The sequence below is a fragment of the Carica papaya genome, chromosome 8 (genome assembly GCF_054855325.1).
Source record: "Carica papaya isolate Zhongbai chromosome 8, ASM5485532v1, whole genome shotgun sequence".
Taxonomy (NCBI): domain Eukaryota; kingdom Viridiplantae; phylum Streptophyta; class Magnoliopsida; order Brassicales; family Caricaceae; genus Carica; species Carica papaya.
The window spans coordinates 1,655,943-1,800,121 of NC_142316.1; the positions used below are offsets into that span (position 1 = coordinate 1,655,943).

Consider the following 144,179-nt stretch of genomic DNA (forward strand, 5'->3'; position numbering starts at 1 on the left):
ATCAAAATAGGGTTTTGGTTTACTCATCCATTGGAATTCATTCTTTCAAACCACAATCACTCTTCAATTCATCATCTTTGGTGATTTTGGTTCGTTTAATCACCCTCTATTATGGAACTTGCATTATAATCTAAAAGCCATTTTAACAAAAGGGAACAAATTTATAGCTCAATGACAACGAAACTAAATCTCGATACAAACTTCTTTCAATTTCGAGTTTTTGATTCAAAATCAGTTATATTCATGTAATTGAATTCATAATACTAATTTAGTAGGTTTAAATGTTCGCTATGTATATCGTTCATGCTTGGATAGAAAAAACCTAAAATTCAAATGGTTCGGGTGATAGAATATAAACGGGCTAAATGTTTTGGTTTACGAATTGGGTTGGGTTTTAATGTAACGAGTTAAATGAATTCAAGTCTACTTAATTTTTTTTTTTCTAAATTATTTGTATTTTTTCTTTAAATTTTATTTGGAAATCCAAATGTTTTTATTATGAACAATGAATTTAGTTGAATCAATGATGTGTTCCCATAGAAATTCAATATATTCTACACATATATGTATACATACATATATATATATATATATAAAAGATTTTTTTCAAGATTTTATTAATGGAATTTGAATACATGACATCAATTACTATATTGGATTCTTTTAATTAGAAGAAAAAAAAAAAAAAAACACACAAGTGGTCATAATTTTTACTTGTGACACTAAATTACTCAAAGAATAATTGATTCTAATCTAATTCATATCCCAAAGTTCTATCGTATTGAATATTTCAATTTATTCCAACACGAAATTCAATCATAGTGAACATTTTTTTTTTAGGTACAAACGTGGAGTCAACAAAGTTCTAAGATAATCTAATTTATTATTATGCATTAATTTGTTATATATAATGTATATAGAAAGCTACACAAGCTATAAATATAATATATATGTATTTATGTAGAGTCACTTTCAAAAAAAATGTTGCATATAATTATTGGAAATCATAAGAAGGAAAAAGCTTTCCACAATCTAAAATTTTCAACACAACATTAGTTTTGAAGCAAAAATGTCTACCACTTCAACTTACTTTGAGACTTTCAAAAGCCCAACAATGTCAATTGGAATTCAACCTAACCAATCCTCATTTACCACATGCTGTTTTTTTGACCCAAATTATATATATATATATATATATATTATATGTGATAGAATTAAAGTAAAGGGAAAACCCAACAAAAAAATTTGATTCTAGAAATAAAGAGAGATTTTGATGGGTTGTATCTATGCATTCAACAAGTCTTTAGAACTAACTTTATTGATTTAGTCAAAGGAAACATTCTAAGTTTAGATGTTGCTAAGTGTTTGATGACAATCTTTCAATTTAAAACTTGTGGGAATCCTTCAACAATGTATATATACACACACACACACATACATATATTTGTATATTGTGATATTGAGGGAGAGAGAGAGAGAGACATTTCAAAGGGTTAGTGTGTTGAATTGGGACCAAATTTATTTATTCACTTTTTGGTCAAAATGAAATCATTTTGAATTGTTTTATTAATTGGGTTTTTGGTATTGTGCCATGATCATCAAAACCCAATTCATGAAATTGACAATTACAATGACATGTGTGAGTTGTCTGTCATTGCATACAACATTAGTAACCCAATAAGCCAAAAAACTCAATATTACATGGCCAAAAGTATAGATATGTGCACATATATATATATATATATATTATATGTAAGTAGAGCTTTGAATTGAATACATAAGAAACATTGTATGAGGTTGAGTTTGGTAACTTCTCAATTGGCTTGGTGTTTTGGAGTTTATAATCATTGTTTCTATATTGGATCTTGGAATAAGAATGTTTTGTCATTTGTGATTTTTAACCCAAAAAATTAACTGTTTATTGATGTGAATTATGAACCAAACCCAAAAAAAAAAAAAAAAAAAGAGGAATTTCAATTGTTTGCTGTCAAAATATGATTGGTTTAATTGTTAAATAGAAAGATTAATGAATTTATATTTTAGAAGAGATCTATAATATGGTCTTAATTATATATATATATATATATGTATGTATGTATGTTTAGAAAATTAAATATATATATATATATATATTCAATCAATTATTTTATAAATCATTGGAATCATATTGGCCCAACCTTGGAAATTGACAATGCATGAAAGTAAGTTGCTTGTCACTACAAACATGATAAATTTGATCAACTAAAAATTGCCAAGTGGCATCAACCATTACAAAGCAAGTGCTTGAATAATAGACATTGCATTTAGATGCATTTGTGGATTTTTAATTTAATTTAATTTAATTTATTTTATTTTTTTTGAGTTTCTAACTTGCATATTTATATATCAAAAAATAAAATATTATATGACTTTGAAATAGTTTTTTTTTTTTAAAAAAAAAATCTTTTTAAAATCAAAATATTTCTTTACACCCATTTTTTTTTTGGGTTTTTTTTTTCTTAAATAAAATATTGTGTTTTAAAAATTGTATTAAATTGGTAACAATGATTTGCAATTGAATCATTTAATTTCTTCATAATTTTATAAAATTTTACGAAATTTTAATCCGATTTAGGTTATTAATACGTGTTACCTACTTTTATCTTAAATCTAAATTTGTCACGTATAGTATTGAAGTTGCGAATTGATTTTAATTTTGTCTTTGGATTTGTTTGAGGGTTGAAGATTAATAGAAAAGAAAGGAAATTTAGTGGTGGAAAGGGAGAGAAACATACTATTCTTTGTTTTGTTTGAATCCATAAAAAAGTCAATGAAAAATTATTGAGGATATTTGGTTTTTAATAATTGTCTCTGCATTAACGAACGATATGTATTTATTATTAGAACTACGTTAATTTTTCAAAAAAAAATAATGTTTGATTACCTAAAAAGTATATAAAAGTACTTGAAATATTTAAAGAAAAACTTTACGTGTACTAAAAAATAGAAAATAATCTTGACTACTTGAAATTATTGGATAAGTGTTTGACTAGCTAATTTTTCTATCCATATTACGAGTTAATGAAATGTCTCAAATTCTCTTGCAATATGTAGAATGTAGATAAATATACCCAAATACTATAATTGAAAAAAAAAAATGTCATTCAGAAATTGACATATCTATAAACAACCTTGGTGCTTGAAATTCTAATAAACAACTTAGATACTCGAGATATCAAGAAAAATGAAGTATTTATATGTTGAAATACCTATAAACTTCCTCAAGTAATAAGAGCATATATCTAAAATACCCATAAATATCCTTAGGTATTTAAACTATTTAGAAAATTGCCCATAAGTGCCTCCGACATTGACAATTATAAAAAATTTCATTAAGTACATGGCAGTACTTATAAACAAGTCAAAATGTCTAAACAACTCACAAATAAATAAGTACATAGAATGACTATAAATACGTACTTACTTAAAACAGTAAGAAATATCACATATTGTAGCATCTAAAAATGACTTAATACTTGACTCGTACTAGGTATAATGCTCAACAGTGCTCTTATGTATTCATGATGTCCATAAATGTGTGTAAATACCTAGAAGGTCCAAAAATGCCCATAAGTATGTGGAAATTTTAAAAATTATCCAATGTACTAATAATACTATAAAAGCTCACAGGTAGCCAAAATGTCCAACATTTTATGGACATTTATACATTTATAAGAACTATAGTTTTTAAGAAGATTTATGAGCATTAGTTTAGTTATCAAATAATGTTTTTTAGCATTTATAATGATTATTAATGTTATCTAGTACTTTAGTTATCCAATCATATTTTTGAGAGTTTGGAGTGCTTAGTGTAATTAATATGCAATGATTGAATCATGCATGAACATAAAATAAAATTGAAAACTTAAATATAGATAACCATAGTTTTTACCTAGGGATTTAAGTACCATAACTTAATCAATCATTTACCAATATCTTTGTCGATTTCCTCTAACTCCTCTTTTACTTCAAGAAAGCTAAGATAAGGGCTCAACGGAATCCTCTTCAAGGTATCCACACCAATACTAAAATACTAAAATACTTATGATCAGAAATATGTGTCAGATAAAGTTTGATTTATACGATTAAAGGGCTAGATTTTAAATATTTCAATGGTGTTCTTTCTCTTCCTTTTATCATAAAAGGGAAAAAAGATTATCCATTGGAGATGACATTTTTTTTCTCAAATTTCAACTAAGAAAAAGAGCATTCGAAGAAGAGAAAAAATCAGCTTTATATATGATGGCTAGAAAGTTAGAGATATATATGACAAATATGAAAAATGATGGTAAAAAACTCTTAGTGTTTGGGTTCAATATCATTGATCTAGCCTTCTATTGGGCAAAAAAAATTCTCCCTTCATTTTCTTCTTTTCTTTCCTCACAACTTCTAAGATCTCACCTTACTATGTCACTTATTTCTAGAATAATTAATTTTTTAAAATAATTATTTCTTAAATAATCATGTTATTCTCTTTATTTTATTGTTATAAATCAAATAATATCCAACTGAAACACTTTTAATATGATCATCTTATAATCCCTCTTGAACATCCATTGTTTATCTATCGTTATTATTAAATTAATACATGTGAAATCGCCAATTTTCATTGATCTTGTTTTCAAACATACTTATTTTGTGTGTAAGTCTTTTCTTGTTTTTATTTTATTTTTTGTTGGCTATTTGAGAATATGAAGAAAACAATGTTCTTTTAAGTCTAATGGTAAGGTGGATTGATCAATTTCAATGTATATTAATTTTATGATTGTGTTTAATTGAGATTACAATAGACAAAAATGATCAATAGGAGGTGAAGAGTGACATATTGACGAGAGAAATTGTGTCTCTATTTTTTTATTGGTGTTCATGATAATAGCTTTATATATATATATATACATATAATATTATTAAATGATGTAAGGGGGAGAGAGAGAGTGATGAGAGTGGGGAGAAATAGAAAGAGTAAGTAATGAGATGACAGAAAAACATAGTGATAAGAGAGGGAGAGTCAATGTACGTATAAGGGTATAAGAGAGAGAGACACAGAAGTAGAGAGTGTACGTAATGACAACAAAGAGATTTCCAATTGATATTTTTTGAACGAAGATCAACGACAGACATCATATTGATGTAAATGGTTTCTTGTTATCACTAGTGATTTTCACGTTTTCACCATTTGTTAACTTTTTACTTCTGATAATTATTTTATTAGAATAAGTTGTTGCTATATTGTCACCATTAGCATTACATTGCCAAAATCATTATAATTAAACGGAGATCGTTGTTTTATTGAATGGGGGAGTTTCCAATCTTGTCACCATCATATTGAAGGACATCAATAATTATCATTTTGGTAATTATATATGTCTTCTTGTAATTAATATTATAAGTTATATCATTTTGTTAATAATTATCAATAATTAGCGACTATCTTGTCATCATAATTGGTTGTCTTGGTACAATAAGTAGCTTACTTATTTGAAAAATAAATACAAAAACTAGAGAATCTTAAGGTAAAAAAAAAGTTAATAAGTAAAAGATACAGATCGAAAGTGAATAAAATAAAGTAATCAAAATATAATGCAGTTATACTTTTTAATATCGAAGTTATTAGTTTTTAATTTTTCGTTAAAAAAGGTGAATGAATGTCACTTATTAGTTATTTATATCTTTTTATCATCACTTGATGAAGAATATCTTTATGAGATTTATTTTTATCTTTTCAAATTATGAGATTTATTATTAAAAATAATAGTATATTATACATATGTATACACATAATATCGTGTTGGGTTTGAATGGATTTTTACCATCGGACTCCGATTCTAACTTGCCCTAATATAATAAGCAAAAGAATTCAATTCTTCCCGTATCTAGTACTAATTTAGTTATCGTTAAAAATCAAAATAGACTTTCTGACGAAGCAAATTTTTTGGTCTATACTTACTAATTTCACATTATAAGGACTTCAAAATGAAAATATTTAATATAACAAATAATATAAGTTATATATATATATATTAATTATATTTGTTAATTAATGGCCCACCAAACAATTAAATGAAGACCAAGTTGTCAATGAATTAGGACCTATTAAACAAAGAATTGTTGTAATTTTGTGAAGAACTTTGGCATTTTCCTAATTGAACTTGGGAGGATTTAGTTAGTTTCCTATTTTGGTCAACAAAACAAAGATTTGATTAGTTGACAACAAATTAAATAAATCATGTTTAATTTCTATTTAACTTTTTTTTAATCTACTCTTAGACAATAAAACAATGATGGATAGATGTTTTCGTTTTCACATATACATATACATATACACATATATATATATATATATAGGGTAAGAGTTTTAATTTTAATTTGAGATTTTATTTCTTTTAATAACTTATTATCCGATAATTCTAACGTTAATTAAATTTATTATCTCGTGATTATGAAAGAATTAAAAAAATTAAATGATGCGGAGAAATTATAAAAAAAAGAATTACAAATTTTTAAATTAAAAAATTAGAAGTTAGAAAAAATAAAAATAAAAGTAAAATTTTTATTGTATAAATTATATATTTATATACATTGGGGTATAAAAATTTTGATTGGAAACACGACAAACATAATCCTACGATCTGATAGGTTTAAGCAACCCTAAATCAGGCTTGTGCCCTAACAACCCTCCTAACCATATTCTTTGGTCGTAGTAACGAAAATAATTGGTCCACGTGTCACTTCCCCATTTGATAACTCCTAATCTGAAAGACCCAATGAAATTAATTGCTGACGATAAAATCCACGTGGCGTCTACGTGTCACTTTTAGGTTAAATGGTGGTGGGGTCCACCACCGCCGCCCCCTTGTATGGTGTTGATGACAGATGTTGGAGTTGATTGGAACTAAAGGATCTTGGATGTGGGGTCGGGCGGACAGGAGTGGGCCCACGATCAAGGTGGGTCATGCCAACGTAACTGTGGGTCCCACAAAATCATGGCTCTTTTTAATTTTTTAATTTTTTAAAAGAAAATAATGTCTCTACAACTTCTTGAAAATATAATGTAATAAATATAATAATGGAAGATAGTGCAATATCTACTTGATAATCTCTCTCTCTCTATATATATATATATATATATATATAAAACAACAAATTAATGGAAAAATATTTTATATAAAATAAAATTTATAAGAATGAGAATAGAACAAATTAATGTCAAAATAGATTTATTATGAGTAATATATATATATATAATGTTAATATATAAGAATAAAAATAAATTTAGAGAATAGTTGTCGATAAAAATGTAAGATATTCATTTGGTGAGGTAAGTTCATTAATTTTAAATAAAAAAAAATTTTATATATAATTTATTTAATATAATAAAAAATTTTAATATGAGATATCGTGTCAGCAACTATAAAAACTAAGATATAATCAAATATCTTTATTTTGATAGTTTCTTATTAGTTTTTTTTTATTTTCATAACGATATCTAATTTAAATAGACATTAAGAGTTTTAAACGGTATCAAAATACTAAAATTAATATTAAGATGCAAAATACAATAAAAAAAATGAAATGCTTATAAGATCTGAATACTCTTATACTATCATAGATAAAATCAAAAGCAAGAACGAGATCAAAATGTAATAAGTGGACAATGACTGAGTACATAGGTCAAGCTAAAAAAAAAATCGAGAGAAAGTTTCAAATGCCTCCATATCCAAATCAACTTAGACCGACATATAAACTAGGTTTAATTAAATATAAAGATAAAGAGAGACATTAAGTTATATATTATGTTTAAGAGTAAAACATTTAGTAAATTCAGTTATCCTTATTTTTCGCCAGTAGAAAGAAGAAAAATTCCAACAAGGAATAAAGCTAATGAAGTGCGGAAAATGATCTATAAGCTAAGTATTTTTTTTTTATAGAAATAGTTTTTAAGGATAGTAAAAATAAAATCGTCTATGGAGTTTTTCCTCAGATGGAGAATACATCTTCTTCGTCCATGAAAAGAGTTTTGTAGTTAGATGAACTTTCTAAGTTGATATTCTCTCATGTTCCTGAAATCTTTCTCCCATTATTGGTTACCAAGTTCTCGTAAGCTAATAGTTACTGTTCTAAAATTTACTCAACTAAAACTCAAGATTAGTTCTTAAAATTATGAATGATAGTTAAGTTATATGTTATATGCTGAAACTATTATTATTTTAAGTTATTTTTATAAAAAAAAAATCAAATTTGTACGAATAAGAAAGTTCAACCATAGGAAAGAAGAACACAAGGAATATATTTTTAGTTTTTAGAATATACATATCGTATCTAAAGAAAGAAACGAGTTTGTTTTTCACTTAGGTTAACCTCCATAAGATTTCAATCAAGATCACGTTTGTTGCTCTAAATTAGTAATTTAAAAAAATTGTAAACTCGCTTATTAGATTTAGAACTTGAAGAATCATAAAGAGTATAGTTACAGAGTATGTAACTTAAATGCTTTATATTTTATGTATAACATTATCACTATTGTTTTTAGATTTACATAATCTTGTTAATGTATGTATATTTAAGTTTTAATAGAATTAAAAAAGAAAATTAATGTTTGAAACATATTATTGTGTTAATTGTTATAAAAAATTTAAATTTATTTTACCCCTCTTATGCATATATATATACACACACACACACACACATTTTAGAGAACATCTCCTTACAAAAGGTACTTACCTTTAATTTCGTAGTTTCTTTATCTTACATGATTCTATAGTATCATATTTATTATACATATATGTATGTATGTATGTGTATATATATGTATATATATAGACACACACACACAAATTATTAGGTCTAATATGAATGAGTAGTCTATAGGAGTATATTCTTTATTCTATGAGCAATAATTAAAAAGAACAAGAGAGAAATTTGTGAAGATACATATATATATATATATATATATATATATATATATATAGATTCCAAAAGCTATACAAACCTATCTCACTTAGTGTATCCTTTTAGGATCATAAAACAACTGGCATCTTCTGTCAAAGCTTCGTTTCCACATTCTATGACATCAATGTAATGTCAAAAAGAATGTAATAATAGATATATATATATATATACACACACACACACATACAATTTTAGTATAACTAATAATTTAACACAATGTTTTTTTTTAAATGAAATTAATGATGTTTACTCCACTATTATTAATGGCTTCTTATTTTATTTTGATCCTTCAATTCATATAAAATTTCTTACTTAATCTCCATTTGATTATTGTTTGCTTCTTTTTTTTTTTTTTTTTGGAATTTACATGTTAACTTCAAATCTTATTTCCATATAAAAAGATATATTTAAAATGTATATATATATATATACACATCTTAATTGTAATGCAACATAATGAGATTGGCAATCAATTATTAAAAGGGTTATTATTTATATTACATTATATATATATATATAAACCTTCATTTCAAGAATATCTATTAAATATAACCTTTTTTTTTGTCCTAAAAGTAAAGTTAGGGTGGTTGTCATATATTCTATATTTATAGTTGTTATCAACTAAAGTTAGGGTTGTCATCTGAGTTTTGAAATATTTTAAATTTTAGCACTTAGTCCCCTCTCTCCACATATATATATATATATATATAGAGAGAGAGAGAGAGAGAGAGAGAGAGAGAGAATTATATGCATACTTCTAGAAAGGTAAATAATTTATATAAATAATAAAATCTTGAAATGATATACAAATTAACGTGTATATATATATATATATATTAAATCAACATTTTATATATAATATCAAATAAAAAACTACTTTTATAATGAAATAGATAAGCACTCTTACTAGAGATATAACAAAGCTACTAACTTTAAATTCAAATAGTAAAAAAAAAAAAAAAAAGAATATACATGTGATACTTGATTCTTCAAATAGTAAAAGATAGGAAGAAATTAATCCAAATGATAAAAAAGCATATACACGTATATAAATATATATATATATATATGTATATGTACACGTATATTTTCACAAACTTAGATTTGATTATTGCAATAGGTTTTAAAAGTAAAATTATTCAATTCAATAAAGTATGTATATGAAGTATGTTCTTGAGATTTTGTAAAGAATAAGATTCAGTGTTGAATAAAGAAGAGAGAGATATCATTTGAATATATTTATTCCAAAAAAAACAAAGAAGCTTTCTGGAAAGGTGCAAATGTACAGGAGTTGACATAATTTGCCCATACAAGTAGGAATGGTTGAACTTAGATGATCCTGTCTAGAGATTACACACAACTGGTGTCATAAACAAAGTGCATATGCAATAATTGGAGTATAATAAACAGGACAAATTTACTGAGAAGTTAAGTAATAATTAGTCGTCATAAGTACCGATAAATTAGTACTTCTCTCTCTTTATAAAAGATTGTAGGTTTGAGCGAGAGCGGTGTATGTATTTTATTTAATTACTATAATGAAATGTATGAATGCCGTATTATAATATTACCCCCATACTTCATTCATATATGTTTTACTTTCTTTGAATGGGGTCCAAACACAACCAATCATAGCTTATAGAAACAACACATGCAATTCAATTTCACATGTAATGGACCCTCCTCCATTGCCCCTACTCAACTTACCTTCTTCTCTGTCAAAACAAATCCAGGACTGGTCCCGCTAAGTCTCTCACCTGATCTGCAAGTAGATACGCCATGTTTGTAACCTGCCAGCAACGTATTCAAAGGGAAAAAACAAGCATCATTTCAGTTCATGCAACACACAAGAATTCTGGGGAAGTCATTGATGTTTTTTCTTTTTCTAAAAATGGGAAAAAGTTGGGGAAAAAATCGCCTCTGGTAAAAATAAAAAAAGGGAGGGGGGGGAGAGAAGAAGGATTGTGGTTGGAACTGTTAGGAAAAGTGCAAAAGATTTGTGAAATCTTTCTTTCCCTGTGACTTTTTCTCTTCAACTTGGCATATGTTTGATGGCTTCTCTTATAAACAAAAAGAGCCCAAAAAGGAGAACTAGACGGAAAAAGAAAATCCTAAAACTCTTCCACTCAAGTAGGCAGTCCTCATACGGATTCTCACAACTCCATATAGGTTGACTCAGCCACTCAAAAATCATCACCTTTAAATTCCCACCTTAGCTCTTCATTCCTCGACTCTTCTACAAACTCTCGCTTTTGCTTTTGCTTTTGCTCTTGCTCACACACAACCAAGAAATATAACACCAAACTCCTCTCCATCTCCCTATTCACTTCTGAAAAAGAAAATGAGCTTTCTCAGACAACAAAACATCCTTTTCTTTAGAAGTTTCATCACCTTCTCCTTTATCTGCATGGCTGTTAAAGTGAACCTATGTTTTTCAACCATCCCTTCTTCCTTAAAAACTCTTTCCATTGATGGGTATTTCAATTTTGATGATGTTCATCATGCAGCCAGAGACTTTGGCAATAGATACCAATTCCTCCCTTCAGCAGTCCTACACCCCAACTCAGTTGCTGATATTGCCACAACAATAAAGCACATTTGGCAGATGGGTCCTCACTCCGGGCTGAAAGTAGCAGCAAGAGGTCATGGCCACTCACTCCAGGGTCAGGCACAAGCTCACCAAGGAATTGTGATCAACATGCTATCACTCCAAGGCACTAAAATGCAGTTCCATACCGGGAGTTCCCCATATGTTGATGTTTCTGGTGGCGAGTTGTGGATAAATATCCTCCGTGAAAGCCTGAAATATGGGTTAGCCCCGAAATCTTGGACAGACTACCTACATTTAACTGTTGGCGGTACTCTGTCTAATGCTGGAATCAGTGGGCAGGCATTTCGGCATGGACCACAGATCAGTAATGTTCAACAGCTGGAGGTCATTACAGGTTTGTTCGAGTAAAATAAGTTAATAAATATCTTAATCTTAGAATGATAAATTCCATCCTGAAAGACGAGACTATAGTTGGGGATAACCATTAAGAAATGACAAATCAGGGAACAGTCATGAACTTTGTTTTCTTGGATTTAATTATTCATTTGAAACTAAGATTGTACTTTGACAGGCTGCCTATAGTGTATGCTGCAAATTGGACAAAATTTTATGAATGATAGTCATGACATACTACTTACTGAACAATTGACGGGAACTGCATGCAGGAAAAGGAGAGGTGGTAAGTTGTTCAGAGAAGCAGAGCAGTGATCTCTTCCACAGTGTTCTTGGAGGCCTTGGACAGTTTGGCATCATAACACGGGCGAGAATATCATTGGAACCAGCACCTAATATGGTAAAAAATAATAATGATTCACCGGAACAAGTTCCATAGTAGGTCCTATGCAGTAGACGGCATTACTAACCATAACACAATTCTGCCCTTTGAACAGGTGAAGTGGATTAGAGTGCTGTACCTGGATTTCCAAACATTTGCCGAAGATCAAGAGCATCTAATATCTGCAGATAATACATTCGACTATGTTGAAGGATTTGTGATAATCAACAGGACTGGTCTCCTAAACAATTGGAGATCATCCTTCAATATACAAGACCCTGTACAAGCCAACCAATTCAAGTCTGACGGCAGAACTCTCTTCTGCCTAGAATTGGCCAAATACTTCAACCCAGAAAAGACAAATGTAGTAAACCAGGTGAGGCACAATGGCCCACAATAAGGTGGATTTTCTAATTAAACCTAGATATTAAACATAACATAACTGAATATATCTCTTTCCCCTTGTGCAGGAAGTTGAGAACTCACTGACCCGGTTAAGCTATATTTCATCAACACTTTTCCAGTCAGAGGTATCCTATTTAGACTTCCTGGACAGGGTTCACGTCTCTGAGGTCAAACTGCGGTCAAAAGGTTTGTGGGAGGTTCCACACCCATGGCTCAATCTTCTAATCCCTCGAAGCAATATTCAGAAATTTGCAGAAGCTGTTTTTGGCAATATCCTTACAGACACAAGCACCGGCCCCATCCTCATCTACCCAGTAAACAAATCAAAGTAAACACAAACAAAATTATTCACTTATCTCTTACAATCTAGTAACTTCTTTTTTCTAATCTATCTTTATTTTAATCCATTGCAGGTGGGACAACAGAACTTCTGCTGTTATTCCAGATGAAGATGTTTTCTACTTAGTGGCTTTCCTTTCCTCTGCAGTTCCCTCTTCCGCAGGAACTGACGGCTTGGGACACATCTTAAACCAGAACAAAAAAATTCTGGAATTTTGTGAAAATGCTCATCTAGGGGTGAAGCAGTATTTGCCCCACTACACAACAAAGGAAGAGTGGCGGGCCCACTTTGGCCCACAGTGGGACCTTCTTGTCCAGAGAAAATCTGCTTATGACCCTTTGGCAATATTAGCCCCTGGCCAAAGAATATTTCAAAAGGCAATTCGCTACTCATGACCACAGCTTTATTGTTTTCCTCTTTGGCTTTACCTCCTCCTTGCCTTCATTCCTCCCTTCGAAAGAGAAAAGAACACTAAAGAAAGAAAAAGGGAAAAAGGTCTTCATTGCAATATATAAGATGGCTTGGTCACAGGTTCTGTAAATATTCAGATATTGTAACTATAAACAAGGAGGCTTCAGGGCTGGTTGAAATTCTTTTGACTAATGGGTCAGATACGAATTATGGAACAGAATTATAAGAGCCATTAGGATAGCAGTGCCTAAGTTTGATGTATACATTGATTATCATAGCAAAATGGTTATCCTCAATCTAGTTCCAAATGAAAGGGTATAATATCATGTTGGAGTTAAATATAGCCATAATAAAAGACATGAACTTCTATTTCATTTACAAAATCTGAAGGTGAAATAAATGAAGGTGATGAGGCAACCGACCCACCAGGGAACTAAAATACCTGACATATTAAATTTGAAGTAAAATGTTGAAGTTACATTACAATCTGCCTTTCCAAACCGTGCCATACAAGTAGAACAGAGGTGCCAAGAGAAATAACAGCCTCATTAGCTGATGCAATAGATGCAGCATCAAAAACTAGGAGTGTCTGTCTAAGTAGGCTGGCAATTTCAGCTTTCAGATATAGTAACTTATCCCAACAGGAGTATACACAAAAAAAAAAAAAAACTGTGAGAAACCCTCCTCTCTGGTATCGTCTCTAGTAATTAATTTAAAACTAACATATAATAAAGATGGTCCTGTTAAAACACAAAATAATTATTGAAGCTGCCCTTTTTTTTTTTGAAATACATTCAAGCTATCTTCATATCGACAAGGAGACATCAAAAAATAAATTGTGCTGCCGAAGCAAGATTGCAACATATATGTAAAGAAGTGGATAAAATACAAGCGTCTAGAGTATATTGTCCTAGCTGGCATAAAACAAGGCATATTATATTTGAAAATAAGAGTTTGATGGGATTATTAGGCTGTAAAAATAATATATAAGGGTATAACTAGTTCAAAATTGCTGCCCTAATACGCAGAAGAAATCTACCTCCAGAGGATAAATAAAGTAACTTACCAAGATTAAGACAAAAAGATATTCAAGTGAAGGTTTTCCTGAAAGAGCAGTGCACAGCCAGTGGCTGTGTTAAAATTAACGAACTGATTTTGTCATTGTTAAACCAGACAACTTGAAACATGTAAAAATGTTCTGCTTCAAAATTCTTTCTTCTGTTCATAAAAGTACAGTTAGTAAGGTGGGAAAAATGGAGCCAAGGATCTTGTGGTGCAATCTATTTTATATTTGACCTCTAATTTTCTAATAATTGTGCAAGCCTGTAAGTACTAGTCCAGTACACTTCCAGAATATTTATTTCCAATAATTTTTTTAATAATTGCTTAGACAGTTATCCTTAAGAATACTATAAAATTTCCAATTTTAGCCAACTTGATATGCATCCAACATCAGCATAAGGAAATATATATCAATAAGGAAAAAGTGAACTCGGAAAGAATGAATATTTTTCTGTGTAGGAGTTTCTGGCGTCTACATGTCAGACCTGCTGGGACAGTGCTGTTAAATGGTTCCCACAGTTCAAATTCTGTTCAAAAACTTTACTGCATATCCACCTCAAAAGTGATGACTGCTTTTTTTTTTTTTTTTCCCTGAAACCATTAAGATCAACAGTGACAGATTGAAGACTACAGTTATCACATGATAAAAAGCAAGGCTCCAGGCTGAAGAATAAGGACCTTTAAATGAGAATATTCACAGGGAAAAAAGCGACCAAGTATAACTGTTGATTGTCAACAGAATGAGCACCAATGTAAACTATTAACTCTAATACTGACTAAACTTGCATTATAAAGTATGTTGGACCATGTTAAGAACATTATTAACTGCAACTTCTACTTTTCTGATGACAAAACTCAGTAGAAGCCATTGAGAAGTATGTGCATTTCTTGCCATGTGTCAATCCGCATATGTGTTTATGTACGATACAGAACACCAACTGAAAGATTCGTGGCCGTGAACCAGAAAAAACAATCAAACACTTCGTGAGTGCTAAATTGACAGTCATAGTATGGTGACTATTATAAATGATGATGATTCATGATGAGAATCTTAGAAAGCAAAGCAAATCATACGACTTTTATCAGAACCTAAGAATTTGAGTGAAAGAGCAAAGATTTCCCTTAAAGATGTATTTTTGATCTTCTAGCCAATGAGATGAGTGGCTGGCCTGAGCAGCAGATTATTTCAATGTTGCTGTATGCTGCATACTGTATTTGGTCCAGATGTAATCATGATGGTATGACAAGTACTTAAAATTGACATAACATCCTCTCCATGAATTTTGAAAATCTGAACCCCCATGGATAAGGAACTCTATCTTGTTGGCAAAAGGTTACAGTTTTGTCAAAGATATAGTTTAATGTTCAACAGTTTCCTTGAATTGAAGTCTAAAACTGCATGTTATGTTCGGGCATCCACCCTGTTTAACAATCCATTTCTTGTATCAGTAAAATCTGAAGCAACTAGTTCACAGAGATACCAGCAAAATTATTTAAAAATCAAATTTTCTTATTTAATAGCTCTTCCATTAGGAAAAGAAAGAGAATTAAAAATTTTATCCACCTCTTGGAGGATTTACTACTAAGCACTTACCTATAACAAAGTACCTTCTCAAACTGGTTTATTCCGTCGTATTTGTCAGTCACAGAAGAAGCAATAATGAAATGTCAGTAACTCTAAGACTACTGGAACGAAAAGAAAAAGAAAAAAAAAACACCTCACCTCGGAAATAAGGTCTCATAAGAAATATCTAAACCAGTTAAAAGCAGGAAAAATTATGTTCCGCTATTTCTGAAATTTTTAGAAACAAAAGGCTTCTATATCATATCCTAGTTTAAAAGATCAGTGGCATGGAGTTCTGAAAGGTTTTCCCTGGGAAATTCAGAAAACTCAGAATTCATATAACTATCTCTAGTTTGCCCATGTTTTTCTCCGATTAAATTAAAGCTGACATTGGAAAGAAAACAATAATTCCTGACTAATATCAGGATTTAAAAGAAGGCAAGAAGGCAGTTACTCAAAGGACAGCGGGAATACAGACACTCAAACATTAGCCAAGAAAGCAGCTTATATGAGAACAGTTCACTGGAAGTAAAAATGCTGCATTTTTTTTTGTTCCTCAAAAGGGGGCATAATTGTTCCAAATTATTCTTGTTGAAGCAATAATTATGAACACCATGAAAAAAAAGGGGAAAAAAAGAACCAGCAAAAAGAGAGAGAAGAAGAGAGGGATCGATATAAATATAAAATGCAGAGAAGCTATCTTGATTTCCCCTTTTTTTTCACAGCAAACAAGTTAACGAAGTTCAAGAAACACAAAGCCAACTATGATAAGTAGAGAAGTTAAACAAATCAAGTAGCTGTTGGCCTCAAAGGATGACCAGTGACCACAGTATCTACTCAACAGCTCATCCTGCCAGTGTATCACATGTGCACTGCAAAGCCCCTCAGCTCCGTCTAGAGCATGTTATAGACGCATGGCTCTTAACTGTTTCTTAAAAGAAATAAAGTTCACATCAAATGTCTACTGATAGAGATTGATCTCAGGAACTGGTATCAAAGTATTTTTGAGTCCCTTGGATGTCACAAGATGGGGGAAGGGGCAGATTATTGGCCTTACGGAGGCCAGGGATCACCTTATTGACCACCGGTCATGTATCAGCATCAAATTGGTACAATCACAAGCCCATCACGCTAATGTATGACGTGCACTATGAATCCCCCTGTGCCACCTGCAACACATAATCCGCACGGAGTTCTAGCTGCTTGTTTAAAGAAAATAAAGGTCACTTTAACTAAGAGCAATAGTCTAGCGGTAGGGGCTTCATCCCAAGAACTGGTAAGGTATCCATATGCAATTAAACATGTTCGATTCTATTTTTGTCTTTATCATCATAAAAAATGGAAAAATTGGGCAACCTTTTTTTTATATTTTGATAATGAAAAATCTTTCTACAGAAAATCAAATTGAATAAGGATTATTAAGAGTAATTATTAGAATGATAATTAATATGGAATGTTTTAAATGAAATAAAAAATAAATTGGTTAAATTGATGATTAATAGAGTTTGTACATTCAGAAATTGGCTAAAGTTGTTACAGGTGTGGCACAATCTTGGTAACGTTTCTTTCTTTGTAATCTTTAATAAGCCAAACTTAGAAATCTGCTTCTAATATATTTTGAGGTCCAATTAAAGTAGCCATTGAAACCAATATTAGAAATAAATTGTTATAACTGAAATTGAATTCCCTTGCTTTGTTTACATAATTGATGGAATGAAGATATCTTGCCAAGCTTAAACTAGACATTGGGAACTCGTGTGGAAATTCTCTTTATCATTTAAATGATTTTGGAAAGAATTGATTTTATTGCATTTTGGACAAATTGAATTAATGTTTTTCCTGCTGAGAAAGTCATTGGAAGACGTGAAAAAGTTTGACATGGTCTTCGTACATTCATAAAGAAAGATTAATGATGGTACCTAAAAAAACAGAAAGATTAATGATGGAGAGGACCTTGAAGGAAATTATCTTATCTTGAGGTATCAGCAGCAATTTCAATATCAAAGGCTTAACCAATGGAGCAATTTATTGGTGCCTTCATTTTCAGGAGCTGCTCTACCACTTTAAAGAGCGGTGGCAAGCTAGAGCAACAAGAGAGAAAAAAAGAATGGAAATATCGTTATATGATTATGAGCTAAAATTGTTCAACCCTATAAGACGTTCATTTTTCTCTTTTTAATTACTGGGTTGTGTGACTTAGGAAAAGTTATTGTGCCTAAACAAATTGAAGATATACTGTTTTAGTCTTGGCAAAGAGTAGAAAGTTGATTCTACTTAAAGGATTGAAAATGTAGGCAGTTGTTTCTATCAAAGTTGTTGAAAAAATATGAGTTTACTCTGCTTAAGCAATTGAAAATGTAAAGAGATTCTACTTAGGTAATTGAGAGTGTACTTCGATAGTTCTACCGTAGCTATCAAAAACTTAGTGCATTGGTTAAACCTTAGCCGCTAAAAAGCACTATGCAACTTTTATTGCAGTGAACAAATTCAAACTCTTGATTAGGGGTAGTCAACCTAGCAGATGCAGTCATTCGAAGTCTTATTTATTTTGCTTTTAGTTTGTTTTATTTAATTTTTTAATTTTCTTTAATAATTTTTTAGATACATACTGTTTTGGAATTAAGTATTCATCCTTTTCTAAGTGCTCACTGTTTACAGAAACACTGCTTTTAGCCAGAAATGATGGTGCAGTGGAAGCTTTGTTTGAAAAGATCAAACGTAGAGTACTTTGATTACTCCCAAAAAAGGCTAAAAATTTAAAGAATGATATTCAATTGTATTAAATTATATTTAAGACTGTTACAAATAAGCCCTTTTATAAGGCTTATAACAAGAACCCAAGTAGGAATAGGAAATTCTAAGAAACTAAGAATCTAACTAGCAATAGAAAATACTAAAGAAACTAGAAAACTACAATAAATCTTAAGACTTGATCTAGGAAAGACCAAAAATAATAACATAAGAACACTTAGAATTGAACTAGGAATAACACTTAGAACTGAACTAGGAAAAGTATGGTGCATCAATCCCCTCCTTTCTAAGAAAATTTGTTCCAAAGTTGTATGATTTTGTAAAGAAAACACATCAGGAGGATAGTACCCAAGAATATCATAAACATTGAAAGTATTGGAAATATCCATACCAGCAAGAAGATGAATCTTATAAAGCATCATCTATATCATGAACCAAAAGATGGTAAATCAAAATCATCTACCTCATCAACCCCATCAAACACCCTCTTGTTCCTCTCCTTTCATACAACCGAAAAGATTGTTCGTGGAATTTGCTCCGTTTGTTTCCTCATTCCACTCATACAATTCTACGTCCAAATTTCATCTCTCATTGAATCTGTCATCACCAAACTGATGCCTAATAAGGTATAGACCATGGTCCAGAGTTGGTAGACTACTGGACACCAAAGCAGAACATGGTTACAGGTCTCCTCCACCCTCTTGCAAAAATAACAGGCATTCCAAAACCTTGCCCGTCTCCTTAATTTATCAATTGTCAAAATACATTCCCTGTTAACCTCTCATGCAAAAAAAAAAAAAAAAGAAACTCAGGGTGAAGCTCTTGCCTTCCAAATCTGTTTGAATGGAAGAGTACAGCTGTTACCATCATGCTTGAACAACTGCCTATAAAATGACTTAACTATGAAAAACCCATTCATTGTAAGGCTCCTCAGCGCAAGGTAATTACTCCGATCCAAGTAAAACTTTAAAGAATCTAACTAGAAATTGAGAAATAGAAAATCCTACGGAAACTGGAGAACTAAAATAAGTCTTACTTGAACTAGAAAAAACCAAAAATAATAAAATTATAGAACTTAGAATTGAACTAGGAATAACACTTAGCACTGAACTCAAAAAACTGTATTGCATCAAACAAGACAGACAATCAGATTTCACGAAGGGAAAAAAGGTGAATAGAATCACAACTCCAAAAAACATAACCAATTCCAGAAACATAGTCTGTTAAACACCGGACAGCCATGTACAAAAATCAATTCAGTTCTCAACTGCAATTTTTAGAAACTCACCTCTCTCTCCCCTAGAGACTCACCCAAAAACATTGCCCCCAGCTACATGATTGCTTCATTGAACTGAAAGGCAATGCACTGTAATTGACCAGCAAGCAAAAAGCAAATTAATAGTCTTGCAAAACAATAGATAAAATGAATTAAGCCTGAAAATTCCAAAGAAACAGTCTGGGATATCTCACAGTAAGAGCTCTCCTTTCAAAATCTTCCACCATAAAACCCTTAATAATTTTATTGAAAGTGCTTTAGAAGCTCACATGGACAAATCCAGCCTACTCCAATGAAATCGACACGAAAAATTTACTGCAACTATGAGATATCAAGCCACTGAATTTTTGTCCCATAATAATTAACTGTGCTAACAAGACAGTTCCAGGAAAAATTCCCAAGCACTCCTTCCATAAACAAAGGATCCTCAACAATCCCCCCCTTTCAAGGACCAAATCAACATCAAGACATGAGGGAAAAAATGGTTACAACTTCATATTACATAGAGTGAAGCAGGATACTTTCTAAACAACAAACAGTCATTATAGCATTGGCTAAGCAATGAAGATTGAAAATTTGTCATCAACAATTCGCCGTCCCTTAAAACACAGATTCAAGCTCCGTATAGACCACCAATAACGGCTTACCAGCTCTCATTCGATGTCTAACTAAAGAAATCACACTCATTCGCGTTGACATCAAGCATCACCAACCCAACTCCATGATTTACCAACAAAATCACAAATCACTAAATTCTCTCCCACGATACAATGGAAACCAATCAATAACCTATCTACAAGAAAAGACATCCATCTTCTGAGTCGACAGAGTCTTCCCATTCATCGACTTCCGTAACCCGCACAAAAACGGCCAAACCCATAATGTAAGTGCAATTACTTACAGTGTCTTACGTTAAGCAAAAAAAAAAAAATGAACAACGTACCTGTCTTTCCACTGAAGTAAATGCAACTGCCATGAAAATTCTCCGAAAGGTCTTCTCTCTACTAACAACCTCATTTCACCTTCCCGGAGTCTTCTCGTCGTCTCCGTTCTTTATGCGCACTGACAAGTTTGTTCGTTCATGTTGCCATCTACTTATTACCTGCTTATTTAATAATAAAAGATGTTATAAAATATTTAAATAATTTCAATTAAAATATATTAAATATTAATCAAAATAAAATATAATTTAAAATAATATTAAATATAATACTTAATAATAAATATAAAATAATATTATAAACACATAATATTAAATATTTATCAATTAAAATTTAATTAATTTAAGTACAAATAAAAATTAAAATTAAAATATATTAATTATATATACACCTGAACGGATGTGAATTTAATAAATTATTAAATTTAAACTCATCTCGTATATATTTTAAATTTATAAATTTCTACTGAGACAAATTCTATACTTTGTTAATCATAAATTTTTAATGTGGGTCAAACGTATGAATTTTTATCTCTAATTTTTATTATAAAAATTAATTGTTAAGTATACTACAAATTAATATATTTACCAATATGTGATTTAGTTGTTAAAATTCTTGTATTTTACTTAAAAATTCTATTATATTTTTGGATAAAATAAATAATTTTTAGCGTTTATGTTCTTTTTATTGGAATAACCACAACGTATTAAAAATATAATTTACTTTTTCTAATTATGAAAAATGAAAAAGTAATATATTTACGGTTGTATATATTATATCTAATTATTAAATAAATATTATTAAGAGCAAAACTCTCCTAGAGTATCCAAAAAACTCTACAATGTTATATTATCACATCACACCTATTTCAAATGATATATATTCTTAATCTATGTATTTTATTAATGAAAAGTTAAATATTTTTTTTAAACAAAATCATAAACAAATTTGATTTCATCAAGAACAAATATGAGGTATTTTTTTAACAAGATCATGACTAGGAGCAAGATTGTCTTCATTGTACTCTATGTCGTGTGCCCTATATTGGGTTAACGCACAGTCATGTGTTAAGAAGACAGTGTTTCTGTTTTGCTCGGTAAAAGAGACACGGTCGTGTATTTGGGAGACACGGTCGTGTCGTGTCTAAAAGTTAAAAATTGATATAATTTCGAGAAAGACACGACCATGTGTTAATTCGACACGGCCGCGGGATTTGCCACATCAGAATAGTAGGTCTTGAATGATATAAAAAGAGATGAGCCCAAAAAGAAAAGGAGACCGGAGGAGGAGAAAAGAAAAGACGACTGCAGAAATCAAGAGCTTCTTCCAGTCGATTATTCTTAATCGTTTTATGTTTCTTTTAGATTTCATTCTTGTAATTTTCTTTATGATGTGTAACTAAACTTTCTATTGAGATATTTGATAAAATTCTAAGGGATACTTTGTATTTCCTTATTCAATTTATGAAATATTTTTTTTCTAATCCTTATGTGTTATCTTATTACTTAATGCATAAATAGATTGATCACATATTTATTGATTTATGATGAATGATTAGATTAAGAGATTGATTGTTCATTAGAATATCAAGTTAGTATAATAGATTAAATGTAAGTAGAGATACTTGACATAATCTATATATTTGATGATTGAATGTTATGCACCAATTCATCCTAATCCATAAAGATATGTGTGTTATTATAAAGTAGGTAGGGTAATTGATCTTGAAAAAGAGATTATTATATGATTGAATAAAATTGGAGGAAAGTTCTAGTTGTAAATTGAATTGAGAAAATTTATAGTTGAACTTAAGGTGGATTCTAAGATTTTAACCGTTTTTATATCTTGATTATTAATTAATCCTAATTTATTATTTCTTTTTGTTGTTAAGTTTTAGTTTATACTCATTCTTTTAATTGTTGACCGAATAATATCAATTAGTTGTAATTCTAGTAATTGTTATATTAGTTTTCGTGGGACGATATCCGAACTTAACGTTATAGTACGTGTTCGAAGTAGTGTACTTGCTAGATGAGTTCACATCACAACACTTATCATAATTTATCATCCTCCCTCATCTCAAGTGCTTCGATTTTTGTATTTGCACTCCACTCCTTATTTGCATTACACAGACTGGCGTTCTATTCTATTCGAAAGAAATCAAGTGGCATTTACCCATAGATAAGTGGATCTTAGACTTAGGTAATAATAAGTATTGATCAAATGTTACAATTCACATGACTTACCAATCATAGTAATCAAGTAATTAAAAGTTTGATTCTCTAACTTCATAGTACTAAATATTGATTGGGAGAAAAGTCTTCTATACATTAATTCTTCATTTATAAAGGATTTAACCTTGCTATCATTTTATGTTGTGTCTATGTGCTTCATCTTTTTTTTTACTCATTTTTTTATTTACTTTTCTTGTGATTTTATTTTTCTCTCTTGTTCTATTTTTTTTTTCAAAAAATAATAGCAAAGCAGTAGATTCACATATAAAGTGCTTAAAAAGGAGTACTATTTGTCTTAGACGTGTATAATACTTTTCTTATACTTTTTTTCCTTTCTTATCTATTTTTTTTTTCCTTTACAATAAGTTTAATTCTATTTTTAAAAATTTCTCATCTTTTTTTTTATTTTATTTATATAATTTGGGGAAATGTATTGTCGTAATTAGAAGAATCTCTCCTATTTTCTTGTCCTTTTAATTTTTAAAATTTTTAGTTTCTATGCAACTAATTTTTTTGTATATTATTTTTATCTTACTTTAATTTTTTTTATACATAAATCAGTATAACGATAGTTTAGTCACTTTTTTTACTAATAAAATACATGTAATAAGAACGCATAATATTTTAACTAAGAAAGAATTTAATAAATCAATAATAGCCAAATAAGAGAATGACTTTTTGTTTAGGTGTCTAACATGCTTAAAACCTTTCAAGAATGTACTTAACTTTTGAATCTTATAAAAAATCTTGGTTTTTATTGTGACGTCCCGGAAATATTAAAATGAAATGAGTATTTAAATATATCAAATGCGGAAGCGATATCAAAATTTCAGTTAACATCCCTTACACGAAAACAAAAAAAAAAACGTACTTAAATTATAAAGGGTTAAACTAACTAAAAGAGAAACTCGAAAACAAAGCTATGAGCATGACTACAGAGTCTCTAGGCATCCCCTTCGTCGTCCTCCTGCGGAACGGTGTAACGGCCCCGGAAATTTAAAATGAAATGTATATTAAAAATATCAAATGTGGAAGCGAAGTCAAAATTCGATTAACATCCATTACACTAAAACCAAAAACGTGCTCAAAATATAAAAGATCAAACTAACTAAAAGAGAAATTCGAAAGTAAACTATGAATATGACTTTAGAGTCTTTAGGCGTCCCCTTCGTCGTCTTCTTGCGGAACGGGCTCGGGAACAATGTCTTCCTGATCTGAAATGATTAAATAAGGAATGAGCTACACTAGCCCAGTAAGGACATCACGATATCTCACCGTCACGGAGATAAAGGTGGGTAGAAAATACAAAAAGACCAATGCGGCATAATTTACAATAAACTCATTTATCAGTAATAAAACCTTTTACCATTCACTTACCTCGGTGAAATTCATAAAACAATATATGAAAGCAATAACATTATCAAAATCATGAAATCATATAAACTGTGTAACATAATACTCGTCACGCCCTTGCAATTCAATCATTTCACAATTACTTTTCCTCATTCACCAGCCTACTAGTATCCATGGGGATCTATAGGGGTCCCGCTACCCGTTACCCTTAATACTTGTAATTAGATTCCAGGGCCGTCCCCATACCCCGTCCGGTATGAGCGCCAAAACTATAAACTTCAATACCCCGTCCGGTATGAGGGTGAAACGGGCCGTCCCCATACCCCGTCCGGTATGGGCGCCAAAACCATAAAATCTCCATACCCCATCCGGCATGTGAGACCACAATCCCGGTAGGGTTCCCTACGGACCCGGTCCGTCCACCATCTCCCAAGATATCTAGTCAGGCTGACCCCCATTACACAATTATCAATTTATACAATCTTCCATTCTTCTTTCGCTCAATCAGCATCATCAATTCGCATTTAGATAAGCAAAACAATAATTCATGCCAAACAGACAACATACAGTATCGGTATTTAAGTCATTCAACCAATAATCAATAAAACAGTAAAATATGCACACGAAACTATAAAATGAAAACATCAAACCTCATACTGCATTTAATACTGAAAATTAGATCAAACAATAACAGACCAACATTGTATCAGACTCGGGCTCCATTGGCAACCTCAATCAGTTATACATCTATAAAGTCTCAGAATACCGTTTAATTATTTATTAAGCTTTAATACCGTGATAGGAAATAGGGTGAGGGGTCCTTACTCGTTTCGGGGTCCGAACACGGCTTCACAGTGCGCCTACAGGCTGTCCCTAATTTTCCCTGAATTTTTCTCAGAAAACTGAAACGCACTACTGGTACCTGCACGTGTTTCAAAAAAATCCCAAATTAGGCCCAGGGCCCCTTTCGGCCCAAATCGCAACTCCGGCACGGCGGCTCCGCCGTGCTCCGGCGACGGCGCCGCCGCTGGCGGCTGCGAGTTGCCTCAGGTTGGCTGTTTTCGGCCGTTTTCGGTCGAATTCGGCCACACTCGCATCGGTCCCTGTGAGAAAACAACCCTAGGGCCTTCGGGGGGCCAAAAAATCACAAAAAACGGAGCTTACTGGCGGCGGCGCTCTCGGGTGCGGCGGCTCTCCGACGAGGTTCGTGTTTTGGTGATTCGGCTCCGGTCAACCTGTAGAGAAAAGAATGGTGATCACGGTGATATAAAAATTGCATCAAATGGAGGCCGGGAAGGGCCTCATCGGAGGCAAAAACCGAGAAGGGGCGCGGCGGCACCGCTGGGCTTCGGCCGTGTATTCCGGCCGTTTGGCCAGGATTTTGGCTCCGATTTGGCCACAGGAGGAATCACCGTGGAAAAACGAGTCGGGGGTACGAAATTTACCTCGATCGGCGGTCGGAAGTTCCTCCGGTGCGGCGACGGGTGGCGGCGGCCGGCTTCTGGTTCGTCTTCTCCGGCGAGCGGCAGGCGGCTAGGGTTTGTGGTCTGGTGTGGGGGTTCTATTTATAACCCCTTGCCCTTTGATCTCAGCCGTCCATTTTGATTTAATCTGGGCCGTCCGTTTTTGATTAAATCTGGGCCGTCCGTGCGATTAAATCTGGGCCGTCCGATCGCTCGCTTGATCTGGGCCGTCCGATCGCGCCCACGCGGATTACCAACGTGGCCCTTTTTGGAACGACGTAGTATTGCCACGTGGCAGGTCCTGGTTGGCCGGGACTGCTGACCGGGCCTGCTGACGTGGCTGCTGACGTGGCTTTTTTTTTTTTTCCTCCTCCTTTCCGGGTGCTACAACTCTCCCCCCCATAAAGAAATTTGGTCCCCAAATTTGCCTCATTACTCTTGATCAAACAGATGAGGATATTTGGCCCTAAATTCTGATTCCAGTTCCCAAGTCGCCTCCCTGGGCGTGTGGTTCTGCCACATGACTTTTACAAATGATATTTTCCGGTTGCGGAGTATCCTGCTTTCTCGGTCCGTGATACTGACTGGTACTTCATCATAAGACAAGTTCTCCCGGAGTGGAAGCGGTTCGTGAGCCAAGACATGAGAAGGGTCCGGATTGTACTTACGTAGCATAGACACGTGAAACACATTATGAACCCGGGAGAGCTCAGGAGGCAGTGCAAGTCTGTAGGCAGTGGTACCAATCTTGTCTAAGATTTCAAAGGGTCCAATGTATCTGGGGTTTAATTTTCCCCTCATGCCGAACCTACTAATTCCCTTGAAGGGGGTGACTTTAAGAAACACCCAGTCACCTTTTTCAAAGGCTAGGTCTCTCCTCCGGGTATCAGCATAACTCTTCTGCCTACTCTGAGCTGTCTGGATGTTCTTCTTGATCTTAACTATCTTGGACGTGGTTTCTTCCACCAAATCTGGGCCAAACAATCTTCTATCGCCCACTTCCTCCCAACAAATCGGTGACCTGCACGGACACCCGTATAGCGCCTCGTATGGGGCCATGCCGATGCTTGCTTGGTAACTGTTGTTGTAGGCAAACTCTATCAGGGGTAGATGGTCATCCCAATGGCCCCCGGAGTCAAGGACACAAGCTCGGAGCATATCCTCCAGCGTACGGATTGTCCTATCTGATTGCCCATCGGTTTGGGGGTGGAAGGCAATACTAAGGGACAGCTTTGTTCCCATAGCTTGCTGGAAACTATTCCAAAACCGAGAAGTGAATCTGGGATCCCTGTCGGATACCACTGTTACTGGGACTCCATGCAGTCTGACTATTTCCCGGACATACATTCTTGCCAACTTGTCCAAAGAATCAGTCATTCTGATGGCCAGGAAGTGGGAAGACTTAGTGAGTCGGTCAACAATTATCCATATGGCATCATGTCCCGATCGTGCCTTGGGTAGTCTCGATACGAAGTCCATGGTGATGTGTTCCCACTTCCACTCTGGAATCGGTAAAGGCTGAAGCAACCCCCCTGGGCGTTGATGTTCTGCTTTGACCTGCTGACATACCAAGCACTTAGATACAAAGTTGGCTATATCTCTCTTCATCCCATTCCACCATAATCGAGGTCGCATAGTTTGGTACATTTTTGTACTTCCTAGATGCATGGCGAACCTTGAACTATGGGACTCTGCCATGATGTCTCTTTTTAATTCACTGTCGTCTGGGACACACATTCTGTCATTGAAACGAATCAATCCGTCGGCAGAGATCTGAAATTCTGAGTTCACTCCCTGTTCTGCATCCTTCTTGCGGGTTACTAGGGCGGGGTCGATTGACTGGGCTTCCTTTATTCTTTGGATTAACTCGGGTTGGACTGCTAGGTGGCTCAAACATGTGGCCCTCTTCAGATCTCGCAGTCGAACCTGCTGCGTGGCCCCAATGGACCTGCATTCTGAAACCATCAGATGGGCTAAGGTGCCTGCACTTTTCCTGTTGAGGGCATCGGCTACTACGTTGCCCTTACCTGGATGGTATAGGATGTCACAATTATAGTCCTTGAGGAGTTCCATCCACCTTCTCTGGCGCATGTTGAGATCCTTCTGAGTGAAGATGTGCTTCAAGCTCTTATGATCGGTGTAGATCTGAAAGGTCTCTCCATACAAATAATGGCGCCAGATTTTCAAGGCGTGTATGATTGCGGCAAGCTCCAAGTCATGGGTAGGATAGTTCTTCTCATGATTCTTTAGCTGTCTAGACCCATATGCTATAACCTTTCCATGCTGCATCAGGACACAACCCAGGCCCAGATAGGAGGCATCACTATAAACTGTATACCCTCCTGATCCACTCGGTAGAGCCAGTACGGGTGCACTAGTCAGTCGCTTCTTCAATTCTGAAAAACTCCTTTCGCAGTTCTCATTCCAATCAAACTTTGCATTCTTCTTTGTGAGTCGGGTTAGAGGGGCCGCTAGACTGGAGAACCCTTCGACAAATCGGCGGTAATAACCCGCCATCCCTAGGAAACTGCGAATTTCTTTAACTGTTGTCAGCCTTTTCCATCCAAGTACCGCTTCAACCTTTTCGGGGTTCACTGACACCCCTTCCTTCGATATAACATGTCCTAGGAAGGCGGTTTGCTCGAGCCAAAATCCACACTTGCTCAACTTTGCATACAACTTCTTTTCCCTGAGTACCTGGAGGACTTGGGTAAGATGATGAGCATGTTCTTCTCTACTCTTTGAGTAGACTAAGATATCATCGATGAACACGATGACAAATTTATCCAAAAACTCTTTGAAGATTCTGTTCATTAGATCCATAAAGATGGCCGGGGCGTTAGTTAGCCCAAACGGCATAACCAGGAACTCATAGTGTCCGTACCTGGTCCGGAATGCCGTCTTGGGGATGTCTTCTGCTCTCACTTTTACCTGATGGTAACCTGATCGTAGATCTATTTTAGAAAAGACCTGTGCACCCTGCAACTGATCAAAAAGGTCATCAATTTGGGGAAGAGGATACTTGTTTTTAATTGTTACCTTGTTTATCCTTCTATAATCAATACACAGTCTCAACGTTCCATCCCATTTCTTTGCAAAAGTAACCCCGGCACCCCATGGGAAAATGCTGTGTCTAATGAAGCCACTGTTTTGTAGCTCAGTGATTTGTTTCCTTAGCTCTTCCATCTCGATGCGGCTCATTCGGTAAGGAGCTACCGAGATGGGTTGGGTTCCTAGCTGTAAGTCTATGGTGAACTCGACCTCTCTGTCCCCTGGTAGACCAGGCAGTTCATCCGGGAATACGTCTGGAAAGTCTCGGACTACTGGAATCTCTTGGATACAAACTTCCTTCTTGGGTTTACCTAGTTAGGGAAAATACAATATCAACGCACTGGGAATTAAGAAGAAAAGAATTTGTCATTAGGGAGAATCAGTACCGAATAATTTTATTAACTTGTAAATGGCTCCTCGTTGGGAGGATTAAATACAATCTTTTTATTAAAGCAGTCTATGGTAGCGTGATACGCCGCTAGCTAATCCATTCCTAGGATTACATCAAAATCCCCTGTGTCTAACCCTATCAAGTCTACCCTCAATTTCCTATCTGCTATCTCCACGGCACATGCCCTGTAGATAACCTCTCCTAGCAATGTCTCCCCCCCAGCGGTGGATACAAACAATAATAAATCAAGTCTATCAGGTGATACACAAATTTTGGAAGCAAGAACATGTGAAATAAAGGAATGTGATGCACCAGTATCAAACAAAATATGAGCAATGTGACCAGAGATAGTATACATACCATGTACCACGTCCGGGTCTGCGTCGGCATCCTTCTGGGTAAGGTTGTAAACTCTGCCCTGGATTGGAGGCCTCCCTTGATTCTGGTTCCTAGGGCACTCCCTCGCATAGTGCTGGGCACTGCCGCATATGCGACAGGTGTTGTTGAGGCGGTACCAGGGTCGGTCCCCATGATCCCTGCTGCAGTACTGGCAGATCTTCCCACGTGCTGCCCCCATAGCCTGAGGAGGGCCCTGAACGGCAGGCCTGGGTCTCTTACTGGGTTGGACAGGCATGGTAGGCGCTGGCCTGCGGAGCGGGGCTGAAGGTCGGGAACTTCCCGCTAGTTGAGGGCGGGTGTCGAAGCTCCTTTCTATGATCTGCGCCTTTGCCAGGACTGCTGAATATGTCTCGAGCTCCATCACCAACAAGTGTTGTCTGATCGCCGGGCGGAGGCCCCACTGGAATTTCCTGGCCTTTCGGCCCTCATCCAACAATGTCTCCGGGGCATGTCGGCCCAGCTCCAGGAACTTGCGGGCATACTCCGACACTGTCATATTACCCTGGACCAATTGAACAAATTCCATTTCCTTTAAATGTTGGATGTGTTTAGGGAGATACTCCGCATGGAAAGCCGCTAGGAACTGCTCTCAAGTAACTGGTACAGGCAGGGTGGCCCGCTTGAGCTCCCACCAGCGTACCGCTTCCCCTACCAGCATGTAGGAGGCAATGGCAGCCCTCTGCTCAGGAATTACCCCCAAGGTCTCAAAGGCTCTCTCAGTCTCTGCCAGCCAATATTGGGCCTCTTCGAAAGAGGATCCCCCTGAAAAAGTAGAAGGGTTCAGTCTCCTGTACCTCTCTATGAAGCCGGGGTCGATCAAGGAGGGAGCGGGGTCCCGAGGTAGAGGGACTGGGACCGGCTGAGGGTGAACTGGGGGACCCTGTGGTGGCGCCTGCTGATGTGGTGGGGGCACTGGAATGTGCTGTGGCGGCACCTGTTGGTACTGTGGCTGTGGTACCAGGTCGTACCGCGGCTGTGGTGCCGGGTGGTGCTGTGGAGGAATAGGCTCCTGCCGGGGTGGCTCGGGATCAGCCTGCTGTAGCGGGGGCTCAACCTGCGCTAGCGGAGGAGGTCCGGGTAACTCCCTTCTCTCCTCTTGCCTTCGCGGGGCAGCTACGAGAGCTTCCACCATCTCATATAATCTGTCCAAATCCTCCCGAAGTGAATTATCTTGGGCCGCTCGGTTTAGTGGAGGCCTTCCTCTCCTCATTTCTGTGTACCTGCATTTACAAGGAATGGTTGAGTAACGACCAATCGGTGAGTATTTCTTTAAAGGACTTTAGTGTAAGGGATGGGTCCGAGGAAACGCGGCTCTGATACCAACTGTGACGGCCCCGGAAATATTAAAATGAAATGAGTATTTAAATATATCAAATGCGGAAGCGAGATCAAAATTTCAGTTCCCCGAGGAAAATTCAGGGAAAATTAGGGACAGCCTGCAAGCGCACTGTGAAGCCGTGTTCGGACCCCGAAACGAGTAAGGACCCCTCACCCTATTTCCTATCACGGTATTAAAGTTCAAAATGATAAAACGGTATTTCTTGAATTAACGAATGTGTGAAATTGCTTAAGGTGGATAATGGAGCCCGAGTCTAGTGTGATTGGTGATTTACTGTTATTTGGCCTGTTTACAGCTTTAAATGCAAAATGAGGTTTGATGTGTTCATTTTACAGATTTGTGTGCATATACTACGTTTTTATTAATTATGGGTTGAATGACTGAAAAACTGATACTGTATGTTATCTGTTTGGCATGAATTACGATTTGCTTGTTTAAATGTGAATTGATGATGCTGACTGAGGAAAAGGAAAATGAAAGATTGTGTAGACTGATAATTGTATTATGGGGGTCAGCCTGACTAGATATCCTGGGAGATGGTGGACGGACCGGGTCCGTAGGGAACCCTACCGGGATTGTGGTCTCACATGCCGGACGGGGTATGGAGATCTTATGGTTTTGGCGCCCATACCGGACGGGGTATGGGGACGGCCCGTTTCACCCTCATACCGAACGGGGTATTGAGGTTTATGGTTTTGGCGCCCATACCGGACGGGGTATGGGGACGGCCCTGGAAACTGATTATGAATGTTAAAGGTTAACGGGTAGCGGGACCCCTATGGACCCCCACGGATACTAGTAGGCTGGTAAATGAGAAAAAGATATGTTGTACAATGATTGAATTACAAGAGGCGTGATAAGTGTTATGTTTTACAGCTTATATTATTCCATGATTATGATAATGTTATTGTTTTTCTTATATTGTTTTCATAAATTCCACCGAGGTAAGTGGATGGAAAAGGTTTTTATGTTAATAAGCGAGTTTGTTGTAAATTATGCTCCATTGGTTTTTTTGTGTTTTCTACTCACTTTTACCTCCGTGACGGTGAGATATCGTGATGTTCTTACTGGGCTAGTGTAGCTCACTCCTTATTTAACCATTTCAGATCAGGAAGACATGGTTCCCAAGCCCGTTCCGCAGGAGGACGACGAAGGGGATGCCTAGAGACTCTGTAGTCATGTTCATAGCTTTGTTTTCGAGTTTCTCTTTTAGTTAGTTTAACCTTTTTATAATTTAAGTACGTTTTTGGTTTTCGTGTAAGGGATGTTAACTGAAATTTTGATCTCGCTTCCGCATTTGATATATTTAAATACTCATTTCATTTTAATATTTCCGGGGCCGTCACATTTATAGCAAATATTAATTACTACTTAGATTTTCTCGGGTGGCATATCCAATATAAATATGTTAGATAGATTTATATACTTATTTTTCTATACCTTTCTACAACCCTAAGTCCAGTAGTGTTAAAAGTCTCAAAACACTAGAGGTGCGTCCTTCAAAGCTGCCTCATAAGTAACAAATCTATTATGAATACAGAAGGTAATTCTAATTAAATTCTTTCGCTTAATTAGGCCTATTCTATAAAAAAAAAAAAAAAATCTTCCTTTCATTTTCTTGCATTTATCACAAAGTAACCTTGATGGTACAAAAACATGATACCTCAAACTCTACTTAAATTGAGAGAACATTAACTCTAATCAGCATTTTAAACTTCATATATAAAAGTATATTAAATGTGTGCTTATAAGGTTTATGTTAATAATTTTATTTTAAAAAACAATAAAGATCTTCCTTAAGAAATTCTGAATAGTACTAGTTATAAACTAACATTTTAGGAAATGTCAATACTTGTCCAAAGAGTTAAAACTTGATCTCGACCCATAATAGATAGTTCAAGAATTTCTCGCTAGGTACCCAAATTGCTCATATTTAAATGCAGGAAAATGTCAAGACTTATCTAAAAGTATCAAAACTCCATTGAAAAACATACGAAGCATGACATGCAATGAAACACATCATCCCATCTATGTGGCATGTTTTACAAACATATTCTCCTTGATAAACCTACCTTTCGTTTCTTATATATTCCGTCTCTCGTTTGGTACATGCATAAAAAGAATATCATACATATAAAAATCACATATTTTACTTCATAAGATTAAATCTTATATTTTTTAATTACAAAATTTTTGTATACGCTTGTCCGTATGTAATGAAATAAAACTGAATGTTTGAAATAAATAAAAAATATTAAAGAACGAACTATAATAATTGTCAAATTTTGAAAATTATTTTAATAATTTATTATTAGTGCGATCTTATTCGAGAAGTTATATGTTAATTTTTTAGTGATAAAAAAAAGTGTGAGATTACATTAATAAAAAAAAATAATTTGTACTTAAAAACCATAACCATTCAGAGATATACACAAAAATATTCACTCTCAATATGAAAAAACATCAAAAATGAATTAATTAATTTTTTTTTTTAAAGAAATTCTCCAAATTTATCCAATTAATTTTCATGGCTAAATTACTACTTGGAGCATCCGGCAATCGCCATGTGTAACCCTCGCCTGCCTGGCTCGTTTCCTTGAACCAGCCCACTGCGCACAGCACCAAAGAGCTGCCCTGCCGCGTGTATTAAATCTTTTGCTTTTCTTCTTTGAAATTAACGTCTTCTTACCTTTCCTGTTGGCGTGACAGCTCTTCTCTTACTGGATTTCTTTCGTTCTGCACTAACCCAGTTCTTCAAATGAGCTTCTTTTTACCTGAAATCTGTTTTTCTTCAGTAGCCATTTCAGTACCTGGATCTGCATTACGTGAAATCTCGAGGCTTTTGTGAACATTTCTTTTTCTGATGGTGCTTGGGAGGAAAAGACAAAAGCTTGAAATTAGTGTCACCGCGTTGAGGAAGCCGACAAGAGAGGCTGTTTCGCTTTTTCCTTGATTTAATTTTTCGTGTTAGACAACCCAGGCTTTGTAGGCTGAGTTTTCAAAGTATTTATTGATTGTATTTCGTGTTAGATGAGATCTCTTGTGGGGCTCATCTTAGATTTCTAGATGCTGATCGATGGAATGAGCTGGCAAAAGCAAAACTCACGTGGTCAATGCCCAATTTGGGAACTTTTTATATGAATTTAAAAGCTTTTGATCGGGTCAACGGTGTATGGAAATTAGAGAAGTGGAATTGGTTTTGATTTTGGTAAGAAAAACCCAGAAACTAAATTTGATTTTGTTTCCCTTTTGGAGCTGATTTAAGCTTGTATGATTGCTTAGCTTATGAATTTCTCTTGAAATCGGTGGTAAAGTCCAAGATTTTGAGATTGAGGTTTAGATTTTATAAGTAATACATAGATATATGAGCTTTGATTGTTGGAAGATACATTGAGCCAAGTGCGATAGGGGTAAAAAGATGGTAGGAACAGCTGAAATGATGAACCATAGTGCTTACTTGAATGGGCCAACTCAAAACACAAATGGTGGCTTAGAAGAGAAGCTTGATGAGCTTCGTACCCTGATGGGCAAAGCTGAAGGTGATCCACTGAGGATTGTTGGTGTTGGTGCGGGTGCTTGGGGTAGTGTTTTTGTTGCTATGCTACAAGATAGCTATGGTCATCTGCGAGATAAGGTTCTGATAAGGATATGGAGGAGGCCTGGGAGAATAGTTGATAGAGCAACTGCAGAGCATTTGTTCGAAGTGATCAATTCAAGGGAAGATGTTCTTCGGAGATTGATTAGGCGGTGTGCGTACCTCAAGTATGTCGAAGGAAGATTAGGTGATCGGAGTCTGTATGCAGATGAGATTCTGAAAGATGGCTTCTGCTTGAATATGATAGACACCCCACTTTGCCCTTTAAAGGTTGTCACCAACTTACAGGAGGCGGTGTGGGATGCAGATATCGTGATTAATGGCTTGCCATCAACAGAAACACTTCAGGTCTTTCAGGAAATCAGTAGGTATTGGAAAGAGAGAATTACAGTGCCTGTCATCATTTCTCTGGCAAAGGGTGTAGAGGCTGAGTTGGGGCCTGAGCCACGCATAATAACTCCAACACAAATGATAAATCGAGCAAGTAAGATTCCTTAGTTTTTCTTTCTTGAACTATTGATGCTTTAGTTTCTTCTTGAATGCTTAGTTAACTGCTAGAAGATTTTCCATGAATGCTAATCTTTGACTGGACATGTTAGGATGGCTGGGAGTTTTGGCTTGTGAGCACTTTGTGGATATTGTAATATGGGAATAGCTTTTTTTTAAAAGAATTCTCTTTTCTTTTCGAGTAGCCTGATATCTATCTCTAACTAGTTTGTCAAAATTTTTTGAGCTATTTATATTATTCTAAGCTCATCGTCCGGGGTTTTGGATCTCTTGTGCCCAGAACATCATTTTCTCTTCTAGTGGCCATTATATCAGTCCAAAAGATAGGATTTGGTTTAGCTCTTATACATAACAGTTTTAGATATAACTTAATATAATCAGCATTAATCTTTAAAGTCTTAGCCTGTGTTGCAAATAATCAAAGTACTCTATGTTTGATCTTTTCATACAAAACTTCTGCTGCACCAGGAGGAGCCTATTTCCAGAGGCTGAATTTTGGATCACTATTTTCTTATCTGCATTGCCATATGATATTGCTCATGAAGTTAACTTTTATTCCTAAACTTAAACTGGTGGGGTTTTTTTGTTTCCAGCTGGTGTTCCAATGGAGAACATCCTCTATCTTGGAGGACCTAATATTGCTTCAGAGATATACAACAAGGAATATGCCAATGCTCGAATATGTGGAGCTGAAAAGTGGAGAAAGCCACTGGCAAGGTTTTTGAGGCAACCGCACTTTATAGTGTGGGACAATGGTGACCTTGTTACTCATGAAGTCATGGGTGGTTTGAAGAATGTTTATGCCATTGGAGCTGGTAAGATTCAAATATTCTTGTTGTATTGAATCTTGATTACTGAAGAACAATAATAATCATGATGCTGGCTTCGGCAGTTACGTTCTCAATACCCCCTTCTGCCAAATTTCTTAACATCTAATGAATGTCATAGCGTGAGCTTAGGATTTCTTGCTTTAATAGCTTTCAGGAACTGCCCTAGCTTTATGAGAATTGCATACCAAAGGATCAAATAGAAAGTTGCTTCATTTTCATATGTATACAGGAACATTAATGAGTTACATTCTTCTGTATGAAATGGGTCCCACATCTTATTATCTCTTATTTTATGTATAGCTGCTTTCTATAGATACTCAGTTAGAGGGCTGATAGTGCAACTCTCTTGTGGCCTTGTGTTTTCCTGCTCTGTCTTGTCTTTTGACATTTTGACAAATACTGCCCTATGGCTTTGAAATGTTTTTCTGTTCTACAGAAATAGCAATAACTTGGTGAAATAGTGGCCTTGTAAAGTATATAATTTCAGTAATACATTAAAGGTAAAACATACAGATATATGTATTTATACAAATATAATAAACGTTCTACTTTGATTCCAATTCCAGGAATGGTAGCTGCTCTAACCAATGAGAGTGCCACAAGCAAATCAGTATACTTTGCACACTGTACTTCTGAGATGATTTTTATCACTCATCTTTTGGCGGAGGAACCAGAAAAGCTTGCTGGGCCTTTGTTGGCTGATACATATGTAACCTTGTTAAAAGGTCGTAATGCGTGGTATGGGCAAAAACTAGCCAAAGGGGAACTGAGCCTTGCAATGGGTGATAGCATCAAAGGCAAGGGAATGATTCAGGTATAGCCTTGACTGCTCAAGGTCATGAAGCAATAGGATCTAGAATATGCTTAAATTCTGTCAAAAGTAATTTGACTTAAAACAGCATCAGAGGGTTGGGTAGTGATATGAAGATATGTGGTCATAAGCCCTCCTGATTGCTGCTTTTCTAGTAGCTTTATAGATGAAGTTCAACATCATTAGGATAATATAGATAAATGGCTTTATGTTGCATTTGGGAGAAGCATTTCAGATGCTTCTGTTAGGTAGAATTTATTCAAAAGTGTTAAGTGCTGATATACTTATGCAGCTTAAGATTTTTTTTTATTTATTTTTTATTAAAGAAAACTATATGCAACTTAAGACTAACTCTTGCCTTCAGTATCGATTCTACTTTTAGTCACTGCAGCTCTGCAACTTTATCGATTTCAATTGTTAAGAAAATTAAATGAACGATTCTCAAGCTCTTAGGCATTCCTCAATAGAAAATTACCCTATTCACGTCCAGCTATGTTGTGTGTTTCACCAGTTTTTGTTGATTTGAACACAGAGGGCAGCTATGGTTTAGCGGCTCAAAATGCATGCAATAGAAAATGCATTTTTGTGTTTGGGCCTCCTGGTGTTAATTCATTTATTTACTCTTCTTTGAGCCACTGGCTGTTAAAAGACTTAGCAATGGACACGTACATGTACAATTTATGATCAATTTCCTGTTAACTCGTTAGTATCCTTTTATTCTGCCAAGCAAGAATGTAAGATCACATGTTATTTTGCAGGGTGTCTCTGCTGTCAAGGCATTTTTTGAGCTGCTAAGTCAGTCCTGCCTAAGTGTTCTACACCCTGAAGAAAAGAAGCCCGTAGCTCCTGTGGAACTCTGCCCTATATTGAAGATGCTTTACAAAATACTTATAACAAGGTATTTATCATCTTTTCTTTTCTTTGAGTGTCCCGTCCTCGCCTCTCACAAGCAGGTCTTTGACAGGCTAAAATAGTGCCAATTGAAAATTGAATCAGCTTAGCTTTTTTCTTTTTTTCTGTTAATTATTTCAAAGATGAATTCTGGATGCTTAATGTTTATTTGAATCATTTTCTTTTTATTATTCCTAGAAGGTGCAATTTGATGTTTTCTATTAATATGAATCCTCAGGGAATATCCATCCCAGGCCATCCTTCAAGCACTGCGAGATGAGACAATGAATGATCCACGTGATCGTATCGAAATTGCTCAAACCCATGTGTTCTATCGGCCTTCACTTCTCGGTCAGCAGCCTTGACAACCGACCATGTCTCTTTTCTACGTAACTCTTTCACTTCTGAACAACCTGTAAATTTCACAAGGCCATTAGTTTAGATCCCACAGTATAATATAGAGCTATAGAGGGCCTGAATGGTTTGGAAGAAGGAGGTTATCTGCTATTTCAATTATTTCAGTTCCAAGTTTGCTTCCATGCGCTTATAAGATGCTCGATGTCCACATCAAGAGTGGTCTTACTCCCATTAAGTTGCTCGATGTCACGTTATGCATTTAGCGAATGGAAGAGAAGAATGGAGCAAATGCCGGTTTAGTACGAAACACCAAGAAGAAGATTCTTTCTGCTAGGAATTTTTGTCGACTAGGACGTGATTCTCGGTAATTACGAGGAAGATTTTTGTGAATGATGCTGTGTTTATTTAGATTTCTGTTGTTGGCCTTACATTTCTTATTGCAGATAGATATTGCTTGGCTAGATTTATTGTATAATGGTTTTGTTCTTGTCATGCAAAGTTTGTGTATGAAATTATTGCTGCCTTGCTTCTTGTAATCTCTCTTTTTTGTCCAAAGGCTTAAAAATTTCAATTGTGTTTGTTCCTCAAATGAAATATTTTTCTAAATCTGATTTTGATTTAAATTTTAATTTTATTAAATATGAATGAAAATAAAATAAAAATCAAGGCGAAATTTATTTTTTTAAAATATTTATAATTAATTAATTTATTAATAATATTAAAATAATTAAATTTTAATAAATTTATTATATTTTAAAATAAAAAATATTTTATAATAATTAAATTTTTCTAATTAAAAAAATTATACAAACGTGATTGAGTTTGTTCTAATTACTTTTCGAGATAGAGTAAACGAATGGAGGAGATTCTCGAACAAGAAAAAGAACTCGATAGTTTTGGAAAAATTAAACACCAAGTTGTATGAGATGAAATTTTCATGTACGGTTTTGTAGAGCGACAATAAATGTGATTTAATAATTTCTTTGTGTAATGTGGAGTCATTGAAACGGCACCGTTTTAATTCCTATAAACTGGCATCATCATCTTCATCATCATTTCAAGTTGTTTAGCAGTGAAGAAGAGAAATGTCTCTGGTCGACTATGCATCCTCCTCAGACGACGACGTATCAGATGCAGAAGAAGAACGCCAGCAAGAACAAATACACGTCTCTAACCACAAACCCTCCCCGCCTACTCTTCCTCCTGATAACCAGTAAGTACTAATTAATGGCTCAGAACTCCAAGATTTCTCCATTAATCCCATAATTTTAAAAATAAAAGGGTATTTTGAACATTGATAACCAATAAGTCGTGGTGATTCTTCAGTTTATGTTTCCAGTTCTGGGAAATTAAACAGCACAACCATAACTTGGTCAAGTTTGTTTTATATTTCTGTATAATTGGCTCGTTTTTAGAACTTCCCTCTTTTTTATTTTAGTTTCCGCAATTCCAAGATAGAGTAAAATTATAGATGTGTGTGTACAAACTTATGTATTCGTTAATATGTTTGTTTTTGTTTTCGTTGTAGTGTGCCACTATATGTAGGTGTTTTGTATTTCAATCTTACCTATTTTGGAATACTGGGAATAGTTTACTTTTCGCAGGAAAGGTTTGGGAAGTTAGTTTTATAGAAGTTTTACAGGGAAAGCAATGTTGTTGAAGTTCTTCAATTGATGAAATCTCATTTTCTTTTACACCAGAATATGGAATTCTTTGAAAATCCCTTTTTTTTTTTCTGTTTAGAATTATTTTAAATTGTGTAATTCGTTTTAAATTAACTCTATGGGAATTACCAATCATTACTTAACTGAATAGTTGGTACATTCCTTTTTCTACAAGAAGTCATGGGTCTGCGTCGGATTGTGGTCCTTTATTTGTCCTCCTATTGGGGTATTTCTTTTATCTTACGATTGATATATATGTATCACTTGATTAATAAATATAAAAATTTACTTAAGAAAAAATCTATATGGAATTGAGAAAGTGCATTTGAGATTCTATTGAACTTCATGAAGTTTGAAAATGGACTTTGGAGTTTGGAGGAAAAAAGGCTTGAAACTCCTTGCACTTTTGCTTTTGTTTCTCAAAATGTAGAGATTCATTCAACCAGTTCTCAGAAATGAAAACTATAACTAGTTCAAACATCAAAATTTGTTTGCAAAAATAATTCTTTGTTCAAATCATTTACAAATAAAATAAAATTTCATTGTGGAAATTGATGAGGAAAAAAGAGGGGATGAAACTCGCATAACCTGCAAGTTGCAAAAAAGTTGGAGGTGGCTGTCTGTAAAAGTAATGCTCTTTGGGTTTTAATCATGCATCAATATCTTTTCTATTTGTAGGAGATCTGGACTATCATCGAATGAACAGGCAGAAACTGCCGTGCTTCCCTTTCCCTCAACGAGTGAGAAGCTTCCCGATGCTTCACTTCTGTTGAATTCTCATACTGTCCCATTTGTGAGTGGTAATGACCATGCTTCTCGAGTTGCAGCTGCAATGGCTGAAAGTGCATCTAGGAAAAGAAATTCAAATGGTCTGGCTTCCTCTCTTTCCCGCAATAAAATTCCAAGAGGGACATTGCTTCATAGTAAGAATGTTCCAGATACTGCTAGTGGTATGTTACTACCACCCCAACTTCGTGGGAGGTGAGTCATGGACTTTTTTATTGTTTCTTGCTCATATTTGCATTATACCCATTTATGTGTTTTAACTATCCATATTTTGAATATGATTTTGCTCCTTATTTCCAGATAAAGGGAAATTTATTTTGACTGGGTTATATGTGTGCTAGAAGAAACGCAAATAGGGAACCATGTGGTTTTGTAGAGAAGGAAGATCAATCCATTCTTGAGTAATTAAGGTCCGATAACAATAAACTACGGGAGCCTTAACCCTCCTTGTCATTCACTCCTCTATTTCCCATGGTTAGGCTTCTACATAAAGCTCATCTGTGAATGCTTGTGTTCATTTTCATGTGCTGGTTTCATTATCTCACTTGCACATGAATGGAATCTTTGAAGTATAATATAAATAATAAAGTTAGGTTTTTCTATATTTAGTAGTTAACCAACTAATTATTTAACAATTGTAACTGTAGTACGAGATATTTGCCTTTGAGGAGAATTTTCATTTCAGATAGACTCACAAATGCAGTCTCTAAGATATATATATATATATATATATATGAAAAAAGAAATATTATTAATAAAGAAGAGAAAATTACAGAACCTGAGGGAAAGAAATCCTTTATGAACATAAGAAGAAAAACAAAAAGGAAAGAACACATAAAAGAATTCAATACAACATTACATCCAATCCCTCTGTAAAACAGTCAAGGAGATGTTACTAGAAAACTTGCAACCCTATTTTTGTAGACGGAAAAATATATCAAATTAATAACATTTCAAGGGGATGCTACCCAATTAAAAAAAAATTTACAAATCTTCCGAAGAGAAAGTATCAAGCCGGTCAACCATATATATCCTTTGATCGAAATATTGAGAACTTTCAACATGTGATTTCTAATATCTTAAAATTGTGAAATTGAATTTTCAAAAGCTCTCTTATTTCTCTAATTCCAAATAGCACAAAGTATAGACAGAGGATGGGGGAAAGGATCTCAATTTTAGGCTTAGGACCCATGATACCGTTCATGTTTGACATAAACATACATCATCCAAGGGAGATTAAGAAAAGCAAGAGCCGAATACCAAAGTCTTCTAGTCTCACAACATGGCAAAAGATGTCCTGAGGATTCCCATCCATTTAGACATAAGAAGCAGCCTTTACCAGGATTCGCCCTCTTCTTTCCAGGTTCTCCAATGTCAAAATCCTTCCCCAGGCAGCCTCCAACACGAGAAGGAAAAAAAAAATCACAAAAGAGGGATTCATTCATTCACCTCCCAATTGTTTACATTACGTAGAGGAGGGACATTCGAATGCCAAACTCCACCATTCACATCATAGCAATTATTGATCATAGCATTCTTGTTTCTAGTAGCCGATTAGATGATTGGAAGGGGTCCTTAATGCCCCTTTCAAACACAAGTGGTCAAACCCTAACTGGATCCTCGTAATAGTTACCGCTGCCAACCTAAAACTTCGAACAATTGCAAATGTCATTCCAATCTCTATTGATCCAGCTCCAGGGACTTGCATTGGAAGTGGCCTTCTCTTTTTGGATATTCACTCACTATTCAATAAACTGTATTTTGCAATAAAAAATTTCCTCATGTAATTTGAAGAGGATAAGAACCAGAATTGCCACTTAGCAAGTAACACCATATTGAACTTAGAAATGGATCTTTTGCCTAGCTTTCTGTTGCACAAGGGCTACTTTATCTTGCCTCATGTGGCCAAGTGATATTTTTTTGGGCTCTCCATGACTCCATAAAATACAATATTGGAGAGACTCCATTCTCTTGGTCACACTAACTAGAATGGGGAAAGGAAGAGAAAGTAAATAGGGAGGCTAGACAGTGCAGTTTTTATGACTGTCAATCTTGCCCATTTTGACAGTGTGTTTCTCTTCCATGAGGAAAATTTCTTCTCCATTTTAGTAATAATTGGATTCCATATACCAACCTCCTGCATTTTAGCACCAAGAGGTAAGCCAAGATATTTAATAGGAAAAGAGGGAACTTTGCAAGCAAGGGTGTGAGCTAGCTCATGAATTCCATCCCCATTTCCCATTGGAACCACTAGCTGCTTTCCCCAGTTTACTGAGGCCAGAGATTGCTTGGGAGCATAGAAGAATGCATCTTATGTTCATTCTTGTTTAGCTTTAGGAACTTGCAAATATGAGGTTAGTTAGTTCCACTTCTTGATCTTACGTACCAATATTTAACCGCTTAAGTTGATTTTACTTCCCCTTTTCAGTACATCCACCATATTAGCACAAGAGAAGCACCAAGAGCCTTTTCTCTGTGGGAAAGGCATATTGAGCCTCACCCACCATGAAACTTGCTGGTTGGCTCATCCGTTTTGCAGGACTTTAGCAAGCAGTTTGTGAATACTCCTTTCCAAGGTTGTAGTTGATGCAGAAAAAAGATCCTAACTGAACATATTTCAATACTAAGAGATATTTATGGATTATAATGTTCATATATTTTTAAGTGTATTTAACTTATTTTAAGAGATATAGTAATCAATATCTCCTTTGGGATATAAAAAAAAAAAAAGACACTTGAAACACAGTACTTGAGAAAATTTGTTAAGAACCAAAAGAAGATATTTCACATCTTAATAATCAGATCAACATCTAACTGTTTGTACAATAATTAATATGGATAATCGGAATTGACAACTAAGCTTGGGTACTCATTATCAGTGGGCACCAAGCATAATCAAACTTAAGTCCATCTAGGAAATAAGCCAAGTGGAAAAGTAAATTAATTAGTTGCATAACTTATAATAGAGAATATTATTTCAAAGATAACTTATAATAGAGAATAACTAAATAAAATCCTAACTAAATAGGAATTATAGACTCATACTATGATATGCCTATAGGCCATAGCTCCTATATAAGATCTATGTTCAATAATACACAGCTTAATTTCAGTCCTGTCTGGATGATTTCCTTGGAAGGCTCAAGTTAGTTATGTTGGGTGGATGATTTCCTTGGAAGGCTCAAGTTAGTTATGTTGGGTGCCTATATAGTGTGTACTAACTTAGTTGGAGACTCAGATTATTATGATTGTTATGCAGCACTAATAAGATTTTTGAGTTCGCTATTGACATCTGATTTCCCTAGTTTGCCACCTTGTTTAATTTTCTTACTTTTTCTTTTCAATCTCTTGTTGTACTATATCAGTATGATCAGAAAATTGTTTGATGTTTTGAACAATAACTATAATGGTTACAAGAATGTTTTGAAGAAGATGGATGATTGGTAAAATGCCTTGAATTCCTTCCGTGCGGTCATACAAGGGCCCGGAGTTTCTTCTGAGAAATTTTCAGACACCTGCGCCAACAGGAATCTCATTAGCACTTATAAATTGATAATTTGGTTTTGAGTTCTAATCACAAAAAAAATTTTGTTTGAGAGATTTGATAACATTTTTTTCCTCCAAATGCTTTGGTTTTATTATATATGTTTGCTTATGAAATTTTTTCATGTCTGCAACAGGAGCAACATTGTCACAGAAGATATTGGAAGGCTGTTTGTGAAAAAACATGCTGATAATCCAGACGTTATAGAATCACCAGATTAATGATAATTTCTTTCGGAGTTGTTGTCGTAGTTTGTTTAATGAATCATTCGCAACAACTTCTCGATTGAGGATTTTGCAGTTGTATAAATGTAAGGTATATTTCTGCATACTCCTTGGAAATCTGGATGGTTTGTGAACAAGGGCACACCATTGTTGGACACACAGGTCCAGTGACTAAATTGCTTCAACTTTTGGCCTTGTCATTTTGAACTGCTGGTTTGGTTGTTCGAAGTTCACCTTCTTAGGATGTATACTTCTAATTACAAGGACTGTGTAATAGACTACTGGTTGAATTGATCCTCTTGCCATGTTTTAACAGTTTTGACTATCCAGTTTGGACATTTAGCTACGCCTAGACTTGCCTAATAATTTAATTTTCCATTAAGCATTTTGTAATATTCTTTGAACTTCTTATTTTAAATGTATTTATTTTTTGTTTAAACAGCTAGTTTCAGTTATATATATCTATATATATATATATATATATATATATAATGCCTTAACTTTTTACTTAACTCCCTCAACATTTGAATGGGAGAATTAAAATTGGATTAGCAAAAAAAATTACTGTATCTGACTCTCTTTCTCTCCACTTTTTTTTTTTTTTGTTCTCTGTTCTTGTAATTTCATAAGAATTGCATTTCAAAGGAGAAAATTACCAGTATAAAAAAATTAAATTAAAAATCATAATAAAAATGAACACACAATCAAGATTTTACAGTAGGTAGTTATGGCACCAAAGAGAAAAATCACATTCTTCTGATTCAAAAAAATTCACCACCTTTTCTTATAAAATGAAGGAATGACCAAAAAACAATAGAAAATAAGAAAAAGAAATTATAAATTAAAGAATACTATTGAAAACATAACTAAACAAAAGAATTATGGCAAGAGCTTGCAATCTCTGATCCTTATTTGGTTATCTGCAGAACTGCATTCACCGTGAGAATAGGAAACTTTGGCTCAAACAGATAACAGCAAAGTCTGAACCAGAAGCAACTCAACATTTGGAGGATTAGCAGCACAGTTACTCCAATAAATTTCATGGGGGCTTCCTGCATTTTCATGCCATATCTGGGCCACTAGGAAGCTGTTCATAGCCATCATGATTAGCAGCAGCTGCAGCCTCTGGGCTTCCTTGAGCAGGAATGCACTTAAGGATGACGCCGACAAGTAGGCTTACAGCTCCCATTAAGACACTCAATAACCAGAATTTCCAGCTTAGTGGTACTGTTCCAGCAAAAGTTCCCAAGAATTCAACCATGATAACCTGGAAACCTACTGTTGACACCATAACAGCAATGAAAATCCAGCTGTTGAATATCCCACGTAAAACGTTTATCTTTTCCATATCCCTGCTGTTGATTTCATTGAAAACCTGTAAAGATGACTAGTCAAGTGAGGATACTGTCTGGATATCAGAAGGTTATCGCTGGTGTTAATCAAGAATTATGGAAGTTCATTATCAAATGCATGTAAGCTTATGTCCAAAAGCTGCTTCTTATGCCACTAACATTTATTTGGAGAGGGAACAAGACCAGAAACATCTGCAGGAAATTAATATAGGGAACAGCAAAGCTAGATACTTATGCAAGAAGCACCAGTTTTCCTTTTTGAAAGTCGAATGCTTTAGAGAAGCAAAAACAGAATGAGTTATGACAATGAAAAGTCAGTACCTGACAAAACACAAAGGTATTAAATACGATTGTATTGAGGATAGCAGTAGCATCAGGACCGGTGAGCTTGAGAATATGTTTCCCATAAAATTGGATAACACCAAGAACACTCAGTTGATAGATGCTCTGGCCAATGATATTCCTCCACATGACTCTGGTGATCAAGTGTACATTCCTCCCAATTGGAGGTCTCTTCATTAGCCCCTCGTGAGGAGGCTCCGTAGCCAATGCCAGTGCACCAAGCGTATCCATGATCAAGTTAACCCAAAGCATCTGAACAGCTGTGAGAGGCGCAGAACCTGGAAAGTACTTGCAGAGATTAGCATTCATTTCACGAAAAAAGGACTGAAAGTTAGCCCCAGAAAATTTCTGTCTTGACAGCTTATATCTATCAATGAACCTACCCGAGATGCAGGCAGAAACAAAATTGATCATTAAAGCGACAATATTTACTGTCAACTGGAACTGAACAAATTTTTGGATGTTGATATAAACAGCACGACCCCATCTGGCAACATTCACTATGGTTGTGAAGTTATCATCCAAAATTATTACATCAGCATTTTCTTTTGCAACCTGTTGGTGATAGCAGATTAAGTTGCTTAGCTAACAGTTATACAGACAGCACAAGGCTGATGGAAAAACATCATATGGAATTCACACCCAAACTTTTTGTCACATTTTTGGACATAGTACAATTTATTAGATCTCATTCCAGCAAGACATGAACTACTAGTGGAAAGCCACCTGAAGGAAATACAAGATCACAATAATGCCATAATTGTGAAAGCTAAATAATGTGAATACCATATGACCAAGAAGATGAATTAAGCTTCCAGAATAACCATTAAGATTGCATTGAAAAGGACAATCACAAACCTCTGTTCCTGCAATACCCATAGCAAGTCCAATATCTGCCTCATGCAAAGCAGGAGCATCATTTGTCCCATCACCAGTTACAGCAACAACTTCTTGGAAGACATCTCTTAATTGGTTTACTAAAGTGTGTTTGTCCAAAGGCAATGATCGGGCCATAACCTGCATGAACAACCAGAGAATTTTAGGAAAATTTTCACCAAATTGAAACTTAAGAAGTCTAAAAGCAGAGGTTAAACCTGCAGTTTCGGTACTAACTCCTGCATCTCCTGCAGACTTTTCTTACGAAAATCTGGTCCTTCTATTGCTAAACCATCTTCGGTCAAGATACCACACTCTTTAGCTATAGCCTTGGCAGTGTTAATATTGTCACCTGTTACCATTCTCACAGTAATTCCAGCAGCTAGACAAGTTTGCACAGCTTCTTTTACTCCTGGCCGGACAGGATCCTTAATTCCAATAACAGCTATTAGTGTATAATTATCATCAGGAATGTTATTTACATCACTGCTTTCATCGATGTCCTTGAATGCCAAGCATAAAGTCCTCAGCGCTTCAGAGGCAAAACCATTTATGATATCATTGATATTTTCTCTTTTCTCTTCAGACAGAGACACTGCTTCGCCATTCCCATTGAGGACTTTATCACACATTTTAAGAATTATTTCTGATGCACCTTTACAAAATGCTCGTACTCCCCCATTGTTAGGGAGAGACACAAGCACAGACATCTTTTTCTTCACCGAGTTGAATGGTTCAACTTTCACTATGTTGGATTCTTGACGATGAGTCTTGAAATTACCTCCAATAAGCAATCCAAATTCCAACAATGCTCTTTCTGTTGGAGAACCTAAAATGTTAGTCTTTCCATCTTTCCCTTTCACTACTTCTGAGCTAGTATTCTGAAATATAGAGTGCAAAAGGACGCTGAATACGTCTTCTGAGACCGAAGACTTCAAAAAATCTTCATTCCTATTGTTTTCTAGTGCTTTAGTTACTTCACAGATCCATATTTTATCCACTACCATATGATTTGTAGTCAATGTACCAGTTTTGTCAGTGCAAATGCAGCTAGCGGAACCCATTGTTTCACAGGCAGAGAGATGCCTCACCAGTGCTCTCTCTTTCATCAATTGTTTCATTGCAAAGGCAAGACTTAGTGTCACTGCCAAAGGTAGTCCTTCGGGAACTGCAACGACAATTATAATCACTGCAATGGCAAAGTAATTTAAAAGTGTCATTGCATCATTGGGAGCCCATACTGTGATTTCATCATGAAGAGACTTCACCACTAAGAAGCGTGTAACAAGAACCAAAAATGTTAGAACTGAAAAACCCAATCCAATCTTTCCGATAATATTAGCAACCCCATTAAGCTTCACTTGCAATGGTGTCTCATCCTCTCCACCTTCGTTCAGGGTAACCATTAATCTTCCCCATTCAGTCTTCATACCAACAGCAGTCACTAACATTTTACCAGAACCGTCTTGCACTTTGGTTCCTGATAGAAGAAATGGCCACTCTCGGCTTACATTCACTGGCTCACTCTCGCCCGACAAACTTGACTCATCGATTGATAAGCTATAACCTGATATAAAAATACCATCTGCAGGAACCTGATCACCGATTGAGAGATGAACAATGTCACCAACCACCAAATCATAGATAGAGACTCTCTGTCTGCTTCCTTCTCGTGTAACCTGAATGATTATATTTTTCTTCTCTCTATCCAGGTCCTTGAATTGCAAGGATTGTTTATAGTCGCTTACTGCAGTCACCATCACAACTAGGAATATACTGAGAAAAATTCCTAAACCATCATATATACCTTTTGGCCACCCTTCAGTGGAGACGCCAACGCCCATTGAAATAGCAGCACATATCATTAGAACAATTAGAGTTAAGTCATGCAGAGCTTCCCAGACAAACATAAAAAATGTTCGAGAAGGTTTTTCTGCATGTTGGTTCGAGCCATAGATCTTTTGCCTAACTGCTAATTCACTTGACACAACACCATCATTTAGAGATACAGATGTCTTTCTACCTAAACCTTCCACTCCTCCATGGGCTTCCAAGCCCTTGACATCGTGTGTTCTAACAAGTGCAGCTAGTTCATCAGGTTCAATGCCAAAACCAGCTTGACTGACTTTTCTAGTCAGCTTGTACTCAACACGATTACCCGCTGTACAAGATAAAACCAGACTGTCAATGAAGGAAAGAAAACCTTTGGATCAAGAAGATGCAAGTATCTTATGGTGAAAATCATACCATCAATGAAATGTAACGCTGCCTTTTGAACATAAAGTGCTATTCGTACCTTTTCCTGATCAAACACGACAAAAACAAAAAATAAATACCAGTATTTAGCAGGAAAACAGAAACTTTTTTCAGGAGAAAAATAAATAGCAGTATTTGCAAGATTCAGAGCCATCAAGCAGGCTGCTTAGTGACCCATGAGACCCTGGCCATTACGTCATCTTTAATCGGCATGCTTCACCAGTCTTGTCCCACCAATATTGCGGCCAATAATCGTCAATGTACAACTCACCTCTGCTAATCCAAGCATCATGCCATGAGTGACTTTGAACTTTAATTTATACATGTAAAGGTACTTCTTGCTGATTTATGGAGTTATGAAACATCTAGACATTGTGTTTTATTGAAATAAACGTGAACTAAAAGAATCTTATGGGTACTACCACACATATTAAAGAAGGTAAACAGAGAAATAAACAGCTTCATAAACTATTAAAAAACTGTTGCTTTATACATACTGTTGTTAGTTTCTCCATTCTGTTATATTTACTTTTTGGCAAAAAAAAAGTGAAAACATATGATTCAAAATGAGACAGAAACAAAGATAAAAATCAATAGGGATGATTAAGAACGGAAAAAGTAAACAAGTTAATGAACAGACGTCTTATGTATTGCACTTCCATTATTAAATACCACTAATTATACATAATTAGACATGTCATTGTTGTTTATGGGTGGTCTGTCAGGCTCGATCATGTTCATCCACTAAAGAAGGCATACTAGTCTTTTGGTCGCTTCATTCACTTAAATTGATTTTAATTCAATACACCCTCCTTTTCAACTAAAGCCGGCAGCCTTTCTGGCCAGGCTGGCCACTTCAATCCTCAGAGCCTTATTATTTATACAAGAAGCTTCATCAAAAAGAATGTGGCATGAGGTGAGAAATCTTTTAAAAAAATGAAAGTCAAATATTATTAACAACACCCTCTTTTTAATGTAAGAGTTGACTAACTATTCTATTTGATGATAACATATCAATAATATCTCAAATCTCACGTTGAAAAAATATATAAAAATTATTAAATTTTATATAAGAACTTAAGTCATATATTATTAATAGTTTAAACTTAAACTTCTAAGAACTAGTAGTGTGGGTCAAATAATTGTTGATCTATGATGAATATTGTGTGGAAAGCAGGCACAGACTTTGACATGATCGAGTAGTCATAGCTGGTTAAACTCATATCTAACCGTGGAAGATAAAATGAACATTAATGTCCCCAAGATCTTTCTAATTTTCACACATCATGGTCCTGAAATCTACCATAAAAATCCACACAAATGTGAGGAAACTTCCCCTAAAACTATTGGTATTGAAGAACTTTTGGGATATTATCAAACAAGTTAGAAATTTATAGGTCCAATTCACATTAGCAGTCCAATGGAAAATTGTTATTGCTAGGTTGCTGGCTATATAAACTCATATTATGTCAATTAAGAAATTAAAGGAAGTCGCCCAATGAAAAATTCTTTTGATAAAAAGTCTGAAAACAGGGTGGCCACTCAAATTTAGATTTTGTCAAAGCTGTCCATATCTTTGATTTGGCCTTTCTATATATCTAATTCAACCAAGTCTATAAACAAGAACATAAAATAGGAAAGTACCAAAACAGAAATTATTGGTTCCTTCTTCTGTTTTTGGAAAGAGATTATTTGGCTTGAATTAATCAATGGTGATTCTTGGGATGATAAGGTAAAAAATGAATGTTCATTATTCAGTCCTCAATCCTTTTCAGGCAAATTTTAGCAGACGCGAATCAACTCAATCTTATCCCAACTTCCAAAAAGCAATAACAAATCACTATTTTCTCATCAACCAAACAACAAAAGGTTTCCGAATTAAACACTTTGACCAATCAGAAGCTACATTGTAACAATGGAATCATCATCGATTAGATCATACAGAGAAAAAATAATTAGAAAGAAAGAAACCTGGAGTTTCCTCCGCTTCCTTTCACCTTCAGCACGCTTAGCGAGATCCGCCACCATACGGAACCGGCGGCGAGGATTTTTGACAACGGAAACGGCTCGTCGCCATTTCATGAGAGCTTCCTCAGAAGGTCTTTTGGCTTCTACGTCGAAGTTCTGTCTCAAGTATTCCTCCATTTTCACCGTGATGAGGATCAGTTCTTCTCCTCTGCTTCTCCCCGTGTCTTCTTCTTGATCAAGGTATGCGTTTTGGGAGATGGAAAGGTGTAATGGATTTCGAACAGAAATATTCAAAGCACGCCGCGAATGGCGCCAAGAAGTAAGAGAGAGACGTACGTGAAGACTGTGAAAACTGGTTGTATGAAAGCTTAACATGCGTTGCTTTACATGCGTACATGTTGCTCTAAATCTACATAAATATATATATATATATAGTGTACTACACGTATATCGCCATTTCCTTAGGTCATCTCTTTTAGTTTTCTTCTTCTTTGACCCAAATAATAATTACATTTTTATATTATTAATTTTATTCAAATTAATTTTTAAATTTAATTTTTGATTAAATTAATTAATTTTTAATTTAATATCTCTTGTGTAACAACTTAGAACTTAAAGAAAAATAAATTATAAATTGAACACGAAAGCGAAATAATAAAATTAGGATTTACATTCTTTACACAGTAATTTATAATATCTAATAGAAATATAATAATGAATCTTCTAAAAGAATAAACAAAAAAATAAAAAAATAAATAGAAAGTAAATAATTGGACATCATATTTTCAACCCTCTTATGGATCTGGATCCATATCTTGCTCCTCTTGATCTAAAATGTTTAATGAAATAGTGAGATACACTATCTCAGTAAAAGTATCACACTACTCACCGATACAGAAATGAAGGTTGGTAAAAATTATAAAAACAACTAATGAAGTTCTTAATTTAAATAAATTCATTTATCATAAATAAAATTATTTATTGAATACTTAGCTTAGCGAGATTTTTAAAACTGACTTATAGAGACAATAACACAACCATAGCATAATCTTATATTCAATTAGCCAAAACAATAACATTCTCTTTTTATCTGTCTACTGATATCAATGGGATCCATAGGAATGTCTCCACTACGGGTGAACCATTATTCAACATTGTCAACTAACCGGCCGTCCTCATACCTCATCCGGTATGAGCGCTAAAAGTACAATCCCTCAATATCTCGTTCGGTATGAGGGTAAAACAGGTTGTCCTCATACTCCGTCCGGTATGAGCGCAAAAAATATCATCCTTCAATACTCCGTCTGGTATGAGAGTAAAACGGGCAGTTCCCATACCCCGTCCGATATAAACGCCAAAAATAGTAATCCTCGATACTCCATCTAGTATGAGGCGACATTTACAGTAGGGTTTTCTATGTATCTACTCTGTCCATCATTTCCTAGGATATCCAGTAAGGCCATTATTCATTCATTCACTTAACCAATTAATTTTTCGTTTATATTTAATTTTCAATTTTACAATTTAACTGTAAATCACATAAGACAAGCAATACATACATCTAAGAAATACAACTGAATCATCTTACCAATTTCAGTATATTATCATGAATTTAAAACTGTAAAATCAAACAATCAGTTAAAATATGACAACCGTAATAAATAACCGGTTTCAGCTCCATTAGTAACCTGTAATTAATTATCAAAATTTTTTAAATTATACAAAATACCGTATTATTTATAATTAAACTTCAATTCCATAACAGGGAATAAGATAAGGAATTCTTATCCGAATCGGTGTCTAAAATACTAAACTTTCATCTACGCCTACTGGCAGTCCTCGGGTTTTCTAAATTTTCTTTCAGAGATTAAAACACGCTTCAAGTACCTAAAAATATCTCAAAAAACCTAAAATGGGTGTTAAAAATATTTTCCTACCAATTTTAAAATTCCGGCACAGCAACACCGCCATGCTCCAGCAACGGAACTGTCGGTCGTAGTGGTGGTTTATCTCAGATTGGCCATTTTCGGCCAGTTTTGTCTGATTTCGGCCGGTTTTATACTCATCTCTATGAAAAAACATGTTAAGGAGGCTTAATTGACCGAAAAAAATTCAGAAAACAAAAACTCACCAGCGGCAAGATTTTTCGGTGTAGTAGCTCCACCGACTCACCTTCGCGGTTAGACATTTTTCTTTGGTCAACCTATAAAAAATAAAATAGTGATTACAATGGTGAAAAAATCGTACAAAACAGGAATTGGGAAGGGGCATATCGGAGGTAATTTTTTTGTTTTTTCTGCAGCGGCGCTGCCGGGCTTTACCCGTATTTTTTGGCTCATCCGCCGATTTTTTTGCTCCGATTTTGCCATGGAGGTGTTCAAAATCAAATTTCGATTGAATGAAATTTTTTTTACTTTTTTTGGCAATCAGAGGTGGCTTCGGCGCGGCAACGGGCGACAGTCGACTCTTTTCTCTAGCGACTAGTTCTTTTTCTCTAGCGGGGGGCTAGCGGCTAGGGTTAGAGTTCGATGTGAAGTGAGGTATTTATATCCATCTCCCTTTAATTTGGGTCTTTCATCGCGTTTGATCTTGATCGTCCGATCGCGTTTAAAGAAAAAATGAATCTGGACCATACAATTGCGTTTAAAGAGGAAACGAATCTGGACCATTCATTGCATTTAATCGCGATCGTCTGATCGTGTCTGAGGAGGGAATGGATCTGGATCGTCCACGCACGCGGGAATAAATCTAAATCGTCTGATTATGGGCACGTAGATTGCTAACGTGGCCTCCCGCATGACACCGAATCAGTATGGCTTACCACGCGGCTCACTCTGATTCGTCATGGTTACTGATTGGGCGATTTTACGTGACATATTTTTTCTAAATTGCTTCTAGTTTCTTATTTTTCTTTTAAAAATACCCTTCCAAGCTCAAATTTTCACCAATCTCTCAAAATTGTTTTCAATTTCATATTCCACCTATTTGTTTTCCTAATTTTACATTAAATAAAAATTTATAAAATTAAAATTTATATTTTTATTTTTATTTTTATTTTTATTTTTATTTTTATTTTTATTTTTATTTTTTAAAAATTAATCACGGGCAAATCTCGAGCCCGGGTATTACATCTTGGTCGTTATTTTTAATTAAATTCATTTTTATATTTTTTTAAAAATTAATTTAATCCCTTTTAATTACTTATTAAATTAATCTTTATAATTTTCACATTTATTTGACGAAGTATTAATAAAAAAATTAATTTAACATAAAATTAAATAAAAATAAAAATTATATAGAGTAAATTTATATTTTAACCCTATATTTTTATATATGATTTTTTAAGTTTATTTTTTTAATGGAAACATAGTTCAATTACTATTTGATTCTCATTTATTTTTTATTTTTAATTATAAAATCAAGATTTTAATTTTTTCAAAAAGAAGAAAGTATGAATTTATTGTAACCAAATATATTTTTAAAATAAAATGAGATAAAGCAATCAACGAGTTTTAGTTCGTAGTTAAAATTTAGTTGAAGTATTTTTTAAGAAAATAATAATTCATATATAAATAAAATGATACGTATATATAAATTATTTATACAAAATATATTTCTAAGATCATATGTCTATTATGAGAAGAAGTTATATAATGAATGAGATTTTTATTTGTATAAATAGTAATTCGAACTTGAAACGAACATGAAAAAAGTTAATGCTATTTTTTAATATAAAAATTATTACGAGTATCAATTGATTTAATCATTGAAACATGTTTTCAATCTCTTTGCCTTTTTTTTTATAAAATTGTACTCAATTTCATGTATGATAATTCCACCAAGATCAATATATGTAAAAAGAAAAAAAAAATCATAAAAAGTAATAAAAACTTACTTTGAAAAAAATTAAAATATTAGAACAAAATGAAAATATGATAATTTTACTTATTTTATGTTAAAAAATTATTAAAAAAAAGACGAATCATAAATTTTTTATTTCTTATTTTATGTTGAAAAAATTATAATTTCTTAGTGGTGATACATATAAACACGTAATCTGATTTAAATGCATAATTTCTTATTTAAAAGGAAGAAAACATCAATTATCAAATTAATAAATTAAGTTTGATAAACTTCATAGATTGATTTTAATTGTTAAAAATGAATGAAGGTTTGATCTTTTTTTGAGATGAAATCGATCTTTATTAAAATGAGGGCAAATATTACAACATGTGGGGATGCATCATCCCCTAGACAGAAAGGTCCGGATATGAACGAGCTTCCCTTGTTAGGTGGTGTGCTATCATATTTCTTTCTTTTTTTTCACCTAATTCACAAAGATGTCAGGTCAAGTAGCAAACTATGTTATGCAGTCTGTTACTATATTTCTAAATTTATATTCATCTATCTTCTTACTCAACAAAACATTCTTCACTATTTAAGCATCAATTTCTAAAATTAAAGAGTCACTAGTGTTGTCGACCAAGTGTTGCAGCACCCTAAGGCACCCTAGAAGTTTTGGTAGATAAAGTGAAATATTATTTTGTAACTGGCTCGAAAGTGCAGTTAGTACCATCCCATCTAAATTTCGAATCACCACTCCATAACCGACCTCTAACCCCATTGTATAAATTGCGGTGTCAGTATTATATTTCCATAATCCTTCAAATGAGGCTTGCCAAGACACAAGACTAGGTGCAATTTTATGATGATTCACTCTTCCTTTGTTTCGACATCTTAGTGAAGGTTTAATATTTGATCCATGAAAATACTAAACCTAGAAATTAAATACCAAATATATATATATATATATATATTTATGGGGGGGGTGAATAAAAACATTTAGAGATTCATGAGCATTATACTATTTGTATTTTTTGGAAATAGATTATTGCATTGAATTGGGATACTAAATCAAGTGAGACATACTAAAAGAAAATGATAAGATCCTATGTATATATATGTATGTGATTTTTTAAGAACCCAAACATGATCAATGAGATAGATACTCTAAACAAATTAATCAAATAATTAAAGTTCCATATATATATATATATTATTTATATTTTTTTTAATGTCATTTTCTATGTTTACTCAAAATGAATAAACAAAAAAGAAAACTTTAAATTTATTGAGTAAAATTATTATTAACTATTTAATTTGTCCAAGTTAATGATGAATTTTAAGTAAATCATGAATATATATATATATATATATTTTCAAGAGAATTATAAATCAATTTTATTTTTGAGATATTGATTTTTTGCATTTATTAGGTGATTTTTTTCTTTTTTTTTGTATTTTCTCACTTTCATGATGTATATAATTACTAGATTTTTTACTTTCATGAATTATGAATGAATTCTCACATAAATTGATAATTATTACATAAAATAATTATATTCAATAATTATTATTCAATATTATTTTTCTTATATCATTTACAATAATTTTATTTGGCTTTTACATGAAGTAATTTGTACAAACGAAATTAACACACACAAAAATTATGGAATGCATGGGAGAAAACAAAGCCCAGATCCAGCTCAAGGCCCAAACTTAGCCCAGGCCTTTTGGAACGCAAACGACGTCGTCCTGTATTTCTTCTTCATTTAACAACTAACTACAGAGAAGCAGCGAAAATGGAGGCAAGCGGAGCGGAGATGAGCATTGACTCGGGAACGTTCAACGAGCGGTAGGAATGAAAAGGAGCTACGAGAACATGGCCCGAGAAACGAACGCTAGAGGAAAACCAGCACGAAGCGGGCGAAAGTAGAGCAGAAGATAGAAGAAATGGAGTTTTACGACGACGGGAAAACGAATCAATTGAGAAGAGACTGAAGCTGCTGATTGGAGGTATGATTTTGGTTATTCGATGATAAGAGGGAGATGAGAGAAGGAATTTTTTAGTGATTTTCCTGATCAGACTCAGATTATTGATGAATCTCTAAACAAAGAGGAGGAGGAAAAATTAAACTTTCTTTTTAACGAACCAATTTTAATCATTTCAGTTTGGATGAACTCGTTTCTCTTTTCATTTTCATAGAGTTAAAGGCTCTCTTGTCGCAAGTAAACGATACTCTTACGATAGCGCCTGCCATCTGTTTGTCAAAATGATTAAAAAAGTAAAAACCATTTTTCTTTCTTTGTTCAATGAAGATGTTCTGCTACATATATTGTTTATTGATTATGTCTTTCTTCTCTGATAAATTCCTCAGGACATTCTCAATGCTGGAATAGAAGGAAAACTAGGGTTTTTGCAGTTGACCAAAAAGAGAGTGAAAACATGTGAGTCAGTGTTGAGGTTGATGTTTGATTTTCCCATGCAAATTCTCATGCAGGTTCCAGTGGTCAACACTCCAAAAATATAAATTCAAGACCTTTCACTCTGGACTAGTGATTTACAGAGTGAGTGATGGTTTCTGGAAAGCTAGGATAGTAGCTGATTGATAAAAATGTTTGAATAAATGTTAACATGGTTGCATGGTTTTCTTTTTCATTCCTGACATCCTACCTATCTATATTGGTTTTTGAGAAGAAATCTTATCTAGCTAGTTCAAACTGAAAACCCATCATGATGAGTCTGGTTAGTGTTCATTTGAAGTGTTTTTGGTAGTAAAGTTATCAATTTAAACTGGTTATCTTTTTGGTTTAAAATGAAAACTCATCATGAGTCTGATTAGTGTTCACTTGAAGTGTTTCTGTTAGTAAGGCTATCAATTTAAACTGGTTATCTTTTTGGTTTAAACTGAAAACCCATCATTAGTCTGATTAGTGTTCATTTGAAATGTTTTTGTTAATAAGGTTATCAATTTAAACTGGTTATCTTTTTGGTTTCACAAGCAAATTAAAAAGGATATTCCTGTAATAGGTTTTAGTGTTTTTGGTAAGAGTGAACAGGTTGCTGGCAACTGCTATTGATTTGGTGATTGAGCAGTGGTTGTTGGATGATAAGGAACATTATTTTCTCTGATAATATGTTCATTGGCCAATCTTTGGAGTATAAGAATTCATGGGTGCATGGCATGAGTATATTAATCTTGCAATTTGTTCAATTCGGTGTTCATTCTTTTAATTTGGCTCTTATGGTGTTCTTGATGAATCATATGATTCATCAAATATGGAAGTGATGGGTATGATGATACAATATGCTTCAAAGCTGAGAATTTGATCATCTCATGACATGCCATTACTTGATTCAATGCATAACTTTGGACTCATGAGCCTGAATTTGGAAGAGAGATTAGGAGAGGAAGCTATGTAGAGAAGATGGTTTTCTCACATCTTACTTCATCATTTTTTGTTTGAATGTGATTTTGCTCATACCTTGTTTTATTCCTAACTTACTCACAGGTTTGTAACTCATTGTTTGTATTTATTTTGCTATGAATTTGCAAACTAAATATAACACTAATGAAATATATATTAATTCAAATTTAGTTTAACTCTACACCACGAGATAGTTGTCTCACATCTTTTCTTTCATATCATTTTGAACTCAATTCTCTAATTGTTTTTTGTGTATGTTTTTGGCATTTGACTATGTTTAAAATATGTTTTTCTAACCTCATTATCGAAAAATACAATGATCTTCTGAACTTCATAGAATTCTTAAATGATTAATCACCCTATGTGTGTGAAAACTACCGAATGATCTTCTTGTTTTTAAACTTATGGAAATTATTACATGATTTTCTTGCTCTAAAATATATGAGAAATATTGAACGGTTTTTGTTATGAGCAAATTTATAGTCTAACATCTTGTAATTCAAGATTTTTTTTCAATGTCAATATGTGTACTTTATTTTAGTTAGTTTTATACTCGTGGTTTAAACGTTAATTAGATAATGTAATATTGATAGTTTAAACACATGGGTAAGGTATACCCAAGTTTACTAATTCAAAAAGTTTGATATGTATATAATTCATATTACACTTCTTAGAATTCATAAAGATTTGGAATTTTATATCTCAAACAAGTAAATTGTGTATTTGATAACTTTCATATGCATTTAGATAAAAATATTCTCATATCTAGGTCCCATACACTTACAAAGAAACCCATACATGCTTAAAAGGAGATTCATTAAAAAAGCTTATATCTAAATGTTCACCAATGTATTCATTCAATTTCTATTAAGCCAAAAGTTTATATATGCTCTTATCTTTAAGTAGATCATTATCACTACATAGAATTAAGAGAAAAGCTAAAAGAAGCTAAGTGTCATAGAGGGAAAATAAAGGAGAAAAGGGAATTTTCACTTTCAAAGAAATAAGGAATCATGAAGAGATAAACAAATGCTCATAAAACAGTTGGAGAGTTCAAGAGAGAAGAATACTAGAATGACTTTTAACCTTTAGAAGTCAATATTATTATATTAATGAGGATTTGTCATTCTCTCGTAAGCAAATCAAATTAGGGTATTCTTTTAACCGAAGTTTAAGTACATCTAAATTAAGGATTAAGGGCCCCCATTTAACCATTAATCGAATAGTGAAATGCTGTATAACTACTCGTAAGCAAATCAAATTAGGGTATTCTTTTAACCGAAGTTTAAGTACATCTAAATTAAGGATTAAGGGCCCCCATTTAACCATTAATCGAATAGTGAAATGCTGTATAACTACCGAAGATTACTTCCGTCTTAAAACTTCCTATATTTAATCCAAACATTGAAATGATTTGGCAAATAAAACACATCTTTCTCTTAGTTCCTAACATGCCCAAAACAACTTCTTTGAAATAATTAAAAAGAAAAATAAGTATATAACAAGTGTTTTTTTGATGATCTAAATCATGTTCAACGATATTTTGTCATGAATTAATTCTAAAAGGGTCTCTATTTAGTAGATGTCTTAAAGGATTAAAATAATGAAAAGCTAAGGGCAAGAGAATCACATCGAAACCATTAAATGTTGCGAAGTACATATAAATAAGATTTGATTTAATTTCAAATTAGCTATTTATAGGCATATGAAAGTCAAGAATCATAAGCAAGACACAAGAAGGTAAACTCATAATCTATTTATATTGAAATCAAACAAAGCTCAATCAAATTTCTAGGTCCAAAACAAAAGAAATCATTTATTTAGTTTCCAAAATAGCTAGAATCAACATTTCGTTCAATTTCTAAAATACCCAAATCATCATTTCATGCAATTTTCAAAGTATATAAGATGTATGTTTTGTTCTTGGATAATATTAAAAAAAAATGAATTATGAACCAAATTGTTTAGGAAATTATCATTTTCGGAGGCTTATTCTTCTAAAGATGAGTGATATAGTAAATAGGGATCACAAAAATTGTGATAAAAGAAAGAAACAAGATATAAAGGGAGAACTTTTTCTAAGAGAGGGTTTACACCTATGACTTTTAATCCACAAGAGTTTAAGAATATTTTTTCATAATCAATTTTTATATTTAGCATGTTCTCTTTACTTCCTATCTGTTATATGCAAACTTTTTTTTTTACTTTTTCACTTTGAAACTTAGAAAAAATTGGGAGAAGGAAATCCTTTCCTCTGTGATTAGTTTAGCTGAGAGAAAATAGAAAAAAAAAATACAAAAGAAGTACCTTAAAACGTAACTCATCTATAATTTTGACTCTATCTAGCATGTAAATTTGATCACAAGAATTATAGCATTGTAATATTTGTGTAAATATGTTTGAGAGAGTTCTCTTAAACCTTTATATCAAATTTGTTGACATGAAAGTAGAGCTTAAGGAAAAGAACAAAAAGCTTTATATAAGAAATGTTTGTTTATACTTTTTGTTTAATCTTATAACTATTTCAATCTTAGTTTTATCCATATTATGTCTTTACATGATATTTAATTAAGAAGTCTTGCACGTTAAGAATTTTATTTTCCCCACTACGTAAGTATAAAATATTTTTACAATATGGACCTAATTATATTATATAATTTAAAGGTTATAAAAATAGGCATTTAGTGAATTTTAATAGTTATTTCTGATCACTGAAGGAAGAAAAAATTCTCTCAAAACTTCCATAAACATGGCCACGATTTTGAAAGATTTGATATTTTTAGAGATTTTAATTAATTTAGCTTAAGTGATAATATCGTGAACTTAATAATACTACTTTTATGATAATTTAGTTAATTAGTTAATATGAAATTAAATGATAAAATTGAAATGGACCTAAACATGTTAGTGAACCAAAGAGGAAGTAACATGAGGTAAAATAGGGAAATGAAGAAAATTTTCTCCCTTTACTCACTCTCCCACAAGATTTAGGGAGATTTTTTCTCCCAAGAAAATATCAACCTTTAAGTTGATAATGTGAGAAATTTTGTTACTTCTTCGCCACATTCGTTTCCTAGTCGTTTATAAATAAAGGTTTAAGAATCAAGATAAGTTCTTAAGTTTGAGTTATGGTTTATTTTATATTGTGTGGTATCTTTGTTTTAGTTTTTACCATCTTCACCATAATAAATGGAGTTTTTTTTTAAAAAAAAAAAAAAAAACTTGCTAATAAAGGAAGACCTCATAGGAATAAGAAACATAAAGGTAAATATATAGCCAAAAAAAAATCTTCTATGTATAATTTTGTATAATCTCAAATGTTATCAGTTATAGCACGTAAAAGTTTCTAGATTCATGGAGATATCGAACAACATATAAGTTATTATGTTGACATATCCACCATTTGAATCTCCACAATTATCTTAATAGTTACATACATGATTTGACCTATAGGCGAATATGCAAACATATTTTTCATGCTTGTTTGAATAAAAACAATGAAATTTTTCGATATCATGCTAACGATAGAAAGCTTTCAGAAGAAGAAGTCATTCGTTTGATGATAAAAAAAAAAGTATAGAAAATTCGAATAATTGAAACTAAAATAATTACTTTTGAAATAACAGAAAGAAAATCAATTATTGGAGAGGAAGAATCATATTCTAAAAGAGGATGTGAGAGATTTTCTCACTTCCTATTTACTTATAAATAGGGGCGGAAGAACAAATGTTAGCACTTTTGGCTCCAAATGTGAAAATTATTCTAAACCGAGAAGAGTTATTAAGTGTGAATTAGGATTTATTCGATGTTATGTGAGGTAAGTTAGATAAAATTACTCCTTTTATATAATATTTATATTCACTATTTTGAACAACTCTTTATACTTATAATACTTATAAATCAACTTAGAGCAAATAAAACGAGAAAAACCTCAATAAATCATTAGAAGTCACGACCAAAATGATATTTTTTTGTTTTATTCTTTCTCTATTACTCAGATAATACTTAAAACAAATTAGTTTAAGTGCATAATTCTTTTAATATATTTAAATGAACTACTTAATAACTTCATAATAGAAAATACTTGAATTATATAAATACGATATGTTTTACGGTTTAAATTTAGTATAGAGTAATACCATAATATGATTACAAATCAACGTGCGATATAATTTTTTTTTTTAATTTTAACGTTGATATCTTATAATATTTTGTCATATTTTTTACCGTAGTAATTACACATCTTGTCAATATAATTATTGTAATTATCGTAACAATTATTTGTGCCATCTTTATAAAAAAATTTGAGCTCCAACTTCGAGTGATTACATGAATGTACTTGAACAATTTCACTTTCTTCATAATACAAAAGGGTATTCCATCAATTTTCTTGGGCATTAACATGCAACATAATCATTATTAATGTTTGCTAATTTATTATATTACTGTATAAAACACATTTAACTTGTATTAATCAAGTTTTTGGACATGTTTAACTAAGGTTGTTGTTAATCTCAAATATTAATAAGGTTTTAAGGATTATAATTTTACCTGTCTATATGTATGTGTGTGTGTATGTATATATATATATATATATAACAATATGAAATAGAATTATAAGATAATAAGTGTATATATAATATATATTTAAAAAAATATTTTTTTTTAATTCTCACCTTTGATTATAAGAAGTACTAATAATAATTTGTTGAGAAAAAAAAAAGGAAAAAACAAAAAAGAAAAAAGAAAAAAGAAAAAGCATTAATATCTCAACGCAAGTTAAAACAGGAACAAGGATCTATCTACGCGTGTGAGTCACCGTCGAATAAAGAAAATCCACGTGGGGATGTTGTCCTGCGCGTGGTTTCCAACTCGAGGTCAGAGCGTGGAGTGAGTAATGTCCCACTTGGCTAAATTGCAGAGAGCAGAAGAAAGAAAATGATGAAGACGACGATTGAAGGAAGAGGGAGTAATAATAATAGTAGTAAGCAACAGTGTGTCAGGAAGGGTTAGAGGCAAGAGAACGTGCGCTATTTGAAGAGCGCACACAGATCTGGATCCACTCAAAAATCTAAATTAAACCCTAATTCCCAACACACACCACACTCTCTTTCTGCCACTTCTTTCCATTTTCTCTTGTTTATTATTTTATGGTTTCTGTATCTGTCAATGGTGAGACAGAGAGATAGAGACGGAGATAGAGAGAGAAAGCTGAAAGGTTTGACTGCTCATAAACTCACAAAAACCAAAAAACACAAACTACCCAACACCCAGAAGTAATGGGTTCTTTCTTCTTCCTTTTCTTCTTTATTTCCTGCTGCTAATCTCTGCAAATCAGTAGGAGAAGGCGGTGGTTTGGCTTTTCTGGTAATGTCTGAATGATAAAGAAAGAGATATAGGGAGAACAAGATAGACCCAGAGCTTAGATTTGGAGAATTTTTTTTTTCAAAACTCTTTTTTTTTTTTTTTTTTTTTTACTTGTTGGTTAATTTGGGGGGAGATTTATAAAAAGTTTGATTTTTTTGTTGCTATTCCTCTTTTTGTTGCCGCAACTTTTTCTTATATTTGCTTTATGAAGAAAGAAATTCAACCACCATGGTTTTATTTTATTTTAATTTTTTCCTTTTAGCAAAGGCAGCCTCTTGGGTTTTCCTTTTTACTTGTCTTAATAATGATAAGCACACACGAGAATACTCCTTTACTAGTTTCTTTCTTCTTTTCTTCTTCTCATTCTCTTACCTGTAATTTCTTGGTGGTTGCAGGAATAGGGAGATAAAGAAAGAAAGAGAGGAGATAGATACAGTAAAGTAGTATACTGACTTGGTGGTAGGTTTGTTTTGTGGTTGAGAAAGAAGTTTTACTTGTAAAGAACATATCACTCACTCTCTCACAAATATACTACAAGTACAAAGCAAGACAAAGGGTTTGTTGGTGAGAGCACAGACACCTTCACCACCCCAAAGAGAAGATTTTTTCTTTTGGGTAGTGGGGGAAGTTCGGTGAGAAATCTCTACAAGTATAATCAAACTCCATGGATGGTTATGAAGCAACAAGGATTGTTTTTTCAAGAATCCAGAACTTAGACCCTGAAAATGCTTCAAAAATTATGGGTCTTCTCCTCCTCCAAGATCATGGTGAAAAGGAGATGATAAGGTTAGCTTTTGGGCCTGAGGCTCTTGTTCACTCAGTGATTGTTAAAGCTAGGAAGGAGTTTGCACTTCCTTCAAATTCACCTCCCACACCATCAACTCCACCATCTCCTTCACCTTTCCTCTCAAACAATCAACCAGCTGGTGTTAACATTTCGAAGCAAAACTCATCATCTTCTAGGCTTCTTGGTAACACTACTACTGGGATCAGTCTCCCTCCTCCTCCTCTTACTATTCCAAACCCTTCTTCTGCAACTTCATCTTCTTCTTCCTCAGGTGGGTCTTCTTGGGGTGCTTTGTCTGATCTTCCAAACCAAGATGACTTGATTAGCCCTAGTAGTGGCTCCTTGAATCCTTCTTCCTTACCTTTCTATGGAAACGGAGGGCGTTCAGTGGATATCATAGATGAGTTTCAACTTCAAGATCAGCTTTCTTTCTTGAATGATAACCCAACAAATCTTGGACCTAAAAGTACGGACATGTTCTACCCTTCACCAGACTTATCTTCAAGCCCACCTGCCGGTGCTGACTCTATGCTTTTCCCTTCTTATTGGGGTGGTGGTTCTCTCCACAAAAGAAGCTACTCTGTGAGTGATGTTTTGGGGTCAGATGACCCAGCTTCAGGATTTGGGTGGAGACCATGCTTGTATTATGCAAGAGGCTACTGCAAGAATGGGAACAACTGCAGGTTTGTACATGGTGGGATTGGAGAATCAGGTGGAGTAGCCATGGTAGGTGCTGATGGTGCAGCTGCACCCATGGTTGGGTCCCCTAACAAGATTGAGATGATGGACCACTGCCATGAGTTGCTCAGATCAAAGTCTGCTCAACCTCAAAGGCTTTCCCCTGTTAATTCTCAGCTCATGGGCGGTGGTTCTTCCTTCCCTTACTCTCCTAAGTGCATGAATTTCCTGCTCCAACAACAACAGAATGATACTCAAAGGTACTTATTTCTTACCTACTTTACTCAATCTCCCTCAACTTTTGACTGTCTATATAAACAATTCCCTCCACGGGATTATATTGCAGAGCTGCTGCTGCTTTGATGATGGGCGAGGAGATGCTCAAGTTTGGTAGATCCAGGTTAGAAAGGAATGATTTTTCAATGAATGTTAGCGCAGGGATCTTAAACCCAGCTTCAAGACAGATCTACTTGACTTTCCCAGCTGATAGCACCTTCAGAGAGGAAGATGTATCAAATTATTTCAGGTTCTTGTTCTTCTATCCCTTCTGATTTGTGCGTCTGTTTGGTTATGGAACTGGGATTTAGTTGTTTATATATCTGTAACATGTTTGTAGTATTTATGGACCTGTTCAAGATGTAAGGATACCTTACCAGCAGAAGAGGATGTTTGGGTTTGTCACTTTTGTTTACCCAGAAACTGTCAAGATTATTCTTGCCAAAGGAAACCCTCATTTTGTTTGTGATGCCCGGGTTCTTGTTAAGCCTTACAAGGAGAAAGGCAAAGTCCCAGACAAGTTCAGGCACTCCCTCTTTCCCTGTATCCTCTCACTTTCAAAGCTTAACCCACTAATTCTGTTAAAAATAATGCTTTGCTCTTTGCAGGAAACAATCACAGCCGCAAGGTGACAGATTAGAGTTTTCACCTTGTGGTACTCCTACCGGTCTTGATTCTAGAGACCCTTTTGATTTTCAACTTGGTAAGTTTAACAAAGAGAAGCAACATGGCCTTAATTATCTTTGTGCCTAATGGAGTACATGTATAAATGATTGATGAATTCTTTGGGTTGGTAATTTCAGGATCAAGGATGTTTTATAATAGCCAAGATATGTGGAGGAGAAAGTTAGAGGAGCAAGCTGATTTGCAGCAAGCTCTTGAATTTCAGAGTAGAAGATTAATGGGTTTGCAACTTCTTGATGTGAAAAAGCATCATCATCATCATCATCATCATCATCACAGAGCTCTGTCCACTGGAAGTCCTATTCTTTCTCCTACTCACTCCCCAAATCTTTTCAACCAATCTTTTCTTCTTTCTCCATTTTATAGCAACCAAGATGCTTCCCAAGGTATAATTACTTTCACCTTATCATTTACTGATAAATTTTGATATAAATCACTTGTTGCAATGGGAAGGTTCTTTGGATAGTTTATTACAATGAGGAAGTTGAAGTTGGATCCTTCTTTTGCAGACAATTGTTCTAGTCCCGCACCGGGTATTTCTGTGAATCCTTCCTCCGAGAAGTCAATGGCCAGTAAAGAATCGTCAAACAATGTGGATGCCGACTTGCCTGAAAGGTATAGAACTAAACATAATTGAAATGAGTTCCGTATCTAGATTTGGATTAGTCTGTTTTGACAGTAATAATCAAACTATGGAATGTAGTTTGGAGCATAATCTGCCTGATAGCCCATTTGCGACCCCAACCAGTGTCTCCGGGGACTTCCTTTCAACTTTGGATCCTACCGAGAAAAATTTACCTGAATCGGCTCCATCTACTAACAACAATTTGGTTAGTTCTACGCTAGACATGGCATCTTTCAAGCCATTTAACTGCCAGATGCCCAGGTGAGCTTTCCTTAATTAAACACCATCAAACCCTTAAGATTAGAACATGATTGCTTCCTTTCATATATTATGATGATTAATTATGAAAGGAAAAACAAGATTTTGTGATATGGGTTTTGGTTAATCAATTCAGATTCTCATCTGGGTATGGAGCTATAGGAATGTATGCCGGCACTGGGGACCCTACATGTCCTGTTGGAATTTAGTTTCCTATGCTTTAAGGTGAATTGCTTAGCTTTGGATTCCTCTTCTTTTTTTTTTTTTTTTTTCTTTTAAAAAAAGTTTTTTCCTTTTATCAATTATTGCTTCTCTTATTGTAATAAAGTCTTTGGTTTCTTCTGGTTGCTGTTTTGTTTGCTATGATCACAGGAAGATTGAGAAGAATAACCAAACAAAATAACCTCACATCAAATGAGATATATAGAGAGAGGCACTATACCATCACCATCACCACATCAGCCACATGTACCATCACCTTCATCATCAAAATACTATACTACTACTACTTACTACCATACAAATGCATACATTAAAAAAAAAAAAAAAAAAAAACAATGAGGGAAGTGGGTCAGCCATTCCTTTCTTTGTTGTTGTTGTTGTTGTACTATTTTCATCCTTTAATTTCAGTAGTTGAGCCATTGAACCACAGATCAAAAGAAGAAGAAGAAGAAGAAGAAGAGGAAACAGAAGTAAATGGAAAAAAAAAGTGATACTACAAGGTCAAATGTGTAGTTGTAACTCCTCTTGAACTGTAATCACTTTCCTGTTTTCACCACTAGCACTCCATGGTTTCCTTAGAAGAAAGAAACCACCCATATATCTTAGTGGTTAGTTTTGCTTAGCTTGGATGTTGATTTTAGGAAACTTGAATCAAAATCTTTTGTACAGCAGAATCAGAAACCAGAAACTGTTAGTAGCAACCATGAAGAGTTTGGATTTGGAAAGAAAAGAGTGAAAGAACAAAAGAACAAAAGAAAGAAAAGAAAGTAAGAAAGGTAAATTTGGGGATTTCTTAATTTAATTTCTACCATTTATATGTATCTTCATATCACTTTCTTATACACAAGTTTAAGCTCTTATGTTTTAAAGAGAAATTTAGCGAAATACCCAATTTAATCTCTAATATTTATTTTTTTGTTTCATCAAAAAATTACTTGAAAATAAGTAAAAATAATGTATAATTGTCTAAAATATTTAAAACTACTACAAATTAATTTAATCATTAATTAAGGGATCTGTTTTAATTAAAGGGGTAGAATTAGGAGTCACAAAATAATTAAAAAATTATGCAAATGAGAAATAATAATTATATTATATAATATTTAAATTCATTGAATTTGAAAATTACGGAACAAAAGATTAGATGGAGTGGGGAAAGAGGGGGAGGGGTTGGGGCCCACCGAAAGCATTAACATCACATGGGGGTGTGCTGACACTTTACCCATGTGGGTCCCATTTAATTATGCCAGTTTGATTGTGGGTCCCATTCCCATGTGGCAAGATCATTAATATATACACACACACACACATATATATATATATGTTATTAAATAACAATAAAAAATAAATAAATAAATAATACCCGGACCACATTCACATTCATCACAGAAATTTTTTTTTTTAAAAAAAAAAAAAAAAAAAAAAAAAAAAAATTAAAAAGGTTGATTAGATTGGATTAGATGCTAATTCCCGCACGTATGACAAAATTCGCACGTGTTAGTTAGCTCAGGGGGAATCTCATGGCTTTTTGTTAAAAATTACTTTCCTTTTGTTTTACTCTTTTTTATTTTTGATTTTTCTAAACATTGATTATAATCATGATTTGATGCGCCATTATTTACCAAAGCACTTTGATAATTTTTTTATATTTTGAAAATATATATAAATCCAAATAATTTTGATTCAATAGTTGTTCCAATTTTAATTTACCATAGTTAAAATTAACATAGATATTATGTTGTAGTAAAAATAATAATAATAATAATAAATTTTAAAAAAATTGAATAAATGATATATGAGTATTTTAGTTAAAATAAAAACTTTATAAAAAATAATTAATTTTATACGCAATCGACATATTAAAGTTTTTACAAGTATAAAACGATCAAAATTTTTATCTTCCGGTTAATATACTTTATTATCGTATATCATTAAAAAATATATTAATTGAAATCTCGTAATATTTGAAGTTTGATCTCATTGATGGATGATTTCCACCGATTATCGTACTTAGGGTGGATGACATTTCTTTAAATGACAAATTAAGTTGGTGATTATGATGATGAAGTTCGATTTTTTTAAAAACTATGAGAAATTAAAATAGAATAATTCTACGTATAAAACTAGTATGATGATAGTTGAAAGTAGTTGTTAAGCAAGTTGATGTCGAATGGTGAAAGTAGACATTTTATGTTTCTCGTTGTATCTCAAAAAAAAAAAAAAAAACAAACAAACAAAAGAGACTAGTTATAAATTCAGTTAAATACTTTATAATACTTAATTTAGCTTAACATAAAATTTTAATCACTTAAAAAAATAAAAGGAGATGTACGTGTCTACACACATATTTATGTATGTACATTTATATAAATAATGATTATAGGATTAAGGTAAAGAATTAAAAAATTCTTACCCTTAGTTTAAATTAGTTCAAATTAAACATAATCCCTTAAGTTTGCTTATAAAATATAAATTAAGTAAATAATATTTTTAATAATCTCGAACCTAATAATAATCACACATGTAGCACCCAGAAAGGAGGAGGAAAGGAAAAAAAAAAAAAAAAAAAGCCACGTCAGCAGTCCCGGCCAACCGGGGCCTGCCACGTGGCAAGACCACGTCACTCCGAAGGGTAGCCACGTTGGCGATCCGCGTGGGTGAAATCCGACGGCCCAGATCAATCGCGCGATCGGACGGCCCAGATACAATCGCACAGACGGCCCAGATTCAATCAAAAACGAACGGCCCATATTAAAACAAAATGGACGGCTGAGATCAAAAGGCAAGGGGTTATAAATAGAACCCCCACACCAGACCACAAACCCTAGCCGCCTGCCGCTCGCCGGAGAAGACGAACCAGAAGCCGGTCGCCGCCACCCGTCGCCGTACCGGAGGAACTTCCGACCGCCGATCGAGGTAAATTTCGTACCCCTGACTCGTTTTTCCACGCTGATTCCTCCTGTGGCCAAATCGGAGCCAAAATCCCGGCCAAACGGCCGGAATACGCGGCCGAAGCCCAGCGGCGCCGCCGCGCCCCTTCTTGGTTTTTGCCTCCGATGAGGCCCTTCCCGGCCTCCGTTTGATGCAATTTTTATATCACCGTGATCACCATTCTTTTCTCTACAGGTTGACCGGAGCCGAATCACCAAAACACGAACCTCGCCGGAGAGCCGCCGCACCCGAGAGCGCCGCCGCCGGTAAGCTCCGTTTTTCCATGATTTTTTGGCCCCCCGAGGGCCCTAGGGTTGTTTTCTCACAAGGACCGATGCGAGTGTGGCCGAATTCGGCCGAAAACGGCCGAAAACAGCCAACCCGAGGCGACTTGCCGCCGCCAGCGGCGGCGCCGTCGCCGGAGCACGGCGGAGCCGCCGTGCCGGAGTTGCGATTTGGGCCGAAAGAGGCCCTGGGCCTAATTTGGATTTTTTTTTGGAACACGTGCAGGTACTGTTAGTGTGTTTCAGTTTCCCGGGAAAAATTCAGGGAAAATTAGGGATGGCCTGCAGGCGCACTGTGAATCGTATTCGGATCCCGAAAACAAGTAAGGACCCCTCACCCTATTTCCTATCACAGTATTAAAGTTCAAAATGATAAAACGGTATTTCTTGAATTAACGAATGTGTGAAATTGCTTAAGGTGGCTAATGGAGCCTGAGTCTAGTGTGATTGGTGATTTACTGTTATTTGGCCTGTTTACAGCTTTAAATGCAAAATGAGGTTTGATGTGTTCATTTTACAGATTTGTGTGCATATACTACGTTTTTATTAATCATGGGTTGAATGACTGAAAAACTGATACTGTATGTTGTCTGTTTGGCATGAATTACTGTTTTGCTTGTTTGTATGTGAATTGATGATGCTGACTGAGGAAAAGGAAAATGAAAGATTGTGTAGACTGATAATTGTATTATGGGGGTCAGCCTGACTAGATATCCTGGGAGATGGTGGACGGACCGGGTCCGTAGGGAACCCTACCGGGATTGTGGTCTCACATGCCGGACGGGGTATGGAGATCTTATGGTTTTGGCGCCCATACCGGACGGGGTATGGGGACGGCCCATTTCACCCTCATACCGGACGGGGTATTGAGGTTCATGGTTTTGGCGCCCATACCGGACGGGGTATGGGGACGGCCCTAGAAACTGATTATGAATGTTAAAGGTTAACGGGTAGTGGAACCCCTATGGACCCCCACGGATACTAGTAGGCTGGTAAATGAGAAAAAGATATGTTGTACAATGATTGAATTACAAGAGGCGTGATAAGTGTTATGTTTTACAGCTTATATTATTCAATGATTATGATAATGTTATTGTTTTTCTTATATTGTTTTCATAAATTCCACCGAGGTAAGTGGATGGTAAAGGTTTTCATGTTAATAAACGAGTTTGTTGTAAATTATGCTCCATTGGTCTTTTTGTGTTTTTCTACCCACCTTTACCTCCGTGACGGTTAGATATCGTGATGTTCTTACTGGGCTAGTGTAGCTCACTCCTTATTTAACCATTTCAGATCAGGAAGACATGGTTCCCGAGCCCGTTCCGCAGGAGGACGACGAAGGAGATGCCTAGAGACTCTGTAGTTATACTCATAGTTTTATTTTCGAGTTTCTCTCTTAGTTAGTTTAATCTTTTATATTTTAAGTACGTTTTTGGTTTTTCGTGTAAGGGACGTTAACTGAAATTTTGATCTCACTTCCGCATTTGATATATTTAAATACTCATTTCATTTTAATATTTCCGGAGCCGTTACAACACACACGTAACTCTTTTTTATATAGATTAATCTTATTTATAGTTCGCACTACTTATCATTATAACACTTACATATTTATTATAATATTAATATTTTTTTAAATAATATAATTCAAACGACATGACATTTTATCCGAATTTAATATTTAAAATATTTTATTTTAATTAAAATATTAATTAAGACGACTCTCGAAAAATATTATTTTATTTATTATTATTATTATTTAGTTGCTAAATTTATCCAAACTTAATTAGTCTATTTTCCACAAACACGAAGACAAGTATGCCGGAAATCTGTTACGTACTGCCAAAAACAGATTAAGTAGATTACGACAACCAATGAAAACAGTCCACGTCAGAAGACGACACAATCATATCAGAAACTAGTTGGCCGGTACGTGAAGCTACGCGCAAGAGTGGGCGCGTGGTAATTGTGTGAGTACTTATTCGCTAAACGGTTGCGTTTCAAATTTTAATAGCTTTGGGGAATAAAATAAATATTATAATATAAAATAATGATATGAAGGTTTGGTCCTCTCTCTCCATCATTACTTCTCATGTATGGAAATTGAAAGCTACACATGATTGAATCAAATTGATTATTTTAAGAAATTTGGACTATACTTATAATTGTATGATGAATAATTGAAATTTTTGTTTTTAATAATGAATAAATTAATTCCAAATAGTTTATTTCTATATGGGTTAATTCTTTTATATCATTCATGTATAAATTTTAAGTCTCACATATATATATATATACTTGTATGATTCAAGTATATCGTATTTTTTTTTTTTTAAATTCGATTGATGAGAGATAAAAATTGATCAAATTTTATTGAGTCAGACTCACAGTAATAGTTTATAAAATAATTTTGATTATTAAATAATTAAACAGTTAAAAATAATTTATTTATCATATTTAATTGATATTTATAAAATTTACTATTTCTTGTTAAAAAAATAATTTGTTTATTATTTTGTAAAATTTATACTATTATTGTTGAAGGAAATGAAAATAAGGAGAATATTAAGGGAAATAAAATATAATATCATAATCAATTTTTTGTGAGTGAAAAGAAAATCAAATAATAATAATTATAATTTTTGGTGAATTTTTTAGAGATATAATTATCATAATAATATAAAAAAAAGATTAAAAAGCTCTTGAGAACTTTTAGCACTGAAAACTCTTAAACTTCAAAATTCTAAAAACCCTAATTTGTTTCTCTCTCATTTCTTCTTCTTTTTCTCCACAAACAAACAAGATTAAAGTAGGGAGAAGTCTCAACTCTTTTCGAAAGAGAGGAAGATAAAGAGGAGGGGAAAAACAAAGGTGGAAAAAGGGGGAAAAAAAGCTTTTTGCTAACTCGTTTAATTCTTGAATTTCTTTTAGTACAACGTAATATATAGAAAACTCGCACAAAGTAATAATCAAGACCGATTCTTCAACGTGGAACAAGAGAGAATCGAGATACTTGTTATACGAGTTTTTACCATCGGTCCGATACTTTTCGTATGATTCCCAAACGAAGTTATCTTCTGGTTTAACAATTATGAATGAATAAGAATCCACCCAATTCAGATCAAAACCCAACAACTATGATAGAATGAATCAAACCCAACAATCAGGATAGAATATGCTATTTGATTCATTATGGTTTAGAGCTGGAACTGAGTTGTTCAAGAAATTCAAACCAAGTTTTTGCACCCAGTAATGCAAAAGGTCAGCCAGGAGATAGTCACTGCAATTCCACAAATTCTCTAATTTGTTATGGAATATACATATATCTATGATGTATATATATACATACATACCTACGCATAACCACAGAAGGGGAAACAGAGGGAGAGACTTCTATTTACATGTAACTCTTATACAAGTTTTTCAATGCTATCAAAACAAAGAAGTTTCTTCTCAAGCTGTTAAATCACTAGTATATCATATCATTGCTCCTTCTGTCTTCCACTAGTTGAAGTTATATGTTGTGAGTATTAGAGTTATACTAAGGCAGAAACAAGAAGATTTAGAGGTCTGGGAACTTACGAAAGAGCTCGATTTATTCACCTGGAGATGCTGGTGACACCAGAGTGTCGGCTTTATCGAGCAGCTGTCTTTCACTTGTATGTATTGTATTGGCATTAGCTTGACAATCTAGGATTACGGGTTGGCAGTTATCTTCCCATGAAACAAATCCATCAATGTTGGCTTCAAGTGATGACTCTGCATTTTGATGGAGACATGGTAAATTGGTCTGGCACTGTGAGGAGATAGCCCCACCATTCGTAGCCAGCTTAACAGAATCAACTTCCTGGTAAACAATAGAAGAAGTGCCACACTGTTTTCGGAATGGGAAAGAACCTAATTCGTTGTCAATTTGGGTTTTGAGATCTACCAACAGACTCCTCAGCCTCAAAACCTCTACTTCAAGAATTGCCTGCCCCTGCAATTTTCTAATCAATTGTTGGTTCAATAACCTCAATTTCTTCACTTCCTCTTCCAAGTACGCCGTGTGTGCTTTCTTCTTCTCCCTATACTTTCGAACTGCTTCTCTATTCCCCGAAGGCCTTCTTGATCTAAAGTTCGAATTCTCTTTGTTGCTCAATTGAGTATCTTTGGGTTCGTGAACTCGGGTATGTGTGTGGTAGCATGTATGAGTGTGAGCAGCATCATCAGGACCAGGTGGATTGCAAGTGTGTGTGTGAGTGCAAGTTGTGGTCGTGGTGTTCTTCAAGAATTCATCCAGAAATGAATCTACAGATGCTAAATTTTGAAAATCACTTGAAGAATCCAGTTTCGATAATAAAACATGATCTGAAAGCTCTACTTCCCCATCATCCATTTTCCCCCCTCCCCCTTCATTTACTAACACAACCCATAAGTGTTCTGCAATCAAACAACACAAGAAAGATCATATCTGCAAATCAAATTCTCGCTTTTTTGGATCAATCAGTCAACCCTATTTCTTTCCTATTCAAGCAACAAACCCTAATAAATTTAAACTAAATTTCCCAATATTACAAATCCGAACCAAATCATTAAAAGCAGATTTCATGATCAAAAGCTCAAAGAACAAGCTGTAAGAATATATGCCAAGAGAACACAATCCTCAAATCCGGAATCAATAAATTACCCATAAAATTACAAGTCATAATCAAGCAAAGGTTCTGTCCAGCAACTGACAACATCATTAAAAGAGGAGATTCTTAAAGTCTTTTAGATTTAAGGGTTTAACTTTTAACATACCCAAAATAAGTCTTTTAAAACAATTCAAAGCATACCCAGTTAGAAATTCTCCACAAGATGATGGAATCAAGCATATAGATGAGATTATGATGTGGAATTTGGTGATGGGAATCCCTCAGCTTCAAATTAAGCAAAGATAACAGAGCGATGAAAGAAGAAGAATCTGATGAAGAAACACATAAAATCTGAGTTTTTGATAAATGGGTTGGTTTTACCTGTAAAGTTATATCGTCAATATTCTCCAACAATAATAAGTTGAAGCTATGGAGTCTGGTGCAGGTGAGATTATGGTGCCATTACAGAAAAGCAGAGTTCCACAGAGTGTATCCATTTATCACCTTTGAATCCTTCCAAGCAAATTTCAGCCATTTGGTTTAATAAGAACAATCGTTCGTTTTCTTGTGGCCCAGATCCACAATGGCACCATAAGACCGTACTAGATTAAACCAGATCTAATTATGTTTAATCCAAAAGTAAAAATAAAAAATTATAATCTAGAAATCAAAAATTTCGATCTAGTCTTTAGTCCGAACTCTGAACTGAATAAATTAAATTTTGTAAAAAAATTTTAAAATTTTTAATTGTAGATTGATAGTTAATAAATTATTACTTTATAAATTTTTATTGTTTATTTTGATTTGTATTGATTTCATTAATTAATTTAACAAATTTAGTCAAATTAAATCTGTTTTTTAACCTAAGATTTCAGATAGATGAATATTACTACTTAAAGCATAATTTGGACTTCGAAAATGAGCTATGATCATCCCAACTTTCTTCATTGCATCATTCTTGCATTTGAGTTTGAGCAAATGCAAAAACAAAAATGATATGTAAACCTGAAAAAAGAAAAGATATAACAGATTGGTTCAATATAATATATTCATCAAAGAATATATAAATAAAATTGTGAATGAAAAGAAAAAGGCTACATCTAAGAATTTACACTATCTTACTTTCAAAGAGAATATAGACCCTGCTAATTTGATTTGAACTTGAGTTTTCTAAAGCCATGTTTGAGATTAGATCTCATCTGGTCCCATAATGAAGAACCCGATCCATAAAATCGCACCTTTACTGACTTTTGAACACCTTCTCTCACAAACTCCAATTCCCTTTCAACACTTTGAGTGCTCTCTGCATCCTCAAGTAGAGGTAACGAGATGCGGCCATCAGATTCCAAGTTTTTAATCCACCCACGAAGTAAAAAATTCACGACCTGCACCATAACGAAACTGTTAAGTTCCGGAAAGACAGGCAAAAGAACAAGTTAACTCCCTTTGAGGTCTCTCTTTCAATTTACTTTCAAAAATCAATATTAAGCGAACAAGAAATGAAGAAAGAAAGAAACAAATCCCCAACAATTCTCTTTCAAGACACCCTTGGCTAGTATTTTTCTAATTTCTGAGTACATTCGGAGAAATGATACAGCCTTCCTTCACAAACAATAACTGTTTGATCCGCATATAGTTCCTGTTTCTCGAATTCACATCAACCCATAATCAGGAGAATACTCCGGCCTGGATGGAGATCAGGAAGGAGACAAATAAATTTCTCCTTAAGGTTGCCATGCATCAATATTTAGAAAAAAAAAAGGTTGCCATGCATCATCATATAACTAGGATTGAGAATCAGTTCTTGGAGATATTCAGAAATATGTAATATATCATTCTCTCTGTATGTATATATATACAACTGGTTTACATATTTTTCATCATTTTAATCCTAAATATCCCTAAAACCATCTTTTTAATTGAAATCTCCGAAAGAACAACTCAGAGAATAGTAAATACTAATTTGACAACAATTTTTTTGTATACCTCAGGAACTTCATCATGAGGGCAGTGACCAGCTGGGCTGATTTGATAATATGGAGCTTCAAGCATCTGTTTTTTTACCCGAAGCCCCCATATAGGCTTTACCCACGGATCTTCCTTTCCATACATGAGACAGATTGGAACCTTGTTCCTTTTACACCTACAAATAAGGTACGACCTTAATTTGGAGTCAAATGGGAAAAAATTACATGAGGAATTAGAGCTTTTTATTCCACCTACCTAGACAAAGCCTCCATGAAGGACAGTTGTCCTTGAGGAGCAAACATAATTGAAGCAAAGGAAGCAGCAGCAGCAGGATGCTGTGTTATCTTGAGTATATGAGAGAAGACTTTGTCAACGTTTATTGAATGATCTACATAAACTTGATTAAGAACCTCTGCAATGCTTTCAGGATCACTTATTTTTCGCCAACTAAAGACACGGAGAAAAGAAAAGAACTGCCAGATTAGAATAACAATGGCTTCGGAGAAGAGTAATAAACATCTTATGACTCAAAAGTAAATCTTAAGCAAAACATGCAAAAATGACTTAAAACCTCATTTTAACTCCATAAGAAAAGCTCTCTCTCATATGCAAAAATAAATGTGAATTTTCTTGGCATAGAATGAACAGAAGTACCCAAGTGGATAGTAATGACTTTATAATTGGGGACTTATGTATGCAAGTTATTTTATCTTTAATCAACCAATCGACAATAAAATAACATGATTAAATCAAAAAAGTAATATACAACTTACATAAATTCTGTGAGTTTTCTCACATTTGTAGAAAGAGGAAATGTTCCAGACCGTGGAAATATCCTTGCCAACCTTGGAGATTTTACCGGATTTGGAAGGAATCCCCAAAATGGGGTTGCATTAAGTAATGTAATGCCCTTCACAAGATGTGGGTAGGATGCTGCAAAATATAAGGCAACAAACCCTCCAAGTGAGTTCCCTGCAACATAAACCGGTTCACCAATGACCTGAAACCGACATAAGTATGTGTATGATTCATTAATACTTTTATGCATTATGTCGATAAACTAAAGAGTTGAGTCACTAGAACTGAGAAAACTTCTCTTCCTACATCATATTTCAACTGATAAATGAGATAAGGTAAATAATTAAAGGTGGGGAAAGAAATTTAGTGGCTTCCAGTCTATATAATCTAACAAGAATTCCAGATTTTACTAATGGTATACATCACAAGACAATCAATAAGTTACTTGGCAACTATGCAGCAGGCAAACTGATTTAGAAGAAATCAGGATATAAGGCAAAGCATTATCGATGATATGAAGAAGAAAAGATATACATAAAGTTGAAATATACCTCCTCTACAAAATATCGAACTTGATCACACCATAAATCCATAGAGTAGACAAGATCATTTGCCCATGGTTCAGTTTTATCTCCAAATCCCCATACCAAATTCTTCCTTTCAGAGGTACCCACTTCCTCAGACATTGAAGTTAGATCTTCAGATGGAAGTGACATGCCCTGCCCAAGAAAATCAATTGCCCACACTCTGTAGTCCCGGCCTAAATCTTTCAGTTGCTTCTCATAATGAAAAGTGCCAACACCAAAACCAGGAAGAAGAAGCACCGGTGGAGAACTCACATTTTCACAGCCAGATTTCTCGTAATGTACAGTGAGCTTGGGTTTCCACTCCCAAAAACAACTACTTATTGGTGCACCACATTCACCATTAGGCTCATCCGGCAAACTTGGAATTAAAACCTTTGCTAATGATTCTTCATCTCCGGAGAAAGTCCCTGCACCCTCCTCCCCACTATTACCAATAACATAGCCATTGTAGGTTCCATTACAGACATTATAATCAACTCTTGAAACCCTTCCAAGGACATCTAAGGACCTAAACTTGTTTCTGCTATCAAGATTCTTCAAAGGAAACTGCTTATTCTCAGAAATTCTCAGAGGCCCATTTTTATTACTTCCAAACCATAAAAGTCTGTGTTTCCTAGAAGGTGGGAGCAGCCATGAATTTGATCTTCCTTTGACTATTTTACAACTTAAGTATACAACATGACAGTAGGGTGCGGAATTGTGAGAGAGAACTTCCATACCCAGAATCTCTTATCTGTAATTCATTAACCAAAAACAAATAAGATCTTCAGAAAAATATTTCACCCTTTACCCTATCAACAAAAGATCACAGAACATGAATGAAGAAATCCCATTTCTTTTTTTGTTTTTTCCCCAAAATTATACTGTTTTTATCCAATTAATGAACTCATAACTACCAAAAATTCCTACTTCCTCTCTTTTTCTCCATGTTCTACGCAACAAACCAGAGCTTAAAACTAAGGATGAAATTATAAAAATGAAAGCAGAGCTAAATAGAAACACTTCTAAACAATCTCAAAAACTACAGCTTTGAACTGAATTAAATTTCTTTTAAAGAAAAGAAAATAACTTTTTCCACGAATTGAGAACAGATAGATTTTGACAATATAAATAAGCCAAACTATTCCATAAATACGAAAATTAAGAGAGACACCATTTTACCTCTCAACTTGCAAAGGGAAGTGTCATTAGTGTCTTGTTTTTTTGGGTTCTTCAGTCTTCCCTTCTGCAATTTTAAGCAAAACCCGAATAGACAGAGATATTGGGAGTTGCGTGAAAGCTTCTTCTTTCTTGAAAAGCCAAGAAAATTTCTTCTTCTTCTGCCTTCCTTTTCTTCTTTTTCTAGTTTTTCTCATGTTTTGTCTGATACCCAATTTGGGAGAATGGTAAACATGAAAAAGGGCCCAAAAAAAAAATATTTTATTATTATTATTATTATTAGGAAAAAAATGAGAAAGACAAAATATAAAAAATATTAAGAAAAATATAACAATTTATTTGTAAAACAAAAATCTTAATTTTATGCAAAAATATAAATAAAAATTGAATCCCAAATATCAATTTCAATAAATAAAATTTGAAATTACTAAATAAAATATTATCAAGTCAACTATTTAAGATAAAGAGAGGAGCGTAGACAAAAAACAAAAATAAAATACGAGGACTTACTCATTTAAAAAAATATTTTTAATATTATAAATTAATATTTTTTTAAAAAAAATAATAAAGTTAAGATTAAATTCTTAATATTTTATAATATTTTGACTAATAAAATTTATTTGTCATAAAATATTTTTTTTACTTAAAAGAAATTAATATTTGAGTTTTTGACATAAAATATTTTAAGTATGGTTTGATTTATCAGTTAAATTGACGATTAAATAAATTAAGTCCAAGTTGAATATTAATTATAAAAAAATAATATAAATAGAAATTAAGTCCCAAATATCAATTTCAATAAACAGAAATTTAAATCACTAAACAAAATATTACTGAGTCAACCTTTTAAAATAAAGAGAGAACTATAGGAAAAAAAAACAGAAATAAAGAACAAAATACAAGTATCAACTCTTTAAAAAAATATTTCTTAATAGTACTTATAATATTATCTTTTTTAAAAAATAATAAAGTTAAGTTAAATGATATTTAAAGACTTAGTCTTATATAATTATTGTCACTTTTTTACTAAGCGAGGGACGAAATCATTATGTACTTCATTGAAGGATCGTCATCCTCTAATGGTAAGGACACCATTTTTATAGCAATGAGATTAAGGATCGAGGAAAAATCTAAAGACATGAGCCAACAAAATCGTCAATTAAAATAATACAAAGATATTTTAAAATAAAGCAAATGCTAAAAATATAATTTATTAATAATTTTATTAAAAGAACCGATTAGATCTTATAATGGACTGACAAACTTTTCACAAAGGTAATGGAAAAACACACAAGAAAGACCAAAGAGATTTGAGAAACCCTAATAGAGTTCTTTTTCTTTTCATTCCTTAATGCTTCTAACAATTAAAAGAGATGCTTTTATATCTAGGATAAAAAGGAATAGATGTATACACTGTATACACATCATTAATACCCTTTTAACCCTAAAGGATATATATATATACATCTAAACATCTACAACTTTGTACAAATCCCTTTTGAGTTACCGTAATCCCTAGTTTTAGGTAAAACATATTTTGATAGAAGAAATTTTAAAAAATAATAAATTATTTTTAACCATAAAGTAAGTAATGATGGTTAAAAATGTTATTTTCGAACTAATCATTTAAGAACTATTTATTTAATTTTGTAGGTTTTGATAAGTTACATACAAAATATGATAATAATAGTATTCTCTAATAAGCTTATAACGCATGCATATATTGTAAAATTAAATTAAATTCTAAATGTTTTGCTATTATTATCATAATTCAGTTATTCGTATTATGTAATACGTTATTGGTATTTATTTTTTATTATGCAGATACTGCAATAATAATAAATTTATATCGTGTGCATTGTACCATAAGATTAAGTCGACTTCTAAATGCTTTACTAATATTATTATCATGATTCAATTTAGTGATTAGTTAATTTCTTTTACATTTTATCATACATTTTTTTTTTACCTCATTTCAAAATTTGATATATAAAATATTAAAATAAAATTTATACCATGTATAATACATGTCATATTGTGCAAATAGTATGCTTTGATGTAGATTCATGAAAATAAACTAATGGAAGAAGAAGTTATGCATGCTTTTCGATTTAAAAGCTTCACATTTTGTGTTCGTCGATGTATTACATATATATACGCTCTAAGTTAACATTATACATTTGAGTATAATAATGAGAAAATTAATAGATGAAATTTCTTTAGTATATGAAAAATATCAAGAAAAAAATATAATAATTTATTTGTAAAACAAAAATCTTAACTATATAAAAGTAATATAAATAAAAATTGAATCCCAAATATTAATTTTTATAAATAAAATTATAAATTACCGAATAAAATATTATTGAGTAAATCTTTTAAGATAAAGAGAATAATATAAAAAAATAAAAATAAAAGTACAAACTCGTTTAAAAATTATTTCTTAATATTATAAATTAGTTTTTATAAAATTATTATTATTATTTTTTAAAATAAAGTTAAATTGAGATTTTTAATATGTTATATCTATTTTTAACTAATATAATCTATTTATTATAAAATATTTTTTTATTTAAAATATAAAATTATAATTCTATCAATATATTAATTAAATAATTTATATAAACATTATGATCTAAGCTTCATTAACCTATAAAATATCATAATAATGAGATGAATTTTATTTCAGAAACTGAAAATTCAGAGGTGTACTTTAAGTATGATTTGATTTACCGGCCAAATTGTAGATTAAACAAATCAAGACCAAGTTGAATATTTAATAAGTAGAAGAAAGAAGATAATGCCGGCTTTTCCCGATGTCAACCAGACCTGTCTTCTGTCTATCCCATTGTTGTAGTATATATATATATATATTCATGTAGATCTCTGATAGCATTTTTATAATGACAAAGATAAAGCCATTTTTAACTTCAAAATTTTCAGGACGGCAACCTCCTCTCCCTCCATAAATACACCAATCTTTCAGACCTTCACTCTGCAACTCCAATGGCGACTCCTACTTATAAATCAATCTTCTCTCTCACCATCTTCACACTCTTCCTCTCATTCTCCATTTCCCCATCAACCCAATACTCCATTAACGTCTGGCCAAAACCCACATTCTTCTCATGGCTAAAACCAGAAGCCACTCTTCTCTCCCCCAACTTCACCATCACCTCCCCCTCCCACCCCCATCTTGCCCCCTCTGTCAACCGTTACCTTCATCTAATCACCACAGAGCATCACCACCCACTCATTCCCCCTCCTGTAAATCTCATCCCCTCATCTCCTCCCCTCCAAACACTCTCCATCACCATTTCCGATCTCTCCATTCCACTCCACCACGGTGTCAACGAGTCCTACACTCTCACCATCCCCTCCGGTAACTCCATTGCCCATCTCTCGGCAGCTACTGTCTGGGGCGCCATGCGAGGGCTCGAGACGTTCTCCCAAGTTGTTTGGGGAAACCCGTCGAGGGTGGCTGCGGGATTGAGTGTTTGGGATTCTCCCATTTTTGGGCACAGAGGGATTATGTTGGATACTTCGAGGAATTATTATGGAGTTGGGGATATATTGAGGGTGATTGAAGGGATGAGTTGGAATAAGATGAATGTGTTTCATTGGCATATTACTGATTCACATTCGTTTCCGCTTGTGCTGCCGTTGGAGCCTGAGCTTGCTGCAAAAGGCTCTTATGGGTCCGACATGATTTATTCTCCTGATGATGTTTCAAGGATTGTTGAGTTTGGTTTGGATCATGGAGTCAGAGTTCTTCCAGAGATTGACTCTCCTGGTCACACAGGATCATGGGCAGAAGCTTACCCAGAAATTGTGACATGTGCAAACATGTTTTGGTGGCCAGCTGAGAGTGACTGGTCTGAGCGGCTTGCATCTGAGCCAGGAACTGGCCATCTCAACCCTTTGAATCCCAAGACTTATCAAGTCCTCAAAAACGTGATCCATGATGTATCCACCTTATTCCCTGAACCATTTTACCATGGAGGAGCTGACGAGATTATCCCTTGTTGCTGGAAAGCTGATCCAACAATCCGGTCCTTTCTCTCCAATGGAGGAACCCTGAGTCAGCTACTTGAGAAGTTTGTCAACTCCACACTGCCTTACATTATCTCCCTTAACAAGACTGCTGTGTATTGGGAGGATGTTTTGCTGGATGAAAATGTGAAGGTGGATTCTTCGTTTCTTCCACGTCAACATACCATTTTGCAGACATGGAACAATGGCCCTAACAATACTAAGAGAATAGTTTCTGCTGGATACAGAGCAATTGTATCTTCTTCTGATTACTACTACTTGGACTGCGGCCATGGTGATTTTCTTGGCAATAACAGCCAGTATGATCTGCCTCCAAGGAGTAATAACTCGAAAGACGGTGGATCATGGTGTGGACCCTTTAAAACCTGGCAAACGATATACAATTATGATATAACGGATGGGTTGAGTAAAGAGGAAGCTGAGTTGGTATTGGGTGGGGAAGTGGCTTTGTGGTCTGAGCAGGCAGACCCAACAGTTTTGGATGCTAGACTTTGGCCAAGAGCTGCTGCAATGGCGGAGACATTGTGGTCTGGAAACCGGGATGAAAAGGGTATGAAGAGATATGCGGAGGCGACTGATAGGTTGAATGAATGGAGGCATAGAATGGTGAGTAGAGGGATTCAGACTGAACCTATTCAGCCACTTTGGTGTATAAGGAACCCAGGCATGTGTAACACTGTTCATCCAACTGATACTTAGAACATCAACTACCTTAAGTCTCCCAACCAAGTTAAAAGACAGAGCAGAGAACACAGGCTTCAATTCCTGTCAAAATTGATTCCATTGTCACTTTCGATTTTCATATTGCTATATACAATCTGATCTTTTCTTTTTATGTTAATTATATCTGTAACACCCAATAAAATTTTTTAACTTTATTTTTGTTTTTTTTAATATATTTAATTATTCATTTAATTTGTTTTAATTTATTTTATTTTAATTTAATAGAAAAAAATGGGTAAAATTTGTTAAGGATTAATTTGAAAACAATTTTGGAGAAAATATGTGAAAATTTGGGTTCTGAGGATATTTTTGAAAGAAAAATCGAAAAACGGGAGTCAAAACGTAATTATAAAAGTTACACCACGTCAAATGTCCGATCAGCAGCCCGACCAACAAGGACGAGCTAGGTGGCAAAAGCGTTGACACTGGAGGCCACGCAGGGGGAGCCACATGGGCGATCCGCATGCGCGCGATCGAACGGCTGAGATCCGTTCTCGCGTGCACTAGATTAAAAACGTGCACAGACGACCCAGATTGCATCGCGCACGGACGACCCAGAATGAGTCGTGCACGAATGACCCAGATTGAATCACGCACGGACAGTTCAGATTCACTCTCTATTTAATCGCGATCGGACGATGCAGATCAAAAGCGATGAACGACCCATATTAAAAGCAGATGGGTATAAATAACCCCATATGCACCCAAATCCTAACCCTAGCCGCTAGAGTTCCTCGCCGGAGAAGATAGCCCAGCCGCTGGGGAGCCAACCGTCGCCACCCGCCGCCGCACCGGAGCAGTTTTTGACTGCCAAATGAGGTAAAAATTTTCTCTCTTGCACGAAATTCAATTTCAGACCCACCCATGGCCAAATAGGAGTGAAAGAACCGATCAATTGGAAGGAAAACGCCGCCGAAGCTCGGCAGCACCGCATTGGGGTGTTTCGAAAAATGCCTCCGATGAGTCCCTTCTCGATTCCCGTTCGATGTGATTTTTCTACCGTTATGATCATCTTTTCCTTCTCTACAAGTTGACCAGAGCAAAACACCTAACCGCAACGTGAGTCGGAGGAGCTGCCGTACCGGAGAGCCCCACCGCCGGTGAGTTTCGATTTTTTACATTTTTTCGGCCCATCAAGGGTCCTAAGTGTGTTTTCTCGAGGAACTGATGCAAATTTGGTTGAATTCAACAAAAAACAGCCAACCTGAGGTGGATCGCCGGAGCACGGCGCCTCTGAAATTGGATGAGTAAGCCTTGGGACTGATTTTTGGGTTTATTTGGGACATTTGTGGGTACCATAAGCACGTTTTAGTTCCTGAAGAAAATTTAGGGAACCTTGGGACCGCTCATAGGCGCAGTAACCACTTAGCTTTCGACGTCAAATCAAGTAAGGACCTCTCACCCTATTTTCTATCATGCAATTGAAGTTTGAATAAATGATAATACTGTATTTTGTACAAATTAAATAGATATGCATACTTAATTACGGATTGCTAATGGAGCCCGAACCGGACATTATTCTTTGTCGATTCTTATTTGATTTATTTCACAGTTTAAATGCATTATGGTATCTGGTTTATCTATTATATGGTTTTAAATGCATGTATAACTGCTTACTTGACAACTGTGTGATTTTGGAATTTAAGATATGATTACATTACCGGGTGCATGTTAATTGTTTAAGTGATTGTGTTTGGTTTGGTAACGGAGACTAAGGAAAAATAGGAAATAGGTGTGATCTAATAAGCAGATAAGATGACAGCCTCACTAGATATCCTGAGAGATGGTGGACGGACCAGGTTCATAAAGAACTCTACCGTGAACGTTGTCTCATATCGGACGGGGTATGGAGACTTGGTAATTTGGCACTCATACCGGACAGGGTATGAGGACGACTTTGTAATTAAGATTGTTAAGGGAAAGAGTTCACGTGTAGCGGGGACACCCCTATGGATCCCCATGGATACTAGTAGGCTGGTGAAACGAGAAACGGTTATAATTTAATTATTGTTAATGAATATAAATTTATGATATGTTCTATGTTATTGATTGTGCATGAAGTTATGATCTGTATGATGTTATTGTCTTTATAGGTTGCTTTTATAAATTCCTCGATGGTAAGTAAAAGAGTAAATGGTTTTATTGTTAATAAATGTATTAGTTTAAATCTACTGCTCAATTAGTTGTTTTAATTTTCTACCAACCTTTACTTCTGTATCGGTGATATAGTGTGATATCCTTACTGGACTAGTGTAACTCATTCCTATTTAATCATTTCAGATCAAGAGAACTTGGTTTCTGAGCCCGATCCGTAGGAAGATTGCGAGTAAATGCTAAATACCTTATGTTTCCCTTTACTTTTCTCAGTTCTCGTGTTTCTTTCAGAGATTTCTTTCCGTGATATTTGTTTAGTACTTTTAAGTTATTGTGTAAGGGATGTAAACCTTAACTTCTTATTTCGATTCCGCATTTAAGTTATTATATATTTTCTTTTGGAGTTTCGAGGTCGTTACAGTTGGTATCAGAGTCGCGTTCTTTGGACCTGTCCTTTACACAATAATATTTAGAGAAACACCAAAATAATAAATTATCACTTAACCCTTTCTTGTGAAATGCAGGTACAGAGAGATGAGAAGAGGAAGACTCCCACTAAACCGAGCAGCTCGGGATGGTTCGTTTAGGGAAGATGTTGACAGGATATTTGAGATGTTAGAAAGACTCATTACTGCCTAGCAGGGCTGAGAGGAGAGGAGGGAGCTACTTGACCCTCCCCTGCTGCCACAGGTTGAGCCACCATTGTAGTGAGAGGATCCCGAGCCACCCCAGTACGACCTTGCTCCTTCATAGTACCACCCGGCACCACCACAGTATGATCCGGTGCCCCAGCCACAGTACTGCTCGACACCGCCACACTATAATCCGGTGCCCCCACCATATCAGCAAGTACTACCACATGGCCCCTCAGTCTATCATCAGCTTGGCCCAGTCCCTTTTCCACGAGACTCAGTCCCTTTTCTACGGGACCCAGTCCCTCCCACGGTTGACCTGGGCTATATAGAGAGGTACAAGAAACTAAACCCATCCATTTTTATGGAGGGATCCTCTTTTGAAGATGCCGAGTACTTATTGGCAGAGACAGAGAAGGCCTTCAAGACCTTAGGAGTGACTTCTAACCCTTGCTACCTACATGCTAGTGGGAGAAGCAGACCGCTAGTGGGAACTCAAACAGACTACCCTACCTGTTCCAGTTACTTAGGAACAGTTCCTAGCAGCCTTTGTTGTAGAGTACCTCCTAGAGCATTTCCGACATTTGAAGGAGATAGAGTTCGTCCACTCGGTCCAGAGGAACATGACTGTGTCAGAATATGCTCATAAATTCTTGGAGTTCGGCCGATACTCCCCTAAGACATTGTTGGATGAGGGCAGGAAGGCTAGGAGGTTCTAGTAGGGCCTCCACCCAGAGATCATGCAACATTTGTTCGTGTTGGAGCTCAGGACCTATTCGGCTATTCTGGCCAAGGCACAGCTGGTGGAGAGGAGCTTCCACACCCTCCCTTAGGCGGCAGGGAACCTCAAACCCTCAACTCCACCTCGCAGACCAGCACCTACTGTGTCTGTCCAACAGAATAAGAGGCTCATGCCAGTAATCCAGGCTCCTCCTTAGGCTCCAGAGATAGGACGTGGTAAGATCTGTCAGCATTGTGGTAGGGATCACAGGGTCCGACCCTACTACCGCCTTAACAACACCTATCACATATGTGGTAGTGTCCAACATTATGCGAGAGAGTACCCAAGAAACCAGAATCAGGTCAGATCTCCTATCTAGGACAGGGCTTACAATCTCACCCAGCAGGATGCTGAAGCCAACTCGGACGTAGTACAAGGTATGTACACTATTTGTAACTATCTTGCTCATATTTTGATTGACACTAGTACATCGTATTCATTTATTTCACCTATTTTTGCATCCAAATTTAATGTATTACCTGATAAACTTGATTCTATATTGTTTGTGTCTACTGCTGGGAGTATGATACTATTGGGAGAAATTGTCTACAGGGCTTGTGTCGTAGAGATAGTAGATAGAAAATTGAGTGTAGACCTAATATAATTAGACACAGAAAAATTTGATGTAATTTTAGGAATGAATTGGCTAGCGGCGTATCACACCACCGTAGATTGTTTTAGCAAAACGGTTGTATTCAATCCTCCTAATGATGAGCCATTTACAAATTAATAAAATCATTTAGTACTTATTCTTTGATGAGAAGTTTTCTTATTCGTCGAATACTTTAACCCTACTGTTTTCTCTAACTAGGCAAGCCCAAGAAAGATGATTGTATTCAAGAGATTCTGGTAGTCCGAAACTTCCCAGATGTATTTCCAGATGAACTATCCGAACTGCTAGTGGATAGAGAAGACGAATTCACCATAGACCTACAGCCAGACACCCAACCTATTTCAGTTGCTCCTTACCGCATGAACCGCATCAAGATGGAAGAACTGAGGAAACAGATCACTAAATTGCAAGACAGTAATTTTATCAGATAGAGTGTGTCCCCTTGGGTTGCTGGAGTCACTTTTGCCAGAAAGGGAGATGAAACGTTGAGACTATGTATTGATTACAAAGGATTGAATAGAGTCATAATCAATAACAAGTATCCCTTTCCCAGAATTGATGACCTCTTCAATCAGTTGCAGAGTGTGCATATATTCTCCAAAGTAGACCTACGTTCAGGTTACCATCAGGTGAAAATCAGGACAGAAGACATCCCCAAGACAGTTTTTCAAACCAGGTATAGACACTATGAGTACCTGGTCGTGCCATTTGGGCTAACTAATGCTCCAACCATCTTCATGGATTTGATGAACAGGGTCTTCAGACAATTCTTAGATTAATTTGTTATCGTATTCATCGATGACATCCTGGTCTATTCAAAAAGCAGAAAGGAACATGTTCACCATCTAGCTCAGGTTTTGCAGGTTCTCAGAAGAAAGAAGTTGTATGCAAAGTTAAGTAAGTGTGAATTTTGGCTTGAGCAGACCACATTCCTAGGACACATCATATCAAAGGATGAAGTATCAGTGAACCCTGAAAAGGTTGAAGCAGTGTTCGGCTAGGAGAAATTGACATCAGTCAAAAAGATTCGTAGCTTTCTAGGAATGACGGGCTATTACTGTAGGTTTGTTGAAGGATTTTCTACCCTCGTTGCTCCCCTAATCCGGTTCACAAAGAAGAATGTCAAGTTTGAGTGGAATGAGAACTATGAAAGAAGTTTTTCAGTACTAAAGAAGCGGCTGACTACTGCACCTATGCTGGCCTTACCGAGTTGATCGGGGGGATATATAGTTTACAGTGATGCTCTTATCTAGGCCTGTGTTGTGTTTTAGTGCAGCATTGGAAGGTCATAGCCTATGGGTCCAGACAGTTAAAGAGTCATGAGAAAAATTATCCCACCCATGACTTAGAGTTTGCCACAATCATACACGCCTTGAAGACTCGACGCCATTATTTATATGGAGAGACCTTTCAGATCTATACCGATCACAAGAGTTTGAAACACATATTCACTCAAAAAGATCTCAACATGCATCAGAGAAGGTGGATACAACTTCTTAAGGACTATGATTGTGACATCTCGTATCATCTGGGTAAGGGTAACGTGGTAGCTGATGCACTCAGCAGAAAAAGTGCAGGTATATTAGCCCATTTGATGGTTTCAGAATGCAGGCAGATTGGGGCCACACAACAAGTTCAGTTTCAAGACTTGAGGAGAGTCATATGTTTGGGTCATCTGACCGTTCAACCTGAGTTAATCCAGAGAATAAGAGAATCTCAGTCAGTCGATCCCACCCTAGTGGCCATCAAGAAAGATGCAGAACAGGGAGTTAGCTCAGAATTCTGAGTCTCCGCCAATAGGTTGCTCCGATTCCAGGATAAGGTGTGTGTTCCAGGTGACAGTGAGTTAAAGAGAGACATCATGACAGAGACCCATAGCTCAAAGTTTGTCATGCATCTCGAAAGTACTAAAATGTACCTGTAGCTCAAAGTCCACAATGTGTTTCATATGTCAATGCTACGCAAGTACAACCTTCATCTCTCTCATGTCCTAGCCCACGAGCCTCTTCTACTCCAGAAATATTTATCCTACGAGGAAGTATCAGTAGGCATTGTGGATCGAAAGAGCAGATTACTCTGCAACCGGAAAATATTCTTTGTAAAGGTCATATTGCAGAACTACACACCAAGGGAGGCTACATGGGAGCTAGAATAAGACTTTAGAGCCCAGTATCCTTAGTTGTTCGATTGAGAGTGAGAAACAAATTTAAGAGACCAAATTTCTTTTAAGGGGAGGGGGGGGAGTTGTAACACCCAATAAAATTTTTTAATTTTATTTTTGTTTTTTTAATATATTTAATTATTTATTTAAGTTGTTTTAATTTAATGAAAAAAAGGGGTGAAATTTGTTAATGATTAATTTGAAAATAATTTTGGAGAAAAGGTGTAAAAATTTAGGTTCTATGGGTATTTTTGAAAGAAAAATTAGAAAACGGAGGTCAAAACACAATTTATAAAAGTTATGTCACGTCAAATGCATGACAAAGCAGGACGCGCCAGGTGGCAGAGACGCTGACGTGGGAGGCCACGCTGGGGGAGCCACGTGGGCGATCCGCGTGCTTGCAATCGAACGGCTGAGATTCGTTCCTGCACGCACAGACGATCCAGATTAAAAATGTGCACGGACAGCCTAGATTGCATCGCGCACGGACAATCCAGATTGAATCGCGCACGGATGGCCTAGATTGAATCGTGATGAATGGTCCAGATTCACTCCCTATTAATCACAATCGAACAGTCCATATCAAAAGCGATGGACGACCCAGATCAAAAGCGGATGGGTATAAATAACCTCATCCGCACCCAAACCCTAACCCTACCCGCCAGAGCCCCTCGCCGGAGAAGACAGCCCAGTAGCCGGGGAGCTGACTGCCGCCACCCGCCGCCGCACTAGAGCCATTTTCGACTGCCAAACGAGGTAAATTTTTTTTCTCTTACATGAAATTCAATTTTAAACTCATCTATGGCATAATCGGAGTGAAAGAACTGGTCAATTGGCCGAAAAATGCCGTCGAAATTCGGCGCCGCCGCCACGCGGTGTTTTAAAAAACGCCTCCGATGAGACCCTTTACGATTCCCGTTCGATGTGATTTTTCTACCGTTGTGATCACCGTTTTCTTTTCTACAGGTTGACCGGAGTAAAACACCCAATCGCAACGTGAGCTAGAGGAGCCGTCGCACCGGAGAGCCCCAACGCCGTGAGTTTCAGTTTTCTACGTTTTTTCAGCCCATCGAGGGTCCTAAGTATGTTTTCTCGCAGGAACCGACATATACCTAAGTATGTCAGCGGTGCCGTCGCCAGAGTATGGCGGAGCCGCTGTGCCGGATTTTTGAAATGACCGAGTTGGCCCTGGGACTATTTTTGGGTTTATTTGGGATATTTGTAGGTACTGTAAGCCCGTTTTAGTTCTCGAAGAAAATTCAGGGAACCCAGGGACCGCCCATAGGCGTAGTAACCACTTAGCTTTCGACGTCGAATCAAGTAAGGACCCCTCACCCTATTTCTTATCATGGAATTGAAGTTTGAATAAATGATAATACTGTATTTTATACAAATTAAATAGATATGCATAACTAATTACGGATTGCTAATAGAGCCCGAACTGGACATTATTCTCGATCGATTCTTGTTTGATTTATTTTACAATTTAAATGCATTATTGTATTTGGTTTATCTATTATATGATTTTAAATGCATGCATCACTACTTACTTGACCACTGTGTGATTTTGAGATTTAAGATATGATTGCATTACCGGGTGCATGTTCATTATTTAAGTGATTGTATTTGGTTTGGTAACGGAGACTAAGGGAAAACAAGAAAGGGGTGTGATCTAATAAGTAGATAAGATGACAGTCTCACTAGATATCTTGGGAGATGGTGGACGGACCAGGTTCATAGGGAATCCTACCATGAACGTTGTCTCATACCGGATGAGATATGGAGACTTGGTAATTTGGCACTCATACCGAACGAGGTATGGGAACGACCTGCTTCATCTTTATCCCGGACGAGGTATTGAGGTTTAATGTCTTGGTACTCATACTAGACAAGGTATGAGAACGACTCTGTAATTAAGATTGTTATGAAAAATAGTTCACGTGTAGCAGTGACACCCCTATGGATCCCCATGAATATTAGTAGGCTGGTGAAATGAGAAACAGTTATGATTTAGTTATTGTTAATAAATATGAATTTAGAATATATTCTATGTTATTGATTGTGCGTGAAATTATGATATATATGATGTTATTTTCTTTATAGGTTGCTTTCATAAATTCTCCAATGGTAAGTAAAAGGGTAAATAGTTTTATTGTTAATAAATGTATTGGTTTAAATCTACTGCTCCATTAGTTGTTTTGATTTTCTACCAACCTTTGCTTTTGTACCGGTGATATAATGTGATGTCTTTACTGGGCTAGTGTAGCTCATTCCTTATTTAACCATTTCAGATTAAGAGGACCTGGTTTTTGAGCCCGATCTGCAGGAAAACTGCAAGTAGATGCTAGATACCTTATGTTTTCTTTTACTTTTCTCAGTTCTCATGTTTCTTTCAGATATTTCATTCCGTGATATTTGTTTAGTACTTTTAAGTTATTGTGTAAGGGATGTAAACCTTAACTTCTTATTTCGCTTCCGCACTTAAGTTATTATATATTTCTTTTTACATTTTTGGGGTCGTTACAATAACATTCGCAATCATATATTTGGTCAACAAAATTTCTATCATGTAATGTGTAATTGTGTAAAGAGTAACTCTTGGATTTGATTGGCTGATGGAATTGCCTGTAGCCATGTAATGGCCAACAGGGTAACTTCTGAGCCACTCTATTATGATCTTGTAGTGTTTAACAGAGTAACTTTGAGATATTCCTGAAGTAAATCTTGATTTTGGAGAATAAGAAGATTAGTTGAAATTTTTTCTTGAAAGGAACGAGTTAAAATTGTTTGGGATAGTGGATTATACATATCTTACCCTGCACACCATACTAAAACATCAAGTAAGATTTAAGATGTGGGATCTGGATTCCATACTGTATGAAGTTAAAGAGTGTAATCCCTCATAGGAATGGGAGATCTTGCGTAGTAGTTTCCTTAGCATGTGGGAATATTGTATCTGATACAAATTTGTTCTCTTTATGATTGTAAACAATTTACTAATCAAATAGGAAAATTTTTCTATGCATGCATGTGTATTGTAAATCTGTTCTTTGAATTAAGTTGCAGGAAAAGAAGGAAGGTTGAAAAGTTAGAAAACATAGATGCCTTCTAGCTTAATTTATTGCTTCCTTGCAGGAAGCCCAATTCTTCCTTTTCGTTGGCACATATGAAGAGGCCTTGCTAATACGCAGTGGGAACCCACATTCACAGAACTTCGTCTTTAATATATGCCACATTATCTGTTTCCTGAATAAATTCATGCTTGATATGATCTTGAGCTTTCTATGGCTCATCCATATTCAAGATAAAAATCATTTCTTAACCACGGCTTATATGGTTTGAGCCAAATTCCAGATGGAGACTTGATCACAGATGGCTTCCCTTGTAAGCATTATGTTTGGTCATGATCTAACTTACCACATAAGTAACAAAAATCAAGCAAGAGTTCATATTATGAATCCAGTGTTGAGGATTGTGTGGTTTTACAGAAAATATTCTTTGAAACAATAGCTTGTTGACTTCAATAGAGACTTCGACTCGAAAATAATCAACCTGTGACCCTTCCTTGCTTGCAAAATCAATTTCCTGAACAGATCTGATCTTTTTAGCTATTGCATGTGCATTATTCGTATTGAACAAACCAAGAGGCAACCCCATTAACTTGATCTAAAAGGACATTACAGAAGAATCAATTTCTTCACTTGAAAGATCTGATTAACATTCTTTTAAGATAACAAAACTTCCTTCAATGTCCCATGCACCTTTGTTGGTAATTTGTTTCTTATCCACTTCATTTAGTGCTTGCTGTTGCCTTGTACTAATATTTAATGCTACTGGATTAAAGAGTTTCAAGGGTTTGTCTCTGTCATTTTTCCTACTAACATCTGGTTCTTTCCTCACATATGGATCATTACAGGTATGTGTACTACTCATGATCAGAAAAAACCAAATGACTGTAAAGAAGGAAGAGAGGAAAAAAGGAAATATGAAATGAAGTGTCAAGATGGTTTCTAACTCGAAGAGCTGACAAAGAAGGGGTTTTCTAAGTAAAAGATGTGCTCCCGTGCATATCTTTATTTAGAATTTACTTCTGTTGTATTATGATTGGTATACATATCACTTAATTAATGAATGCATATTTTTATTATAAGTTTATTTCGGTTGTAATATAATTGATATATATGTATATTTAACTAAGAATTATATAAATTTACTAAAAAAAAATGAGATGTATTAACGTGCACGAAAATATATAATTTAATTTGAACTTATACTCCTTTATAAAATGAGAGAGATAATAACTATATTAATTTAATTTTTATATTATATGGTACAGTATATAGTATATAATTTTTTTAAAAATATAGTTTTTTCAGTTATATAATATGTAATATAAGGGTTTTTTTAAAAAAAAATTGGCCTTTTCTTTAATAACAGAAACGTATATGAATCTGAAATCTGAAGAATTTTGATATGATGATGACTAGACAGCTCTCAAAGACATTTCATCAGAGAAAACACCTAAACCCTAACCCACAAAAATCATCGCCACTACCACCACAACCATCTTCATCATCAACATTGAAAATATCTGAAGCAAAATCCCATGACTGTTCAACATCAAAGTCAAGATCATGGTGTGTATATCTCATTCTATCTACCAATAAACCAATCAAGACATACGTTGGGGTCACCACCGATTTTGGTCGACGGTAAAGGTCACTCTTTTCTGTCTTATCCACGTTTGAAGGAATTTTTTTTCAGTGAATTTTGGAGAATTGCTTATCTGGGTCCTGTTAAATCTTATAGATTTTTTTTTTCCCCAAATGGGTGAACTGTCTTATGCTGAATACCTGTCTGATGGGATTCATGGGAGTTAGGGCACTTAATTTATTTCTAGAGAATGCAAAGATTAAGGGATGCTTGAATATGTGTAGAGTATTTGATCAATAAATCACATATCTATGGTTTGATTATTTTTCTATTGGTGTGAATTTAATTGGAACTACTTTTAGAAGAATGAATATAATTGTGATATCAGAACCCGGGTATCATTGATTTGGTGATACTGTTAATGTGATTTCCCATATAAGCTGACACTTCAAGTGCAGGACCTATGATGGTGTTCTTTTGCCAAAGCCCCAAATACCTAGTCACCTTATTGATAGATGTTTAAATTGCTTCTGTTATCCGTGCTAACCGGGTTTTTCTGGAGTCGATGCTAGTTTCAAAGTTTTTTTTGCAAGGAAGAATCTAGACTTTCAGGATTAATAAAAGAAGTATCTGGCATGATTTTTTTAGCTTATCTGTTCGTCAGAGAGTAGATTTAGTGCCTATTTCTCTAGGAAAATTATGAAGTGTTTAAGAACAGATTATCATTTGCCACGCAAAACATTTCATTTCCTGTTCTTTCTCAGAGAGGAGATTGTTAGTGGGGTCAAGTTGTCAAAACTGGTTTTAAGAAAGTGTACCTATTTGGTAAATCTATCTTCATCTTTAGTCACAATGTACGGCTTTTATAGATTGTCTCATCATTGAATCGTAGACGGCTGATAGTTTTGGACATTTTTATTCAAGAATATGATTTCTATCCTTTCTATAATTCAAATTATCTCTTTCAGCTGATACTCTTCAAAAGTTTTGCAGTGGCTTTTTTTATTTTTTTCCCTAGGCAGCAAGATTTTTGAAATCCTTGATCGGTTTCATGTTCGCTTAGATGTGTTATTGCAGTATACTAACAATTATTTCATATGCAGTCTGAAGCAACATAATGGTGAGATTAAAGGTGGTGCAAAAGCATCCCGTGCAGGAAGGCCCTGGATTTGTGCTTGCATAATTCATGGTTTCAGTTGCCAAAATGATGGTAATTATACAAACCATAAAATTATGGCAAATATCTACAAGCAATGAACATTTGAAAGAAAATATATAAGTACTCAGTTGATGGATACATGCATTAACTGTAGTTCTTTCTTTTTACAAAATTTACTAAAATGTTGGAGTTCTTTAAATATTTATGGAATTTCTGTGATTGGTCTGTTTGTTTGAATCTGGTCGGCTTATTGAGATTAACTTATTCATTTTAATGTTTCATTTCTGTTTCCGCCGCAAGTATCTTATTGTCTCCTGCTTTCTATTATTTTGTCAAAGGCTAAGTAGAACCAGATGATTATATTTTGCCAATTCTTTTTTGTTCAACATTATATAAAATGGTTAGAAATATAGTATCTCTTTGCTTTTCAATTAAGAAACACCCATGATTGGTTGTACTTTTGCAACATTAAATAAGAATTACTTATACCAACTGTGGCTGTACATTAAGCCGTTTTTAGTTAAATTTCCATTGGTTCCTTATAGCATTCTCTAATTATTAGTATATCGTTGGGATCTTGAAAGGGACCATAATATTTGTGTATGAATTCATTCCGTTCCAATTTAAATTTCTGGAGGTTAAATTCTAATCCCTACTTAGTGAAATGCGTATCGCGTTGCATCTGCAATGAATCCAAGTTTTGAGTGAAATAGTGCAATCATGAAAAGAGTGATATAGTTCTATATTTCAAGGATATGTTAGCAAATAAATAAAGTTAGAGTTCTACATATTCTGATCTTTAAAAGCCAATGCTATGATTCACTTTCTCGTAGTCCATGTCTGTAGATGCATGGATCATGTAAAAATGATATGTAGAAGTGCTCTCTTTGAAGATAAATCAAGGTTTTAAAACAACCTTATTTGGGAAATTATCTGATATTCCATAAAATCATTACACAGAGAATCTAATATATATCTTATGGAATTTGATTTTTTTGTTTCATCATATTCATGGAAAATTTGTGCCTAGGAGATGCTGTTTGAAATCCAAAAACTTGAGACAGTTCATAAAAGTTCTTATTGATGTGAATATCGAATCAAATATGTCAGTTAAGTCCATTACAAGCTAAATATGATTTGATGAATCAACTGGTCTGGCATATAGCTGGTGTAGAGTTGGTTTGACCTGAAATTTTTCTTATGAAATGGTATAGCTTAGCAGCTGATGCTATTGAATTTTTTTCTTTATTTTGGCTCGCAGCTTGTCAGTTTGAATCGAAATGGAAAAGTTTCTCGAGGAAATTGGCTCGAAAAAGGATCAATAAAGAAGCAACTACAGAGATGGATGATGGGTCACTTCCATTGTTGCAGCACAGGCAAACTGCCCTAAACAAAGTACTCAAGGGTTTGTTGGATTGCACTCGTCTAACAGTTGACTGGCAGATGAAGCTTGTCTAATTTAACACATGCCATGGAGTAAGTTTATGGATCCAAAGAATCTTTTTTTTATTTGAAAGTATATATATATGTATATATAACACGTGTATATCTTTTTTTTTTTTTATGTATACTTTTATTCATGAAAGTATCTAAGAGTCAGAGTATTTTTTGAATAACTAGAACACAAACCAATAGTTTTCGAGAGAAAATGTTTTAACTCCATTACTATTATTTATATATCTATATATATATAAACCAAAACTATGAAAATTTTCGGAAGAATTCTTTATAGAAGAAGTTCTTCATTTGATTTTTTTCAAGAGCTTATTCTATTTCGAGAAAGTTATATAGATGACATATTTAGTATTTATATACTATGTTTATAATGATTTAGTCAATATAAATGACTTGTTTATGACGGAGAAAATGATAGTAATGATTCATAGACGATGAAAAGATAACAAAACAAATAGAAAATGCATTGATTCACTTCTAGTACTATTATCAAATGTTATATGTAGAGGAAGAACAGGAAAAGAAAGAGAAAAGTTTATATATAGGAGTATTCGATTCTGAGTTTCGATATATACACGCAGAGAAGGCCAGCGGGTAATGAAAAATGTGAGCACGATAAATGAAATAGATGAATGGTAGATTATAGTTATTATTTTCTTAGATTTATTTTTAGATTTTAGAAGTTTAGGAAAAAAGTCTTTATATTATAAAAACTAATATGATTTGTGTATTTAATTTATTATTTAACGTGGGTGGGTGTTTGTCAACGGATCTGAAGAAGTTTATAAACCTTCTTAAAATAACATACACGTGAGCCATCCATCCAACACTACCAACCAGTTTTCCTCATGATTCAAAAAGAAATTAAACCATCTGGGAAAAATAAGACGTATAAATAAACATGAACAAGTAGAGAATAGAAGAAAGTTCACGATCCGATTTTTTCTTTTTCAAAAAGAAAAAATGGAGGAAGAGATCAGAAACTTGATCAAGATCTGGTTAACAGTAATCCCATGTCTGTATTACTGTTATCGAGTCGGCAACTTCATCCCAAAAGGATTCACGAGACTCATCTTCTTCCTCCCCATAATTTCTATCTTCTTCTTCCTCCCTCTCAATCTCCATTCTCCTCATCTTCTTGGCACCACTGGTTTTTTTCTTTCGTGGCTTGCCAACTTCAAACTTCTCCTCTTTGCTTTCTCCAAAGGTCCTCTCTCTTCCCACCCCAACATCACTTTCCCTCTCTTTCTCTCACTTTCTTGCTTACCCATCAAGCTCCAGCAAAAAACAAATCTGGGTTCTAAATCTCAGAAACACCCATCGCCAAAACCCAAAGAGGGTCCTGTAAATTACACAATCAAAGGTCTATGCGTCGCCGCTTTGATCAAACTGTATGACTACAGCGAATACATACACCCAAAAGTTATATTATTATTATACGCATTTCATATTTACTTCCTCCTTGAGCTCATCCTCGCCATGGTTGCAGCCCTGGCTCGAGCCTTTATCGGATTGGAGCTCGAACCACAATTCGACGAACCATATCTCGCAACTTCGTTGCAGGATTTTTGGGGAAGACGATGGAATCTGATGGTCACCAGTATCATGCACCCGACCGTATACGAACCTACCCGTGAGATTTTCTCGCCGGTGATTGGTCGGAGATGGGCCCCACTTCCAGCTTTCTTCACCACGTTTTTAGCCTCCGGTGTAATGCACGAACTCATGTTTTACTACTTGGCGCGTCTGCCCCCCACCGGGGAGATCACCTCGTTTTTTCTCATCCATGGATTTTGTTCAACGGTCGAGATTGGTTTGAAGAAATTGATTTCCGACAGATGGCGGTTTCCCCGAGTGATCTCTTGCCTGCTCACCGTTGGATTCGTTTTGGTCACCGGGAGTTGGCTGTTCCTCCCGCAGTTTACCAAGAGTAGAATTGATGAGAAGGCGTTTGAGGACTACGCGGCAGTTGGCGCGTTTGTTAAGAATATAAGTAAAAGGGCTCTGGAGATTGTGGTCTAGGCAACGGCTTTTGATTTTTCCACAGTTTTAACGGTTCTGATTGCGGAACTACATTTAAACGTCATATGATGATGCACCCATGTTTTCTAGAATTTTTATATTTTTTATTTTGTACGCGTAAATTCGTTGACCGACTGATAGTAGTTATAAAATTTAGCTGTCACATGTTGGATCTCAATTTTTAGAATCATCTAACATTATTTTTAATAATTGTTCGATTAAATCAACTTTTTAATATAACTAATCTATATATATATATATTACGTTTATATTAGCATATTATCTGTATATGTATGTATTTAATGGATATATATATATTATGTCCAATTATCTTAGAAGCTTAAACTCAAGCTTAACATGATAGAAAAAATTTTAATTAATTATTTAATTCTAACATATATATATAAAATGGTACTAAAAAAGTGAAATTTTTTCAATTAGTAACTGAGAATGTATGTTTAATTAATTATTTGTATATATTAATTAAAAATTAGAGTATAATTTACTATGAATAAAAAAATTCAAGACTATTTACTTTTTTTTTTTTTGTTTTTATTAATGAAGACTTTGAACTTTTTTAAGGTGCGAGAATTTGTCAAAAAAACAAATATTTTTCAATTTTATGTCGAGAAGACTTTGAACATGTTAGTTTTATATTAATATTATATTTATGTTTGATACGAAAATTAATTTACATATAAAAATAAGGAGAATTTTTGAACTTGGGAAAATTCTTGACTCATTTTAACATATCTTAAATTACTATATACGATCAGATAAGTTGTTCATTTGAATTTAACGTGTAAGAATATGTAACGGTCAATTTAATTAATTAATTTTTTTCGATAAACCAAAAATAATTGAATCGGATTGAAAAAATTAAAAAAAAAATCAAATTACTATTAACTTAAATATTTTTGTTTGAACATTTGTTCTAAATTTCAAACAAAAAAAAGTGTAAGACAATTATTGGAATATGGATTTTAGACCAAACATATATATATATATATATAATTATCTTATATCAATTTTTTTTTTCAATTATTATTGTATGAGTAAGTACATAATAATAATTGAAATTTGCCAAATTCATTTACAATAATTTAATTCTTATCCTAAATTGGTGAAGTTGGTGGGTTATCAAGTACCCAATTGACCTATATACATAAATCAAATACACCAAATAAGATTGTACGAACTCTATGAATGAGTGAGTAATTGAGTATCAAATTGAATCACATCTCAATTCTAAAATTCAAAATTAAATTTTTTTGACATTATTTAATTTTGGGTAAATTTTTATTTTACTTTATAAAATTTATATCGTCTTATAATTAAATTTAAAATAAAGTTGATTTTATGTAATTTAAATTTCTTTGAACTCGTTCAAGCTTAATCTTTGTCAAATCAAATAGGAATTGTGTGTTTTTGTAAATAAATTTTAAATAAAATTCGAGTATGATATTGTTTAAAAAAGTTAAATTTAAATAATTAAGTGTTGATTGGACTAACTGTCACATCTAATCTTATATATTTAACGTTAATTTTTTAGAATTTTCAATATTCAGAAATTGTTTGTAAACATTTTGAGTATATAATATTATTTATAGGAATTTTATTTGATCGATAGTATTTTTTGTTGTTGTTATTTTTTGCATTTTAGAAATCTACGAGAATTTTTTTTAATGTTTTGGGTAATTAAGAACATAAGTGGGTGTTTAAATATTGAGAGTATTTTTATTCACTATATAAGTATTTAGATTGTTTCTATACATTATATGTACCAAATATTAGTTTTGGCATTCCACATACTTACAATAATCTAAATAACATGAATTTATGTGAGGAAGAATTCATCAATGTTGAAAGGAGAAAATTTTGGATTTGGATTTTTATTGCGATAAATAAATTATTATAACAATATATGTTCGATTTTATTCATTTTTATAAAGATTTTAAACTATACGTTTATTATAATATATAAATTAATTAAAAACTATGTGTATATAAACATGGTCATTTTATAGTAAAGCTTTTTTTTTTTTTTTTACTTTACTTCCTTTGACTAATCAATTTAATAACATGAAAATACAAACCCTATAAAAAAAATAAAAGATAAAAGACATAATTAAGTAAATAAAAGAAAAAAATTGGTATTTAGTGGACTTCCTACTAATTAATTAATTCAAATAATAAGCTTTTCCCCCTTAAAGATATTAAACATAATTTAATTTATTGTTAAACTCAATATAAAATATGTTTAATTAGTGAATTTATTAGTAAAAATGTTAATTTGTAAATTATAGTTTGATTTTTTTAAAAAAAATCACAATTAAATTCTTCCAAAATTTATTCTCTTTATGTCACAAACTTAAGTTATGTTTAGTTAAAATTTAGAAACTTATGAATATTATTTATTCTCAATATTGAGAATGATATTTTATATATAAATTCACTTAATTTAATCCGTTTTGAATTTGATTTAATATGAATTTTTTTTAAAATGCGGGTTTGAATAGAATTAAATTCGGATAGATAAAAAGAGATTTTCGAATCAAACTGAGTTTGAGTTAGGCCTTCTAAACAAGTATTAGGAGAAGAACATATTCAAAACTTGAACCATTAGTGAGTGTGTGTGTATGAGGAAATGGTAATTATCCATTGAAGGTAATGGATATTGTAAAATTATAACTTCACCACTCATATAAAGTTATACACCCAATGATAAATACATAATAATAAATAAAATATTGAAGAGAAAAAAGTTAAAAGAAATATTAAAATAAAAAAAGGAGAAAAGCCTAGGGATTCCCTAATTGAAAAGTGGGGGCTCCCAATTCAACACCCATTTGGCCAATACAACAAACACCATGTCAAATCCATCCTCTCTCCCACCACCATTCATAAACAAACAACTCAATGAAATCTCTTAATCCTCTAACCAAAATTCCTCAATCCATCTTCTCCTTCTTCTTCTTCTTCTTCTTCTTCTTCTTCTTCTTCTTCTTCATGGTGTAATACCAGATTCACCACACACACACACACACACACATATTAATCAAACCCATTTCTCAGAATTCCCAGAATCCACCTAAATGGGATACCTTTCTTGCAAAGCACAATCTGCAGTCTCTGTTATCTCCTCCTCCACCACTTCCAACCAAAACCCATCTTCCAAACCAGCCGCTGACAAGCCTGTAATCAAGATCCAGCAGTTTGATTACAGTGATCTTGAGGCAGCCACCAATGGGTTCTCCGATCGGAAACTGCTCGGTAAAGGCAGCCACGGCAGCGTTTATAAAGCCGTCCTCCGCGGCCGCCGCGTCGCTGTCAAGAAACCCTCAAAGGCTAATCAAGAAATTAGCCAGGAAGTTGATAACGAGATCGAGATCTTGTCCAAGATTCAGAGCCCCAGGTTGGTTAATCTTCTAGGCTTTACTGATAATTCCAAAGATCGTCTTTTGGTGGTTGAGTTTATGAGTAATGGAACTCTTTATGATGTTCTTCATTTGAATTCTGGTTCTAATTCTAGGCCTTTGAATTGGGGTAGACGAATTCGTTTAGCTCTGCAAGTTGCTAAGGCTGTAGAAATTTTGCATTCACAAAAACCACCCATCATACATAGAGATATAAAATCAGCAAATGTATTGATTGATAGAAATTTCAATGCAAGATTAGGAGATTTTGGGTTAGCTCTTAGGTGTGGAGTTGATGATTACAGACTTAGATCAACCCCACCTGCTGGAACCATGGGGTATCTTGATCCAAATTATGTTACCCCTGATAATTTGAGTACTAAAACAGATGTTTTCAGTTTTGGGATTTTGTTGTTAGAGATAATTAGTGGGAGAAAAGCCATTGATATTGTTTATTCCCCACCTTCTATTGTTGATTGGGCGATTCCTCTGGTGAAAAAAGGGAAGATTTTTAGCATTTATGATCCAAGAATTCCGCCTCTTAAAGACCCTGTTGTTAGGAAGCAATTGGCTGTAATTGCTACTAAATGTGTTAGGTCTTGTAGGGAGAGGAGACCTTCCATGAAAGAAGTAGTTGTTTGGTTAACCGGGTTGGCTAAATTGGTTCCTCTCCATTCATGGAATGGTTTTAACAATCCTTGTATGATGGTGGAGAACGTGGGTCGTCCTGTTGAATTTAGAAAATCAAAATCTCATGGGGGTGATGATTGCAGAGGAGAGGATGTGGATGGTAAGATCATCGGTAGTAGGCAAACAATAAAGGATTCACGAAGAGTGTATTCGGATTTGGGATTCAGAAGCAACTTGATGGAACTAATGTCTGGTACTGATGGGGAATCTGCATTTTGGGGAGAGGCTGGTGGGTTAGAACAGCCTGGTTCAAAGTCTAGAAATGAGGTATCGAGTTCTAGATTTGGAGTTAGAAATAAATTCCGTAGTCGGGGTAATGATAAAGAAGTCTTTCATACGAGGAGAAATCAATCAGCTGGTGAAATTTCAGAATTATATGCAGCAGGGGAAGATGACATATTTGCTCAAGGCTAGTTTCAAACTATATTAGGCTTCTGATGATATGTGTATATACACATATATCAAGGAGATGAATTCACAATGGAGCAAAAACTGAGACTTGTAATCTTCTCTTGGTTGCATGTCAATTATACTTAAAATTCTTTGGCGTGTAATTGCTTCGTGAATTTCAACCTATTAACCCTCTTACTTTTGTTTACATTGTGGACGCCTTGTTTTTTGTTCATTTTCCCTCAGTGAAATGTAGATAAGGACATTGCTGATGTCCATCTTACAGGTTTTTAATCCTTTTGTTTCTTTATCTGTCTTTCATCTGGACTGGTTAAAATTCTTGTTCATATATATATATATATATGTATATATATAGAGCAAGTTAAACTTTGGTATTGTGAATGTTCATCACAATAGTTCATTTCGTGTTATATGACTACTGAATAGTTGTACTTATAGATGGAAATGAAAGATCATCCTTGGTTCGAAATCGAAGGCAATCATTCGTATCGTACACAGTAAGGGGTTGCATTCACTCGATTCGATTTTTTAACTTAAGACTTTTTGGAAACCGATTAGGAACTAAAGCTATCGTGTGAACCGAAAATATAACATTAATGTACTAATTATGAACTTAATTAGAATTAGTTTAAACATAAAGCATATACTCAGGACAGATCAAGATTTTTTAAACATGGAATTAACATGAACAATTTATACATAATTTAATTAGAAAAATTATTGAAAATATGAAATTTACATGAATTTCAAAAAGAGAAGTCTTCTTTTCAAAGCTTCGAGGGAAGAAAATTTGTACTCCTTCACCATAAATCAAGGCTTTGACCAATTCCAAGTATTTGACACTTACCCAGATTATTTTTTTTTGTCTTTTGTTTTTTCTTAATTTGTTAAAAAATTAATTTGGGTTTTTATTCTTTTTGTAAATAGTACTTTAATTAAAAAATTTCAGTTACTATACATTTATTCGTAATAGCTCCAGAAATTAAAAAGAAATGTATACATTTATTCTAAGTGCGAAAGCGAAATAAAATAGATTATGATTAACATCCCTTAGACAATAATCAAAACGTATTAAAAATATGAAAGAATAAACTAATTGAAGGAAATACTATGAATGAATACTATAAGGAAAACTAATAAATATTTAGACTTCTATTCGCCGTCTTCATGCGGAACGGGTTCGGGAACCAATTCCTCATGATCTGAAATGGTTAAGTAAGGAATGAGCTACACTACCCCAGTAAAGATGTCATACTATCTCACTGTCACAGAAATAAATGTTGGTAGAAAACAAAAATGACAAATGGAGTATAATTTATAACAAATTCATTTATCAATAATAAAATCTTTTACTGTCCACTTATCTCGGTGAGATTCATGAAAATAACTTATGAAAATAATAATATTATAAACATCATAAGATCATGCACATTTTGTAACATAACACATATCATACTTTTGTATTTCAATCATCAGACAACAAATTTTCTCTTTTATCAGCCTACTAGTATCCATGGGAATCCATAGGGGTCCCCACTACTCGTAAACCATTTACCTTAATTCCAGGACAGTCCCCATACCCCGTCCGGTATGAGCGACAAAACCATAAACCTCAATACCCCATCCGGTATGAGAGTGAAGTGGGTCGTCCCCATACCCTGTCCGGTATGAGCGACAGAATATTTAAAGTTTCCATGCCCTATTCGATATGAGAGACCACGTTCCAGGTAGGGTTCCCTATGGACCGGTCCGTCCACCATCTCGCAGGATATCTAGTGAGACTGTCAACTTATCCATTTATAAATTCACATACCCTTTTTATTTTTCTTAGTCTCAATTACCCAATCAACATGAATACGTAAACTAGTAACGCACACCAAACAAGGCAACACAACATCGGGTTCACAATAATTCAAAACATAATAGATTAAACAGTGATTCATGCATATGAAATTACAGAATAAACAATCAAATACTATATTGTATTTAGATTGTAAAATACATCAAACAGGAACAAACCGAAAAATACATCAAGTTCGGGCCCCATTAGCAATCTTAATTAATTATACATATCTATTAATTCATAAAATACCGTTTTATCATTTATTAAGCTTTAATGCCGTGATAGAAAATAGGTTGAGGGATTCTTACTTGTTTTAGAGTCTGAAATCGAGTTCTCACTGCGCCTATGGGCAGTTCCTAGATTCCCTGAATTTTTTTCTAAAAACTGAAACACACTTCCGGTACCTGTACATGTCCCCAAAAATTCCAAATCAGACCTAGGGCATATTCGACCAATTTCAGAGTTCTGGTACGGCGGTTCTACCGTGCTTTAGCGACGACACTACCGCCCACGGCAGCGATCCACCTCAGGTTGGCCGTTTTTGACCGTTTTCGGTCGAATTCGGCCAAACTTGCATTGGTTCCTATGATAAAACACCCCTAGGGTCCTCGGTGGGCCAAAAAAATCCAAAAAATCGAGACTTACTGGCGGCGGAGCTCTCGGGTGCGGCGGTTTCTTCAGCGCGAGTCGCGGTTTGATGTTTTACGCCAATCAACCTGTAGAAGAAAGGACAGTGGTCACAGTAGTGTAAAAATTACATCGAATGGGAATCGGGAAGGGCATCATCGGAGGCAAAAATCGAAGAAACTCGCAGCGGCGCCGCTGGACTTTGGCAGTGTTTTTCGGCCAATTGGCCGGTGGTTTGGCTCCGATTTGGCCACAGGTGGGTTCAGCATCCAAAACTGAGCCAAGGGGAGAAACTTTAACTCGTTTGGCGGCCAAAAGGTGCTCTGATGCGGCGCCGGGTGGCGGCGGTCGGTTCCTTCCCGCATCAGCGTCTCTGCCACGCGGCGTGTCTTGGTTGGCCGGAGCTGCTGACCAGGCTGTTGACATGGCTGTTGACATGGTGTAATTTTTTTAAATTGCGTTTTGACCCCCGGTTTTCGATTTTCTTTTTAAAAATACCTCAATAATCTAAATTTTCACCAATTTTTTCCAAAGTCATTTTCAGTTAAATCCAAAAAATAATTTTACCCCTTTTTATCATCATTATTATTTTTATTTCTATTAAATTAAATTAAAACTATATAATTATTACCTAATAAATTAATTATTAAAATAAAATAAAATCAAAATTGTAACGGCCCCGGAAATTTAAAATGAAATATGTGTATTAAAAATGTCAAATGCGGAAGCGAAGTCAAAATTTCGATTAACATCCCTTACACTAAAACCAAAAACGTGCTCAAAATATAAAAGATCAAACTAAGTAAAAGAGAAACTCGAAAGTAAAAGCTATGAATATGACTATGAAGTCTTTAGGCGTCCCCTTCGTCGTCTTCCTGCGGAACAGGCTCGGGAACAATGTCTTCCTGATCTGAAATGATTAAATAAGGAATGAGCTACACTAGCCCAGTAAAGACATCACGATATCTCACCGTCACGGAGGTAAATGTGGGTAGAAAACACAAAAAGACCAATGGAGCATAATTTACAACAAATCCTTTTATCCATAATAAATCCTTTACCATCCACTTACCTCGGTGAAATTCATAAAACAATATACGAAAGCAATAACATTATCATCATCATGAAATCATATAAACTGTATAACATAATACTTATCACGCCTTTTGTAATTCAATCATTACACAACATAATTTTCCTCATTTACTAGCCTACTAATATCTATAAGGATCCATAGGGGTCCCGCTACCCGTTAACCCTTAACACTTGTAATCAGATTCCAGGGCCGTCCCCATACCTCGTCCGGTATGGGCGCCAAAACTATAAACCTCAATACCCCGTCCGGTATGGGCGCCAAAACACATAGGGTCTCCATACCCCGTCCGGTATGAGAGACCACAATCCCGGTAGGGTTCCCTACGGACCCGGTCCGTCCACCATCTCCTAGGATATCTAGTCAGGCTGACCACATTATACAATTATCAATCCACATAATCTTTCATTCTCCTTTTCCTCAGTCAGCATCATCAATTCACATACAAACAAGTAAAACAGTAATTTATGCCAAACAGACAACATACAGCATCGGTATCTCAGTCATTCAACCCATAATCAATAAAACAGTAAAATATGCACACGAAACTATAAAATGAAAACATCAAACCTCATAGTGCATTTAAAACTGTAAAATAGGCCAAATAACAGTTAACCGACAAACACACTAGACTCGGCTCCATTAGCGACCTTAAGCAATTTCACACATTCGTTGATTCAAGAAATACCGTTTTATCATTATTGAACTTTAATACCATGATAGGAAATAGGGTGAGGGGTCCTTACTCGTTTCGGGGTCCGAACACGGCTTCACAGTGCGCCTACAGGCTGTCCCTAATTTTCCCTGAATTTTTTTCAGGGAACTGAAACGCACTACTGGTACCTGCACGTGTTCCAAAAAATTCCAAATTAGGCCCAGGGCCCCTTTTTGGCCAATATCGCAATTCCGGCACGGCGGCTCCGCCGTGCTCCGGCGACGGCGGCTCCGCCGTGCTCCGGCGACGGCGATTCGCCTCGGGTTGGCCGTTTTCGACCGTTTCCGGCCGAATTCGGCCACACTTGCATCGGTCCTTGCGATAAAATAACCCTAGGGCCCTCGGGGGGCCAAACAATTACGAAAAACCGAAGCTTACCAGCTGCGGTGCTCTCGGGTGCGGCGGCTCTCTGGTGAGATTCGTGTTTTGGTGATTCGGCTCCGATCAACCTGTAGAGAAAAGAATGGTGATCACGGTGATATAAAAATTGCATCAAACGGAGGCCGGGAAGGGCCTCATCGGAGGCAAAAATCGAGGAGGGGCGCGGCAGCGCCGCTGGGTTTCGGCCATGTTTTCCGGTTGTTTGGCCGGGATTTTGGCTCTGATTTGGCCACAGAGGAAATCAGCGCGGAAAAACGAGTCGGGGGTATGAAATTTACCTCGATCGGCGGTCGGAAATCTCCCTGGTGCGGCGGCGGGTGGCGGCGGCCGGCTTCTCCGGCGTCTGGTTCGTCTTCTCCGGCGAGGGCAGGCGGCTAGGGTTTTTGTGGTCAGGTATGGGGGTTCTATTTATACCCTTTTGCCTTTTGATCTCAGCCGTCCATTTTGATTTAATCTGAGCCGTTCGTGCGCACGCTTGATCTGGGCCGTCCGATCGCGCGTACGCGGATCGCCAACGTGGCCCGTCCCCGGTCGACGTGGTCTTGCCACGTGGCAGGTCCTGGTTGGCCAGGACTGCTGATTGGGTCTGCTGACGTGGCTGCTGACGTTGCGCACTTTTTTTTTTTTAACTTAATAAAAATATTTAATAATAATAAAATAACAAATTTTTCAGGCGTTACAAAAATAATTCTAATAATAATAAAAATAAAAATTTGGGTGTTACATAATTTAATTAGAAAAATTATTGAAAATTAACCTCTTAAAACTTTAATTTAATTAAATATGAAATTTTACATGAATTTCAGAAAGAGAAGTCTTCTTTTCAAAGCTTCGAGGGAAGAAAATTTGTACTCCTTTACCATAAATCAAGGCTTTGACCAATTCCAAGTATTTGACACTTACCCAAATAATTTTTTTTTGTCTTTTTTTTTTCTTAATTTGTTAAAAAATTAATTTGGGTTTTTATTCTTTTCGTAAATAGTACTTTAATTAAAAATTTTTAGTTACTATAAAATATTTTTTCATTAAATATGTTATAATTTTTTGAACTTAAAACTAATTTAATCAGTGTAATTTTATTAATTTATTGATAAATTAAGTTATTAATTTTATTATATAAAATATTATGGGTTGATTATTATTAATTTATAATGTATTTATAAAAATAATAAGTTATATACCATTGCTAAAATTAAAAGTATATGAAAATAAATAATTATATGCTCGAATATAGTCACCATTAACTCGAATCTATATTTGTTTAGTGTTGAAGGCTTATACTAAAGACGTAAAGACCCAGAACTTAAATGAAAATAAAGTCATAAATTAAATGCGGAAACGAAATAATAGAGTTAGAGTTTATATTCCTTACACAATACTTTAGAATGCCTAATAGGGTTATGAGAATATCTATTCTAAAAGAAGAAACGAAAATAAAAAAAATAAACAAAAAACAAATAACTAAACAATCTTAGGATGACATTCACTAGCTTTTGAAGGGAGTTTGGATGGTGAACTATTCATAACTCCCTTGTTGATCGGGATATGAATTTTGGTCCTCTTAATATGAAATAATTAATAAAGAGGTGAGCTATACTAGTTCAGTAAGAATATCACACTAATCATAAATACGAAAAACTGAAGATTTGTAAAAATAATAAAAATAACTAATAGAGCCCTTAATTTAATGTAAATTTATTACTATAAAGAAAACCATTTATTCCACATTTGTGTAATAAGTCTTTCCCAACAATAACTTATGAAAATTCATATTCATGTATTATTATTTATCACATAGAAGATAAAAAGAAACAATCATTTTATATTTTTACCAATTTACCGGTACCCCTGAGGGTGCATAGGAGTGTCCTCCTACTCATGAACACAATATCAAATTAAATAATTAACCGACTGTTCTCATGCCCTATCTGATAATGGACGTGAAACATTTCACCATCTTGATACCTCGTCCGGTATGAAGGTAATCCATATCTCCCAAACTTTACTGGTAAGAGACTTCCCAGCCCCATCCGATTGAGGTAATATTTACGGTAGGGTTCTCTATGTGCCGAATCTGTCCGTCATTTTTCGGGTACCCAGTAAGTCTTTCCCATACAGATTTCCATCAGCATAACAATTAACCATGCAATAACCATATCTCATTTTATACTCATAGTTTATTTAGACAACAATATAGTTTAATACAGCCAAATAATCGATGACCAGAATATCGACATGCAATGCAGGAAAAACAAATAACAAAATAACCAAAAAGACCCTAAAAGGCAATAATTGAGTTATGCACAGTATAATAGTAAACAAATATAGACAATACAGAAAAATAAACAGAAAATCGAAACGACTGTGAATTAATCAGTTCCAGCTCCACTAATGACCTGTAATTATTTTTAGGGTTCTCTATTTTTTCATGAAAATACACAATTATTAATTATTAAGCTTCAATTTGCCGTAACAGAGAAAAAGGTGAGGAATCCTTACCCGAATCGGTGTTCGAAATACTGAACTTTCTACTGTGCCTACTGGTGGTCCCCAAATTTTTTGAATTATCCATGCAGAATCCAAAACTCTTGTCATGTAGCTAAAAATACCATAGGAATCCAAAACTGGTATAAAAAAATCCTTTCTGGCTAATATCAGGGTTCCAACATGGCGGCACCACCGCCTGCGATGATGGTTTACCTCGGCTTGGCCCTTTTAGGTCGGTTTTGGCTGGTTATATATATATCCTCGCAAAAACACGTTAGGGGGCCTCGATTAGCCATAAAAAAATTGAAAACAGAAACCTACCGACGGTAGGGTTTTTCAGGTGCGGCGGCTCCGCCGGCTCACTTTCACGGTTGAGAGTTTTTCTTCAGTCAACTTGTAGAAAACAGAACGGTGAACACAACAATGAAAAAATCGCATGAAACAGAAAATGGAAAGGGGCTCATCGGAGGAGGTTGGGGGTTTTGCTCGCAGCGGTGCTGTTGGGTTTTGCCCGCGATTTTCGGCTCCCCTGCCGTTTGTTTTGCTCTGATTCGGCCATAGGGGTGCTCGGAATCAAATTTTGAGTGAGTAGGAGAAATTTTACATTTTTTGACGGTCAGAAGTGACTCCGGTGCGGTGGTGGTCGGCTCCCTTCTCCGATAATTGGTTTTTCTTCTCCAGCGGAAGGCTAGCAGTTAGGGTTTGGGTTTAGTGTGATGTGAAATATTTATACCCATGTCACGTTAATCTAGGCCGTACATCGCGTTTAATCTCGACCGTTCGATCGCGCCTAAGGAAGAAACGAATCTATACCATTCATCGCGTTTGATTTCGACCGTCCGATCGTATTTAAGAAAAAAATAAATTTAAACCATTTATCACAATTTGATCTCAACTGTTCGATCGTGTTTAAAAGGAGAACAAATTAGGGCCGTCCACATGGACGAGATCGATCTTAGGCTGTTCAATCGTGGGGCACGTGGATCGCCCACGTGACATCTTGCGTGGTACCGATGTCAGCGTGCCTTGCCACGCGGCATGCTCCAGTTCGTCGGGGTTGCTGACTAGGCGGTTCTATGTGGTAAAATTTTCTTTATTTGCACTATGACCTCCAGTTTTTTATTTTTCTTTCAAAAACACCCATCGAATCCAAATTTGCATCCATTTTTTTCATAATTTCATCCATAACCTATTTTTTTTTCCATAAATTCAACAAAAATTAAAATGAATTAATTTAAAAATAAATTTTTTATATATTTAAAATGTTAAAATTAATTTCAGATCAAATTTCGGGATCGAGTATTATAACTCTCCCCCTTTTAAAAGAAATTTGGTCCCTTAAATTTGTCCCATCTCACTCAATCAAACAGTTGGGAGTACTGGGCTCTGAAGTCTGATTCTAGCTCTTATGTAACCTTTCTCTGTGTGTGATTCTGCTATAAGACCTTAACGAAGGAAATTTTTCGGTTGAGGAGTACTCTGCTATTTCGGTTTATAATATCCACTGGTACCTCCTTATAGGATAGATCTTTTTGAAGTGAAAGGGGCTCATGGGCCAAGATTTGAGAGGGGTTCGAGTTGTACTTCCGTAGCATGGACACATGAAACACATTATGTACTCTAAATAGTTCTGAAGGTAGTGCCAGTCTGCAGGTGGCAGTACCAATTCTGTTTAAGATCTCAAATGGCCTAATAAACTGAGAATTTAGTTTTTTCCTCTTGCTAAACCTATTGATTCTCTTGAAAGGAGTGATATTGAGGAACACTCGATCACCTTTTTAAAATTCCAAATCCCTCTTCCGGGTGTCCACATAACTGTTCTCACTGCTCTGAGCCATTTAAATATTCTTCATAATCTTAACTATTTTAGCTGTAGTTTCCTCCACAAGATCTGGACTGAACAATTTCCTATCACCTACCTCTTCCCAACAGATCGACGATCTACATGGGCGGCTATATAATACCTCATACGGAGCCATGCTGATACTTGCTTGGTAGTTGTTATTGTAGACAAACTCTATTAAGAGTAAATGATCATCCCAATAACCCCCGAAATCAAGAACATAAGTTCGAAGCATATCTTCAAGTGTGCGGATCGTCCTTTTTAATTATCCATCAGTCTGAGGGTGGAATGCGATACTAAGAGACAGTTTCGTTTTCATGACTTGCTAAAAACTAGACCAGAACCGAGAAGTGAACCTAGGGTCCCTGTCGGATACTACTGTCACTAGCATTCTATGTAACCTGACTATCTCTCGGATATGTATTATTGCTAGCTTGTCTAAGGGGTCGGTCATCTTGATGGCCAAAGAATGAGAAGAATTGGTGAGCCAGTCAACAATTGCCCAAATGACATCATGTCCTGAGTGTGCCCTAACCAATTCTGTCACGAAATCTATTGTGATGTGTTCCCACTTCCACTCTGGAATCGATAATGGTTGAAGTATCCTGTCTGGGCATTGATGCTCTGCCTTAACCTGCTGACACACTAGACACTTAGAAACAAATTCGACCACCTCTCTTTTCATCCGTTCTACTAAAATTTGGGTCGCATACTTTGATACATTTTAGTGCTTCCAAGATGCATGATAAACTTTGAGCTATGAACCTTTATCATAATATCCATTTTCAGTTCACTGTCACATAGAACACACACCATGTCCTAAAATCTGAGCAACCCATCGGCAAAGACTCGAAATTCTAAATTTACTCTCTGTTCTGTATCTTTCTTGAGAGTTACTAGGGTAGAATCGGTGAATTGAGCTTCCTTTATTCTCTAGATCAACTCAGGTTGAACAGTCAGGTGGGCCAAACATGTAACTCTCTTCAGGTCCTGAAGTCGCATATGTTATACGACCCCTATTACTCTGCATTCAGAAACTATTAGGTGAACTAATATACCTTCACTTTTTCTGGTAAGTGCATCAGCTACCACGTTGCCCTTGCTTGGGTGATACAAAATATTGCAATCGTAGTCCTTCATGAATTTTATCCATTATCTTTGACACATGTTGAGATCATTTTGAGTAAATATGTGTTTCAAGCTCTTATGATCGGTATAGATATGAAAAGTCTCCCCATACAAGTAATGGCACCAAGTCTTTAAGATGTGGATAATCACAGTAAGTCTTAAGTCATGGGTGGGGTAGTTTTTCTCATGACTCTTCAACTGCCTGAACCCGTAGGCTATGACCTTCCCATGCTGCATCATAACACAACCCAGCCCCAACTAGTACGCATCATTATAAACTGTATATCCACCTGTCCCACTCGGTAAAGCCAACATGAGTGCAGTAGTCAACCACTTCTTTAGTTCTGAAAAGCTCATTTCATAGTCCTCATTCCACTCAAACTTGACGTTCTTCTTTGCGAGCCGAGTCAAAGGAGAAGCTAGACTAGAAAATCCTTTTATAAACCTACGGTAATAACCTACCATTCCCTCATCTCTTCCCTGACTTACTAGGCAGAGATGAGTCTTTCTAAAATCTCGAAGAGCCAATCAACATCCTCTCGAAGTGATCCGTCTTGGGCTGCCCTGTTCATTAAGGGACCTCATCTTCTCGTGTCTTTGTACTTATTTTTCACAAGGAATGGTTAGACGAGAGTTCGTTTTTAGTGTTTTTAAATAATTGTGTAAGGAATGGTTTCAAGGAATGTGGCTCTGATACCAATTGTAAAGGCTCAGAACTTAAATGAAAATAAAATCATAAATTAAATGCGGAAATGAAATAATAGACTTAGGGTTTACATTCATTATATAATACTTTAGAATGCTCAATAAGGCTACAGGAATGTCCTTTATAAAAGAATAAATAAAAATTAAAGAAATAAACGAAAGACAAATAATTAAACAATCCTAGGATGACCTTCACTAGCTTTTGAAAGGGATCCGGGTGGCAAACTATTCACAATTCCCTTGTTGATCGAGATCTGAATTTTAGTTCTCTTGATCTGAAATAGTTAATGAAGGGGTGAGCTACACTAGTCCAATAAGAATATCACACTAATTATAGATACGAAAAATTGAAGATTGGTGGAAATCAGAAAAGTAACTAATGGAGTCCTTAATTTAATGTAAATTCATTTACTATAAAGAAAATTATTTATTCCACATTTGTGTTATAAGTTTTTTCCAACAATAACTTATGAAAACTTATATTCATGTACTATTATTTATCACATAAAAGATAACAAAAAACGATCATTTTATATTTTTACCCGCTTACCGGTACCCCTGGGATCCATAAGGATTTCCTCCTACTTGTGAACCCAATATCCAATTAAATAATTAACCAGTCGTCCTCATACCCCGTCCGGTAATGGGCGCCAAACATTCCACCACCTCGATACCCCGTCTGATATTAAGGTGAACCATATCTCCTCAACTTTACTAGTAAGGGACTTCTCAACCTCGTCCGACTGAGGTAACGTTCACAGTAGGGTTCCTTATGTACTGGACCCATCTGCCCTTTTTTGGATACCCAGTAAGTCTTTCCCATACAGATTGTCATCAGCATAACAATCAACCATGCAATAACTATATCTCATTTTATACTCATAATTCATTTAGACAATAATATAGTTTAATACAGCCAAATAACCAATGACCAAAATATCAGCATGCAATGCAAAAAATAACAAATTAACCAAAAGGACCCTAAAAATCATCAATTAAATTACGCACAGTATAATAGTAAACAAATATAAGCAACACAGAAAAATAAATAGAAAATCGAAACGACTATGAACTAATCGGTTCCGGCTCTATTAGTGAGCTGTAATTATTTTTAGGGTTTTCTAATTTTTCATAAAAATACACAATTATTAATTATTAAGCTTCAATTTGCTGTAATGGAGAAAAGGGTGAGGGATCTTTATCCAAATCGGTGTTTGAAATATTGAACTTTTTACTGCACGTACTCTCGGTCCCCAAGTTTCCTGAATTATCCATGCTGAATCCAAAACATTTGTCACGTACCTAAAAATACCTTAGGAATTCAAAATCGGTGTAAAAAATTCTTTCCAGCCAATTTTGGGGTTCCGACATGGCGGCGACACCACTGCCTGCGGCGGCAGTTTATCTCGACTGGCCATTTTCAGCAAGTTTTGGTTGGTTTTGACCGACTTTATACATATCCCTGCGAAAAAAGACGTTAGAGGGCCTCGGTTGGTAAAAAAAATAATAAAAAATAGAAATCTACTGACGATGGGGTTTTCTGGGTGCGGCGGTGCTGGCGGCTCACCTTCGCAGCTGAGAGTTTTTCTTCGGTAAACTTGTAAAAAATAGAACGGTGAACACAAGGTGGAAAAATCGCACGAAACAGGAAATGAAAAGTAGCTTATCGGAGGAGGTTGCAGGTTTGTTTGCAGTGGCAGCGTCGGGTTTTGCCCACAGTTTTCGACTCACTTGCTATTCGATTTGTTCTGATTCGGCCATGGGGGTGCTCGGAATTAAATTTCAAGTGAGTAGGAAAATTTTTACCTTTTTTGGCAGTCGGAGGTGGCTCTGGTGTGGCGGCTGTAACGCCCAAGTATTTTTTTTTATTTTATTCTTATTATTTTTATTTTTATTTATTTTCCATTTTTTTGTTTGAATTTTTTAGATTTTAATTTAATTTAATCTAATTTAATGAAAATAATAATAATAATAATAATAAAATTGGGTAAAAATATTATTTGGATTTAATTAAAATTGATTTTGGAAAAAATGGGTGAAAATTTGGATTATGGGGGTATTTTTGAAAAGAAAATCAGAAACTGGGGGTTAAAACGCAATTTAAAAAAGTTGTGCCACGTCAGTAGCCACGTCAGCGGCCCGGTCAGCAGCCCCGGCCAACCAGGACACGCCGCGCGGCAAGAAAACGCTGACACGGGACGGGCCACGTGGGTGATCCGCATGCGCACGATCGGACGACCTAGATTCATTCATGCGCGCACGGACGGTCCAGATTAAATGTGCGCACGGACGGCCCAGATTCACGCATACAGACGGTCCATATCCAATCAGGCAAGGACGGCCCAGATTGCATCGCGATGGACGACCCAGATTTAATTGCAATTAAATCGCGATCGGACGGTCTAGATTTAATCTTGATGGACGGTTGAGATTAAAAGGCAAAGGGTATAAATAACCCCACCCACACCTGACCACAAAACCCTAGCCGCCAGTGCCTCACCGGAGAAGAAGAACCAGACGCCGGAGGAGCTGGCCGCCGCCACCCGCCGCCGCACCGGAGAAGTTTTCGACCGCTAATCGAGGTAAATTTTCTCCTCCTGGCTCGTTTTTCGATGCTGAGTCCGCTTATGGCCAAACCGGAGCCAAACCACCAGCCAAATGGTCGAAAAACCTAGCTGAAGTCCGGCGGTGCCACCGCGACTCCCCTATGTTTTTGGCTCTGATGAGGCCCTTCCCGACCTCCGTTCGATGCAAATTTTATACCACTGTGATCACCGTTCTTTTCTCTACAGGTTGATCGGAGCCAAACATCAAAAGCCGACTCACGTCGGAGGAGTTGCCGCACCCGAGAGCACCGCCGCCGGTAAGTCTTAGTTTTTTGTGATTTTTTGGCCCACTGAGGGCCCTAGGGTTGTTTTATAATAGGGACCGATGCAAGTTTGGTCGAATTCGGCCGAAAATGGCCAACCCGAGGCAGATCGCCGCTGTAGGCGGCGGCGCCGTCGTTGGAGCAAAACGGAGCCGCCGTGCTGGAATTCCAATATTGGCTGAAAGGGGCCCTAGGTCTGATTTGAAATTTTTTTGGGACACGTGCAGGTACCGGTAGTGCGTTTCAGTTTTCTGAAAAAAATTCAGAAAAATTAGGGACAGCCCATAGGCGCACTGTAGAGTCAGTTTCAGACCCCGAAACAAGTAAGGATCTCTCACCCTATTTCCTATCACGGTATTAAAGCTAAATAAATAATTAAACTGTACTTTGTGACTTTATAGATGTATAATTGATTAAGGTTGCCAACAGAACCCGAGTTTGATACAATGTTGGTCTGTTGTTGTTTGATCTATTTTTTAGTATTAAATGCAGCATGACGTCTGATGTATTTATTTTTTGGTCTCGTATGCATGAATCATGGTTTCTTTATTATGGTTGATATTATGGTTAACCCGATACTATGTTGTCTTGTTTGGTGTCAATTACTGGTTTACATGTTGTGTATGATTGGATGATTGAGATTAAGGAAAAAGGCAGAAAGGTTATGTGAATTGATAAGTGGAAAATGAGGACAGCTTGACTAGATATCCTAGGAGATGGTGGACGGACCGGGTCCGTAGGGAACCCTACCGGGAACGTGGTCTCTCATACCGGACGAGATATGGAGACCTTATGTTTTTCGGCGCCCATACCGGACGGGGTATGGGGACGGCCCGTTTCATCATCATACCGGGCGGGGTATTGAGGTTCATGGTTTTGGCGCCCATACCGGAAGGGGTATGGGGACGGCCTTGGAATTAGGTTGTAATGTTAATGGTTCACGAGCAGCGGGGACCCCCTATGGATCCCCATGGATACTAGTAGGCTAGTAAAAGAGGAAAATATATTGTTTAATGATTGAAATGCAAAGGCGTGGTAAGTGTTATATTATACAGTTTATATGATTTCATGATGATGATAATGTTATTGCTTTCATATGTTGTTTTCATGGATCTCACCGAGGTAAGTGGACAGTAAAGGTTTTTATGTTGATAAACAAGTTTGTTATAAATTATGCTCCATTGGTCATTTTTGCTTTCTACCCACCTTTACTTCGGTGGCGGTGAGATAGTATGATGTCTTTACTGGGCTGGTGTAGCTCATTCCTTATTTAACCATTTCAGATCAGAAAGACGTTGTTCCCGAGCCCGTTTCGCAGGAAGACGACGAAGGGGACGCCTAAAGACTTCATAGTTATATTTATAGTTCTTATTTCGAGTATCTCTTTTAGTTAGTTTGTTCCTTCATGTTTTGAGTACGTTTTGGTTATTATGTAAGGGATATTAATCAAAATTTTTATTACGCTTCCGCATTTGAGATTTTTAATACATACATTTCATTTAAATTTTCGGGGCCGTTACAGTTGGTATTAGAGATGCGTTCATCGGACCCATCCCTTACACAATAATGCTTAGGGAAATACTCACCGATAAATCGTTACTCAACCATTTCTTATGAAATACAGGTGCAGAGAGATGAGGAGAGGAAGACCCCCACTAAACCGAGCGGCCCGGGATAATTCACTTCGGGAGGATGTAGACAGGTTATTTGAGATGATGGAAGGGTTCAAAGTTGCCCAGCAAGGGCGAGAGGAGAGAAGGGAGTTATCCGACCCTCCTCCACTACCGCAGGTTGAGCCTCCGTTGCAGCAGGCTGATCCCGAGCCACCCCGGCACGAGCCTGCTCCTCCACAGTACCACCCGGCACCACTGCCGCAGTACAACCCGGTGCCCCAGCCACGGTACTGCCCGGCACCGCCATAGTACAATACGGTGCCCCCACCATTTCAACAGGTGCCACCACAGGACCCCCCAGTCTATCCCCAGCCGGGTCCAGTCCCTCCTCCATGGGACCCCACTCCTTTCTTGATCGACCCGAGCTACATAGAGAGGTACATGAGACTGAACCACTCCACCTTTGCAGGGGGATCCTCTTTTGAAGAGGCCCAGTACTGGCTGGTGGAGACTGAGAGAGCTTTTAGGACCTTGGGAGTAGTTCCTGAGCAGAGAGCTACCCTTGCTTCCTACATGCTGGTAGGGGAAGCAGGACGTTGGTGGGAGATCAAGCAGACCACCCTGCCTATACCAGTCACTTGGGAGCAGTTCTTAGCGGCCTTCCATGCGGAGTATCTCCCTGAGCACATCCGACACCTAAAGGAAATGGAGTTTGTTCAACTAGTTCAGGGAAACATAACAGTATCAGAATATACTCGTAAGTTCTTAGAGTTGGGCCGATATTCCCGAAGACATTGATGGATGAGGGCCGAAAGGCCAGGAGATTCCAGTGGGGTCTCTACCTAGAGATCGAGCAACACTTGTTAGTATTGGAGCTCAAGACATATTCAGCAGTCCTAGCAAAAGCACAGATCGTGGAAATGAGCTTCAACACCCGTCCTCAGCCAAGAGGGAGTTCCCGACCCTCAGCTCCGTTCCGCAGGCCAGCACCTACTGCGCCTGCCCAGCCAAATAAGAGGCCCAGACTAGCCATCCAGGCCCCTCCTCAGGCTCCAGGGGCAGCACGTGGGAAGATCTGTCAGCATTGCGGCAGAGATCACGGGGACCGACCCTGCTAATGCCTCAACAACACTTGTCGCATTTGTGGCAGTGCTCAGCATTATGCAAGAGAATGCCCAAGGAACCAGAATAAAGGAAGGACTCCTATCCAGGGCAGAGCTTACAACCTTACCCAGCAAGATGCCGATGTCGACCCGGATGTGGTACAGGGTATGTATACTATCTGTGACAATATTGCTCATGTTTTATTTGACACTGGTGCATCGCACTCTTTTGTTTCACATGCTTTTGCTTCCAAAATTAATGTATCACCTAATAAACTTGATTCATTATTGTTTGTGTCTACTGCCGGGGGTGAAACACTAGTAGGGGAAGTTTTCTATAGGGCTTGTGCCGTGGAGATAGCAAATAGGAAACTGAGTGTAGAACTGATAGGGTTAGACACGGGAAATTTTGATGTAATCTTAGGAATGGATTGGCTAGTGGCGTATCACGCCACCATAGATTGCTTTAACAAGAAAGTTGTATTAAATCCTCCTAACGAGGAGCCATTTACAGATTAATAAAATTATTCAGTACTTATTCCTTGATGGCAAGTTTTCTTAACTTCTAGTGCCTTAATCTTGCTGTTTTCTCTGACTAGGCAAACCCAAGAAGAAAATTTGTATTTAAGAGATTTCGGTAGTCCGAGACTTTCCAGATGTGTTTCCGGATGAACTGCCCGGTCTGCTAGTGGACAGAGAAGTCGAGTTCACTATAGACCTACAGCCAGGTACCCAGCCCATTTCGGTTGCTCCTTACTGCATGAGCTGCATTGAGATGGAAGAGCTGAGGAAACATATCACTGAATTGCAAGACAGTGGTTTTATTAGACATAGTGTGTCCCCTTGGGGTGCCGGAGTCACTTTTACAAGGAAGGAAGATGGAACGTTGAGATTGTGCATTGATTACAGAGGGTTGAACAAGATTACGATCAAAAATAAGTATCCCCTTCCCCGGATTGATGACCTCTTTGATCAGCTGCAGGGTGCACAGGTCTTCTCTAAAATAGACCTACGATCAGGTTATCATCAGGTGAAGATAAGAACAGAAGACATCCCCAAGACGGCCTTCCGAACCAGGTACGGACAATGAGTTCCTGGTCATGCCATTTGGGCTAACCAATGCCCCGACAATCTTTATGGACCTGATGAACAGGGTCTTCAGAGAGTTCTTGGATCAATTTGTCATCGTGTTCATCGATGATATCTTAGTCTACTCAAAAAGCAGAGAAGAACATGCTCACCATCTTGCCCAAGTTTTGCAGGTCCTTAGAAACAAGAGGTTATATACGAAGTTGAGTAAGTGTGGATTCTGGCTTGAGCAGACCGTCTTCCTAGGACACATCATATCGAAGGAAGGGGTATTAGTGAATCCCAAAAAGGTTGAAGCGGTACTTGGCTAGGAGAAGCTGACATCAGTTAAGGAAATTCGTTGCTTCCTGGGAATGACAGGTTATTACCGCAGGTTCGTTGAAGGATTCTCCAATCTAGCAGCTCCTCTAACCCGACTCACAAAGAAGAATGCCAAGTTTGAGTGGAATGAGGACTGCGAAAGAAGTTTTTCAGAATTAAAGAAGCGGCTGACCACTACACCCGTGCTGGCTTTACCGAGTGGATCGAGAGGATATACAGTTTATAGTATGCCTCCTATCTTTGCCTGGGTTGTGTCCTGATGCAGTATGGAAATGTTATAGCATATGGGTTCAGACAGTTAAAGAATCATGAGAAGAACTATCCCACCCATGACTTGGAGCTTGCTGCAATCATTCACGCCTTGAAAACCTGGCGCCATTATTTGTACGGAGAGACCTTTCAGATCTATACCGATCATAAGAGTTTGAAACACATATTCACTCAGAAGGATCTCAACATGCGTCAGAGAAGGTGGATGGAACTCTTTAAGGACTATGATTGTGATATCTTATACCATCCGGGTAAGGGCAACGTGGTAGCAGATGCTCTCAGTAGGAAAAGTGCAGGTGTCTTAGCTCATTTGATGGTTTCAGAATGCAGACCAATTGGGGCCACGCAACAGGTTCGACTTTAGGATCTGAAGAGAGTCACATGTTTGGGCCGCCTGACAGTCCAGCCCAAGTTAATCCAGAGAATAAGGGAAGCCCAGACAGTTGACCCCGCCCTGGTAGCCCGCAAGAATGATGCAGAACAGGGAGGGAGCTCAGAATTCTGAATCTCTGCCGATGGATTACTTCGTTTCCAAGACAGGGCGTGTGTCTCAGATGACAGTGAGTTAAAAAGAGACATCATGACGAAGTCCCATAGCTCGAAGTTTTCCATGCATCCAGGAAGCACCAAAATGTACCAAAGCATGCGACCCTAGTTTTGGTGGAATGGGATAAAGAGAGACATAGCTGACTTTGTATATAAATGCTTGGTATGTCAGCAAGTCAAGGTAGAGCATCAGTGCCCAGGTGGGTTACTCCAGCCTTTACCGATCCTGGAGTGAAAGTGGGAACATATCACTATGGACTTCGTATCGGGGCTACCCAAGGCATGTGCAGGACATGATGCCATATGGGTAATTGCTGACTGACTTACTAAGTCTTCCCACTTCCTAGCCATTAGGACGACCGATTCCTTGGACAAGTTGGCAAAGATGTATATCTGGGAGATAGTCAGATTGCATGGGGTTCCAGTGACAGTAGTATCTGACAGGGATCCCAGGTTCACTTCTCGATTTTGGAGTAGCTTCCAGCAAGCTATGGGAACAAAGCTGTCTCTTAGTACTGCCTTCCATCCCCAGACTGATGGACAATCAGAGAGGACAATTCATACGCTTAAGGATATGCTCCGAGCTTGTGTCCTGGACTCTGGGGGCCATTGGGACTACCATCTACCCCTGATAGAGTTTGCCTACAACAACAGCTACCAAGCAAGTATCGGTATGGCTCCATATAAGACGTTATATGGGCGCCCGTACAGATCACCGATTTGTTGGGAGGAAGTGGGCGATAGAAGATTGTTCAGCCTGAAGTTGGTGGAGGAAACCACGTCCAAAATAGTAAAAATCAGAAAGAACATTCAGACAGCTCAGAGTAGGCAGAAGAGTTATGCAGATACCCGGAGGAGAGACCTAGCGTTTGAGAAAGGCGACCGGGTATTTTTTAAGGTCATTCATTTCAAGGGAATTAGTAGGTTCGGCAGGAGGGAAAAATTAAACCCCCGATATATTGGACCCTTTGAAATCTTAGACAGGATTGGTACTGCTGCCTACAGACTAGCACTACCTCCAGAGCTCTCCAGAGTCCACAACGTGTTCCACGTATCCATGCTATGTAAGTACAACCCGGACCCTTCTCATGTCTTGGCTCATGAATCGCTTCCACTCCAAGAGGACTTGTCCTATGAAGAAGTACCAGTCGGTATCACGGACCGAAATAGCAGAATACTCCGCAACCAGGAAATATCATATGTAAAGGTTGTGTGGCAAAACTACACGCCCAGGGAGGCTACCTGGGAGCTAGAATCAGAATTTAGAGCCTAGTATCCCCATTTGTTCGACCAAGAGTAAGAGGCAAATTTGGGGGACCAAATTTCTTTAAGAGGGGGAGAGTTGTAACGCCCAAGTATTTTTTTTTATTTTATTCTTATTATTTTTATTTTTATTTATTTTACTTTTTTTTTGTTTGAATTTTTTAGATTTTAATTTAATTTAATTTAATTTAATAAAAATAAAAATAAAAATAATAATAATGATAAAATTGGGTAAAAATATTACTTGAATTTAATTGAAATTGATTTTGGGAAAAAGGGGTGAAAATTTGGATTATAGGGGTGTTTTTGAAAAGAAAATCGGAAACCGGGGGTTAAAACATAATTTAGAAAAGTTGTGCCACGTCAGCACCACGTCAGCAGCCATGTCGGTGACCCGGTCAGCAGCCCCGGCCAACCAGGACGGGCCGCGTGGTAAGAAAACGCTGACTAGGGGATGAGCCACGTAGGCGATCCCTGTGCGCGCGATCGAACGGCCCAGATCCATTTCCGCGCACACGGACGACCCAGATTCACGCACACGGACGGTCCAGATTCAATTAGGCACGGACGGTCAAGATTGCATCGCGATGGACGGTTGAGATTAAAAGGTAAAGGGTATAAATAACTCCACCCACACCTGACCACAAAAACCCTAGCCGCCAGTGCCTCGCCGGAGAAGAAGAACCAGATGCCGGAGGAGCTGGCCGCCGCCACCCGCCGCCGCACCGGGGAAGTTTTCGACCGCCGATCGAGGTAAATTTTCTCCCCCTTGCTTGTTTTTCGATGCTGAGTCCGCCTATGGCCAAACCGGAGCCAAACCACCGGCCAAACGGCCGGAAAACCCAGCCGAAGCCCAGCGACGCCGCCGCGCCCCTCCTCGATTTTTACCTCCAATGAGGCCCTTCCCGGCCTCCGTTCGATGCAAATTTTATACCAATGTGATCACCGTTCTTTTCTCTATAGGTTTATCGGAGCCAAATATCAAAACGCGACTCATGCCGGAGGAGCCACCGCACCCGAGAGCACCGCCGCCGGTAAGTTTCAGTTTTTCGTGATTTTTTGGCCCACCGAGGGCCCTAGGATTGTTTTATCGCAGGGACCGATGCAAGTGTGGCCGAATTCAGCCGAAAACGGCCAACCTGAGGTGAATCGCCGCTGCGTCGCTAGAGCATGGCGGAGCTGCCGTGCCGGAATTCTGATATTGGCCGAAAGGGGCCCTAGGTCTGATTTGGGATTTTTTTGGAACACGTGCAGGTACCGGTAGTGCGTTTCAGTTTTCTGAAAAAAATTCAGAAAAATTAAGGATAGCCTATAGGCACACTGTAAAGTCGAATTCAGACCCCGAAACAAGTAAGGACCCCTCACCCTATTTCCTATCACAGTGTTAAAGTTAAATAAATAATTAAACTGTATTGTGTGACTTTATAGATGTATAATTGATTAAGGTTGCCAATGGAGCCCGAGTTTGATACAGTGTTGGTCTGTTATTGTTTGATCTAATTTTTAGTATTAAATGCAGCATGATATTTGATGTAATTATGTTATGGTCTCGTATGCATGAATCATGGTTTCTTTTATTATGGTTTGTATTATGGTGAACCTGATACTGTGTTGTCTTGTTTGGTGTCAATTACTGGTTTACATCTTGTATATGATTGGATGATTGAGTTCAAGGAAAAAGACAAAAACGTTATGTGAATTGATAAATAGATAATGTGGACAGCCTGATTAGATATCCTGGGAGATGGTGGACGGACCGGGTCCGTAGGGAACCCTACTGGGAACGTGGTCTCTCATACCGGATGGGGTATGGAGACCTTATGTGTTTTGGCGCCCATACCGGATGGGGTATGGGGATGGCCCGTTTCACCCTCATACCGGATGGGGTATTGAGGTTCATGGTTTTGGTGCCCATACCGGACGGGGTATGAGGATGGCACTGGAATCAGGTTATAAATGTTAATGGTTCACGTGTAGCGGGGACCCCCTATGGATCCCCAGGGATTCTAGTAGGCTGGTAAAAGAGGAAATCTGTTTTCTGATGATTGAAATGTAAAGGTATGATATGTGTTATGTTATAAAGTGTGTATGATTTCATGATATTATAAGGTTATTGTTTTCATATGTTGTTATCATGGATCTCACAGAGGTAAGTGGACAGTAAAGATTTTTATGTTAATAAACGAGTTCGTTATAAATTATGCTCCATTGGTCACTTTTGTTTTCTACCCACCTTTACTTCTGTGGCGGTGAGATAGTGTGATGTCTTTACTGGGCTGGTGTAGCTCATCCCTTAATTAACCATTTCAGATCAGAAAGACGTTGTTCCCGAGCCCGTTCCGCAGGAAGATGGCGAAGGGGACGCCTAAAGACTTTATAGTTATATTTATAGTTTTTATTTCGAGTATCTCTTTTAGTTAGTTTGTTCCTTCATGTTTTGAGTACGTTTTGGTTATTGTGTAAGAGATGTTAATCAAAATTTTTATTACGCTTCCGCATTTGAGATTTTTAATACATATATTTCATTTAAATTTCTAGGGCTATTACAAAGTATTTTAATAAAAACTTTTCTTGTGTTTTACCTTTCTTTTAATCTTAATTTTAAAACTAAGAAGTAAGCACAACCATATGTACGTATCTGTATGCATTTGCCTCCATTGGTATGTATATGCATGTATTTATATATTTATACATATTCATGCACGTCATATGTTTATTTATTGAAACTTTCAAATTTAAAATCTAATCTAACAATTGACAAGTTAATGAATTATTATATTTATTAGTCCTTTAATATTTTCTTCTAATTTTGTCGATAAAAAAATAGAAATTTATATAAATGTAGTTACTAAAGACTTTGTTAATTGTTAATTAATAATAATAATGAATATTTCAAATTGTGTTATCACAATTAATTATTTTTTTTATGTAAATTTTTTTAAAAAATTAAGGCCACAGTAATAATTTTATTATATATATGTTTCTATTTATATTTCATTATCAATTTTTTTAGATTTGTGTTTATGTATGTGTGATTTTATCTTATACTATGAGCTAATTAAGAATTATATATTCGTTAGATAATTTCGTGATTATTTATTATGTCAACTCATGTATTATTATCTAGTCATTTCGATTTTTTTTTATATCTATCTGCGGGTATGTGATTTAATTTAATTTATTTTGTTATTACATTTTAACATATACGTACCAAATTTTTGAAAATAAAAAGTAAATTAAATTTTATTTTATTTTGATTTTGGTATCAGATGTAACAATATTGTGTAATAGATCAGTCATAACATGCTATACAATACTCTAGACATGTGACCAATTACTCCAAAACCTTATTTATGTGAATATTTTCTTAATTAACTACTCATAATTTCTAAAATAATTATTTTTCGCATATACACAATTAATCTACATGGTAAAGGCATATGTAACTTATTATAACAATACAAACCTTCTTAAAAGTTATTTTTACAATATATTTACAAATAGTTGATGGTCATTTCTAATAAACCAAAAGCAAGTACAGACTTAACACTTTTTTCATCTGAACAAAAGTTAAATACTACCAGCTCTCATATTGGAGCTGACAATTATATATCATGCAGATATATATTAAAAACTTTGTAAATTTTGTTAGTAGAATGCTAATTATAAGTGTAGGATACTCTTTATAATAAAATAAAAAAATTATTATTTTAATTGTGTTCAAGATATTTATAAAAAAGTGTTTTTTAATTATCTGGTAAATGCACACATGAATATGTTAAAATATTAAAAACCTATATATATAATATAAGGTTTAGTGGGTTTAGATTATACTACATTTAAATTTACAACATTAATAGTCATTAAATAAACAATACATAATAGATAATGATTTAAACAAATAAAACAAAACAAGTAAAATGTAATAATAATAATTTATTTAGGATAAAACAAAAAAGGAATGATGTAATAAAATTTGATTTTTTTTTATGAAAATAATAATAGAAAAATGAAATCTCTATCCCCACCTCGTTTTAAAGAATCCACCCAGGCCAGCTCAATCAATGCACATGGCCGCTCACCATTAAACTCTTTTCTACTACTTATACCTTTCTACTTTCTTCATCCCCCCAGTATACATTTCTCTCTTTCTCTCTCAATCTATCTCTATCTCTCTCTTATCTAGTATTTGATAACAGTATATGTCGTAGATTTCATCAGAAAAGGGAAAAGAACGAGTTGATGCAGATCATAATTCAAGCAGAAATAAAATAGAATGGTTCAATAGCACTGATCGAGTGCGAAAATTCATTAGAGTAGGTTCCAAATTATACAGATATGTGAAGGTTTTATATCTTATGTTCCTCCTCATCATTCATCCCCTTGTTACCTTCTTCATTGATCACGACGCCTTTATTTGACTGTTGAGGCATCGTCATGAAAAACTCTTGTATCTCGCTTTTTTATCCATTTCTTGGCTTGTACATTAAGTTGTACTTCCCTACATTTCCTTTTTCCTCCTAAACAATACTAATTTTAGTACTTGTAACATTACCATATATCAACTTAAATATTTATTAAACACTACTCACCCAATTATATTTCAAAATTTCCTCTGGTTGAGGCAGCGGTATTTGCTGAAAATATTTCATCACCTATACAAACAACGAATAAAGTTTATTCATTTATATAATTTGTGATTAGTAATCTCTTATTAATTACCTCATCAAAGGAATCAATCTCCTTTTCCACCCTCTCTCCCTTCCCCTTCATGATGGTCTTCTATCCACATAAAAAAAAAATTAAATATTACATAAGAAGTTAGTGTAATTTTCTTTTATATCCACGTATAAAAAATTTAAATATTACATTAGACACTTCACCATCTATACAACAACACAAAGCAAGCAAGGTGATTCTAATAATCTGCTCAAGAATAAAAATATTAATTTCAATCTTTTGTATTAATTTATTTACCTCATCAAGGATCTGAGGCCTCTTTTTTGCCACTTCGTTCACCTGTTCTTCTTCTATTGGCACCTGCAAAAATTAACAGGAAAGTAAAGCACATGTTAGTTAACACTCTATACATACATGAACTATTATACATATGCATATACATATATATATAAACATTTATACTTGACTCACTGAAGCATTCACATCTTTCTCCATATTATTACTAGGATTTCTCACCAAAGGCACCTATATACAAAAAAAAAAAAGACTTAAGGTAAAATATTTTAATACTATAATGTTACTCATTAATTGAACATTTTCAAGATGTATACATATAGACATTCAAAACCAACATACAGGAGAAGAAGTGCTTTGTTCTCCATCCACCACCTTCCTCGGCCTACCAACCTTCCTCTTCACTGAGGTACTCGCTTGTTCCCCATCCTCCTTATTCTTCCTTGGCCTTCCCAGCTTCTTCCTTTCTCCTGGTGGCAATAAAGAACTATTCTCTTCTTCCGTCTTCTTCTTCCTTGGTTTGGGAGTGGGTTTATTCGGATAGATTTCGTAGAGTATAAAATCAGTTACCTCGATAACTGATCGAAAGGATCCCTTAGATTCCTTATGAACGTAGTACTGCAATCCCACATGAATGTAAATATTATCAAGCTTCCTTTTATATCTCAAGATGAGTATAGTACTCTAAAAAACCAATTTGTTAAGATGGAAAAACTAAAAAAGACTTACTGTATCACATGATTTAGTCTCCCGTCTCCGTTTCTCAATCGTCCAGCCTTGAGTTCTTTGCTGGATCGAATATTTGCGATTTATATTGGGTGGAAGGAGATTCTCTGGAGTGTACTATTAGTAAGAAAATTAACCATTAACAACTTTTTAACAAAACTCATTTGAATTAAAAGACAATCTCAGAGAGTTAAGTGATGAAAATTTCACTAACAACATCAATATTATCGGCAAGGACGAGAAGATCTTCAGGAAGACTAAAGGAAACTAAAGTTGTTCCAGCTACTGGGCATTTACTTTGTCTTCTACGTTTGTGCTGATTCCCCTACAAATTACTTTATGTTATGATCTAAAAAACCCAGTATGTAAAATTATTTGATATATATATACACACAAAGAGAGAAAGAGATCGTAGAAGCACCATTTGGTTGGATTCAAAAGGGCAGACATCTCTTTCATCTGATGTCCTAAAAGAAATTGGGATTGCTGCCTCAACCTCCGCCGCAATATTAATCCCTTCTGCAGCTAGTTGTTCCGCCTGTGCGGCTTGGCGTGCTTCCTTCTCTTTCTCTTCTTCTTTCACCTTCTCTCTAAACTCCTTCATTATTTTCTGTTTCAAAATAGATCATTTTAATAAATTTCTCAAAAGAACCCTCAAAAGCTTCACATATCTGTATAATCTGGAACTTACCCGGACAAATTTTTGCACTCTATCAGTAATACTAAACCATTCCATTCTTTTTATGGCTGAATCCTGATCTGCAGCAACTCTTTCACCTCGTTCTTCAAATGGTGGGATTTCCCAACTAGTGAGATTTAGGGTCTCAGTTTGAGATGGAATCGATGACATCTTGTGTATCTGGAGAGGATTGAGAGAGAGAGAGAGAAAGAGAGAGAGAAAGAGAGAGAGAAAGAGATTGAGAGAGAGAAAGAGATTGAGAAATTTTTGTGAGGGAATGAAGAAAGCAAAAAAAGGTATAAGTAGTAGAAAAGGGTTTAATGGTGATGGGTCATGTACATTGATTGAGGTGAGGATAGAGGTTTGATTTTATTATTATTATTATTGATAAAAAAGGACAGATTTTATTATATTTTTCCTGCCCATCTAGAACCTTCTTTTTTCTCCTTCAAATGCATCCCCTTTATTCACTCATAAACCATTAACCTTATTCTATATTCTACAATACATTTATACTTATGTAATTACTATTTATTTTTTGGATTTAACTGCAATTTAGTCTAAATTCACAAAACCTTATATTATATACATTATGAGTAGTTAATTAAGAAAATATTTAAACAAATAAACTTTTGAAATAATTGGTCACAGGTCGAGAAAAATATATAGCATGTCATGACTGATGCCAAAATTTTAAAGTTTTAAAAATTTTAATTTAATTTTTATTTTCGGAAACTTGGTACACATACACTAAAATGTAATAACAAAATAAATTTAATTAAATCATGCACCTACAGATAAATATAAACACAAATAAAAATTATTAGAGAATGATACATGAGTTGATATATAATGAACAATCATGAAATTATCTAATGATTGCGTAAGTTTTAATTAGATCATAGAATAAGATAAAATTAAACATAGATAAACACAAAACTAAAAGGGTTGATAATGAAACATAGATCGAAATATATACAATGAAATTATTAGTGTGGCTTTGATGCTTTTAACTAATTTACATGAAAAAATAGGTAATTGTGATAACATATATTGAAATATCCATTATCATTGTTAGTTAACAAATAACAAAGTCTTTAGTAACTATATTCATATAGATTCCTTTTCTTTTATTTGACTAAATTAAAAGAAAATATTAAAAGATTAACAAATACAATAATTCATTAATTCGTCAATTATAAGATTCGATTTTAAATTTGATACTTTCAATAAATAAACATATGATGTGCGTGAACATGCATGGATATATAAATACATGCATATACGTATGTATAGAGGCAATAACATGCAGACACATACACATGGTCATGCCTACTTCTTATTTATATTTAAGATTAAAAGAAAAATAAAACAGAAGAAAAGTATAGCGCTATAAGGGGGAGTTGATCGAAAATCTATATTAGATTGAAAGATGTTATGACGAAATTCCTCTTAAAAATAAAAAAAATTATAAAAATTTAAACTCTTAATATGTTTGTTTTTCGAAATCTAAAAAGAATAAAAGAAAACCTCAATGTTTAATTAACCTAAAATGACTATACAATATTTGTTTTTTAGTTTCTTACATTTAAAGGTATGCAAGGCATGTTTTCATTATTGAGATATGGGGTAGATATTTATATTTTTTTTTGTGGCCCTTGTGCTGGGACTAAGAGATCTATTTTCTGCCTTTTATCTGGTTGTTGTGGCTCATATACCTTCCTCTTATTGTTTGGTATCAAACCGTTGGATCTGTTGTGGGATTGGGATTGTAGCCTCTTCTGCAATCTGGGCTCGTTCTAGTGCTTCTTGATAGTCATTAATTTTTAGAACGAAGATTTTATCCCATAGCTCTTTACGCATACCTCTTTGAAACTTCCTGCTCTTAGGCTTCCATCTGCTACTAAGTTGGGCGTGAACCGAGCGAGGTCTATAAACTTTTCTGCATATTCTGCCACCCTCATATTTCCTTGCTTTAATCCTATGAACTCCTTTTGCTTTTGTTCTCAAACAAAGTCAGGGAAATACTTCTCGTAGAATGCTGCTCCAAATACTTCCCAAAGGATCGCTATCATCAGCGATCCCTTCTTCAGGCGTCGCTAGTGTTCTGCAGCTCCCTTGAACATGAATGTGGCTAATTGTACCTCTTGCTCTGATGTGGCGCTGAGACCATCAAATATCTTCTCTATTTCCATGATCCATTGTTCGGCTAATATCAGGTCAGTTGCTCTAGTAAATGATGGCGGCGGGTTCATTCTTTTAAATCTTTCAATGAGTTTTCCATTATTTCCCTCCATCGGCTGTGTGTTACTGGTACTAGCATTATTACCGTTTATAGCACTTTAGCTATGGACTACGTATTGAGTTACCACCGTGGCCAAGCCTTCGACTATATGCATGAGTCTATCTAGACTCTGCTCGATCCGATCTTCTGGAATCCGATGTGTCTCCTCTCTCGGTATCCTTATCATTTCTTACATTCATGAAATTTAAAATTAGAGACATTTCCCTATGTTTCCCAACTCTATCTAAGTCTTATGTGAACCTCAGCCTCGTATTCAAGGGATGTCCTAGAATAGTGCTCTGATACCACTTGTCGCGGATCACATCCCGTCGTACAGGATAATGACTAGAGCATACTTCCTTAAATCATATAGACTAAAGTTAAGTAAAATAACTTAAATTTATTAATAATAAAAGAGTTGCATAAGCATTACATCCCTTAAATATAAAATATAAACATATGTACGAGGCTCTAGATTTCCTTACTTACATTATTAAATAAAAATACGAAACAATAACCTTAATATCAGAGTCTAGACTTCAGAAATTTTTTTCGTATCACTGCTCACTCTGCAGTGGTATCTTTAGTATCTGGACAATGATAGGGGGGTGAGATAAAATATCTCAATATGCAATATTATGAAATCACAGCATAGTACATGAAATTAAGTTTAATGTGATTAATAAAAGGTTTGCTATAAATGTTAAGAAAGTTGTCCATTTGAGAATTCATAGCTTTTTTTATGAAAATAAATGATAAAAAAGTGGTACATAGCTAAAAAAAATAATTTCTGACATTGAATTTTTCGATGAAAATAATTTTTTTTGCTATATATCTAATTTTTGTAATATTTTTTTAAAGTATGGTGAGCTTTTAAATCTCCATGATAATTTTCCATTAATGTAGTCAGTCATAGAAAATAAAACTGTACCTATCATACTTCTTGACTTTATGTTTATTCATATTTATTTTCCATTGTCATTATTATGTAAACAGCCAAAAAGGATACGTTAACAAGAAAACCATATAAAATATACAAAAAAAGGTTGGCTAAGGAAGACTGATAAATGGTTTATGTTGTTCATTGTTTTACATATTACATAATAAGGTTAAATATGTTACTTCACCATATATACAACAAGGTAAAAGAAGTTAATGCTAATAGTCTGCTCAAGATTGAAAATACTAATTTCAATCTCTTATATTAATTTATTTACTTCATCAATGATCTTCCCTTGCCACGTCGTTCAGTTGTTACTCTTCTATTGGCACCTATAAATTAACAGGAAAGCAAAGCATATTTAGTCAAGACTCTATACATCCATGAACTATTCTAACTAAGTGCAATATATATATATATATATATACTCAAAACCAACATACAGAAGAAGTCCTTTGTTCCTCATCCACCACCTTCCTTGGCCTGCCAACCTTCCTCTTCACTGAGGTACTGCTCCCTTGTTCCCCATCCTCCTTATTCTTCCTTGGCCTATCGAACCTCTTCCTTTCTCCCAGTGGCACTATAGAACTGCTCTCTTCTTGCATATTCTTCTTCCTTGGTTTCAGAGTTAGTTTGTTCGGGTAGATTTCATACATGTTAAAGGGCCTTGGTTGGCTGAAAAAACATGAAAAATTGAAACCCACCGGCGGTGGGGCACTCTGGTACGGCGACTCCTCCGGCTCACGTTGTGGTTGGGTGTTTTGCTCTGGTCAATCTATAGAGAAGGATACGATGATCACAACAGTAAAAAAATTACACATAACTGGAATCAGGAAAGGCCTCATCGGAGGAGTTTTGTGAAATTCCCCGCAGTGGCGCTGCTTGGCTTTGCCGGTATTTTTTGGCCAATTAGCCAGTCTTTATGCTTCGATTTGGCTATAGGTGAGCTTAAAATTGAATTTTGTGCAAAAGAAAAAGTTTTTACCTTTTTTGGCAATCAGAAAGGGTTCCGGTGCGGTGGTGGGTCGCGGCGATCGGCTCCCCAGCGGCTGGGTCATCTTCTCCAACGAAGGGGTCTGGTGGCTAGGGTTAGGGTTTGGTTCGGATGGGGGTTATTTATATCTGTCAACTTTTGATTTGGGCCGTCCATCGCGTTTGATCTGGACCGTCCGATCGCGATTAAATAGGGAGTGAATTTGGGCTGTTCATCGCGATCCAATCTGGGCCATCCATCACTATTCATTCTGGGCCGTCCGATCGCGTTTGAATCTGGTCCTTCGATCACGTTTGGGAGGGAGCACATCCAGGTCATCCGTGCGCGCGGGAGCGGACCTAGGCCATTCGATTGCGAGCACGCGAATCGCCCGCATGGCTTTTTGTGTGGCACCGCGTCAGCACCCGTTGCCACATGGCGCGTCCTAGTTCGTCAGGACTGTTAACCGAGCGTCCCACGTGGCAGAACTTCTTCAAATTGTAATTTGACCCCTGATTTCTAATTTTTCTTTTAAAAATATCGAAGAACCCAAATTTTTACCCATTTTCTCCAAAATTATTTCCAATTTCGTCCTCATTCAATTTTTACTTCATTTTTACCCCAAATAAAATAAAATAAAATACAACAAAATAAATTAAATTAATAAAAAATTATATTTATTAATTATTTAATTATACAAATTTTTTTATTTATTTTATTTTATTATTTTCTTTTTTTTTGTGGGTGTTACATTTTGTGTTTATGTAAGTTTAATTTTATCTTATTCTATGAGCTAATTAAAAATTACATATCATTAGATAATTTCATGATTGTTCATTATATATCAACCCATGTATCATTCTCCAGTATGTTAATCACAAATTTTAATGCAATTGAAATTTAAATTTATAAAAGTAATAACAAATTTTTAAATATAGAAAATAGTTATGTAGTTTGATTATTTTTTATTTAGATATATAAGAATAAATAAAATTTACAAATATAGACAATAGGTTTGAAGTTCTATTTTTTTAGTTAAATTTTAATTCGACCTTCTTAAATAATAAAAATATTCAAATCTTTTACCATAAATGTTACGATCTTAGTGAAAATAAAATTTTGCAAGCTAAAATTAAAAATGAGTAAAACATATTCGAGCTAAATAATTAAAAGAAAATATCAATTACAAATATGAGGCTAAATAATTATAAAAAATATTGTCTATTTAAAAAATTTTGTCTATAGCCAATAGGAAACTAAATTGATTAATATGGTCAAGTACTTTCTCAAAAACAATTTTAATTTGGAAAAATTATAAATTAGTTACTCAAATAAAAATATTATTTATTTATTTTTCAATAAATAAAAAATATCTATCTCCTATCTCAAAAAAGTGCACATGCCTTGCAAGCCATAATAAGCTAAAGAACAAGAACTAAATAATCATTTTAGGTTAATAAAATACTGAGTTTTTGTTCTTTTCTTTTCTAATTTTGAAAAACAAGCATGTTAAAGACACTGAACAGTTATTAAAGACTTTGTTAATTGTTAATTAACAAAGTATGAAAGTGTGTTAGCCTAAATTAATTAGCCTATGCTACAAGGTTGGTGTCTAACATTTTCTCCCCTTTTTTAAAATTTTGATATATAATTTTGATTGAGGACTGATGTATGTTTTGGTGTTAATCCAACCTAAAATATGGCCACCATGACCCATTTACTTGTAAATCCAAGCAACAGAAAGATCAAAACATGTAACTGATTGGAGAAAAATAAGCATCAAAGGACGGGAGGAGAAGCGGAATTGAAGCCAAAGTCAGAACACACTCATACATCAAGATCTATAGGGGAAAAAGATATTACATAGATTAAAAACATCTGCAATATACACTAACTGCATAATAAAAGGTGTAAATCCAGTAAACCAGGTTATCGACCAAAAGAATATTACCAAAAATCCAAAAAATCATGAAACAATGTCGAACTCATGTAAAAAATAAAAACAAGCGAATTTAATAAATGGACTCCTGTAAATATAGAAATTAGTGCCACAAGAACATTTCACTTGAAAAATCTTTTCATCCCAAAAATATTATTAACCAAACTGAATGAGGACTATAAATTATAAAGATAAACAGACTTGAAATTGGATAAATATGTATTGGCTCTAATGATATCCTTTCATCTCAAACATATAAGAAGTAAAAACTATAATCCATCACATGCAGGGACAAAATCAAGTGTGCAATAACACAAGTAAAAACTAATTCCGACAGAGCACTGAAAGAATAAACATAGCATTGAAAATAGAGAAATATTAGTGAAGCCAATAGGTATAAATAGAGAGAAAAGTGACCGAGAGAGCCAAAATGAAGCAGAGATTATTCCAACACACTCTCTTACTTAAAAGAAACTAAACAGAACTGTCAAAAATTAAACGAAAGAAGAAACACTATATATAAGAAACGAAACAACAAACACTGTATGATAATTTAAAGTAAAGCATATTAATAGTTAAAATCTGTGTAATTTTTTATTTTTAAGAGAAATTTTGCCAGAAAGTATTTCAATGTAAACTTTTCTTTTGTTTTATTTTCCTTTTTATCTTAATTATAAAATTAAGAAGTAAACACGACCATATGTACGTATCTGCATGCATTTGCCTCCATACGTATGTATATGCATGTATTTATATATTTATACATATTCATGCACGTCATATGCCTATTTATTGAAGCTTTCAAATTTAAAATCTAATCTAACAATTGACAAGTTAATAAATTATTATATTTGCTTGTCCTTTAATATATTTTTTTAATTTAGTCAATAAAAGGAAGAAAATTTATATAATATAATTACTAAAGAGTTTGTTAATTGTTGATTAACAACAATAATGAATATTTCAATTTATGTTATCACAATTAATTATTTTTTTCATGTAAATTGTTTAAAAGCATTAAGACCATAGTAATTATTTTATTGTATTAATATTTTGATTTATGTTTCATTATCGTTTTTTTAGATTTGTGTTTATGTATGTGTAATTTTATCTTAATCTATGAGCTAATTAAGAATTATTTAATCATTAGATAATTTCAAAAATGTTTATTATGTCAACCCATGTATTATTCTCTAATAATTTTGATTTGTGTTTATATCTATATGCGGGTATATAATTTAATTTAATTTATTTTGTTATTACATTTTAACATATACGTACTAAGTTTTCGAAAATAAAAATTAAATATAATTTTATTTTATTTTATTTTATTTTGATTTTGGCATAAGATATAACGGTATTGTGTAATAGATAAGTCATAGCATGCTACACAATATTCTAGACATTTGACCAATTACTCCAAAAGCTTATTTATTTGAATATTTTCTTAATTAACTACTCATAATTTTTAAAATAATTATTTTTCTCTTATACACAATTAATGTAACATAGTAAAAGCATATGTAAGTTATAATTGAAATATAAACCTCCTTAAAAGTCATTTTTACAATATATTTGTAGTAGTTGACAGTGATTTCTAATAAACCTAAAGCAAGTATAGACTTAACATTTGTTTAACAAGAATGACTTGAATTTTTCTACTACATAATATTTTCCATAGATATAATAATTTTGAAAATTTAAATAAATATTTTTATTAAGTGAACGCAATCAGAAACTAAAAATAAACATCAACAGACACTAAACAGGTTAAAAAAACTGTATTTACAATATCTATACATATATTTTAATTTTGTTGGTAGAATACTAAATATATGTGAAGGATACTCTTTATAATAAAATAAAAAAATATTATTTTAGTTGTGTTCAAGATATTTATAAAAGAAGTATTTCTTAAATATCAGTAAATGCACACATGAATATGTTAAAATATTAAAAACCTATATATATAGAATATAAGGTTTAGTGGGTTTAAATTAAATTACAATTAAATTTACAACATTAATAGTCATTAAATAAATATAGAATAGATAATAAGGGTAATGATTTAAACAAATAGAACAAAACAAGTAAAATGTAATAATAATAATAATAATAATTTGTTTAGGATAAAACAAAAAAGGAAGATGTAATAAAATCTGATTTTTTATGAAAAATAATAATAATAAATGAAATCTCTATCCCCGCCTCCTTTTAACGAATTCACCCAGGCCACCTCAATCAATGCACATGGCTGTTCACCATTGAACCATTTTCTACTACTTATACATTTCTGCTTTCTTCATCCCCAACATATATTTTTCTCTTTCTTTCTTAATCTCTCTCTTGTCTAGTATTTGAATTCAATAATATGTCGTTGATTTCATCGAAAAAGGGTAAGAATGAGTTGTTACAGATCACAATTCAAGCGAAAACAGAATGGAATGGTTCAATATCACTGATCAAGTGCAAAAATTCATCGGGGTAGGTTCCAGATTATACGGATATGTGAAAGTTTTGATTATTTTTTAAGAATTTATTAACTGTCCATCTTGAAATAGAAAATAATTAAGGAGTTTAGAGACAAGGTGAAAGAAGAAGAGAAAGAAAAAGAAGCCCATCAAGCCGTAGAGGCTGAACAATTAGTTGCACAAAGAATAAATATTACGGCAGAGGCTAAGCCAGCAATCCACGTTTCTTTCAAAAGACAAGATGAAGAAGATATCCAGCCTTTTGATTATACTCAAATGGTACTTCCATGTTCTCTATATATAGATATGTTTATATATGAATGCAATTTTACATACTGGTTTTTTAGATCATAGTGTAGTTAGTGTCAATTAATTTGTAAGGGAACCAGAAGGGACACAAAAGGAAAACTAAATGTCCAATAGCTGGAACAACTATAGTCTCATTCATACTTCTTGAGGATCTCCTAGCTATGGCTAATAATATTGATCTTGTTAGTAAAATTTTCTATCACTTAAATCTCTAAGATTTTTTTTTAAATCAAATGGGTTTTGTAAAAACTCTTTAATGGTTAATTTTTTTTACTAACAGTACACTCCGGAGCATCTTCGACCCAATACAGGCCCAAATACACAATCCAACAAAGAATCGAAGGCTGGACGGCTGAGAAATGGCGACGGGATACTAAAATATATTATATAGTAAGTCCTTTTTAGTTTTTCCAACTTAACAAATTGGTTTTCTAAAGTACTATATTCATCTTGAAATAGAAAAAGAAGCTTGATAATATTTATATTCATTTGGAATTGCAGTATTATATTCATAGAGAATCTAAGGGGTCCTTCTGATTGGTTGTTGAGGTTACAGATTTCATACTTAATGAAATCTACCCAAATAAACCCACTCTAAAGCCAAAGAAGAAGAATCCAAAAGAAGAGAGTAATTTTATAGTGCCACCGGGAGAAAGTACTACTTAAATGTAGAAGAAGGTGAGAAGGCCAAGGAAGAATAAGGAGGATGGGGAACAAGGGAGAACCCCTGTTAAGAAGAAGGTTGGTTGGCCAAGAAAGGTGGCAGATGGAGAAGAAATGACTTCCTTTATATGTTGGTTTTGAGTATATATATATACACACACATACATAATGCACTTAGTTAGAATAGTTCATGAATGTGTAGAATGTTGACTAAAATATGCTTTGCTTTTCTATTAGTTTTTGCAGGTTCCAATAAAAGAGGAACAACTTAAAGAGGTGGCAAGAGAAAGGCTCACTGATGCGGTAAATAAATTAATATAAAAGATTGAAATTAATATTTTTATTAGAATGACCTTTCTCTGCCTTATTGTACAGATGGTGAACTAACTCATTTAACCTCATTGTGTAATATTTAGTTTGTATTATCCACTTACAAATAACTTAATTTCTTGGTACTTATAGATGATGGAGAAGATCATCACCAAGGGAAAGAAAGAGTGTGAGCGAAGAGATTGATCCAATTGATGAGGTAATTAAGCATGTACTAATTACAAATTAAATGGGTTAATAAACTTTATTTGTTGTTTGTATAAATGATTGAATATTTTCAGGAGAAACTTTTGGCTGAACTAGAGGATAGTATTACAAAAAATTATGGGATGAGTAGTGCTACAAGTAATAAAAAATTTGTTCGTGAGGTAAATGGAAATATTGTTGTGATGGAGGCAAAAAGAAATGCAGAGAAGTATAGATCAATGCCAATTGGTGAATTAAATAACGAGATATTTGCAGCTAATGTGAAGAATTTTTTAGAAGAGCTTTTCATGAGGATGCCTCAATATTCAAATAAAAGCATTTTTATCAATGAAAAATGTGACAAGGGAAAGAATGATGAGAAGGAAAAAAAGTTATGAATGGATGGTCTTTGTGGAAAAACTTGAGAAATTTTGCGAAATTAAGATGTGCAGTGAGCCCTTTTTTTTCTTTTAATATAAACCATGATATGAATTGTAATGGTTCGAAACTTAAAAGAAAATAAATTATAAATTGAATGCGAAAGCGAAATAATAGAGTTAAGGTTTACATTCCTTACACAATAATTTAGAATATCCAATAGAGCTACGGTACTGTTCCTTCTAAAGGAACAAACAAAAATTAAAGAAATAAACGAAAGTAAATAATTGAGCATCCTAGGACGACCTTCACTAGCTTTTGAAGGAGTCTAGGTAGTGAACTATTCACAACCCCTTTGTTGATTGAGATCTAGAACTTGGTCCTCTTGATCTAAAATAGTTAATGAAGGGGTGAACTACACTAGTCTAGTAAGAATATCACACTACTCACCAATACAGAAATTGAAGGTTGGTAAAAATCATAAAAATAACCAACGGAGCTCTTCATTTAAGTGAATTCATTTATTATAAGTAAAATCATTTATTGCATACTTACTGTTGCGAGATTTCTAAAACCAACCTATAGAGACAATAGCTTAACAACATCATAATCTCATATTCAAGTAAGCAAGAACAACAAGTTTTCCTTTTTATTTGCCTACTGGTATCCATGGGGGTCAATAGGGATGTCCCACTATGCATGAACCAACATCTAACCTTGTCAACTAACCGACTGTCCCCATACTCCGTCCGGTATGAGCACCAAAAATACCATCCCTCAATACTCTATCCAATATGAGGGTAAAACGAGCTGTCCCCATACCCCGTTCGGTATGAGCACCAAAAATATCAATCCTCGATACCCCGTCCGGTATGAAGTGACGTTCACGATAGGGTTCCCTATGTACCCGGTCCGTCCACCATCTCCCAAGATATCCAGTAAGGCTACCATTCATTCATTCATTTAATTTTTAGTTTCACAATTTAATCGTAAATCAGCGCAAGACAAATAATACATGCATCAAGAAAACACAACTCAATCATTTTACCAATTCCAGTACATTATAATGCATTTAAAGCTGTAAAATCAAACAATCGGTTAAATAGGACAAAAAATAATAAATAACCGGTTATAACTCCATTAGTAACCTGTAATTAATTCTCGAAGTTTTTTAAATTATACAAAATATTGTATTATTGATAATTAAACTTCAATCCCATAATAGGGAATAAGGTGAGGGATTCTTATCCGAATTGGTGTCGGAAACACTAAACTTTTTACTGCACTTACTGGCGATCCCTAGGTTCTTTGAATTTCTCTGTAGAGATTAAAACACGCTTCATGTACTTAAAAATACCCCAAATATTCAAAATCGGTATTAAAAACCTTTTCTGACCAATTTTTAAATTCCAGCACGGCGGCATCACTGTGCTCCGACAACGGCACGGCCAAACTTGCAGGGGTGGTTTGCCTCGAACTGGTCATTTTTGGCCAGTTTTGGCTGATTTATACCCATCCTTGCGAGAAAACACATTAGAGGGTCTCGGTTGGCCGAAAAAAGTCAAAAAATAAAAACTTACCGGTGGTAAGATTTTCTGGTGCGGCGACTTCACCGACTCACCTTCGCGGCTGGGCATTTTTCTTCGGTCAACCTGTAGAAAACAGAATGGTGAATATATTGGTGAAAAAATTGCACAAAACGGGAAATGGGAAGGGACTCATCGGAGGTATTTTGGGTTTTGCTTGCGGCACCGCCGTTGGGCTCTACCTGCAGTTTTCAGCTCGTCCACAGTTTCTTTTTCTCTGATTTATCGATGGAGGTGTTCAAAATTAAATTTCGAGTGGATAAGAGAATTTTTACCTTTTTTGGCAGTCAGAGGTGGTTCTGGCATGGCGGTGGGCGACTCTCTTCGCCAGTGACTGGTTCTTCTTCTCCAAAAGGGAGGCTGGCGGCTGGGGTTTGGGTTTAGTGTAATGTGAGATATTTATACCCGTCTTCCTTAAATTTAGACCGTTCATCGCATTTGATCTCCACCATCCGATCACATTTAAAGAGTAAATGAATCTAGACCATTCATTGCGATTTGATCTGGACTGTACGATCGCATTTAAAGAGGGAACGAATCTAGTCCGTTCATCACCTTTAATCGCGAGCATCTGATCGTGGCTAAGGAGGGAACGGATCCGGACCGTCCGTGCGCGCGGGAACGCATTCGGGCTATCCGATTGTGAGTACGCGGATTGCCAGTGTGGTCTCCTGCATGGCACCGAGTCAGCATGCCTTGCCACACGAACCCAAATTTTCACCACTTCTTCCCAAAATTATTTTTAATTTCATCAATTGAATAAATGTTGTGGATTTAATTACAATTTAATCTAATCCTAGAAAACCTTATATTATATATATAAGTTTGTAATATTTTAATATATTTATGTGCGCACTTAATAATAATTAAAAAAATACTTTTTTATAAAAATTTTCAACGCAATTAAAATAATATTTTTGTTTTTTTTAATGTGTTTGCTTGACAAAAATATTTATTTAAAATTTCAAAACTAATATATTCTTGTAATGTATGGAAAATATTATGCATTAAAGAAATATAAATCATCTCATAAGGTTCTTGTTTATCATCAGCTCCAATATCAAAGTCTGCAACATTTAACTTTTACTCTGATGAAAGAAGTGTTAAGTCTATACTCATATTTGGATTATTAGTAATCTCCATCAGATGGCTGCAAGTAAATTATAGAAATGATTAA

At 35.0% G+C, this 144,179-nt stretch overlaps 12 protein-coding genes and 2 long non-coding RNA genes across 22 annotated transcripts; 9 read left to right on the forward strand and 5 right to left on the reverse strand.

Moving 5' to 3' along the window:
- Positions 1–10,485: 10,485 nt before the first annotated feature.
- On the reverse strand, positions 10,486–21,218 carry LOC110808175 (uncharacterized). Its single transcript, XR_015813859.1, has 3 exons — positions 21,067–21,218; positions 12,403–15,123; positions 10,486–12,324 (listed from the first exon to the last, which is right to left on the reverse strand). It is a non-coding gene; the product is annotated as an uncharacterized LOC110808175 (long non-coding RNA).
- On the forward strand, positions 11,330–13,658 carry CKX6 (cytokinin oxidase/dehydrogenase 6). Its single transcript, XM_022033559.2, has 5 exons — positions 11,330–11,933; positions 12,205–12,332; positions 12,430–12,690; positions 12,785–13,047; positions 13,133–13,658. Exons 1-5 carry the CDS (start codon positions 11,330–11,332, stop codon positions 13,452–13,454), a joined length of 1,578 nt encoding a protein of 525 aa, XP_021889251.1. The 3' UTR covers positions 13,455–13,658.
- A 2,996-nt stretch (positions 21,219–24,214) lies between the features above and the next one.
- LOC148240339 (uncharacterized) lies at positions 24,215–32,079 on the reverse strand. The gene is made up of 2 exons (XM_088210083.1): positions 29,917–32,079; positions 24,215–24,512 (listed from the first exon to the last, which is right to left on the reverse strand). Exons 1-2 carry the CDS (start codon positions 30,479–30,481, stop codon positions 24,454–24,456), a joined length of 624 nt encoding a protein of 207 aa, XP_088066209.1. The 5' UTR covers positions 30,482–32,079; the 3' UTR covers positions 24,215–24,453.
- A 1,820-nt stretch (positions 32,080–33,899) lies between these two features.
- LOC110806800 (putative glycerol-3-phosphate dehydrogenase [NAD(+)] 1, cytosolic) lies at positions 33,900–38,821 on the forward strand. The gene is made up of 5 exons (XM_022031741.2): positions 33,900–35,373; positions 35,990–36,211; positions 36,793–37,040; positions 37,796–37,935; positions 38,167–38,821. Exons 1-5 carry the CDS (start codon positions 34,713–34,715, stop codon positions 38,291–38,293), a joined length of 1,398 nt encoding a protein of 465 aa, XP_021887433.2. The 5' UTR covers positions 33,900–34,712; the 3' UTR covers positions 38,294–38,821.
- A 455-nt stretch (positions 38,822–39,276) lies between these two features.
- Positions 39,277–44,942, forward strand: LOC110806809 (uncharacterized). 2 transcript variants are annotated; one of them, XR_002538362.2, is made up of 4 exons: positions 39,277–39,498; positions 40,628–40,930; positions 41,036–41,209; positions 44,416–44,942. XR_002538362.2 is itself a non-coding variant. In XM_022031748.2 (3 exons), the coding sequence occupies exons 1-3, from the start codon at positions 39,371–39,373 to the stop codon at positions 44,498–44,500; spliced, it is 516 nt and encodes a 171-aa protein (XP_021887440.1). In that variant the 5' UTR covers positions 39,301–39,370; the 3' UTR covers positions 44,501–44,942. The 2 variants fall into 2 exon arrangements, 1 of the variants encoding a protein (XP_021887440.1); XM_022031748.2 differs by lacking the exon at positions 41,036–41,209 and having other exon boundaries at positions 39,301–39,498.
- Positions 44,943–45,155: 213 nt separating this feature from the next.
- LOC110806804 (putative calcium-transporting ATPase 11, plasma membrane-type) lies at positions 45,156–51,689 on the reverse strand. Of its 3 annotated transcripts, none has more exons than XM_022031745.2 (7): positions 51,301–51,689; positions 49,321–49,375; positions 47,292–49,234; positions 47,056–47,214; positions 46,581–46,752; positions 46,177–46,475; positions 45,156–45,878 (listed from the first exon to the last, which is right to left on the reverse strand). In XM_022031745.2, the coding sequence occupies exons 1-7, from the start codon at positions 51,670–51,672 to the stop codon at positions 45,564–45,566; spliced, it is 3,315 nt and encodes a 1,104-aa protein (XP_021887437.2). In that variant the 5' UTR covers positions 51,673–51,689; the 3' UTR covers positions 45,156–45,563. The 3 variants fall into 3 exon arrangements, with proteins under 3 accessions (XP_021887437.2, XP_088066206.1, XP_088066208.1); XM_088210080.1 differs by lacking the exon at positions 51,301–51,689 and adding an exon at positions 49,601–49,791; XM_088210082.1 differs by lacking the exon at positions 51,301–51,689 and adding an exon at positions 49,525–49,790.
- A 5,152-nt stretch (positions 51,690–56,841) lies between these two features.
- LOC110806801 (uncharacterized) lies at positions 56,842–57,796 on the forward strand. The gene is made up of 2 exons (XR_002538360.2): positions 56,842–57,153; positions 57,516–57,796. It is a non-coding gene; the product is annotated as an uncharacterized LOC110806801 (long non-coding RNA).
- A 5,738-nt stretch (positions 57,797–63,534) lies between these two features.
- LOC110806785 (zinc finger CCCH domain-containing protein 46-like) lies at positions 63,535–68,284 on the forward strand. 3 transcript variants are annotated; one of them, XM_022031721.2, is made up of 10 exons: positions 63,535–63,933; positions 64,329–65,658; positions 65,745–65,924; positions 66,015–66,200; positions 66,283–66,377; positions 66,478–66,744; positions 66,868–66,973; positions 67,062–67,244; positions 67,378–67,466; positions 67,614–68,284. In XM_022031721.2, the coding sequence occupies exons 2-9, from the start codon at positions 64,598–64,600 to the stop codon at positions 67,448–67,450; spliced, it is 2,151 nt and encodes a 716-aa protein (XP_021887413.1). In that variant the 5' UTR covers positions 63,535–63,933; positions 64,329–64,597; the 3' UTR covers positions 67,451–67,466; positions 67,614–68,284. The 3 variants fall into 3 exon arrangements, with proteins under 3 accessions (XP_021887413.1, XP_021887414.1, XP_021887415.1); XM_022031722.2 differs by having other exon boundaries at positions 63,535–63,842; XM_022031723.2 differs by having other exon boundaries at positions 63,535–63,784.
- A 5,647-nt stretch (positions 68,285–73,931) lies between these two features.
- On the reverse strand, positions 73,932–76,067 carry LOC148240340 (basic leucine zipper 24-like). Of its 2 annotated transcripts, none has more exons than XM_088210151.1 (2): positions 75,676–76,067; positions 73,932–75,100 (listed from the first exon to the last, which is right to left on the reverse strand). In XM_088210151.1, the coding sequence occupies exon 2, from the start codon at positions 75,054–75,056 to the stop codon at positions 74,274–74,276; it is 783 nt and encodes a 260-aa protein (XP_088066277.1). In that variant the 5' UTR covers positions 75,057–75,100; positions 75,676–76,067; the 3' UTR covers positions 73,932–74,273. The 2 variants fall into 2 exon arrangements, with proteins under 2 accessions (XP_088066277.1, XP_088066276.1); XM_088210150.1 differs by having other exon boundaries at positions 75,496–76,067.
- A 146-nt stretch (positions 76,068–76,213) lies between these two features.
- Positions 76,214–80,022, reverse strand: PPH (pheophytinase). 2 transcript variants are annotated; one of them, XM_022031725.2, is made up of 7 exons: positions 79,809–80,022; positions 78,612–79,380; positions 78,036–78,262; positions 77,518–77,709; positions 77,281–77,437; positions 76,417–76,679; positions 76,214–76,299 (listed from the first exon to the last, which is right to left on the reverse strand). In XM_022031725.2, the coding sequence occupies exons 2-6, from the start codon at positions 79,362–79,364 to the stop codon at positions 76,440–76,442; spliced, it is 1,569 nt and encodes a 522-aa protein (XP_021887417.1). In that variant the 5' UTR covers positions 79,365–79,380; positions 79,809–80,022; the 3' UTR covers positions 76,214–76,299; positions 76,417–76,439. The 2 variants fall into 2 exon arrangements, with proteins under 2 accessions (XP_021887417.1, XP_021887418.1); XM_022031726.2 differs by lacking the exon at positions 76,214–76,299 and having other exon boundaries at positions 76,512–76,980.
- A 2,577-nt stretch (positions 80,023–82,599) lies between these two features.
- On the forward strand, positions 82,600–84,699 carry HEXO2 (beta-hexosaminidase 2). Its single transcript, XM_022031724.2, has one exon. It carries the CDS (start codon positions 82,812–82,814, stop codon positions 84,555–84,557), a length of 1,746 nt encoding a protein of 581 aa, XP_021887416.1. The 5' UTR covers positions 82,600–82,811; the 3' UTR covers positions 84,558–84,699.
- Positions 84,700–95,302: 10,603 nt separating this feature from the next.
- LOC110806782 (Excinuclease ABC, C subunit, N-terminal) lies at positions 95,303–99,753 on the forward strand. Of its 2 annotated transcripts, XM_022031717.2 has the most exons (4): positions 95,303–95,574; positions 96,619–96,725; positions 97,936–98,150; positions 99,619–99,753. In XM_022031717.2, exons 1-3 carry the CDS (start codon positions 95,336–95,338, stop codon positions 98,130–98,132), a joined length of 543 nt encoding a protein of 180 aa, XP_021887409.1. In that variant the 5' UTR covers positions 95,303–95,335; the 3' UTR covers positions 98,133–98,150; positions 99,619–99,753. The 2 variants fall into 2 exon arrangements, with proteins under 2 accessions (XP_021887409.1, XP_021887408.1); XM_022031716.2 differs by lacking the exon at positions 99,619–99,753 and having other exon boundaries at positions 97,936–98,323.
- ASAT1 (acyl-CoA sterol acyl transferase 1) lies at positions 98,392–100,329 on the forward strand. Its single transcript, XM_022031715.2, has one exon. The coding sequence runs from the start codon at positions 99,093–99,095 to the stop codon at positions 100,149–100,151; it is 1,059 nt and encodes a 352-aa protein (XP_021887407.1). The 5' UTR covers positions 98,392–99,092; the 3' UTR covers positions 100,152–100,329.
- A 2,650-nt stretch (positions 100,330–102,979) lies between these two features.
- On the forward strand, positions 102,980–104,941 carry LOC110806806 (Protein kinase superfamily protein). The gene has a single exon (XM_022031747.2). It carries the CDS (start codon positions 103,247–103,249, stop codon positions 104,669–104,671), a length of 1,425 nt encoding a protein of 474 aa, XP_021887439.1. The 5' UTR covers positions 102,980–103,246; the 3' UTR covers positions 104,672–104,941.
- Positions 104,942–144,179: the final 39,238 nt, after the last annotated feature.

Bases quoted from the DNA above. Each gene is read 5' to 3' on its own strand.
- CKX6 (XM_022033559.2), top strand. From the start codon at position 11,330: ATGAGCTTTCTCAGACAACAAAACATCCTTTTCTTTAGAAGTTTCATC. The intron at 12,333-12,429 runs GTAAAAAATAAT...CCCTTTGAACAG, and splicing joins TGGAACCAGCACCTAATATG to GTGAAGTGGATTAGAGTGCT. The intron at 13,048-13,132 runs GTAAACACAAAC...AATCCATTGCAG, and splicing joins TACCCAGTAAACAAATCAAA to GTGGGACAACAGAACTTCTG.
- LOC148240339 (XM_088210083.1), bottom strand. From the start codon at position 30,481: ATGGAATTTGTTCAATTGGTCCAGGGTAATATGACAGTGTCGGAGTAT. The intron at 24,513-29,916 runs GTATGTATACTA...TAATCATTTCAG, and splicing joins AGACCCGGACGTGGTACATG to ATCAGGAAGACATTGTTCCC.
- LOC110806800 (XM_022031741.2), top strand. From the start codon at position 34,713: ATGGTAGGAACAGCTGAAATGATGAACCATAGTGCTTACTTGAATGGG. The intron at 35,374-35,989 runs GTAAGATTCCTT...TTTTGTTTCCAG, and splicing joins ACAAATGATAAATCGAGCAA to CTGGTGTTCCAATGGAGAAC. The intron at 37,936-38,166 runs GTATTTATCATC...ATGAATCCTCAG, and splicing joins TACAAAATACTTATAACAAG to GGAATATCCATCCCAGGCCA.
- LOC110806809 (XM_022031748.2), top strand. From the start codon at position 39,371: ATGTCTCTGGTCGACTATGCATCCTCCTCAGACGACGACGTATCAGAT. The intron at 39,499-40,627 runs GTAAGTACTAAT...TTCTATTTGTAG, and splicing joins ACTCTTCCTCCTGATAACCA to GAGATCTGGACTATCATCGA. The intron at 40,931-44,415 runs GTGAGTCATGGA...TGTCTGCAACAG, and splicing joins CCACCCCAACTTCGTGGGAG to GAGCAACATTGTCACAGAAG.
- LOC110806804 (XM_022031745.2), bottom strand. From the start codon at position 51,672: ATGTTAAGCTTTCATACAACCAGTTTTCACAGTCTTCACGTACGTCTC. The intron at 46,753-47,055 runs GTTTGTGATTGT...TATCACCAACAG, and splicing joins TGGGTATTGCAGGAACAGAG to GTTGCAAAAGAAAATGCTGA. The intron at 45,879-46,176 runs GTACTGACTTTT...TCATCTTTACAG, and splicing joins ATACCTTTGTGTTTTGTCAG to GTTTTCAATGAAATCAACAG.
- LOC110806785 (XM_022031721.2), top strand. From the start codon at position 64,598: ATGGATGGTTATGAAGCAACAAGGATTGTTTTTTCAAGAATCCAGAAC. The intron at 65,659-65,744 runs GTACTTATTTCT...ATTATATTGCAG, and splicing joins CAACAGAATGATACTCAAAG to AGCTGCTGCTGCTTTGATGA. The intron at 66,745-66,867 runs GTATAATTACTT...CTTCTTTTGCAG, and splicing joins CAACCAAGATGCTTCCCAAG to ACAATTGTTCTAGTCCCGCA.
- LOC148240340 (XM_088210151.1), bottom strand. From the start codon at position 75,056: ATGGATGATGGGGAAGTAGAGCTTTCAGATCATGTTTTATTATCGAAA.
- PPH (XM_022031725.2), bottom strand. From the start codon at position 79,364: ATGGAAGTTCTCTCTCACAATTCCGCACCCTACTGTCATGTTGTATAC. The intron at 77,438-77,517 runs GTAGGTGGAATA...CCTTATTTGTAG, and splicing joins TTCATGGAGGCTTTGTCTAG to GTGTAAAAGGAACAAGGTTC. The intron at 76,680-77,280 runs GTATACAAAAAA...GTTATGGTGCAG, and splicing joins CTCATGATGAAGTTCCTGAG to GTCGTGAATTTTTTACTTCG.
- HEXO2 (XM_022031724.2), top strand. From the start codon at position 82,812: ATGGCGACTCCTACTTATAAATCAATCTTCTCTCTCACCATCTTCACA.
- LOC110806782 (XM_022031717.2), top strand. From the start codon at position 95,336: ATGATGATGACTAGACAGCTCTCAAAGACATTTCATCAGAGAAAACAC. The intron at 95,575-96,618 runs GTAAAGGTCACT...TTTCATATGCAG, and splicing joins ACCACCGATTTTGGTCGACG to TCTGAAGCAACATAATGGTG. The intron at 96,726-97,935 runs GTAATTATACAA...TTTGGCTCGCAG, and splicing joins TTTCAGTTGCCAAAATGATG to CTTGTCAGTTTGAATCGAAA.
- ASAT1 (XM_022031715.2), top strand. From the start codon at position 99,093: ATGGAGGAAGAGATCAGAAACTTGATCAAGATCTGGTTAACAGTAATC.
- LOC110806806 (XM_022031747.2), top strand. From the start codon at position 103,247: ATGGGATACCTTTCTTGCAAAGCACAATCTGCAGTCTCTGTTATCTCC.